The following is a 144179-nucleotide window of genomic DNA, read 5'->3' on the forward strand; positions in this document are numbered from 1 at the left end:
GCAGCTGGCCAGCAGGTTTGATGGATGGTGGCTTGCGGCACTGGCAATCTAGACATGCCTGCACGTAAGTTTTGACAACTTCTTCAAGTCTTGGCCAGTAATAATTCTGCCTTTTCCTCGCCACATTTCTTGCGTAACCCAAGTGACCAGCGGTAGCTTCGTCGTGACAGGCTTGCAGTACCTCACGGCGAAGCGAAGAAGGAACTACGAGCAAGTAGCTGCTGCCGGTGGGTAAAAGTTTCTTTTCTAAAGAACGTCATTTCGCACGCAGTACGACGGCAGCCCTCTCGCAAATAACTTCGGAACGCAATTCGTTCGCCCTTGTAGGTAATCTTTAAGTGGTAGCAGCTCAGCATCGCCACGCTGCTGTTGAGAAAAGGCGGAAGTGTCCATAATTTTGAGAAAGGCCATGTCGTCATCGTCGTTGTCCGGGGATGCCGTCTCAACAGGAGACCGAGAAAGGCAGTCGGCATCGGTGTGTCGTTTTCCCGACTTGTAGGCAACAGTGAAGTCAATTTCTTGGAGCCGAAGACTCCATCGTGCAAGGCGGCCAGACGGATCTTTCAAGTTGACTAACCAACAGAGAGAGTGGTGATCACTGATAACGGTGAATGGGCGGCCGTACAAATAAGTACGAAACTTCAGGACTGCCCATATTATTGCAAGACATTATTTTTTCATCGTAGTGTATTTAGCTTCAGCTCGGAACAGCGTTCTTCTGGCGTAGGCGATCAAGTTTTCGTTGTTGTCCTTCGACTGTACGAGCACTGCTCCAAGACCCACATTACTAGCGTCTGTATGAAGTATTGTCGGCGCGTCTTCATCGAAGTGGGCAAGCACGGGGGGTGTTTGCATTCGCTGACGAAGCTCGTGAAATGCCTGCTGTTGTTCTTCGCCCCATCGGAAGGGGGTATCTTACCGAGTAAGCTGTGTCAATGGCCATGCGATACGCGAAAAGTTAGCAATAAACCGCCGGTAATAGGCACAGAGTCCTAAAAAACGTCACACTGATTTTTTATCTGATGGCGTCGGGAAGTTTGCCTCGGCGGCAATTTTATCCGGGTCGGGTCGGATCCCTTGGCTGCTCATAACGTGACCGAGGAATTGAAGTTCGTGGAAGCCGAAGTGGCACTTTTCTGGTTTTAGAGCAAGACCGGCCAAGCGTATTGCTTCAAAAACTGCTTCGAGCCTTCGTAAGTGTTCCTCGAAAGTCGCCGAAAAGACAATCACGCCGTCGAGGTACACCAAGCAGGTTTGCCACTTAAGTCCCGACAGAACCATGTCCATGAGACGCTGGAATGTTGCTGGCGCCGAACACAAACCGAAAGGAAGAACCTGAAATTCATAATGTCCATCGGGCGTAACAAAGGCGGTCTTCTCACGATTTCTCTAATCAACTTCAATTTGCCAGTAGACGATTTTAAGTCCATAGGCGAAAAGTAGCGTGCGTTTCGTAGTCTATCCAATGAATCATCAATACGGGGCAGAGGGTAGCCGTCCTTCGTTGCGATCTGATTGAGCTTCCAGTAGTCGACGCAGAAACGCAAGCTGCCGTACTTCTTTTTGATGAGTACTACTGGTGATGCCCAAGGACTGTTAGATGGCCGAATAACACCATCTTCTAGCATCGCTTTCACCTGTTGTTTAATTGCCTCACGCTCCCTTGGGGCGACTCGATAAGGATTTTACCGAATGGGTCTGGCGTCGGAATAATGCGGCGTTTCGTCAGTGCCGTTTGACCAACTCTTTATGTGGATGAGAAGGAGCCGTGGAACTTGTTGATCAGCGTGAGAAGGCGGTCTCGCTCAATGGGAGATAACATTGGACCAACGTCGACAGGTGTCGGTGTAGTGATAGCAGACGCTGCTGCTTCCTCCACTAAATGACAATCTTCTGTTTGCGAGATTTCGTCAAAATAGGCAATAGCCGTGCCTTTAACTATGTGTCAGCGTTCTCTGCTGAAATTTGTCAATAGCAGTTCAGCGCATCCGTCAATAACAGTGATGACATCCCTGGCAACAGAAATGCCGCTAGTGAATGCGAGATCCTTGATGTGTTCAGCGATGCCAGTACCGTTTTGTAATTTGTCACAGTGCACGGATACGAGGGAACAACTTCGTGGCGGCACTACGACGTCGTCATCGGCAATACGGAAGCGAGGTGGCTGAAGTTCCTCATCTGTAGCAGTGTCGGAGCTTACAGTGAACGTTACGCTTCTGTCACGGATGTCAATCACAGCCCCGTATTCGCGCAAGAAATCCATTCCCAATATGAGCTGTTTACAGTACTCGTGGAGAATGACGAGGGTGGCGACAAAGGTGGAACCAGCGATGAAGAGTCGGGCCATGAACTTTCCAACCGGTGTCATCAACTGGCCTCCTGCAGTTCTTATATTGGGTCCCTGCCATGGCATTTTCACCTTCCTTAGTCTTTCGGCTAGCTGTAGGCTTATTATAGAAAAGTGGGAGCCAGAGTCCACAAGAGCCGTCACTTGGTGGCCGTCAATGTGAACGACGAGGTCAGCGCTGATAACGTCGGTTACGTCGGCAGTTGTCTCATTCGTCGAATTAGTCGTTGCTGTCGTCTTCTTCGGTATCGGTGGCTTCGAGCTGTAATTTGTCTGCAATGGGGGCTGTTCTGAATTTCGATTATTGGCAACCCCACCCCCCGAGGTCGCTGCGTCTAGTTTCCCCGTCGTGGACTAGGGGACCTGCCCCTGGTGACGTCGGCAAAACTGCGACAATTAGGTGAACTGGGCCGCGCAGGAGATGGAGAACGTGATACGGGCATCACTGGATTCTGCGGCGGTGTGTTCACAGGGGCGTAGTTGTACATGCTTCGATCGTCTTACGCAATGTAATCAGGGTAGCGAGGAAATCTCGAGTACTGAGCGTCGTGATAACGGCAAACTCTGTAGACGTGCCCGGCTTCGCCACAATGAAAACATACCGGTCGACGGTCAGCGGTACGCCACAAATCGTTTTTCCGACGCTGGTAGGTAAGTGGAGACTCACTATGGGGCTACGTTGTGGTGCCACGTTGTGGGGCATGTTGGCTATACGGCATTCGTCTTGTCGGAGGAATCGGTGAGGTTGCGAAAGTGGTCGGTGCTGACAGTGGCTGTGTTGGCAGGGTTGGTGGTGGTCCAGTCATTGAAGTCTGCTGCGCTGACGGCGCGACGACGGGGCGTCGGACTGCATCAGCATAAGTAAAATGTCGTCGCACACCATTATAGCCGGAAGAAGAGAGAACCTGGCGGACCTCATCCCGGACAACATCAGCGACAAAGAACAAAGCCGGCGTCGGTTCAGTTGCTGGAATTAAACCAAGCTGCCGAAGCTTCTCACTCAAAATCTCCCGGATGACTTCCCACAGAGGCCTGTCGTTGTCGCAGAGGCTCGCCGCAGTCGTAACAGGGCTACTCGCTCGAACGTTGACCGGGTTCTGCTGGCGGTACCGTTGCTGTAGGGCCCGTTCAATAGCTGTGGCTTCTTTTGTAAACTCAGCTACTGTTGTTGGCGGTGTTCTCACAAGCCCAGCAAACAGTTGCTCATTCACGCCTCGCATTAGATACCGCAGTTTCCCGTCTTCCGGCATCTCGGGATCCGCCCTGCCGAAAAGGTGGGTCATGTCCTCGGTGATCATAGCGACGCTCTCGTTTGGTTTTTGAATTCGAGCATCCAAGAGACGTTGCGCATTCTCCTTTCTGTCAAGACTACTAAAGGTGTCGATCAGCTGGTTGCGGAAGTCGTCCCACGTAGCCATGCTTTTTTCCCTGTTGATGTACCACGTATGGGCGTTGTGTTTCAGGTAGAAGTACACATTCGCGAGCTTGTCTTCTGGGGTGGCCCACTGGTTGTACTTCGCACAGCGTTCGAACTGGTCCAGCCAGTTTTGTGCATCTTCATAGGTCTCACCATGAAAGCAGTCAGGAATCATGGGATTCTGAAGTGTCATGTGCAATGTAGCTGCAGTGGCCATGGTGGTTGAAGGAGGCAAGCGATTGCTGGCAGTTTCTCGAAAGGAATTGAGCTCGGGAGCTAGGCCTCGCCGACGGCGGCCGGAACGGTGGACTGGTGTGTCGACGGGTGGTAGTGATTCCGGGCTTGAATGTCGGGTCCGCGAAGGGGTGCCAAGCATGAAGACGTACCCAGCACCTCCACCAGTGTGACGACGCGAGATTGACGAGCACACAAAGCGCCTCAAACAAATACGATTTATCGATCGCAGGACACAGGCTGCAACGACTTCTTCGTCTTTTTCCACTTGGCTAAGGACACTAGCGCTGCTTGTTGTCCTCCCCACTGGCACATACGCACGGCAATAGTGCCCAAGGAGCCTGTTTAGCGCTACTCTTTCAAGTTGATTGAGTGACGTACAAAGAATACGTAGTGTTTTCTAGGCTCCGTGGTTGCTTTGTAGATTGATTGATTGATTGATTGATTGATTGATTGGTAAGTCTTTCTTTATTATTCTGGTATTGTAACATCCGAAAGCAACTTAAGCAATGATAGAGGAAGTTGTAGAATGTTCCTGATAATTTCAACTACCTTTAACATTGACTGACAATATCTGGTATTTCGCGTTCATCAAAATGCGAAATGACAGGGAGTTAAGTCCCTGTCTTTCGGATCGCCAATTGAGCACCATAACCGCCCTGAAACATCGCGGCAGCTGCATGCTTCATAGATCGCGTATTCTGGAGTATCCCTATCGTCGAAGCAGTGACAGGGAGAGAGAGAGAGAGATAACATTTATTTATACATCCGGTGTGTAGGAAGTCCCCGACCTTGCAGGGCGCGGATGTTCCCTATCTTAAATCTATGGCTATTAGAGTCCCATAATCTCAGAGCCTAGACCTCGATGATGTGCTCGGAATAGGCGACAGTTACTCGGGTGCCTCCGCGCCCGTTAGACGGGTCGTTGGCTCATTTTAAGTGCGAATGCACTTTATGAGCGACCCTGAATCCACCGTCCACGGTGCGCCTCCTCCTCTCTCCTAGCATTGGCGCGAGGAGCGGAGAGGAGCGCCTGTAGCAACGGCGCAGCGACGTCACACACCGCGTGGTTGCGCGCGCTCTGCCCTCAGCTCCGTGGCTGCGCGCCCACAACTTGCTCGAGATCAGCAAGTCGTCATAGGTATGGATTTATCCCAGGCATCAACCTCGACGGCGATACCTCCAACAACGAGTACAACGCAATCGAATGTGAACATTGCACGCATAGTTGAAGATTGATTGATGATTGATTTGTGGGGTTTGACGTCCCAAAACCACCATATGATTATGAAAGACGCCGTAGTGGAGGGCTCCGGAAATTTTGACGACCTGGCGTAGTTGAAGATGTCGCGCCGGTTGAAGACAAGGCAGCGTGGCGAAGGGCCCGTGATGCCGAGCGCAAGCGGGCAAAGCGGGCCGCTGACTTAAACATCATTATAGTGCGAATTTGCTCCCACATATACGCGCAAACTCAGGATGATTTCACGAGAGGGTCTAATGGTTCCTGGGAATCGCAATGTGGTCACACGGGGGAGTTTACGTTAACTCACTGGCGAATGCCACCGGCTTTTAACTTTACTCCCTCTCATAGCATCACCCCGTGCATTCGCACTTAACCATGTTCACCCTCGGAGAAATGCTTGGGAGTTTTTCTCCGTTGCTTCGTAAAAGCCTCTTCAAGCCGCTGGATGGCCCTTCGTTGCGTGCTTCATTCAAGACGCTACGGCAACAACCGGCCGAGACCGCAGTGCAATACATTCAAGAGGTTAAATGGCTTGCTCGTCGAAAATCGCGTCCAACTGCTGGAGCGTTGTAGCATATACGCGTCTTGCACGGCGTCCGCTGGGCTTGCATGGTCTAGGGCCAGAAACGGTTCATCCTCCACAGCAAGCAGGTAGGAGTTCAAACCTTCCACGCCTAGCGCGTTCAGTAGTAATGCCTTCTTGTGCTGCGGTGTGGCGTCCGTGGCAGCAGCATCAATGTAAACTTGAAGAATCGGACGCCACTGTTGCCATGAAATAGGCGGCCTACAGGGGTACTGCAGGAACACGGGCGTAGGTATCGCAGCGTACATCGTTGTGAAGGAAGCTTGTATCCGAACCAAAGGGTCGAGTCAGACGCGTATCCCTGTATGAATGGTCTCGGTGGTCACAATCTGGTGATCCGCAGAAATGAAGTATCGCTGGGCTGTATCCAGGGTGCTGAACATGCTAGCACAAGTAGCTATGGGTCGTATGCCCACCTGCGGCCGGATGCACGTGGATTCGATCCTCGTCGCCAATATGCATGTGGTTCCGCCGCACGATACGACAGTGCACCTTTGTCGAAGTGTCTTGCCTTGGAACAAATATGAAAAGTCGTATATAATTACTGCCGCCCAAAACTGGACAGCTTAAGGAGCGGGCACCCTGCAGTGAGGGAAATGGCCCTCTAGGTCAATCGTAGAGACAGATTCACAGGCTTCGCAAGCTCTTTCACTATCTGGCACACCATTGCTAATAATGCGTCCAGCTTCACGAGTGGCCGATGTTCTCTCTAATTGTTAAGCTTTTTGGAACAATGCCCTAAGCTTGAACATTCTCGAGAATGTACGAGCGGAACCAGAAACTGTAAAGAGAACTTTCTGCAGGAGTCCGAGTCGGCACACCATTGGTCATGGACGACAAGCGAAGCAAAAGCAATAAAGAACGGCAATTAAACAGCGCTCAGTTAGCGTGATGGTGGCTTGAGCGAGCTCGATCGACGGTCTGCTGACAAAATGGGTCCGGTTTCGTCAATCATAACAAATGCTGACTTTCGACTCATCAGTCTTCAGTCCACGAGTACAGCTTTTCGAAACGCAAAGTGTGTGAAAGTCGTTTCGGTCAGAGTACAACGAGAAAGTGTATGGACCATCTCCCCGAAGCCATGATGGCATGCGAAGCAGCAGCAGTGCGCACGCCGTTGGCCCGGCTGAAACGGGCGTCGATGCGGGTGCTAGAAGAATGGTTTGAAGCGAAACTCAGTGTGGCCCTTACTCGAGCAAACTTTTCTTTGAAACGCGAATACACAGAATACACAGGAGGTGGGTTGGGTTTTGTGTAAGTTTCATGGCAGATAAACGACTCTAAAGAGTGTAAGAGAGAAACGAGACTAAAGAGCCTAAAGAGAGCGTTGCGGACGGTAGAGAGGGTGAAGCGAGACAGAAGTGTGTTGCAAGCGGGTGGAGGAGCAATGCCACCTAGGTGTGTTGGCAGGAGTCAGCAGCTGCTGCGCAAGGCCTCGGGCGCATTTCGGAGACCATGTGCTGCGGAAAAGGGAGAGAGTGACGTCAACGAGCAGCTGCGACTTCACCTATATACTTGGCATCGTTCAAACAACTGAGGCTGGGGGAATGCGGTGTGGCGCGTTGGCACGGGGACACAGATGGACAGCGTTACACAAGCTAGTCAAAGGGCGGCTTTGCATCTAAAATGTATTGGTCCAAATGAGTATTTCCCACGCTGCATCTACGTGTGTCTCGGCCAGCCTGCCTGAGTGCGCGGGTGCCCCTTTATTTAGGGTCGCTATATCTAACTTGCTGCTCGTGTTTCTTCTTTCGGTTGTTCGAGGGCACACCAGTTTTAAATTTCAAAGCAGTAGCGCTCCTGCCATCGAAGCTCGGTCATTGTAAAACAGGACAAGCGAATCATGGTGAACCTGCTACTCAAGCCAAAGAGAATGGGCGGTGTCAGAATTTCCTCAGAACTCGCCAAATCGCGCAAAATAAAACAACTTTTCCGGCCCCTGGTATATATTCTATGTTGTCTATGGTAAAATTGGAGGACCCTTAAGCTTCGCCATTAAGAGTTGAACGTGATAGCGATATCACGTTCCTGAATGCGCATGTGGATGCATTCTGTTTCGCACGAATGAAAGGTGGCTTTTGGGAACAAAAGAATTTATTTCTTCTGTTTTTCGAGCAAATATGTGGGCAAGTGGTAGAACATTTGTGTACCACGCATACGGGCTGCGTTCTATCTTCACTTGGACCCAGAATTTTTAATTCTTAGTGCGCACTTTTAGTGTATGAAACCTATGTGAACTTGCTATGCACCTCCTACGTGGCCTTAAGGAAATAGGCGCAGTAACATGTGTCTTATTTGTAGGAGGTGACTGGCTTAAGCCCCCAAAACTATAGGGATAATTAAATGATGGGACAGCCGCTGGCAATGGACGTTTGTACCGTGTATTATTGCTGCAATATTTCGTGTTGCATCGTTAAAGTGGCACTGAAACACTTTTTTCAAGTAACCATGGAATGAATTCACTGGAAGAGCTTGTTGCCTCATGAATTCAACGCCACGAAAATTTTATGAATCCGTCCACTGCGAGTGGAGTAACAAAGGTTTGTCGCAAGCTGCAATTGTATTCTATCTTCTCTCGTTCCCACAAAACCGCTGGAAGCTAAGCAGAGAGGAGTGGCGGCCACAAAAAAAAAAAAAGAAGTCACGCGAGCTTTGAGATCTTGAGCACTTTTTTTCTTGTTTTTTTTTTCCTTCGAATGCAACGCTTTTTCACTATGATCGCGCACGCACGCGTGGACAAGTAGCGACGTCCCGTGGCGATCTTTGTAACGAGTGAGCGTGCCATGTTCAAATCAGCCAACGGCTGTTAGGTGGGTCATTCACATCTGATTCTTGGGCATATAACGTGATTTATCGAGAGAAGAGAAAGCAATTTTAAGCACACTTTGATAATTTATTGCTAATTCAAGGCCACGTGCTGTGCTTATTATTTGGCTCGCGTGTTGTCGGTAGCTTCTACTACCAATCAGCAGCGTTTTCTGACCATGTTCAAAAAGTGTTACATGGCTCCTTTAAGCATGTATACGGAAGGCGTGTGTGTGTGCGTAAAGCATGAAAGATACTTGCACTGAATCACCAATCAGAGGAAGTTCTTTTCACTGTATTCACAAGCAGAGACGTAGCCATGTGGTAGAACATCCGTTTGGCACGCCAATGACCCGGGTTAGATCTTCACTCGAACCCGAACGAACGTGGTTCGGTCGCCACTCTTACCGAGAATTTTATTTTATTTGCGTTGTTTTCGATTTTTCGCTCACGCATAAGATGTTTTTTCGCTCACAACGAACGACGCCGACGCCGGAATTCCCGCAAAACGAGCTCCTTAACGCTATCGTGTTTAAAGAATGTCACTCATGTAGGTGACATGCCTCACAGTTCTGATTGATTGATTGATTGATTGATTGATTGATTGATTGATTGATTGATTGATATGTGGGGTTTACCATTCCAAAATCACCATATGATTATGAGAGATGCCGTAGTGGAAGGCTTCGGAAATTTCGACCACCTGGGATTCTTTAACGTGCACCCAAATCTGAACACATGGCCCTACAACATTTCCGCCTCCATATATATACAGGAAATGAAGCCGCCGCAGCCGGGATACGATCCCGTAACCTGCAGGTCAGCAGCCGAGTACCTTAGCCACTAGATCACCGCGGTGGGATCAACTCACAGTTCCTACAACACAATGCTTTATTGGTGTTGCTAATTATATTACCGTACATACTTATTACACGAGAGTATACCTATAGCTATTTGTTTTGCAGTCTCTCAACCGTTGATTTATTATTGCGTTGAATTCATTGCGAATGCCGCCTCTGTGCTGATACCGAAGGTATAGCGCTTCCAGCTCTGTTGACCTCAGCCACTCGAATCGCCTCCCGAGAGCCCTTCGAAGAACCTTCGCGACTACCTACCACCTGCACGAAGCCATCGTGAGGAAAGTCACCGCGACTTGCGGTGTGGTTCTCTGTCTGAGCTCTGAAGGTGTCTTCATCGATTGTTTCATCCTTCGTCAGCGCGTCACTATCGTAACCGGAATCGTCCTTCACGCCATCCGCGCTGGAATTGTAGGCCTCCGCCTGGGTGGTGCGAAGGTGTGGTCTGTACAACTGCCTCGAGAACAATGACGTACCCACGGTGGTCAGCAAGAGGGCCACAGTGAAGAATGCAGTCACACCACAGAGAATATTGACCAATCTTTAGCGAGAGTGTGCGGCCTCCATTTTCAAAAGCTCTCTAGATGCCGCCATCGCCTTGGAGATCTCCAAGGAGCTTCCACGCTCAGGATTTACCGTAACGCTCTTGAGTGCCTGCGACGTGGCTTTTTTTATTAATAAGGACTGCTGTGCCGGTGTCGTGTACTTGTCCTCGTCCTCGAAAAGAGTGTCCAGGTTGGTGGTGATGCAATCGTGTGCAGGGGTTGCTTTGACACAGGGGTCGGCAGCAGCCGCTGGAATGATTGTTCTTGGGCATTCGGCTGGTCAGTACTGGCAGACATGTTGCAGTCTGATTTTAGCAGTCATTCATCAAATGTTTCGATGATGACAGAGCTGCGTGGGGTTAGCTTGCCGTAAAGCTAATGCCGCGATGACAAGCAATGGCTTCACTTTTAATCTTCGTTTTCTTCTTCGTGCGACAGAAAGAAAAAGTAGTGCCTCTTTGCTAAGGTGTGGATTACAACTCTAATTGTACTAAGCTATGAGCTGTTATTTCGTGCTAAAGGGACTGAATTATCTAAAGAAATATAAAGATGGCTCTTTGTGGTAGTGTAAACTTAATGCCTGCTTATTTTTTGTCGTTCGGCGTAGGTTTTTGTTATTAAAGGTTTAGTCATTGCTCACCGCACTAAACAAAGCACCAGCCACAATCGCGTCTTTGAATTTTTTAACCATTTCAACCTATATAAAGAGGCGTCCTAAGAGTGACCGTTTCTTCACCATGCACTTCCCATGTCGCTCGAGCAGCGTTTTTGGTTTTGGCAGTTAAATCAATTAAAAGCGAATTGAAAAAATTGTCGACTTGCACTGTACTTTATAACCTGAAAAGAAAACGGCACCTACGTTCAAAACTAAACACAATTGCCTGTAGAGCCCACAATTCTCTATCGTTCAACATAAAGCAGCTGCCAATAAAAGATTAGGTGGCCACAGGTATACATTACCCTAGATGGTTAGGAACCAAGTGATGGACACTGCTTCCGCTTCATGTTATCCAAAAAGAACATACCTAGTTTGCCATCAACATCATAAGCTCAATTTATAGGGAGCAGTCTAAGGCTTACTGATTTACTAAAATGAAGTCAGAATACCATTGACTATTAAAAAGTGCAGTTCAAGGCACATACTTCGCCTAGGGGCGTTCACTCATCGCTACCTACAATTTATCGGTCATGCAGACAGCCCGAATCTCGAGGTATGTGGCACTCCGGGGACCACTGAACACCTCTTGTGCGGCTGCGCGCCCACGATATAGCAGACAAAGAAAATCAATAGCCACCTTTTTATCGACTACTGTCAAGCAACAAGTATGAGAAAAAGTTCTTTTGCCACTATACACGTCATCATCAGCGAAATATGTTCGAAGCTCTGAACAAGTTTTTGCGTGAGACAGATCTCTATGAAGACTGAAAATAACTTTTGGGCATTCAAGGTTTCCATCTGTCATCACCTTCATTCTCATCATTACCAACACATTCTCTCTACTTCTCTACTACTTCTTCCTTTACCTAACGGCTAACGCTGAGTAGAAAGTCGTAAATTTGATTCAGGCCGACCCTTCAGCTTTTCTCTCATGATAAATCCTTCTCAGAATATGCCGGAAGCCTCCGTAATGTCGTGTCGTGATTCACTCTTGCGTACATGCGACAAGTGAATGAAACGTTCGGCTTCCCTTTCACATACCTGAAACCACTGTAAATCTTTCTTGAAACAGTTGTGTCTCACATTATAGAAACTGCCGGAAATAACGTCTACAGGATTGCATTGGAAACTTCGTGTGGCATTAGACATACGTTGAGTGCGCAGGTGCCTTCGAGTGTGCGACCCAGCCAAACATTGCGGTCAGAGACGGTGCTGTCAATTTGCAAATTTAAAGGGGAACTTCGCTGATCGCAATGACAAAATTTTGTGCTGTTACGCCTGCCCAAAGCGCGATTTGATTACAAGGCAGGCCACGGTTGAGGGCTCCAGATCATATGGTGTTCTTTGAACGTACACGGGCCATTCGAATTTCGCCTTCATCCCTGAACCGCAACCTCAGAGTAAGCTGCCGGCACCGTATACCCACTTATCACAGTGGCCGACGAAGGTAAACTATCAAGAACTATAGCCTGCCTCTTGCCGAATTACCAAATAATTACTTCCCGTTGCCCGTTGTAGGAATGAACGCTTATCTTGTGGTAGCATCACATCGTTTATTCGTACGCGAAGCGGCTCTCGATGGTACCATTCATGGAAGAATGGCCGGTCGTGCTTGCGTCATTGGCATCTTCAGTGTCGTAGTGCTTCGCCGGTGAGACCACATGGTCTTCCGCTGCCTGGACGGTCTCCTCATCTTCCAAAGGAACAGGACTGACTGAGTGTGGCTGGGCCGTCACACGGGAGCCGCTATCTTCGTCAGATTCGATTCTAGCCTTCGCGTCATTGCCGGTGTCCTCGCTGTCAACGTTGTCGATATTGACGGTGACATTCGGTGGCGCGGTCGTGGTCGGTTGCGGCGAGGACACCTCCTTCATGAACAGCGACGCGCCCAAGGTTGCCAAGAAGATCACGGCAATCAAGAGGATGGCAGCGCCGATCATCAGGTTGACGCGTCTCTGGCGAGCAATCTTGTCGTCCCGTTTCAATCGCCTCTGGTTGGCAAACGGTGCGTTAGGAAACATGTCGCTCACTTCCGCGACCTTGAAAGCTTGGCCTGCGCCTTCAAGATTGTCGTCGAAGAGCGTGTCTAGGTTGGTGACGGTGTAGCTGGGTTTCGCCGCCAGAGCCGGCTTCAGCTTCTCTGGCTTCGGAGCCTCTGCCATTTCTAAGCCGTGCATTTTTTCTTGCCTGTAATATCAGTCGGACTGACGACGCTGGCGATGCGGGGCGATCGTAGCAAACTGTTCTTGCTCTTGTTCGCCTTCGGTTGTGGCTCACAACCACTGACCGATGCTCTACCTCATCTTCTTTCTTTTGCGGTGCATTAAAAATGCATGAGTAAAACAGTTAAATGTATATAATAATTCTAGACATATAAAATTATTACAAAACCTTATGCAAGTTCTAAATATTATGAATTGCTGACATCAAACTGAATGCAAAAAAGAGAGAAGGACATGACGATAATTGAAGACTGGATGGATGTAATTACGATAACTTTGGTATTGGAACTGAAAACTTATTAAAAACTGCAAATGTAAACACTGAGAGCTTATTTGAAAATGTTAAAAAAAGAACCGAACCATTTTTGTTAACTAAATGCATATAAGGAGAGGTTGGTGCAATGCGTGACGCCGGCTACTCCTTGATCGAACCGAACCTTAATCACTTTATCGCTACCGTGGCCTTTCATACGTAGCTGTGGTTATGCGCGCACAGTTTTTTTTCTATTCAGGACGTAAACTCATATAATGATTTTGTGTTGGTAATAGCAGCATCAAGTTGATTCCATTCTGCTATTGCAAGCGGGAAGAATGAACACTTAAATGCGTCGTTTTTGCAAACGTATTCTGTCAATGTGCGGGCATGCTTATTACGCGTTTGTCGACCTGTGAACGTGAGACGTATTTTGAGTAATATATCCTGTAGGTATTTTTGAGTACCTGAAAGCGAAATTCTGTGCAGTCGCGTTTCGCTCTTGTGGACAGTGCATGTAAGTCGGACTCAAGGAAAAGATCTGTTGGTGAATATAAGCGTATGTATTTGTTGTGGATGAACCTAACAGCCTTCCTTTGTATTGCCTCTGATTTGCCTGTGTTGGTCTGCGTATGCGGAAACCACACTGTGTTAGCCTAATGGAGAACTGTCCTCACAAATGATGCGTATACGCACTAATATATGAATATACGCACACTCATATGGTAAACAATAGCATATGTCTTATATTGGTGTCACATAGAGACTTCTGAAACGCCATCGAGTTCGAAATGCTGCAGCTCCATCGACTCTATAAAGTTGTCGCACCGCTCTACGGAGCACAACACCACAGCCCCCAACTGTAAAGTCTCGACCTTAAGAAGTTTCGCTCCTAGAAGCTTCTTAAACGAAACTGGCCGCCTACTTATATGTGTAGGACCTGGCCTGATCGACAGTATTGTCACATTGTCTTCTTCCCCTTTCTTAACCCTTCTGCCACCTTGAGGGTTCCTGCAGAACTCATGCGGAACAATTGTGTCCATGTGCTTCGAGTTATCGATGAATACGCCCTCGCGCTGTGAACTGCTAGCCTCTTGTAGCTCAGTTGGCAGAACGACCACCCCGGAAAAACGTTGGTCTCAGTTTCGAACCACGTACCAGGATGAACTTTTTCGGTAACTAAGATTGTTTCTGAAAAATCCATGTGGATTTCCTTGTGGCTTCGTGTTACGAACGGGTGGCCGTCTTCTATTCCTTTTTTAACCCTTCCGCCACCTTGCGGGTTTCCGCAGAAGACATTCACAATACTTGTGTAGAAATCGGCAGTCAGATCGACTGCTAAAGACAAAAATTGTTATTGGGTTAAGTCATGCCTGGGAAATGAAAATACAAAATATAACCGATACACGCTGGCATAGGCGTTCACATGAGAGGGGGAGGCAGGGGATGGCCGCTCCCCCTAGTCACCTAAGAGAGGGTGCTGCTGCCCCCTACATTGACTTCCATCCCTTAAGGGTACCCTGTGCTTGACTATGCACGCTGGACACTGATAGTGTTCATGAAAGTCATCGGCCATCAGTAGTTCGATAGTCGACAGAACGCGTGGATGCTGCCACACAGAACGGTTCAAACAATGCCTGTGGGTGAAACCCGATCACGTCAAAATAGGAAAATAAGGGTGCATGGCAGTAGGTTGACGTCATGACAGAGGTCGAAATTCGTTGATACCCCTAAATTAGTTCGGCTAGGCTGGGTAACATCGATTATTGGTGAACAGACTTAGCAATGTACATCTGACAAAGATTGTTGACGTAAGTACGATTGACGTCGGGGCCATATAGTGACACACCATGCGCCTAGCATTCGCAGAAGCACGCCACGTGTGAACTCTTTCCAAGTCATTCAAGTGCATGTGGCGATCAGCCCCCTCTCTCTCGTTACTCTTCAGGCACGCTGCGCCATCTCGCGGCATGACCACAAAGTTCCCGTCATGTGGCGTGGATTCCGAGATTTGTAGTACGTCGGTCGTCGGTGCATGCAAACTTCAAGTCATCCCTGGTTGTCAGAGAACACGATGTATGTATAGTTTGCGTATCGTTTATTTGATATGTTTTGGTTTCGGATTAGTTTTGTTGATTTGTACTTCCGTAAACATGGAAAAAGAAGTAAATGAAAAGGAAAAAAAAATGTGTAGATAAAAAGTCCCAGTTTCGCCGCAAAAGCGAAAGAATACGTGTGACTGCAACAACTTGAAATGGTACACTGAGAAGGGCAAGTAGATCAAAACGTGCAGCGCGCTGTTCACGCACCCTTGAAATCAAAATCCGGTTTATAAACACTTTTTAATCGACGCCACATTGCTAGTTTATCATTATTTAATAAATTCTACCACAGCGCGCTAAATCAAGCTCCGTATATTTTGCCACCATCACGCATATCCTATCGCATTGGTCACCCCTTCAACGTTGCCCGTCCTCAAGCTCGCACAGTCACCTTTGCATCTTCTTTTTTCCTCGTGCAGCCAATGACTGAAACGACCGTACAGAAGGAATCGCTAACTCAAGCCCTACTGCCTTCATTGAAGCGATCACATCACATTATAGCATATGATAAAGTGTCCAACCTGCTGTATATATTGTAACCCACCCCTTATGTAATACTCCCTGGTAGGGTCTTTAATGAATAAAAGTGAAAGTGAAAGTGATTCATGAAAACAACGCTCATGGGAGAGCGAACTAACAACGATTACAGCTCGACACTTAGCGTGCTGTTTAACCGAAAACGACGCACAGAACGTAATCACAGGTACGATGAGAGCGAATTAACTAACAAGTGTCCTAGTTGTTAAAACGCTGTGTATGAAGAGCGTGCTCTTTCGCAAACGGGGCTGTGCAACGAGCGAAGTGACCCTTGTGCGCCCGGCAACAACAACTAAATCATTCCGGTGAAAGCTTCTCCTTCACCGCAGGATAAGCGTGTGCGCACGATCGTCTAGCCCAACTCCGTGGGGCAAAGTACGCGTGGCAGATGATCGTCGGCGGTCGTCGCAGCGCATCGCGACGATCTGTGCTCCCCGCCAAGCCGAGCACGCTCGTTGCGTCAACTCGCTAAGAATGCTGAAAATACGCTATTTTCCCTCGAGATCTGCCTCCCCCCCCCTAAAGCGGTAAGTAGTAGATATAAATAGCTTGCCGTTTGAACAATGAAAGAGGTGCTCCTTCATGGCTCAGTGGCCAACGCCGAGATCTCAGGGGCGAGAGGTGAGACGTTCGATTCCGCTTACCGGAGTCTTTTTATCGATTATTTTCCTTGTAGCGTTTATATATATATATATATATATATATATATATATATATATATATATATATATATATATATATATATATATGTGTGTGTGTGTGGTGTGTGTGTAGCAAAAACAAAAGTGATGCTGGGTGCGGGTAAAATTATCCGTAGGGAAGAAGACGCACGTCATCATCATCAGCCTGACTACGTCCACTACAGGACAAAGACCTCTCCCATGTTCCCCCAGTTAACCCGGTCGTGTGCTTGCTGCTGTTAATTTATACCCGCGAACTTCTTAATCTCGTCTGCCCACCTAACCTTCTGTCTCCCCCTAACCCGCTTCCCTTCTCTGGCAATCCAGTTAGTTACCCTTAATGACCAGCGGTTATCCTGTCTACGCGCTACATGCCCGGCCCATGTCCATTTCCTCTTCTTTATTTCAACTATGATATCTTTAACCCCCGTTTGTCCCCTAATCCACTCTGCTCTCTTCTTGTCTCTTAAAGTTACACCTACCCTTTTTCTTTCCATTGCTCGCTGCGTCGTCCTCAATTTAAGCTGAACCCTCTTTGTAAGTTTCCAGGTTTCTGCTCCGTAGCTAAGTACCGGCAAGATACATCTGTTATATACCTTCCTCTTGAGGGATAGTGGCAATCTACCTGTCATAATTTGAGAGTGCCTCCGAATGTGCTCCACCCCACTCTTATTCTTCTAGTTACTTCAATCTCGTGGTTAGGCTGTGCGGTTATTACCTGCCCTAAGTATACATAGTCTTTTACAACTTCAAGTGCACTATTACCTATCTCGAAGCGCTGCTCCTTTCCGAAGTGTTTGTACATTACTTTCGTTTTCTGCAGATTAATTTTAAGACCCACCTTTCTGCTGTCCTTGTCTAACTCCGTAATCATGAGTTGCAATTCGTCCCCTGAGTTACTCAGCAATGCAATGTCATCGGCGAAGCGCAGGTTAAAAAGGTATTCTCCATTAACTCTTATCCCTAACTGTTCCCATTCTAGGCTTCTGAAAACCTCCTGTAAGCACGCGGTAAATAGCATTGGGGAGATTGTGTCCCCCTGCCTTACACCCTTCTTGATTGGTATTCTGTTGCTTTCTTTATGAAGCACTATGGTAGCAGTTGATCCCCTGTAGATTTCTTCCAGAATGTTTATATATACTTCATCTACGCCCTGATTCCGCAGTGTCTGCATGACGGCTGATATTTCTACTGAATCAAACGCCTTCTCGTAATCTATGAAGGCTGTGTATAGTGGTTGTTTATACTCTGAGCATTTCTCTATTACCTGATTGATAGTATGAATGTGGTCAATTGTTGAGTAGCCTGTTCGAAATCCTGCTTGTTCCTTTGGTTGATTGAATTCTAATGTTTACTTTACTCTGTTAGCAATTACCTTTGTAAATAGCTTGTATACTACAGAGAGCAAGCTGATCGGCCTGTAATTCTTCAAGTCCTTGTCATCTCCTTTCTTACGTATTAAGATGATGTTAGCGTTCTTCCAAGACTCTGGTACCCTTCCCGTCAGGAGACACCTCGTAAACAGGGTGGCTAGTTTTTCTAACACAATGTGTCCTCCATCTTTCAGCAGATCTGATGTTACCTGATCCTCACCAGCAGCTTTGCCTCTTTGCATGCTCTCCAAAGCTTTTCTGACTTCTTCTATCATTACTGGTTTGGTGTCATCTAGGTTACTGGTAGTTCTTATAGTATTAAGTTCATGGTTGTCTCGGCTACTGCACAGATCTCTGTAAAACTCCTCCGCTATTTTAACTATCCTATCCATATTGGTAGTTATTTTGCCTTCTTTGTTCCTTAGTGCATACATCCGACTTTTGCCTATCCCAAGTTTCCTCTTCACTGCTTCGACGCTTCCTCCGTTTTTTCAGAGCGTGTTCAATTCTCTCCATGTTATACCTTCTTACATCACATACTTTACGTCTATTAATCAGCTTCGAAAGCTCTGCAAGTTCTATTTGGTCTGTTGTACTTGACACTTTCATGCTTTGACGCTTCTTAATTAGGTTCTTCGTTTCACGCACGTACGAAGTGATTTTATTGACGTTTCTGCCGCGCGTCCGGCCTTCATTGAAGGCCGGACGCGCGGCAGAAACGTCAATATATATATATATATATATATATATATATATATATATATATATATATATATATATATATATATATATATATATATATATATATATATATATATATACAGCTGTACAGTACGTACAGCTGGCGGACATGTTGTAACGCCGGTTGGTTTGTGCACGTCCAGGCTACAAATACGAGGCTGCACGTTTTTGGTCAGCTCCATCGTGCTACGTGACTGCTCCCGCGAATTAATTCTCGGCCTCGATTTTCTTCGGGAATATGGCGCCGTAATCGACCTACGGCGACGCTGCATTTCCTTTTCGACAGTCAACGCTACGTCAAGGGACTCCAACCGCCGTACAACCGCCCTCCGTGTTTCCGACGACAGTGTCACAATACCACCTCGTGCAAGTATCCTAATTCAGGTGACTTCCGAAGGAACCAGTGACGGTGAAACAGTGGCAGAGTGCAACGTCTCCCTGCTGCTGGCGCTTGGAATTTCTGTGGCACGAGGCATCATTGACATTCGGAACGGTACAGCCGAGGTCATGATTACAAATTTCACCAATGAGCATCGTCACCTTTTCCGGGGCACTGCGGTCGCCTACGCTGAAGCCTTGGAGGACGTCATTGAGTGTTTTGCCTGTGAAGACAGTAGCCGCAATGGACAAACCGTAATAGATGTTGACATGAACAGTGCACTGCCAGAAGAGAACCAGAGGGCCTTGCGAGAGCTATTGTTTGAATTCAGGGCGTGCTTTGCTCAGTCGTCTAAAGTGAGTCAGACGCCAATTACACAGCACAGGATAATCACTTACGACGACGCAAGACCTATTCACCAACAGCCATACCGCGTCTCGCCGACAGAACGCGCAGCTATCAAGCAGCAAGTGAAAGAAATGATCGACGACGGCGTTATCCAGCCTTCGAACAGTCCCTGGTCCTCACCGGTCGTTCTGGTTAAGAAGAAGGACGGTACGCTTCGCTTCTGTGTAGATTACAGAAAGCTCAACAACGTCACAAAAAAAGATGTTTATCCGCTGCCGCGTATTGATGACTCGCTTGACCGACTACGACGAGCGAAGTATTTTTCTTCCCTGGATTTAAAGAGTGGCTACTGGCAAATTGAGGTTGATGAGCGCGACCGCGAAAAAACCGCCTTTGTCACGCCGGATGGCCTCTACGAATTTCGGGTGCTACCGTTCGGACTCTGCTCTGCGCCAGCTACCTTCCAACGCATGATGGACACTGTGTTGACTGACTTAAAATGGCAAAGCTGCCTTGTGTACTTGGATGATGTGGTCGTGTTTTCAACCAGCTTCTCCGAACATCTGAAGCGACTACGACAAGTACTTGAGGCGATTCGGACGGCTAACCTTACGTTAAAGCCGCAAAAATGCCATTTCGGTTACGAAGAACTAAAGTTCCTTGGACATGTCGTAAGCGCAGAAGGCGTCCGTCCTGACCCTGAGAAAACCGCCGCTGTCGCAGCCTTCCCGACTCCTGCCGATAAGAAAAGTGTGCGGCGGTTTCTTGGTCTATGCGCGTACTACCGGCGCTTTATAGGCAATTTTTCGAAAATTGCCGAACCATTAACTAGACTCACTAGAGACGATACGCCGTTCGTTTGGAGTGCTGAACAAGAATCAGCATTCACAGAGCTTCGGCTTCGCCTGGCATCACCACCTGTTCTTGGACATTTCGACGAGGAAGCCGAAACAGAAATTCATACCGACGCCAGTAACGTCGGTCTGGGCGCGGTACTCGTCCAACGGCAGGAGGGAATTGAAAAGGTTATCGCCTACGCAAGCCGAACCCTAACACGCCCGGAGTCAAACTACAGTACCACGGAGAAGGAGTGCCTTGCTGTCGTGTGGGCAATTGCTAAGTTTCGACCTTACCTTTACGGCCGTCCATTCAGAGTAGTGACGGATCATCACTCGCTGTGCTGGCTTGCGAACCTCAGAGACCCCTCCGGACGACTGGCAAGGTGGAGCCTACGTCTGCAGGAGTACGACGTCACTATCGTGTACAAGTCCGGTCGTGCACACGAAGATGCGGACACGTTGTCACGCGCGCCAGTTGAGCCTGCCGCTCAGAGCTTCGAAGAGGACTGCCCTTTCCTTGGCTCCGTAAGCGTAACAGACTTGGCTTTACGGCAGCGAGCAGATGCTCAATTGCGACCTATCATTGAACATCTAGAGGGCCGCAACGTATCACTGCCCCAGCATATAACTCGCGGATTGTCATCCTTCTGCTTACGACAGGGCGTGTTGTACAAGAAGAATGCAGCCGCCAGCAACAAAACTTACCTGTTGGTCGTCCCCGCAGAGCTGCGTGAGGAAATTCTATTTGCCTGCCACAACGAGCCTCCATCGGGCCATCTGGGCATCACCCGAACCATCGCTAGGGTACGAAAGTCTTACTACTGGCCGAAACTTGCCGCTTGCGTTAAACAGTACGTTCAAGCCTGCCGCGAATGCCAGCGCCGAAAATCCCCATCTGTTAAGCCTGCGGGATTACTTCACCCTATCGAGCCACCCAGAACACCCTTCGATCAAGTCGGCATGGACCTCCTGGGTCCGTTTCCCTTGTCATCTTCCGGCAACAAGTGGATAATCGTCGCTACAGATTATCTAACCCGCTATGCTGAAACTAAGGCGCTTCCTAAAAGCACGGCTTGTGAAGTTGCTCAGTTTTTCATCGAGAGAATTGTATTACGCCACGGTGCTCCATCCTGTGTCATCACAGACCGAGGAACAGCGTTTACAGCAAGGCTCCTTGAACAAGTTTTTCAGTTAAGTTACTCCACGCATCGCAAGACAACAGCGTATCACCCTCAGACAAATGGACTGACCGAGCGGCTTAACAAAACGATGACTGATATGCTGTCTATGTACATAGACGTACAGCACAAGACGTGGGATGAAATACTGCCTTACGTAACATTCGCGTATAATACCGCTACGCAAGAGACCACACGATTCACTCCGTTTCGTCTTCTATACGGTCGGGACGTTCAGACGATGTTGGACGCAATGCTCCCATGCGACATTGACAACATCGAGAATCTCGACGAAGATGCTGAGTGTTTCGTGCAACGAGCCGAGGAAGCACGTCAACTAGCCCGCGTAAACATCAAGAAACAACAAGGCGTCGATGCACAGCGCTACAACCGCTGCCACAGACAAGTCGATTATAAACCAGGTGACCAGGTGTTGGTTTGGACCCCTGTGCGCTGCAAAGGTCTCTCTGAGAAGCTTCTCAGTCGGTATTTTGGCCCGTACAAAGTGCTACGACAAGTGAGCGACGTCAATTACGAAGTCCTTCCGGACGGAAGCCAACCACCCCGACGCCGACAGCTACGACCCGAGATTGTGCACGTGGTGCGGTTAAAACCGTACCACACACTGTGACAATGTTTTTTTTTTACGATACACGCTTCGTTTAGCATCGAGGCGATGCTCTTCAGGGAGGAGGGGCAGTGCCGCGCGCTTGAGCTGCCAGCGCAAAAGAGGCAGACGAAGTGGCAGTTCCCCTCGTGCCATTGTTCTGTTTTTGGCTGCGCTGAGCCGACCGCTCTTCGGACTTTTGTGAGGACGCCTTAAAAACGTCTCCTGTCTCTTTAACGTGACAATATATATATATATATATATATATATATGCACTCTCCTTTATTGTCTCGAGTATGCGCCCCACAACTCAAACTGCAAACTGGAGTGATGATGATGAGTATGTACAGATGAAAAAATTTATATATATATATATATATATATATATATATATATATATATATATATATATGTAGGATATGGCACAGTGGGAGTGTTGTCAACAAGGATAAATATATTTATTTCCGAACAGTTTTGGGAGGGGTTCTCCCTACATCCCCTGATGAAGGGAGGTTCCCTCCCAAAACTGTTGGGAAATAAATATATTTATCCTTGTTGACAACGCTCCCGTTGTGCCATATCCCATACCTTCACAAAGACTAGCTGTCCCATTGAATTATTACTCCCTCTCTCTCTATATATAAATATATATATATATATATATATATATATATATATATATATATATATATATATATATATATATATATATATATATATATATATATATATATATATATATATATATATATATATATATATATATATTGTTATGGCGTTTATTAGCCGGCACACAGCGAGTCTACACAATGGCGACAGTAACGCCAAGCACGGACTCTCCGCGCGAGCGGCGTTCTTTTTGGGCAGACCCACTAGAAAGCACTTGAGAGTTCGACCCATTTCAGTGTTCGGCGGCTTCTCTACAATTACTCCGGGGTCGAAGAGGGAGCCGCCTGGCGACCTAACAGCTTGTCACTACGAGCGGGTCATAGTAAGCCTTCAGGCGCTCCACGTTGACTATGTCGAGCCCGCGGCGGCGCATGTCTGAAGATTGTTCAATTGGCTCGATAAGATAGTTGACCGGAGATGTGCGCTCGATCACACGGTAGGGACCTTCATATTTCGGGAGTAATTTAGAAGAAAGGCCAGCTACAGAGGTCGGGATTGAGAGCCATAAGAGGGAACCAGGAAGGAACGTAGGCTCAGAAGTGGCGAAGCCATCATGAATACTCTTCTGCCGCTCTTGCTCATGCGTCGTAAAAGTCTTCGCAAGCTCGCGACACTCTTCAGCAAGCCTGGCGGTCTCGGAAATAGGTGTACACTCATATGGATCCGGCGTGTACGGGAGTATAGTGTCGGTGGTGTGTGACGGGTGCCTTCCGTGCAGCAAAAAGAAAGGTGAAAAACCAGTCGTGCTCTGTGGGGCGGATTTGTAGGCGTAGGTGACGAAGGGCAGCATGGTATCCCAATTCGTGTGGTTGGCGGCGACGTACATTGACAGCATGTCGCCGAGGGTGCGGTTAAAGCGTTCGGTCAGGCCATTCGTCTGCGGGTGGTAAGCAGTAGTTTTGCGATGGACAGAATGGCCATCAGTGAGATTGGCGTCGACGACTTCTGACAAGAAGACATGGCCTCGATCGGAAGATAACAACATATATACACATAATATGGTTGGATTCAGGGCAGGGCTATCCACACAAGATGCATTGAAGCTTATCAAACACCAGGTCATTGACAATGAAACCAGAGACGTGAGAGCCATTCTGTGCCTAGATCTAGAAAAAGCGTTTGACAACATCCACCATTCATTCATACTCGAAGCAATTTCCAAGGTTGGTCTAGGGAAAGCCTTCTATGACTACGTATGGTCCTTTCTTACAGATCGGAAAGCCGTGATGAAGATTGCAGATATCGAGACCGCAGCAATCGAACTAGAAGCAAGGGGCACGCCACAAGGGGCAGTGATTTCACCAATGCTGTTCAACATTGCCATGATTGGACTGTCAAAGAAATTATCGAGCATTGAAGGATTGAAGCACAGCATCTACGCAGATGACATTACCATATGGTGCACAGGTGGAAGCGAGGGGCAGATTGAGAGCGCTCTGAAAGAGGCGATTGACACCGTAGAAGACTACCTTCGCCATTCCGGGATCAAGTGCTCCTCGAGTAAGTCAGAAATTTTGCTTTATCGGACTGCATGCCGGGGACCGAAGCCCAGGGGATGAAAGCCGTTAAACCAGATAGACATACATCTCCGTACAAATCAAGGGGATGCCATCCAGAGGGTCGACTCCATCAAAGTCCTGGGAATGCTGATAGAGTCTACCAGCGCCAACAGCAAATCTATAGCCAAGTTAACTCGGAAAACAGACAGTGCGGTGCACCTCATACGCAGAGTGGCCAACAAAAGAAATGGGATCAAGGAAGACAACCTCATCAGGTTGATGCATGCGTTTGTTCTAGGTCACTTCACATACGAGGCAGCAATGCACAACTGGTCAAGAGCAGAGTCTGAGACACTGAAACATGTGCTCCTCAGGAAAGTTATCAAGAGGGTGCTGGGCCTACCCATACATACCAGCACCGAGCGTCTGCTTGAGCTTGGCATACACAACACGCTCGAAGAAATAGCAGAAGCCCAAGAGAGAGCACAGTTTGCAAGGTTATCTACTACAAGGTCGGGGAGAATGATCCTGCAGGAGCTGGGCCAACACCCAATAGCAATCAGACGCAATTACAATGATATCCCTGACAACATCAGGGAGACTATCACGGTATCTCCTATACCGAGAAACATGCATCCAGAACACAACGTCGGAAGAAGAGTAGCGAGGGCCAGGACTATACTTCGTCAAGTCTCAAACGAGGAACGACGGGTCGTATTTGTTGACGCGGCTTCCTACGCCAATGAGAAAGCGTTTGTGGCAGTGGTAGTCGATGGGGCTGGCCATGTCGTCAACTCAGCGACGGTCAGGATGAAAGACCCAATCATTGCGGAACAAGTGGCCATCGCCTTAGCACTCAAGATGGATAACATAACATTGAAGTCGTCTACAGTGATTCCATGGCAGCACTACGGGCGTTCGCCAAGGGGACGGTCTGTGAACAAACGCTGAAAATACTGCAAAGCAAGAACATAACACATCATCTTCTGAGTTGGTTCCCAGCTCACCTTGGACAAATCAACGATTCCCCTCCCAATCTCAACGAAGCAGCACACGAGGCGGCGCGAGAACTCTCCAACCGCGCCTCCCCGGGGATGCGTTCCACTGGTGAAGGGGATAACCGGGAAGTTCTTACAACATATAACGAGCTCACTAAACATTTCTACCTGTCTAGAAGGATTTTCCCTCCACCTCACAAAAATCTAACCCGGCCCCAAGCACTTACATTAAGGCTTTCGCAAACGCGGATGTAACCTACTTTGAAAATGTTACACATCATGTACCCTGACCTATACCCAAGTAATCTTTGTCCACATTGTGGGGAAATAGCTTCATTAGAACACATGCTCTGGCAGTGCACCAAATTCACTCATTTATCGCACATCACCTCTGCCAGATGGGAGGCAGCAATCCGCAGCTCGTCCTTGGCAGATCAGCTCTGGGCTGTCCACCAAGCCCGCGAGGCGGCTGAGGAGCTTGGCATCTCAGTCCCCACGTGGGAGCTGCCCGCAACACAGTGATCTGTGTTTTGGAGGACCAAATAAAAGTTTATCCAATCCAATCCAATGGCCTCGATCGCTGAGAAGCTCCTGGAGTGGACCGTGGCGCAGTATGAATCGATGTAGTAAGAAGGACGCAACATTACGCGCAGTATCCGCAGGGAGAGCGGCGGTTTCGGCGTATCGGGTTAAACGATCTACGGCGACGATGGCCCAGCGGTTGCCAGTGGACGTCAGAGGGAGTGGTCCATACAAATCGATACCTATGCGCCCAAACGGACGGTCAGGGCAAGGTAACGGTTCAAGACCGGCTGGTGACATGTCTGCGGACGGTTTGCGCCGTTGGCAAGCGAGACAGGAGCGAACGAACTGCTGGACGTAGCGGTACATCCCGCGCCAGAAGCAGCGTTGTCTAATGCGATGCTGGGTTTTGAATACCCCAGAGTGCGCACACTGTGGATCAGAATGGAATGATTCACATATCTCTGACCGCAGACTGCGGGGTATCACGAGTAGCCACTGCCGGCCATCGGCGTCGTAATTGCGCCGGTGTAGGAGGCCGTCACGAATGGCGAAATGGTGAGCTCGACGACGCAAGGCACGCGTGGATGGCGTTGTGGACGGATAAGAGAGCAAGTCGATCAGTTGGGCGATCCAATTATCCTTTCGCTGTTCGGTAGCGATGATGTAAACATCAATGGCAGAAAGAGCAACCGAGGATACTGAGCTGAGCACGTCAGCTTCAGGCAGAGGGGAGCGCGAGAGGGCGTCGGCATCAACATGCTGGCGTCCGTTGCGGTAGAGCACGCGGATGTCGTAGTCTTGTAAGCGAAGAGCCCAACGGGCGAGGTGGCCTGAGGGATCGTTCAATGATGACAGCCAGCATAGTGCATGATGGTCGGTGACGACATCGAATGGGCGACAATACAAATAAGGTCGAAACTTTGTAAGAGCCCAGACGATCGCCAGGCACTCTTTTTCCGTGACGGTGTAGTTTGTCTCGGCTCTCGTGAGCGTACGGCTTGCATATGCCACAACATAATCAGGGAATCCGGGTTTGCGCTGCGCCAGGACAGCGCCGAGGCCTACACCACTGGCGTCTGTGTGCACCTCTGTTGGGGCCGTAGGGTCGTAGTGGCGGAGAATGGGAGGAGACGTCAACAAATGGCGGAGCTTCAAGAACGCGTTGTCGCACTCTGACGACCACGAATTGAGGGGCCCGTTACTTCCAAGGAGCTTCGTCAGCGGTGATATAATCGTGGCGAAGTTTCGTATGAAGCGTCGGAAGTATGAGCACAGGCCCACGAAACTACGCAGTTCTTTGACGGACGCAGGTTTTGGGAATTCGGCCACGGCCCGAAGCTTGGCTGGGTCAGGAAGAATGCCATCCTTGGACACGACGTACCCTAGGATGGTGAGTTGGCGTGCTGCAAAGCGGCACTTCTTCAGATTTAGTTGCAAGCCGGCATCGCTCACACGTGCGAAAACTTCTTTTAAACGTTGGAGATGAGTGGAGAAATCTGGAGCGAAGACAACGACGTCATCGAGGTAACACAAGCACGTGTGTCATTTCAAGTTACGGAGAACGGTGTCCATCATGCGCTCAAATGTCGCAGGTGCATTACACAGACCAAACGGCATGACGTTGAATCCATACAAGCCGTCGGGTGTGATGAAGGCAGTCTTCGGTCGAGCGTCATCAGCCAGGGGTACTTGCCAGTACCCCGAGCGCAGATCGAGAGAAGAAAAAGATTGGGCTCCATGAAGGCTGTCAATTGCGTCGTCGATGCGCGGCAGTGGGTATACATCCTTGCGAGTGATCTTATTGAGCCGTCTGTAGTCCACACAGAACCGCACAGAACCAACTTTCTTCGCAACAAGAACAACAGGAGACGCCCATGGACTGTCTGAGGGCCGAATGACGTCGCGTCGGAGCATATCGTCAACCTGCTCGTTAATTTCCCGGCGTTCAGCAGGCGACACGCGGTATGGACGTTGCCGTAATGATGGATGGGCACCAGTGTCGATACGATGCGTAACAGTGGACGCGCGACCAAGAGAACTTCACCCGACATCGAAAGAAGAACGGTATTCTTGCAACAGGTCTAGAAGCTGGGAACGCTGTATTGACGTTAGGTCGTCATCAATGTATGGGCCAAATGCATCAGGAGATGATGGGTCAGAAGTACAAACAGCACTGATGGTACGCGAATCGGGACAACGCGAGTCTTCGGGTGCGTCCAGGACTTGTGCGTCGTCGACTGGTTCCACTCTGCCGAGACATTCCCTTCGAACCAAGGTAACAGTGTACGGGGATGGGTTGATCACGAAAATAGCGGCGTTGCCCTGGGTGGTTTGCACGGTCGCGAAAGGTACTAGCAACCCTCTCCTTCTGGAAGCACGGTAGGATGGCGAAACGAGTGCAATTGTGTCGGAGAGACCGGTGCAGTAGACCGATACACCCATCGTCGAGTTTGGAGGCACTATAGTATCGTCTTTCACGAGAATCTTGCTCAGTGTCGAGGGACCGTCTTCTGGCGTCAAATGCGAGAAGGGCGAGAGTTCAATTTCGGTGGTGGCACAATGAAGCACGGCGTCGTTGCGGGAGAGAAAATCCCATCCAAGGATAACGTCATGAGAGCATGCAGGAATGATAATGAATTGGGCGACATACAGAACGTCCTGAACGACAACGCGAGCTGTGCAGCCTGCTGTAGGATTAATACGATGTGAGCTAGCAGTACGAAGGGACAGTCCAGAAATCGGCGTCGTCACTTTTCGAAGCAAGCGGCAAAGGTTTTCGCTCATAACTGATACCGCAGCTCCAGTGTCAATAAGAGCACATGCATGAACACCGTCCACAAGCACGTCAATGACATTAGATGGGTGGCTCCGAGGGCTTTCACAATGCGATAGCGTCGCAGTCCTTGCCTCTGGGACTGCGAGGACTAGTTTTCCCGCTCATGAGCAGAAGAACTTGGCCGCATGGGGGACAGAGACCGACGTCGTGGAGACGGCGACCTTCAAGCAGACGGACCTGGGCGAGACGACAGTGGCACAGGCGGCAGTTCGTCGTTATACGAATGGCTAAGGTGGCCAGCAACAGGAGAAGAAATGGGAGCCAGCTGTAGTCGAGAGCAATAACGGGCTACGTGACCGGCGTAACCGCAATCAAAGCAGATGGGCCAGTTGTCGGGTGTGCACCGTCGGTTTGCCGGGGTGGGTCTCACCCGGAACGATGGCTGGAAAGGCTGCATGGTGGGCTGAAAATGAGGCTGAGGGGTTGCGCCAACATACGCAGCCGGCATACCCACTGCAAATGACGGAGGTCGTGTGGCAGCTTCGGCGTAAATCAGTGGTGCAGGCGCTTGAACGACTGGAGGCGGCCATGCGACCACTTGGTCGTAACTTGGGGGCGCAGGGGCCGGAAGTTGTTGTGGGTGGTACGCAGGCATGACCTCCGCTATTTCCTGCTCAATCGCTTGGCGGATGGGTGGAAGAATAGTAGTTGCCGATAATTGAACAGCCGGTGGGTGGGCAAAGGGAAGAAGAGAGAACTGGCGCGATTTCCTCACGGATGAAGGACTTTAGGTCTGCCAGCAGCGCCACCTGATCACATCTCGCCTCCAAGCCAGCAAGCCCTGCTTCTCGTGGTGTAGAGCGACGGGTCATCGAACGCTGCCGGCGGAGCTCCTCGTAGCTCTGGCACAGCGTGATGACCTCAGCTACTGTGCGTGGGTTTTTGGCTAGCAGCATCGTGAAGGCATCATCGTCAATGCCCTTCATGACGTTCCGGATCTGGTCTGATTCGGACATGCTCTCGTTGGATTTCTTGCACAGGTCCAGGACATCTTCAATGTAACTGGTGAATGATTCACCGGCCTGCTGAGCGCGTTCGCGTAAGCGCTGCTCGGCTTGCAGCTTGCGAACGGCAGGGCGGCCAAAAACGTTGGTGATAGCAGTCTTGAAATCGGACCAGGTAGCGAACTCGGACGCGTGGTTGGTGTACCACAAACTTGCAACGCCCGCAAGGTAGAACACCAAGTTTGTCAACTTGCCGTCCTCGTCCCATTTGTTGGGGACGCTCACGCGCTCGTAAATAGTGAGCCAGTCCTCCACGTCAGTGCCGTCGGCGCCCGTGAAGATGGGTGGATCGCGGATCCTGGGGACAGCGGGACAAGGGGGGTAACATGGGAGGAGGCGTTTGCTGAGAGGCGTCGTGGGACATGGTAGATTGCAGGGTACGTGAGCGTAGTTCCAAAGGCATCGAAGGGAATCGTAGCACTCTCCACCAATTTGTTATGACGTTTATTAGCCGGCACACAGCGAGTCTACACAATGGCGACAGTAACAGCCAAGCACGGACTGTCCGCGCGAGCGGTGTTCTTTTTGGGCAGACCCACTAGAAAGCACTTGAGAGTTCGACCCATTTTAGTGTTCGGCGGCTTCTCCACAATATATATATATATATATATATATAAATATATATATATATATATATATATATATATATATATATATTGTGAGCATAAATTATGCGTCGCATCTTCTCATCTGTACATACTCATCATCATCACTCCAGCTTGAGTTGTGGGGCACATACTCGAGACAATAAAGGAGAGTCTTGAGGGTCGTGGACGCCGTCTTACAAGTGGTGGAGAGTGCTGCTCGGTCCCTACATCCTCTCACGCTCTCGGACCCCCCCAGCGTCTTCTAGAACACATCCCTGGAGCCCACCGCTTAAACGATCTGGGTTCGGTAATGTCGCAAGCCGACCAGCCGAGCGCAGCAGCTGCGCCAGCGCTACCACCGCCAAGAAACCCTTCTCACCTGGTCACCAGCCCTCAAGAGGATCCTCCGCTGTTCGCAGGGCTTCCGGGTGAGGACGTTGAAGACTGGCGCGAGGAGTATGACCGCGTCAGTACCATCAACACTTGGGATGAGCCTGCGAAACTCACCCATGTTGCATTGTACTTGAGCGGCGTCGCAAAAACGTGGTTTTTCAGCCACGCTACAGATTTTTTTACATAACCCACCTTTACACATCAGCTTTGCCAGATTTTCGCCAACCCATCAGTGCGCTCGGATATCGCCAAGAAGAGGCTTGGTGCACGTGTTCAACGCCCCGACGAGTATTACACTTACATTGAAGATGTTCTCGCCCTCTGCCACTGCATCGACAACTATATGACGGAAAATGACCGTGTGCGCCACCTGCTCGAAGGCATTGCGATTGTCGCTTTTAATGCGCTTGTGGTGCAGAACCCCCAGATCATAGCCGATGTTGTCGCTACCTGTCAGCACTTTGAGGAGCTTCAGACCACTCGGGTGCAACCTGATATGCCTGACCTGTGCTCGAGCCATGACACAACAGAGTTGCGTGCATTGATCCGCTCTATCATCCGCGAGGAACTTCATGCACAGGCTTCAACCTCGCCACCTTGATATTCGAACGACGCCACCTGCTACTAGTCTACGCCACGTTGTGAGGGAAGAACTGGCCTTGATGACTGGCACACCAGTTCCAAGCTCACATGTCTGGCGTCGATGACGGGCACACCTGTTTCGAGATCACATCCTGTGTCTGTGCCACCTTATACTCAGGTTTCTGCTAGGACACCTGCGCCCAGCATAGCCCAATGCAGCTGCCAGAGCCTGGAGCGCATGGTTCGCTCAACTCCCTCGCGCCGCGAGCTCTGCCCAGCCTTACAACACCTGGTGCACTACGCAGCCAACTTGCTTCTATTGAGGCATCCGTGGTCATATTTCAAGGTTTGGCCGACCCCATCAGCAAGACAAAAGACGATGCTTCGATGGCTTTGAACAGGACGACTTCTACACCACTTAACCACCCTATCGCCTACTGTATGAGCACAGCACACATCGGTCGCCGTCTCTGCATAATTCCGGCTCAGTCGGTATAGGTCCCGTTTCTCGCGTCGTCGCTCACCTTCACCGATGCAGCGTTCCTCTTCTCCACTTCGACCTTCTACTTCAATTCCTGACCGTATACTAGAAAACTAAATAGTGCAGCTTCGGGGGGGGGGGGGGGGGGCTGCATTTTAGGGGCGAAGCTCCTTATGGCATGGCTTGTGCGTCCCTCGTAGTACGTAACCACCAGTGGCACATACCCGAAATAGCGGTCCTTACGATTTTGACCTCCAAGGTGGTTCCGGTGAGAGATTTCTTCTGAGCGTTGTTGAACAATAAAAGATAGTGCTCAATGCACATGTTAATGACTGCTAAGGGAGAATGAGAGACAGGAGTATTCAGCCTTTAGGTAACGCGCACGCTGAGATCCCCATTAGCAGCTATTGGCATGTACATTGAGCACGATCTGACAAGAAAGGGTTGCTACGTTATTCTCGCTGGGTGTAACCTCCTTGGTTTTAGAAAGGTTTAGCGAGCGTTGGGCCACATAGCCTAGAATACAGTGAACTGGTATATACCACGAACTCGAGGTGGTTAAAGGTGGGAAGTAAACCCGAAGCGCAAGCCATAAGAAAGTGTGCATGTGCCACCTCCCGTTTAGTCCTTAAAATGTCCGCTGGATGGCGGTGCTTCTACATGGAGAATATATGATGAAAAGATGCGAGATGGCGGTACTTGGAGTGCTGAATAGATGGACGAACGGACACACAGACAGATGCATGGATGGACGCATGAATGGACGCAGGCGCGGATGCATGGACGAACGCAGGGACAGACGCACGAACAGACGCACGCACGGACGGGTGGATGGACGCATGGACGGTTACACAGACGTACGCAGGAACGGACGGAAGCAAGAACGAATGGACGGACGAATGCTTCGCCCCACTCACCATCATTCACTCCGTGGATATGCTGCCATTTTTTTTTTCGAACTGCGTCAAACTTCTCAAGACCGTCCATTAAATGTTGTATTGGTGTATGTTGAAAGTATACAGACTGAGGCACAGACGCATTCGCATCACTTTCCGTAATTCGTGCAGACTTTTGTGCCCGCTTGAAGAAAGTTAGGACACCATACAATGGCCCTCCCCTTCGCTGCACAGATGGGGTTCTATTCAGCCTTCAAGTGTTTGTACAGTCCACGTTTTCATAGATGGCATCCTTCACCACATTCAGTTTCTTGTACTTTGTGCACTTACACACTCATTTTAGGATGGGACTTCGTTTCTTCGGCATCAGCTTTCATATCGTGTCGTCAGCGAGTAATTCATATGTCAGCTACTGAGAGTTCATCCGATGTTCATCCATGCAGCTTCCGTTTCGTTGCTGCGGCTGATTGTTTCATTTCGCCTGGAGATGAACAAATTCTCACGATCGCTTCGGATGCTATAGTTGCCGGTGACGTGTTCATAGCTTCATCAGTTCACTCCAAACCTGTGGGGCTTACCATCGCGCCCGGCCTTGTGTGGTTTAACGACAATAAAGCATTGATCACTGCCTTGAACCCGACTTATTCGCCAGTGATGCTGCCTCAGGGCACTGCTGAGAGCTGCTTCGCTGACAGCGGGCCTTTTTCGCTGGTTCCTTTTCACGCAGAATTGTTGTCTTTGTCTGCTACCACTAATACCAAGGCTATCACTCTTGCCTTAAATGCTATCTTAAGTTCTCACCTCACTGCCAGACCTTCTCCAAAAGCACAGCCTTTCGTTGGACGTACATTTCAAGGTTCTGGGCTGCACTTTCGCTGCAGAGCACAGCACCAAAACCGAATTCAGCTTCATTGTACTTTGCCGCCCATACCATGTGTCGTCGGCGGAATGGCAAATCATTGTGGAAAACGTTGCTGACATGCTCAAACAGGACATTATTCGGCCTTCATCAAGCTCTTGGTCGTCTCCTGTGATGTTCGTCCGGAAAAGGGATGGTTCCGTCTGCTTTTGTGTCGACTACAGAGTGCTCAATAACATCACACAAAAAAAGTATATATCCGTAGCCACGCATAGATGATGCCTTGACTCCCTACAAGGTGCAGAGTATTTTCTCGTCTCGACCTCCGATCCAGGTGTTGGCAAACAGCTAGGCGCGAAGCAGACAAAGAGAAAAGAGCGTTTGCAACGCCTGACGCGCTTTGCGAGTTTAACGTAATGCCTTTTAACTTATGCAACGCTCCGGCAACATTCGAGTGCATGATAGATAGTGTCTTACGTGGTCTTAAGTGAAAAACCTGCTTATGTTATTTAGACGGCACTGTAATTTAATCTTTGACTTTTCCTCAGCACCTTAAGCGTTTGGACGAGGTTCTAACGTGCATTTTGAATGCTAGATTTCAGGTCTATAAAGAGAAGTGCCACTTCGCCTGAACAAGCATCAAAGTACTGGGTCACCTTGTCAGCGAAAATTTCGTTCGACCCGACCCTTTAAAGTTGCTGCCGTAATTAGCTTTTCTCGTCCAGGCAATAAAAACAATTGCGGAGTTTCTTGGGCCTTTCGTCTTACTTCCGCCACTTCATCATTCACTTTGCTGCCATTGCGGGGCCGTTACGCAAGCTTCTGACGGTGGGCACAACCTTCACTTAGACTGACGAGTGCGAGTGTGCTTTTCAAGCCCTTCACGGGCTTTGACATCTGAACCCGTCCTCCGTCACTTTTGATGAGAGTGCACCCACATTCCTGCACACAGATGCCAGCGGCCACGGAATCGGTGCGGTCCTCCTCCAGCGCGACGACACTTTACGTGGGTGAGTAGTTGCGTATGCCAGCCGCGCACTAACACCTGCGGAGCAGAACTACTCGATAACAGAACAGGAATGTCTCACTGTCGTTTGGGCCATCCAGAAATTTTTATCTTATCTGTATGGACGCTACTTCACTGTGATTACCGACCACCATGCTCTATGCTGGTTGTCCTCGCTGAAGAATTTGTCTGGGGCACCTCGGTCGCTGGATAATTCGTTTGCAAGAGCACACTTTTGACGTTGTGTACAAGTCTGGAAAACAGCATCAGGATACCGACGCTCTCTCTCACTGCCCTCTGGCACTTTCATCTCCAACCACGCATCCTCAAGGCCCCTCAGGTGGTCAAACGGCTTCCTCTTCACTCACGTTATCGCGCCTGGCAGTTGCGTTGTTGTCTTTAAACAGCAGCGCTCAGTTTGCCACGTGCCAACGTGATGATCCCTGCTGTAACCACATAATCGTATACTTGAATGGCTCGCCTTCTCCACCTAATGCCAGACTACGTCATCAGCTACGGCAGTTCAAGCTAGATAACAATGTCCTGCAGCGCTCTACTTACAATGCGGATGGACATCAGTGAGTGCCAGTACTTCCCCGTTCGCTGCGAAAACAAGTCCTCGAAGCATTTCACGACAACCCATTAGCTGGACACTTAGGATTTCAAAAGACCTACAACCACGTTAGGAGCCGTTTCTTCTGGCCGGGTCTTTCTACCTTTGTGACTAATTATGTCGCTTCTTGCGCACTTTGCAACGCCGGAAACGACCAACTTCAGCTCCTGCTGGCTTATTACCACCCATTCCATGTCCCGATACACATTTCGTCACTGTCGAAATAGACATCGTCAGACCACTTCCCGTAACATCAGTGGGCCACCACTGGATCGTCACAGCCGTCGACCACCACAAACGATACGCGGAACCGCTCCTCTACGCACCAACACTTCCTCAGATGTTGCCACCTTCTGTTTAAAAGTCATTGTGTTGCGTCATGGTGCACCTCGCGTGTTGTTGAGTGACCGAGGCAAGGCCTTCCTGTCCACAATTATTGACGAAATTCTAAAAACTTCTGGCACAGTTGATAAGACCACATTCGCTTACCACCCACAGACAAATGGCCTGACAGGGCGATTTCACCGGACTCTAATCAACATGATATACATGTACATCGGACCAAACCACGATAACTGGGATGAAATCTGGCCGTTCGTAACTTTTGCACACAATATAGCTGTTCAACGAACCACTGGATATCCACCTTTCTTCCTCATTTACGGTCGTGCGCCAACACTCGCCATCGACGCCTTTTTCTGCAATGTAACGCCAACTACACCATAACATTTCGTCTCCAGGCTCGCTGACCCACGCCAACGTGCTCAACTCAACACGGAGGCCAGTCAACAAGACCGCTAGCAACGCTATGACAGTTTTCGTCGAGACGTGACCTTCGGTCCTGGAAATGAACTACTACTTTTGACGCCTGTTCGTACACCCGGATTGTGTGAAAAGTTTCAGTCACGCTTTCTCGGACCTTACGTTGTTTGTGAACGAACGTCTCCTGTCAATTACCTCGTCACTACCATCGAGGGCTCCTTGGACCGCCGTTACCGTGCCTCCGAGATAATCCACGTTTCACGTCTGAAACTCTTTGTTCACCGTACCTTTCCCGCCTAATAGCGCGTTCATACTTGAGAGTTGAAAAAAAAAACGAAAACACCAGAGCGGCTGGAAAACCGCGACCGCGCGCGTCGAAGATGTTCACATTGGTTCTGCCCCATCTTGCCGCCGCTGGACGCCGTCGATACCTTGACAATTAATTCGATTTCGCCTGTTTTTTGAGAACTAACATTCGTACTGAATTCTAGTTAGTTGCGCAAAGTAGTGAAAAGAAACAGCTCACACCTTTGCAAATGTTGTTTAGGGAGATAAGCTAGCAGAAACGATACAAGCAAACGCTCCGGTGGCGCCGCATTCAGCTGGCTGTACACAAACGCGAGACACGTTGGGGCATGCCGACTCGCCGCCCCTGCACCGTCTACTTCCAGAGTTCTCGGCGATCGTATTCCAAGTCAGGCCCTCGATGAGCGCGTCCTCGTTGAGGCCATTAAGCTTCGTCGTGCTGCACGGGTAGTTTTCGATTTGAGCCGATGCAAGGCTACGACGCCTACGCCGCCATGTTGAATCTGCGGCCGGCTGGTTAGGTCACGTGGTTTGATCTAGCGCAGCCACGGAGGAAGGAAAGGTAAGGAGAGGCCCTGACGTCACTCGTTGTGAAGCCGCGATCAAGCCGGAAGTTGGCCTTATTGACTGGGCATATTCTCCTCTCTTGTTTACATATGAATGCGAAGCAGAAGGCGCGACTCCCTCTCTGTCTCAAAACGCACGTGGCCTGCGCGCTGCGTGCATCGGTGCTATTCGAAACCAACGGAACGGATTTCAACATGCTGTCTTGCCGCGATACGGTTGACGAAATCTCTGCGTATGGCTGTTGTAATCTTGCACTGCCGGCGTTTACAATAAACACGGCAAGTTGCACGTTAAGCTTTTTTTATTTGATGTGTTATTTGTGAAAATAAAGGTGATATTTCAGACATTGCCGCGTGACGAACCAGGCACCGAAATTTGTACAGCTTCTTTCAGATCGAAGAAATAATTTGTAGTCCTCTCCGTGGGGACGCGCGTCGTGTCGGCTCCGGTTTCAACGCATAATTTGCAGCGGAAGTCACCTAGAAGCCCACAAGACTTTGGTACCCGCGTATTCAGCTTGTCATCAGGAATCGCCCGGCACCAAGTTCTAGGTGGGAACTTGAATTTTGACACCTTTACCGACGCATTTTTGTCAACCACGGGAGAGCTACGCCTAACGCCTGCCAAGCCACCGGCAGTGCAGCTGTCAGAGACGCTACTGCCTAGGCCGGCCTAGCTCTGCGGGCACCAAGAAACGCCGATCGGCGCGTTTGACGCGTCCGACTTTCTGAGAAGAAATGGAGGTCGCTGTGGAGGGAGAACCCATTTCCCGTGAAGAATTTGAAGAAAGTACAAGATGGAGCACCGTAGGATCAAAGAAGTCGACCCGCGGGCAATCACTAGAACATAGTGCGGGTTCTCAACGAGGGAATAACAGCAGGAAACTGCTTGAGCAATGCCTGAGTCAAAAAACAAGATTAAGCCGGATGCCTCCACTGCCCCGAGGCGACTACAAGATCATCATCAGACCTAGAGGCGGCCTTCGACTCACCGATCATGGAGCCGCCCGACTGGCGACTAGCATGTACCACGCCGCTGAAATTGCGAGAGACGTCCAAGATGAGGACACAATATGCCCAAATTTCCACCAAAATATCATCGTTGTGAGCACACCCATCGAGGCGCATGCTAATAGATACCAGAAACTCTCTCGCATTGTGGTCGGCAACAAGACGTACGATACCAGCGCATATGAAGCAGCACCAGACGGTACGTCAAAAGGCGTGATACGTGATATCCCGTTGGAAGATACCGCCCGAGATATTACGGCTGATGTGATTACAACAAAGAACCCTACAGCCATCGCTGCAAAACGCCTCGGCAACACAACGACGGTGATCGTACTGTTCGCTGGTCTTCGCGTGCCAACATACGTTCGATACGGTGGGGCAATGTTGGAGTGCTCCCTTTACCGCAAGCAGATAGAGACGTGTTACCAAAGCGGTCGCCTGGGGCACCGCGCAGATGTATGCCCAAACCCGACAGACTACGTGTGCCGTGGCTGTGGTACGATCCCCCCCCCCCCCCCGCAAGATCACCAATGCCAGCCCACTTGTCAACTATGCGGCGGCGACCACCAGACGGCCGAGAAGGCGTGCAGGGCACGTTACAAGACGCCGTACCTGGTGAAACGCCGGCGATGGGAGCGACAACAAGAACAATATTGCCGCGTGCATAGCTGCATTTAGCGGCGAGATAGCGACGACAACGAAGAACGCGGATTCGCTCGAGAGGCGCAGCAATCGAGCAAATCAGCAATCGAGCAAATCGAGCAGACAAGACCATCTCTGACATGCTTTGCATGTACGTCGACGTAGAACACAAGAATTGGGACCGAATATTGCCGTACATCACATTCGCGTATAATACGGCGTGCCAGGAAACAACAAAAATGACGCCGTTCGCACTAATTCATGGCAGAGAAGTTACGATAATGCTTGACGCCATGGTGCCTTACGATTGCAATGATTCAGAGACAGACGCCGCAGACTTCACTGAGCGCGCCGAAGAAGCAAGGCAGCTTGCCCGCGTCAGAATAATGAACCAGCAGCAACTTGACGCCCAACGGTACAACCTTCGCCATCGATTCGTCATTTATCAACCAGGAGATATAGTCTGGGTTTGGTTTCCTGTACGACGACGAGGCCTCTCAGAGAAACTTCTACGCCGATACTTCGGACCCTACAAGGTTCTGCGTCGTCTTAGCGACGTGACGTACGAAATTGTGCCCGACGCCTCCTCTTGTTCGAAACGTCGCCAGCATCTGCCTGAGACAGTGCACGTGGCCCGCATGAAACTACCACCCTCAGTGATGTAAACACTCGATGGCCGCATCTCTACCTGTTGAGCGTCGGGACGACGCTCACTCTGGCGGGAGGGTAATGCCGCGTGCATAGCTGCATTTAGCGGCGAGATAGCGACGACAACGAAGAACGCGGATTTGCTCGAGAGGCGCAGCGCAGCAGACAGAAGAAGAGGACAATCTTAGCGGCCTTCTCTGAGAGCGTCTCTACAAGTCCCACTGTCCGTGTTTTAGATGCGGAGCATCTAATACTCGAGGCTTGTAGTACGGCGCCGTCCGCAAGCTTCCTCCTCCTTCTTCCACCATCTGTGCATCCCTTCCTCTTCTACACACCGCGCGCGCTTCACTCCTCCACCATCTGTGCACCCTTCCTCCTCTACACACCGCGTGCGCTTCTCCTCTTCACGAACATTCGCTAGCTGTATAATGTAGCGCGCATGCGCCGTCACGCTTCGAGAACATCGGCAGCTGACGCGCGCGCATGCGCCGTCGCGCTTCGAGAACATCGGCAGCTGACGCGCGCGCATGCGCCGTTGCGCTTCTCCCCCTTCTCGAACATTCGACAGCTGACAGTGCATGCGCCGTCGCGCTGTATATATACTCAAGGTCGGTGCTCGCTCGCTCAGTTGCCGCTCGTCGGTTGGTTTGTACGGCGCGTCGACGTCCGAGGTCGCAATGATCGACGTCCCTTCGACCAGCGCCGGCCAAAGTGTTGGCGGAACCGCAACCAAGTCGTCGTCCGAAGACAAGGCAGCGCGGAGAAGAGCTCGCGACGCCGAACGTAAACGTCGGCGTCGAGCGGAAGATGCTCAACTTAGAGAACGTGAAGCCGCTGAGAGACGTCAGCGTCGAGCAGCAGCACCGGATTCGGCCGCTTTGAAACGTAAGCGTCGACAAGAGGACCCGGACTTTCGAAAACGGGAAGCCGAGTGCAAGCGTCGGCGACGAGAGGCCGATCCCGATGCTGCCCGCGAGCGCAAGCGCGCACCAGCCGACCACCATTCGCGGAACCTGCATCGACCACGTCTTTGCAAATTTCGACCTACGACCGCTGCAACCCGATCCACTCACTCTTCACTTTACCGACAAAAAAGCCATCGTGCTCAAAGTTCGTCGCAATAAATAAACACCGCCCTTTCGCATACGTGTCGTACGTGTTCACTCATTTAACACCCCTCCTACAACCACGTTAACCAATTTAGCCAGCGACCCAAGTAAGTCGCAATTTAACACCCCATTTCACAACCACGTTAACCAATTTAGCCATCGACCTAAGTAAGTCGCACTTTAACACCCCGTTAACCAATTATATGCTCCGCATCCTCCTCAGTGTTCCCCCGAGGGAAGCTGCGGGCAATTTTTTTTAATAAACCCCCTGTCATTTATAACCCGCGACAATATGAAGGCTACCCGACGAAGCCAACGCCTTTCGACAACAGCCTCGAGCAGCGGGACACTACCCCTACCCGGAAGCCCGGAAAGAAAGCCTGGTCGATATCTCGGTCGCGGTTTCGGGCGTGGTCTCGCCCGCAGCCCCGCTCCCGGCCCCGCTGCCGGTCCCGCTCTCAGCCCCGCTCCCGGCGCTGCTCCCGGTCGCAGTCAACATCTCGGATCCGTACACCTGGACCTGGCGCAACCTTCAAGGTGGGCTGGGTAGACGTAGTCAAGGGGGAGCGCTCTGGGTCTGAGAATGCCGCTTCTCAAGGCAAACTTGATAAATTAGAGGCTGAACTAGCACAGCTAAAGCAGATGTTAGCACAATGTAATCAGAAAATGACAGCTCTAGGAGAAGAAAACAGGACCCTCAAGGAGGAGTTACACTACTATAAAAGAACAAAACATGCTCCACCAGTAGTACCACCGCTCTCAGCTGTTACACCCAGTGAAAAAATGGAGGAAGGTACAACACCACCAACTCCCAAGCGCAGAGCCGAAACCCAGGCCAATGAAGACAAACCCGCACGCGTGACACCCGAGAATAAAGTCCTGAAGGAAGTACAGCAATCAGTCAAAGAATTAAATGAGTGGATGAGCAACGAATCCCGACTGATCTCAGCCCTTACTGACCGCGTAGAGACAATAGCTAAAATTACCCAGCAACAACACGAACACCTACAACAGCGACTCATCGCTGTGGAGGCTAGAATCACCTCTCTGCCACCTAGCGGACTGGACCCCACAGCGAATGTAAAGCAACCTTCCTCGTCGGCATTCAGTGTGATACAGCCGGCGACATTCCTACCCCCTGCGTCTCATCATAGCTAGAAATCACGCCTACACAATTTGGCAATGGAATTGTAGAAGCAACGCGAATAAGCAAGCAAATCTTCACCAATACCTTAAGGGGAAAGTTAAGCCCGATATCATTTTATTGCAGGAGACACACTGTCTCGCTAAATTGGCAGGCTACCGCTCGATCGAACATGCCAACGGGGAGACGACTGTCCTTACCACCGTTAGACGAAACCTTACGTTCACGCAAAACGACACCGAAATTACCAATATAGACAATATATTTATTGAACTCGTTCCGCAACGCAAGACGCAGGAACGTCTTTTTTATACTAAACATATACAGCAGCCCTAAACAAAAGAAGCACAGATTTCTCACACTCTTTAAACGCGCCCTCAACATCGCTGGCCAAAATTCCATCTTAATAGCGGAGGACTTCAACGCACCACACACTGCCTGGGGATACTCTTATGTGTTTCCTAAAGGTAGGGCCCTCTGGTTTGACTCGCAGCAGGAGGAATTAACTCTCATCACCAACCCTAGCACACCCACACGTGCGGGCACTAGCTCCAGTAAAGACACAACGCCTGATCTGACGTTCACGAGAAACACATCAGCAGCCACCTGGAAAAATACCCTAGAGGACTTGGGTAGCGACCACTACATCATCGAGGTACATGTTCAAGGTGGCCCACGTAAACCCAAGGGAAAACAGCTAAAGTTGGTAGACTGGACCCAGTTCCGCAAATCACGTGAAAACCAGGTCCAACCCATCAGCGACATAGAGGACTGGATACACACGCTTAAACAGGATATTAATAATGCCATCCGAATCGCACCTCCAGAGCACACCTCGAAGAGATCGATAGCCGGCTCCTCCACATGTGGGAGGCAAAGCAATCACTCCAAAAAAGGTGGAATACACAGAAACAGAACGGACACCTCAGGAAACGCATAGAACTCCTCAACACAGAGATAGAGATGTATGCAACACAGCTAAGCCGGCAACACTGAGATAAAACCTGCGATGCGATGGACAGGCAGCTAAGTCTTAGTAAAACATGGCATTTTCTACGGTTCCTGCTCGATCCAGAAGACGGCAAAACCGCCCAACGACAAACAATCAACAAACTAATACTTGCTTACAAGGGCACCGACGAGGAATTTCTTAGGGAGGTAGAGCTCAAATATATCTCTCAGGCTCCAACTCAGCAGCATCCAGATTATACCGGCCAGGTCAACATTACTCTAGACGATGAATTCAACGAAGCGGATATCCATGCCGCCCTACAAAAACTTAACACCAAATCTGCACTAGGTCCGGACAACATCACGAATAAGATGATGCGCAATTTGGACGATGAGTTGATCCCGCATATCACAGACTATATTTATAACTGCTGGAACACCGGAATCTTGCCCCCGCATTGGAAAACGGCCAAGGTGATTCTGATTCCGAAACCAGGCAACCACTAAATACCGACAGTCTTAGGCCCATCTCCTTAACACCTTGCATATTTTGGCTAATTGATGGAACACGCTTTCCTGGCTAGACTGACAAATTACCTCGAAGACAATGTTTTTTTCCCACACACCATGATTGGCTTCCGCAGGCATCTTTGAACGCAGGATGCCATGTTGCAGCTTAAGCATCACATCATAGACAGTACCGGATGCTCCACTAAGAGCATACTTGGTCTTGATCTGAAAAAGGCTTTTGACTCTGTCACGCATAGCACCATTCTAAATCAGGTCAATACCCTAAACTTGGCGCTTTGCACGTACAACTATATAAGAGCATTTCTTAAGGGCAGAACGGCCACGGTCACTGTGGGAGCACTCAGGTCGACCGGAATAACCATAGGAAGTGCGGGCACCTCGCAGGGTTCCGTGATCTCTCCCTTGTTGTTGAACCTCGCCCTCATTGGTCTTCCTTCAAAACTTCAAACCATCCAAGGACTTCATCACACCATTTACGCCGACGTCATCACCCTCTGGGTGTGCGGTGGCAGTGACGGTTCCATTGAACAAAGATTACAGAAGGGGATTGACACAGTCGACCGGTATTTACAAGGAACTGGACTGTCCTGCTCGGCGGAGAAATCTGAGCTACTGCTGTATCGCCCAACACTTAGAGGTCGGCCACCTAAACAACATCCCCAAGCGCAGGCACACGCTGATATAACACTCACTACAAGCGATGGTCACGCCATACCCACCGTGGACAAAATCCGAGTGCTAGGTTTGATCATAAAAAGTGAGGGTACCAACGGAGAGACAGTTCGCAACATTGAAGCCAGAGTGTCTAACACAATGCGCCTCATTAGGCGAATTACCAATAAACACAAAGGCATGAAAGAGGCTAGCATCATCCGTTTGATCCAATCATTTGTTTTAAGTCACATCACCTATACGGCGGCGTGCCACCGATGGTTCACCGTGAAAAAGTCAAAACTCAACAGCCTAATTAGGCAAATTTACAAACAAGCGCTAGGTTTGCCTCAAAACACCAGCACCGAACTAATCCTTCAACTTGGTTTACACAATACTCTTCAGGAACTTATTGAGGCGCAACAAATCTCCCAATTCGAGCGATTAGCCAAGACTAAGCCAGGCCGCCAGATTCTATGTAATCTCGGTATTTGTTACCACACTCAACACGGAGACAAACACGACATACCACGCACTGTCCGTGCTAAGCTAACAGTACCACCCATACCAAGAAACATGCACCATGAACACAACAAGGGCAGACGTGTCAGTAGAGCCAGAGTCATGTCAAAGATGTTTGGGCGCAACCACGAGACAGTCTTTGTCGACGCAGCACGCTACCAGGAACGTCACCATTTCGTGGCTGTTGTCGTAGACCACACACAACAATGCAAAAGCAGCGCGTCAATCATCGCACGGAACGTAGAAACGGCAGAGGAAGTGGCTATCACGATGGCCATGGCCCACACTAACGCCTCATGCGTAATCAGCGACTCGCAGACAGCCATTCGAAACTACGCCAGCGGCAGAATCTCCCCCGAGGCATTGCGGATTATTAGTACAGGCGAAATTCACGAGGTGGTCAAATACGTGCACATCTTGTGGTTTCCTGCCCACACACCACTAGGTAACGCGGAGGCCAGTCCGAATAAAGTGGCGCACAACGTGGCTCGAGGTCTTACGTTTCGAGTAACGTCAGACGAAGCGGCCACCCAAACGGACCTTTGTTTTCCGGTGTGGGAATGGGACGATCGGCTCACTAAATTTAATGACATAACTCAACACTATCGACTGCAAAGGCGGGAGTACCCTCCGCCTCACCCCAAGCTAAATCGGGCCCAGTCTGTTCAGTGGCGGCAGCTACAAACACGCACATACTCGAACCCTGTCATCATGCACCACATATATCCCGGCGTCTGTAGTTCGAATCTATGCCAGTACTTTACCACCAGAGCCACTCTTGACCATATCCTATGGGAATGTACAACATTAGTCAGAAATTCTGGGGTCGCGGTCTCCAATAAAGACATTCGGGCGCGTTGGCGGACTGCGCTGCTCAGTTCGGGCCTGGACAAACAACTTTGGGCGATCCAGCAGGCCAAAGAAGCTGCTGGGAGACGTGGTCTCTCCGTTGGCTGCTAGGTGGGAGCCCATCCCAGCAATCTGCCGGAAATTAATAAAGTCTATATCTCTCTCTTTCAGATCACTTTTTCGCCCTTTTGCTCTTCTCTTTAGGCTTTATAAAATTTTTGGTCAGGCTGTGGGCTAGACACAACGATAAAATAATGTCTTCCCTGCAATAAACACGGAGGTCCGTAATTATGCCAGTAAAGTCGGCGTCCGTGGAACTTGTGTGCGTGGCAGCCAGTTGAGTTTGCACCGGCTTTTTGTTTTCGCCCCTCTTTTGTCCGACGCGCATTGGTTCCTACGGATATCCCAAAGGCCGAAAGGACGAAAGCAGCGAAGCCCGCCCGAAAGTGCGTGGGAGCACGTCTCCAGTGTGATTCACGTGCACTAGTAGCTACGGAGAACGGAGATCATGATCGCGTTAGGGCGAAAGGTGGGAAAGTTAGCCGAGGGAATGCGTGAGAAAAGGTCTGCGGGAAGTTTCACGCGTCGACGCAGCTGCCAAGGATGGCAGGAAAAGCCGTCCTTGCGAGGGAAGATGCCTCCAAGATAAGTGGCTAGTCATTAGAGGAAAATAAAGAGAAGACGCTTGTTTCTGTCTCCCTTATCTGGAACACAGCTGAGCGCCAACCAGTAACTGTACAGGAACATGAAAAGCAAGATTATATTACAGTCTTAATAAGGGCCTGTGGACCGCAAATGCATCGTCCGTTGTCGTAAGAAGCAACACCGCATAACTGTCACTAATCTGCAAGGCATTCATTCATTGAATGAATTCTTGCGCACAGTCGTTATCTTCTATGATAGATTTTCAGCATAATTTTGACGGACGCTGCAAATTCGGAGTACGTATACGCGCGCTCGTTCCGTAGTTTCTAGTTCAGACACCTGGTTACAACCACCACTGGAGGAAAATCGCGTAGCTAACAATGCGGTACAAAGAATGGATGCTGTCGAACACCTGCAGTACGCCACTGTTAGGTGCGAGGCCCATGAAAATGCGCACACCACCGCTGGACCGCCTGAACGGTGTCGCACCGCACTACATCAATAATAACAAAATGCCGCCATTGTGCCCAGTGGATATGGCCGCGCGTGACGTAATTTCCGCAACAATTTTTCACGTTCTGCGCCGGCTGAGCATGCCCTCTCCTTACCTTTCCTTCCTCCGTGAGCGCAGCCAAGGCCGTAAAGCGGAAACCGGATTCGGTTTCACGTGGCAGGAAAATCGCGCTCGGACCGATTTTCGCGCGCCGTCCGCGCGGCATGGTTTTCCGGCCGCTTCGCTGGTTTCGCTCTCTTCGAGGCCAAGTGTGAACGTACAATAAGTCTCGGCCGGGCCGGCCACTCCAGTGCGCGGGGGAAATAAGTGTGAGCATTATTTATGGGTCCCGTCTTCTCATCTGTACATACTCATCATCACCACTCCAGTTTGGGGTTGCGGGACACATACTCGAGACAATAAAGAAGTCTTGAGGGTCTTGAACGCCGTCTTACAATATATATATATATATATATATATATATATATATATATATATATATATATTATATATAATGCTGTACAGCAAAAGAAGGCACCACGGTCTGGTGTAATGCCACACCGTTGGACAATTGGACAATAGCGCATGCGAACTTGACTCATATCGAGCGAGCCATTGACGCTAGAAAGGGAGCACTGAACATTGCCAGAGGAGTGAGTGGACGAATCCACGAGTGACTTTACTCATAAAAAATCTGTTTATATGGTCTTCTAGCTTTGCAAGCGATATACGTATAGCATCAATATTGCCTGAAGTTTTCGCCTAACGAAAATTCTAGCGTCAGACGTTGAGTGGATAAGGGAAGGACCCACCCACGTAATTTAACTATAGCTTATTATCGTCTACCTGTGCGGGGGCACTATTGTTTTAGGAAGACCCCATTTCACTCTAGAATCAAGGCAGCGTCTCGCTGGTTCTTAGTCAAGACACAAGAATCCCATTATACATGGTATGGAGTGAGGATGGACGCTGCGCTCGTCTGATGGCCTCGATGACGATCACAGCATGACCTGCAGCACGACCACATCGCCTGGAGGACGACGTCTAGCATGCTGAAGAACATGAAGAAGGAGACGCCCCAGGCACATACCGTTGATGCCGCAAAAGCTGTTCAGCACTCGATTCCACTGCAGTTGTAAACAGAGAGTAATAAGGTTAACTAAGTGAAGTCCCGTGTACCAGCTCTGTGGCACAGATTTAGAAAAAAAATTCACGCCTAAAGTAAAATAAAGTTTTTTGATAGGTGAAATTGTACAAATACATTATTTGAACTCGTTAGTAAAGGCTTTTAAGAGAGGCCGTCTTCCCATTCGATCTAACCAAGAGTTAACCAGGAAATTTGAGGCTTCAACACCTGGTGGATATATGCAGAACTCCTTCGCTTTACATCTAAATTAAACCAAGAACACTGTCGACTTGAAGAGAATGGAAGTTTACCACTCCTCTTTAGCTGTATCATAAAATTTCTCTTTTCCGTCGATATGGTTATCACAATAATCGAAACAAGTGGGCGAAGCTGGCGATTGAGCAAGGGCGTCATGTTTGGTTTCACTGTATATTTGAACCATCAACACAATCACCCTAGGAAACAAGTTCCCTTTGAACATCACGGACCCATTCTATAACTATTAAACTTTCACAGCCAGTTAGCTCATTTGAGATTCGGGGTTGCTGTTCAGAAGACAACGTCAAGGAAGCAGAAATCTTTCAAGAATAGAAAAATTCGGGCATTGCGCACTTCAACTAGCCACTAAGGATAGCCCAACTTTCAATGACTTTCTTCAGCTTGCAAATGCTATGTTTCACGCGGAGAGCTATAACAAAAAGGGAGTGACGTTGAGCAAGAAATTCAAATCTAATCGAACTCCATCTCTGATAGAGAACATGGAAATAACAAATTTTCCGACGATTACGATATTGTCTAATGCTATTTCTAAGCGCAAGTGTTCAGGTACTTTTATTTACCTCTGCATTCTGGCACCAGTGGCGTTGAGCCTTTTCTCGGGCTACTCGTTTAGCTGCAGCGGCAGACAACGTACTTCCACAAGCTGTGTCGTTTATTGTTCCCAAGGAACTGGCGGAAACTGGTTGTAATATAGGTACGCTGCTTACATTAAAAGGGCCCTGCAGCACTTTTTCGTGTAATCATAAAACGTACTCAGTAACTGAGCTAAATGGTTTACAAAATCACCACCGCGGAAAAATTTTAGAATCCTTTCAGTACGCCTGAACATTTACCACACACTGCAATCGCATTCACTCTTCTTTCGTCGCAATGAAAGCAGGGAGGGATGGCGCGGGCAAAGATATTACGTCAAGCTCAGAACTCACGGACTAACTTTGGGCCGTCCAGCGAGCCCTGGAGGCAGCTCCGGAGCAACAGCTTCAAGCGTCCATCTAGGCGGCCCCAGTCCCGGGCCTTCCAATCGACGGATATTAAATAAAGTTATTTCACCATCAGGCTGTTCGGTCATGCCCCCAAGCCCTTAAATTGCTGAAAAAGTGTGAAATTCGTCAAGAGTTAGAGGACGCGTGCTTTTCAGAAGGATAAAACAGTGTTCCAAATAGGAAAGTTCATAAAGGTTCAAATCGCAAGAGCAACAAGATTTTTCGAATAGCGTAAGTGAATATCTCTTCGAAGCTGTGACTGTTTGTCTCAATATTGTTCACCGAGGCGCAGGAGTTGTCTTGTCAGCCAATTCACTTTAGCCAACAGTTTTACTTAATTTTAAAGTTTGTAAGTCATACACCGGGCTCTATGATATGCAGCGCCAAAGTATCAGATTAATTTTTTTTCTCATAAATGAACATAATGCCACTGTGTTGGCATGAGAACTATAGCACATCCAAAAAGCAGACAACGAAATTCAGAAATGTTTGTTTTGCGGGAGTTAAGAGCTTTGGCTCTGAGTGGTGTAAACATTGCCTGGGGCCGAAAAAATTCATGGAAAACAATTGGTTCATGCGACATGGTAAAAAAATGCAGAATAATTTCTCTTCACAATAGGTACGGAGACACGTTTGACGACTCTTTAGCCATATAAAATCCTGAGCTCCATCATGACAAACAATTGCTTTTGGTTGGCATCATAATGAGCACTCAGCTTTCTTTTCAACGGCGAAGCACTTTAACCCTTGGAGTTTCATGAATATGCACTAGAGGGAACTCTAGCGCTAGTGTCTTTGAGAGCTGCAACGCACGGCGCTTCAGTGAGCATGGGAATGATGGGTAGGACATGTATTTGTCTAATGTTCGCAATTCTAGCTCCTTTGTGTGTTGTGTGGCTTGAAGCTGTTTCCTCACGAAACGAAAATCAGCAAGTGCTCAACGGTTGTGCATCACCCCCTAAATATTTTACGCTTACCATTTCAAATAGGGTAAAGAAGATCAAAAGGGTTCGTTCTTTTCTTCGTAACAAAACCGAAACACAGCAATAAACAAAGCCATAAGTGCGATTCGCCGCCCGCAAGGGCGAAGACTAGGCAAATTCTTGTACTACGCATCATTCCCATGGTCGCTGAAGGATTGAAGCGCCAGAGTCCCCTCCAGTTAATTTTAAAAAACTCTATGCTTTAAGCATGGCCTCTGAGATTGCGGGTGCGCGGCGTGGTTCTCTTCACCCGTCCCAATCGCTGCGCTCCCCAGCAAAACCAGCGAGTATCGCCTCAGGCGCCCGGCTACCGTGAGGGGGCGCATTTATTGTGTGTTCCTCGCGGTAGCCGTTTATTGTGTGAAAGTGGGGTGGTATTGGGGCATTCATTCATAAAAGTGCAGACTGGCAAAGGGTCAAGCAGGAGTGCAAGGAACATTTATGGCTAAAAGGGAAAGTAGCAGGTCAAATGACAGTCCTTGGTTTCGAGTACATGTGGATGAGAGCAAAGGCCAGAGAGGAAAACCAGGCAATGGTAGAGTGTATATCAAAAGACATTCACGAGTTAGGAAGAGAGTGCGAGATAATTATACTAGGAGACATGAATGCGCACATAGAAGATATAGATGGGTATACCGACCCGACAAGCAAAATGATCATGGATATGTGTGAAAGGCTTGATTTGATCATTTGCAACAGTACCGAAAAGTGTGAAGGGCAAATAACATGGGAGGTAGGAAGGCTGCAGTCGACGATAGATTATGCACTGATGTCACATAGGATGTATGATAAGCTCGGGGGAATGCACATAGATGAAGGTGGCTCCAGAAGTCTGGGTAGTGATCACAAACGTATCAATCTAAGTTTTGGAAGAGCAGTGAAAGTGTGAAGGAGACAAGATGAGCAACTACAGGAAAATTTTTATCCAGAAAGGCAAATTGAAATAGCCACAAAAAATTGAGAATGTAATCACGGGGGATAATAAGACAGTGTGGACATACACGAATCTAATTAGACTCTTTGAGCTAGAGCTTGCTAAGACGTGTAACAAGTCGCCCCGGAAAAGAAGACAAACCCAAAAGTTGGTGGGATGAGGAAGTTAACAGAGCCAAAGCAAAACGTCAGGAAGCCTCTAGGGAACACAGACATGCTAGACAGCGGGGTGAACCAGCAGATGATGTTGAAAGAAAATTGGAAACCTTTCTAAGCTGTAGAAGGGCTGCATCCCTTCTGATCAATGAAAAGATTAGAAGAAAAGGAACTCAGTGGCTGGCAGAAGTACATAAAAAAGATAGAAAGGCAGCTGCGAAATTTTGGAACCATCTAAACTCCCTAAGAAATGAGACGAGCCTAGAGCAGGGTTTTATAACTACAGCCCAAGGTGCCAGGCTAGAAGGGTACGAAGCTATTGAATATATAAGAGCAAGGGTGACAGAAAAAATTCAACAAAGAAGTACTTTATGCACCACAATAGACAAGGACGAATCAAGTGGTGCAATGGCTCCATTTTCACAACGAGAATGGGAAAGGGCTGAGAAAAGGGTTCCTAATAGTACATCAAAAGGCCCAGATGGCGTTCCAATTAGGCTGATAAAGACATTAGGTCCGAAGTCTAAGCAGGCTTTGAAAGAGGCAGTGAGCAAAAACATAATCAATGGTGAAGTTTCCGATGGATGGAAACTTAGCAGGATGAGCATGATCTATAAAGGAAAGGGGGACAAAGCTGACATAAACAACTACCATCCTTTAACAGTGACATCAGTGGTCTACAAGCTGGTGATGCAGATTATAAAGGAAAGACTGCAGGCATGGATAGAAGATGAGGGGGTGCTGGAGGAACTGCAGAATGGGTTTCGGAAACACCGGAGGTTGGAAGACAATCTGTTCTCACTGACGCAGTGCATCGAAATAGCAGAAAAGGAACACAGGCCCCTGTGGCTAGCATTCTTGGATATCAAGGCAGCGTACAATAGCGTGGTTCAAGAGGAATTGTGGGGAATACTGGACACACTAGGCGTGGAACATGTAGTCACTAATCTTTTAAAGGGTATCTATAAAGGTAAAAAGGTAGGTATAATGTGGGAAAAACAGGTATCCAAGCCTGCAGAGGTAAAACTGGGGCTTAGGCAGGGGTGTCCCCTGTCACCCTTATTATTCGTGATGTACCTACAAGGATTAGAGGCCAAATTAGAGGGAAGTGGATTGGGCTTCAACCTCTCTTTAGTCAAACAAGGAAAACTTATTGATCAGGCACTACCAGCATTAATGTACGCAGATGATACAGTGCTAATGGCCAACAACAAGGAAGATTTGCAGAGATGGATGGACATCTGCGATAATGAGGGAGATAGGTTAGATTTTAGATTCAATAAGGAAAAATCAGCAGTCATGATTTTCAATGACAACGAAGGTAGTGAGCTTAGGATACAGGACGTCACGCTAGAGATAACAAATAAATACAAATATCTGGGCGTATGGATAAGCAATGGGACCGAGTACCTGAGGGAACACGAAATATACGTGACGACTAAAGATAACAGGAATGCAGCAGTGATGAAAAATAGGGCACTGTGGAATTACAATAGGTATGATGTTGTGAGAGGAATATGGAAAGGGGTCATGGTTCCTTGGCTGACGTTCGGCAATGCGGTCTTGTGCATGAGATCAGAAGTTCAAGCAAGAATAGAAATTAAGCAACGTGAAATAGGTAGGCTTGCTTTGAGCTCGCGGGAATACACCAAATCAGGGAGTACAAGGTGATATGGGATGGACATCATTTGAGGGCAGGGAAGCTAGCAGAAAGATAAAATTTGAGAAGCGATTGAGAGAAATGAAGAAGGAGCGTTGGGCTAGGAAGGTTTTCAGCTACTTGTTCATGAAGAATGTCGATACAAAATGGAGGAAGCGAACCAGAAAGTTGACTGGTAAATACTTAGAAAACAGCAGGTGACCAAACCAAAAAGAACTATCGGTTAAGAAAAAAGTGAAGGAAACGTAGACTGACATATGGAAAATGGGTATGATTAAGAAGTCCGCACTAGAGATCTATCGAACATTTAAGCAGGAAATTGCCAAGGAAAGGATCAATGATAATACTCGGGGTAGTTCTCTACCGTTTGAGGCAAGGACGGGAGTACTGCGAACCAAGACATATCGGGCCAAATACGAAGGGGTAGACACAGTATGCAGTGCGTGTGGAGAAGAAGAAGAAACTGCCGAACACTTGATAATGTTCTATGAAGGGCTTCACCCTATAGTTCAGGATGATGGCGCAGAGTTTTTCAAAGCACTGGGGTTTAGGGACCGGGAGGGCAAAATAGACTTTAAGCAAGTAGACTTAACTAGAAGGAGGTTATCTGATTGGTGGCTAAAGTCAAGGCACGAGTGAAAATTAAACTCTTCACTGCAAAGTACGAATCCTCAAACTCAGTTTTTAAGGAAAAAATAAATATAGTTTTGAGTTCTTTAATTATTACGGCTTGGTGGCGCTAGCCACCACCCGATCTAAAGGGCACAGCCATATCCATCCATCCATCCATCCATCCATCCATCCATCCATCCATCCATCCATCCATCCATCCATCCATCCATCCATCCATCCATTCATCCTCGGGGTTTGGGTTCGGGCTGTCACGGTGGATGGACGTATTATTTGAGCGCTCCCGATCGACAGCGCAGATAAGTGTTTTTGCATGTTTTGAGCTTGTCTTTATAATTATAAGGCAGCGGTTGAAATCTTCGTAGCATTTATTTTATGGTACGGCTTTTTCGGGGGCCAGTCGCCAGGTATTTATAATTTAGTGCGGGTGTGTGTGTTTGAATTTTTCGTTGTTTTTTTTCTTTTGCCACTCCGTGGGGGAGGTGCGCGTACATTGAACACGCAAATTTTTGTAGTAATGTTTAGACTTTCTGTTTTTTTTGTAGTGCAGGACTCGAGTTTAGTAATTATCGAGTATAGGGACAGTTGGCTTCAGAAATACATGGTTAAAAAGACTGTAAAGTGTTCAGGATGTGGAGTGGGTTTGAAAGTGGACCAAGCATAGAAGCGGATGGAGAAGAGGCTGACGCTAAGTGTAGGCAATGTGAGGTCGAGGAAAAAATGGAGAAAATGATGGTAGCCCAGAGTGAACTGCTGATGAGAATCGCCGAGCTCGAGACTGCGTTGGTGACAGAGCAAGAGAAAACGAGGGCAATGGGAGAAAGACTGAAGTCCGCCGAGGAAGCACTAGCGAAGCTGAACAAAGAAGTGGCCTACGGAGAGAACAGTAGGGAACCGGCAACCAGAACGGTGGAGAAGGAAGAGCAAGCAAGTTTGGAAAAAACTGGTTCAGCCGGTTTAATTGTCGCAAGGCCCAGCTTCAGCGAGGTTGCGGTGGAGCTGGGAGGGGACAAAGCAGCCGGCGTCACATGTGCAAGTGGCCCCCAGGTGCAGGACGCTCCAGCTGAAAAGTCACAGCATGTGATAATCGCCGGAGACTCGAAGTTAAATCGATGCACAGAAGCCATCAAAGAGAGGGTAAGAGGTGACAAGAGGATTGCGGTAGGGGCGTTCCCAGGACGCAAGCTTGAAGCAGTAGTGAGGTAAGCGAGCGCAAAACTCAAAACTACAGCTGATAGACGAAACCTCGTGATAACTTCAGGCGGTTTAAACGATGTCGTAAATGAAGATACAGCAGGACCAGCAACCACACTGGCGAAAGGCGTCGATGACATGCGCGCCACTTCTCCTAAGGTACAGGTAGTGATATGCACGATACCGGAGGTACCGGTGCGTGATAGCAACCTGCAAAGAGAGGTTGTCAACGCAAACCAAGAGATATGGTGAATGAGTCGAGAGAAAGGCTTTGAGGTGGTGGAAATAAACAGAGAGGTGCATAGGGGGGGGTGGTTTTCAACGAGACAGAATTCACTTCGATGGGCGGCTAGGTCATGAGGTGGGTTGGCGACTTGCAGGACGTGCAGTAGCTTTTTTGTGGGGCAAGCGAGCCCTTTGGGGTGCAGGATAGCTAGTAACGAGGAAAACAACCAGAGAGACTCTTCCACAGGTGGTATGGACAGATACGATTCCAAAGTGGCAGCAGTATCTAAGATAGGTAGAGTCCGGGGCAGAAATAGACGTAGCCATGAGCGCCGAGCCAATTCAGACATAGGGTATATTAACATGCAGAGTGGTAGGAACAGGCTGAAGTGGGAAGAGATAGAAGAACAGCTAAGGGAAGAGAGGGCGATGGTATATGGTTTTGTAGAAACACATATCAGGGACATGGAACAACCTCCGAACAATCCGGACTACGCGTGGGAATATTGTAAAAGAACATAAGGCAGCAGGAAGGGGGGTGCTATTGGGCATTCATTCATAAAAGTACAGACTGGCAAAGGGTCAAGCAGGAGTGCAAGGAACATTTATGGCTAAAGGGAAAGTGGCAGGTCAAATGGCGCTCCTTGGTTTCGTGTACTTGTGGACGGGAGCAAAGGCCAGAGAGGAAAACCAGGCAATGGTAGAGTGTATATCAAAGGACATTGAGGAGTTATGAAGAGAGTGCTAGATAATTATACTAGGATAAATGAATGCGCACATAGAAGATATTGATGGGTATACCGACCCGACAGGCAAAAGGATCATGAATATGTGTGAAAGGCTTGATTTGATCATTTGCAACAGTACCGAGAAGTGTGAAGGGCAAATAACAAGGGAGGTAGGAAGGCTGCAGTCGAGGATAGATTATGCACTGGTGTCACATAGGATGTATGATAAGTTCAGGGGAATGCACATAGATGAAGGTGGCTCCAGAAGTCTGGGTTGTGATCCGAAATGTATCAAGCTAAGTTTTGGAAGAGCAGTTAAAGTGGGAAGGAAACAAGATGAGCAACTACAGGAAAAATTTTATCCAGAAAGGCAAATTGAAATAGCCACTAAACAAATTGAGAAAGTAATGACGGAGGATAATAAGACAGTGTGGACATACACGAATCTAATTAGACTCTTTGAGCTAGAGCTTGCTAAGACGCGTGACAAGTCACCCCGGAAAAGAAGACAGAAACCCAAAAGTTGGTGGGATGAGGAAGTTAAGAGAGCAATAGCGAAACGTCAGGAATCCTCTAGGGAACACAGACATGATAAGCAGCGGGTTGAACCGACAGATGATGTTGAAAGAAAATGGGAAACCTTTCTAAGCTGTAGAAGGGATGCATCCCTTCTGATCAATGAAAAGATTAGAAGAAAGGGAGCTCAGTGTCTGGCAGAAGTACATAAAGAAGATAGAAAGGCAGCTGCGAAATTTTGGAACCATCTAAACTCCCTAAGAAATGAGACGAGCCTAGAGCAGAGTTTTATAACTACAGCCCAAGGTGCTAGGCTAGAAGGGGACGAAGCTATTGAATATATAAGAACAAGGGTGACAGAAAAATTTCAACAAAGAAGTACTTTATGCACCACAATAGACAAGGACGAGTCAAGTGGTGCAATGGCTCCATTTTAACAAAGAGAGTGGGAAAGGGCTGAGAAAAGAGTTCCTAGTAGTACATCAACAGGCCCAGATGGCATTCCAATTATGCTGATAAAGACATTAGGCCCGAAGTCTAAGCAGAGTTTGAGAGAGGCAGTGATCAAACTAATGATTGATGGTGAAGTTTCCGATGGATGGAAACTTAGCAGGATGAGCATGATCTATAAAGGAAAGGGGGACAAAGCTGACATAGACAACTACCATCCTCTAACAGTGACATCAGTGGTCTACAAGCTGGCGATGCAGATTATAAAGGAAAGACTGCAGGCATGGATATAGGATGAGGGGGTGCTGGGGGAACTGCATAATGGGTTTCGGAAACACAGGAGGTTGGAAGACAATCTGTTCTCACTGACGCAGTGCATCGAAATAGCAGAAAAGAACACAGGCCCCTGTGGCTAGCATTTTTGGATATCAAGGGAGCGTACGATAGCAAGGTTCAGGTGGAATTATGGGGAATACTGGACACACTAGGCGTAGAACAAGTAGTCACTAATCTTTTAAAGGGTATCTATAAAAGTAACAAGGTAGTTATAAAGTGGGAAAAACAGGTATCCAAGCCCGCAGAGGTAAAACTGGGGCTTAGGCAGGGGTGTCCCCTGTCACCCTTATTATTCGTGATGTACCTACAAGGATTAGAGGCCAAATTAGAGGGAAGTGGATTGGGCTTCAACCTCTCTTTAGTCAAACAAGGAAAACTTATTGATCAGGCACTACCAGCATTAATGTACGCAGATGATACAGTGCTAATGGCCAACAACAAGGAAGATTTGCAGAGATGGATGGACATCTGCGATAATGAGGGAGATAGGTTAGATTTTAGATTCAGTAAGGAAAAATAAGCAGTCATGATTTTCAATGACAACGAAGGTAGTGAGCTTAGAATACAGGAGGTCACGCTAGAGATAACAGATAAATACAAATATCTGGGCGTATGGATAAGCAATGGGACCGAGTACCTGAGGGAACACGAAATATACGTGACGACTAAAGGTGTTAGGAATGCAGCAGTGATGAAAAATAGGGCACTGTGGAATTACAATAGGTATGATGTTGTGACAGGAATATGGAAAGGGGTCATGGTTCCTATGCTGATGTTCGGCAATGCGGTCTTGTGCATGAGATCAGAAGTTCAAGCAAGAATAGAAATTAAGCAACGTGAAATAGGTAGGCTTACTTTGAGCTCACGGGAATACACCAAATCAGGGAGTACAAGGTGATATGGGATGGACATCATTTGAGGGCAGGGAAGCTAGCAGCAAGATAAAATTTCAGAAGCGATTGAGAGATATGAAGAAGGAGCGTTAAGCTAGGAAGGTTTTCAGGTACTTGTTTATGAAGAATGTCGATACAAAATGGAGGAAGCGAACCAGGAAGTTGACTAGTAAATACTTAGAAAACAGCAGGTGGGCAAACCAAAAAGAACTATCGGTTAAGAAGAAAGAGAAGAAAACGAAGACTGACATGTGGAGAATGGGCATGATTAAGAAGTCCGCACTAGAGATTTATCGAACTTTTAAGCAGGAAATAGCCAAGGAAAGGATCTATGTTAATACTCGGGGTAGTTCTCTACTGTTTGAGGCCAGGACGGGAGTACTGCGAACCAAGACATATCGGGCCAAATACGAAGGGGTAGACACAGTATTCAGTGCGTGGGGAGAAGAAGAAGAAACTGCCGAACACTTGATAATGTTCTTTAAAGGGCTTCACCCTATAGTTCAGGATGACGGCGCAGAGTTTTTCAGAGCACTGGGGTTTAGGGACCGGGAGGGCCAAATAGACTTTAAGAGGGTAGACTTAACTAGAAGGAGGTTATCTGATTGGTGGCTAAAGTCAAGGCGCGAGTGAAAATGATCCATCTATCCATCCATTCATCCTCGAGTGGCGGAGACCACGGCAGAAAGCAGAGCGCTGCGGCGTTCACGTGGTTACGTTGCGTGCATGCGTCACTGGCATTCTGCATAGAGGAGAGAAAATTTGGGAGTGGAAGTCTAAACGAACGTTTAATCCAATAGCAGCGATTTATTAAGTAAGCTGCCGACTGGTCACGGTTTATACAATTGATGCTATATCAATGCTGTAGTTTTTTTTTCTTGTTAGAAAAAAGGACGTCAGGTCTTGTTTCTTCCATTTAATTTCAGAAATATTCCTGCGTACCCTTCTGCACGTCAGATAAGGAAAAAAAATTGGGCCCGATATGGCAGCATGCGCAGCGGTGGTGTCAACGGTGCCGCCGACGCTGAATTTGCTAGTAGGTGTAAATATAAAATGCTCGACATTTAATAAAATTGGCAGATCCCACGTACAGTGGGAATCGATATGTAAAGCACTAATAAGAAATGTTGATATGTCACTTTAAAACCAGCACAATGTTACAAGGTGGAGGTAAATGATGCCGTACATGACTTCCGTGTCATGATTATCATGTTTGTATGTGTCGTTTACATTCGTCCTCCATTAACGTCACGTTATACGAAATTTAGTATATGTCGAGATAGCGAAATGGCCACGAGCACGCTGTGAGCGTGGTAGGTTGTTATATTCCTGTATGACACGCGTGTCAGGATTATCATGTTTGCACCAGTCATACATGTCGTCATCTATTGACGTCACGTAACACCAAATTTGGTATATGTGGAGCTAGCAAAACGGCCGCGAGCGCATCATGAAGGGCCCCATATACTCCAATGTAGCGTTAACGCGCGCGAACGCAGGGCACAGCGACGCTACGTTAGCAAGACGCGAGCACTATATAGTCTGACGCCAGGCGCGACCAGCGTCCGTCGGCGCGGCCCGACGGCAACCAGCGCCAAATGTGACATGCTGCATTTCGCGCCGATGCGTTACCCATACAACACTGCGTATCCCTCTTTTCGTGATGGAGAGACGCTGGACGTGCTGAAACGCTCATGCGTCAAAGCAACGCAGCGCGGCGCGCAGCTGTGAGTATATGGCAGGACCGGCTCCTGGCGTGGCAACACCGGCGTGACGCGACGAAATGAACGCCGGCCAACACCCGCACCGCGTCACGTCGAAATGTATTGGCGCTCTGACTGTGGCATGTAGTCATGTTCTCACATGGCCCGCATCTTATGATTAGCATGTTTGCACCAGTCACATACCTTGGTCATCTATTGGCGTCACGTAATACCAAATCTGGCATAGGCAAAGCTAGCGAAAGGGCCGCGAGCGCATCATGAGTTTGGGATGTAGTCATGTTGTTACATGACACACATGTCATGATTGTCATGTTTGCAGCAGTATCATACCTTCGTCATCCATTCACGTCCCGTAATACCAAATTTGTTATAAGTGAAGCTAGCGAAACGGCTGCCAGCGCATCATGAGCGTGGTATGTAGTCATGTTATTGCATGACACGCATCTCACGATTATCATGTTTGTACCAGTCACATACCTTCACTATCCATTCACGTACTGTAATACAAAATGTGGTATATGTGACGCTAGCGAAACGGCCACCAGCGCATCATGATCGTGGTATGTAGTCATGTTATTACATGACACGCATCTCACGATTATCATGTTTGTACCAGTTACATACCTTCACTATCCATTCACGTACCGTAATACAAAATTTGGTATATGTGACGCTAGCGAAACGGGCGCGAGCGCATCATGTACGTGGAACGTAGTCATGTTGATACATGACACGCATATCATAATTTTCATGTTAGGGTCTGTTGCTTGCGTTCGTCATGCAATCATGTCATACCATACGAGTTCTGCAACATGCCATGTGAACGAAACCACCGCACGAGCTGCAGGACCATGAAATGTAAATCATGACTCATGACATCCATGTCGTGATTTCCATGTTATGACTAGTCAAATATGTTCTTCATACAGTCATGTTATGCCATACCAAGTTTGGTATCAATAGCATTATCGAAATGGCCGGGAGAGCTAAAAGTCGTAGGCGGATAGATAGATAGATAGATAGATAGATAGATAGATAGATAGATAGATAGATAGATAGATAGATAGATAGATAGATAGATAGATAGATAGATAGATAGATAGATAGATAGATATCGCCGAAGTTCACTAAGAAATGCTTCGCATTTGAAAATGTTTAACAATTTCGAGTACTTTGTACTCAACTATGGGGGATTAATAAAGAAAAAAAATACTCAACTATTGGAGAGCACTGAGCTGTCCCGCTCCACAGCAAGCAACCGTACAGGATTTTAAAAACGTTCACGGTCACTGTTGGCAGTCTTACGCGAGCTATTGCTAACTTCGCCCCAATTGTTAGCCCTGCTAAAGGTGCCCGAATACATTGATTCCCCACGAAGCATATTCTCTATAATAGACACATAGCCTGAATGCGCTGTCAATTTCGTCTAAGATTCAGCCCTTTTTGGTAATTAGCTAAGTTTTCTCCCCTCCTCTAACTTTTCTTGATAAAAATCGATATTTTGATTAGACAGGGTGTGCTCAATGTACGTCGGCGTAGACTTCGTTTTGTTATTGACCATGCTGTCGAAACATTCCCGTATAACATTTAACACCTTCTAGACAAAATTAAGTGGGCGGCATTGCCCCTATAACCACTGCTGACGGTATACTCACGTCATACTTCGGAACCGAGGCGACGCTCTCAAACGTCAGCGTCTTGAAATACACCACCACATGTGCTAGAAACCTGCGAGAAAATACGGAGCTGACGCAACGCAAATTGGCACCTTTTCTCAGCACTGGTCATGAACAAGGAGCTGTATGGGAGTTTATGCGCATGCACACGTCACAAAATAAGGTTAAAAACAAAAGGCAGAGAGGAAAACATTAAATGTAGCTGAAGTGTCCCAATAACCAGTACGAAACAAGAAAATATTTAATATGCTATGTAGGGATAAAACATCCAAAATTATTTTTACATCATTTACCAGAACAGACAGCAATGTGCGTGCGTATCTCTTCCTTTTTTTTTCTTTTAACGAAAATGCGTCAATAACTTTGGTGCCACGAATTTTTTTTCGGAAAGTCCAACCCTTTTTAACTCTGTGTGCAGAGTGGTATACAATTATATGTAAAAGAATGCGATAGAGAATAGCTCTACTGTGATAGCAATTACATGGAAACTCCCGGTGCCTTTGGCCGTTGCCGTGAGGTGCCGTATGAGTCAAAGCGTGATAACATCGAACCACGTGTCGTATGTTCTATGTGTGCGTGAAAGCTGCTGAGGGCAGCCGTCGGTGGCGAGTCTAGCGACTCAAGCGGAGATGAAGACACGCCGGCAATTTTCCGCAATGCGAAAAGCCGTAGGGAGGGAGGGGGGGCGGCTACCGTCGAGGTGTGGGCTGTGTGGATCTGGCAGTACTAGTATACAACCTTGTTAAGAACAAATCTTAAGGGTATGGAGCTGGCGGCTGGTCTGCGGTGGCTTCTGCCTATGGAACATCTGCATCTTGCAGATTTTTGCCTGTGAGAAGGGGATAAAAAGGCCTCTAATGGCGTTTCTGGAGGAACTGCTGCAGAAGCTCTCTCGGTGGGGAACAGCCCTACCATTCCGCAAGGATGTGACATTAGTTTGCCATGGCATCGTTATTGCAACTTTTGCCCATTGAGACAACCTCTTCACCTTTCAAGATCACTAAGCTGTTAGGAGTGTTTAGGGTGCTAGTTGTAATTGGCGAAGAGTGGCCTGCCCTCTCGCAAGGTTGCTGTGCGATTTTTAGTATTATTAGCTGTCATTTTCGTACACGTTCGTAAGTCCCGTTGTAGGAGGTCACCACCTCTGTTGTCAGGGGGGCCACTTCCAAAGAAAGTGAAACGCGATTTGCTAACCGCATGGCCGCTTTGCGCGATTCTTCGTTACTATAGGGTTTCCCAAGTGAGCGGGCAGGAACTGCACATTTCCATCAGCCGGGTGCGGTCACGCGCGAGAAGGAGGAGGAGGAGGAGGAAGGGACGAAATGAAAGGCAGGGAGGTCAACCAGACGCACGTCCAGTTTGCTACCCTGCACAGGGGAAAGGGGTGAGGGGATTAAAGGAGAAGAGAGAGAGAAGTGAAGGGCAAAGTGTGTGTAGATGTGACCTTGTCCATTGCACGCTTATAAGCGGTCGCGTAGTCCGGTCATCTTTAGAAAACTTAGCGATGCCCGCATCGCTTTGCTGGCCAGTGACGCGTAGAGCCATGAGCCAAGTATCTTCTCTTCGGAAAAAGGTGTACTGTCTAGTGTCTCTAACGTTTCGCGTAGCAAGTTGCGTTCGCTCGTAAAACGTTCACATGAACACAGTAGATGTTGTATTGTCTCGTCAGTGTCGCACGCTTCACATCGGGAGCTATCCGCCATTCCTATGCGAAAGGAGTACGCCTTTGTAAAAGCTACTCCTAACCACAGGCGGCGCAGTAAAGTTGCATCCTGGCGGGAGAGGGCCGATAGAACTTGAAGCTTTCTCGATGGGTCCAATTTGTGTAGGCGGCGGTTCCTGACACTGGGGTCACTCAGCCAAGTTTCCGACATAGTGTTAGCGAACGAGCGAAGGCCCCTTGCAGCGTCGGTTCTCGACAATGGAATAGGGGTTGTCTCGGCGTGCGCGTGGGCGGATCGGGCAGCATTATCAGCAAGGTCATTACCGACAATACCACAATGTCCCGGTAACCACTCAAACACCAAGTCATGTCCTTTCGATAAAACTTCGTGAATCACTTCTCTTATTTCATTCACTAGTTGTTGATGCTCCCTCTGTCGTAAAGCTGATTGCAAGCTCTGAAGGGATGCCTTGGAGTCGCAGAACACAGCCCATTTTTGAGGTCGGGCTTCCGCGATATAAAGTATAGCAGCACGTAAGGCGGCAAGCTCCGCTGCTGTGGATGTTGTCCTATGCGACAGTTTGAGCTTTAGAGTGACCTGGTACGCCGGGATGACAACAGCACCTGTAGAGCTGTCAGCCGAGACCGATCCATCGGTGTAAATGTGGGTCCTCTGCCCGTATTTTTCGTTGAGTAGCGACAATGTCACCTGTCGTAGGACCACTGTTGAATGATGGCTCTTGTTCGTTATTCCCGGAATAGTGAGGCACACCTGTGGTTGTTGTAGGCACCACGGGGGTGACGCTGGTCTTATTGCTGGAGTGAAGCCAAAAGGAAGTCATTCTCTATGGGCAGAAATAATCTTTGAAAACATCGCGTGTGGTCTTTGAAGTGGCAACACTGCAACATTGTGACCAGGAACTCGGCAGAGGTGTCTAATGTGGGCTCTGTTGTGCCTCGCCCAAGTTCCACGTGGTCTTCGCGGCCTGCTGGCACCTGGCAGCTGTTGATGAGTCAACCCTGCACCGGGACGGCGACGGACGCGGACAATCGGGAAAAACCACGTCGCCGGCTCCTCTTGACACAAAAGTCGTTGGCCAAGCTTTTGTCAGCCGCCGAGAGCAACACTCCGAAGCAGCGTCGACCCAGCAGCTGTACGGGGTATTCTGCCTTGCTTGAGTCAACCTGGCTGCATCAGGGAGCGACTTTGCGCATGGGATTCCACGTCATCTCACTGTGGTGCCACGCTGGCGCGTGGGGTCTCCCTCACCAAACAGCGAACTGGGCATGCCTTGCCCCCTTTCCTAGGTTCAGAGGGAGGCGGTGTTTGGCTTTCCCTCTTCGGGGCCGGAGAGGAAGACGACGATCTCATTGGAGTATCCTGCGCATAAATTATCTTTGCAAGGGATCTTGGGAAGGCGGACGATGTATAAAAACGCTAGCGCAGAGGCGCTCGTGGGTGATTCTCTTTTCATGTTGTACCACGCTACCATGTAAATACTGTATATAAACATTTTTTTCTCCTTCTCCGGCTTCTCTACTCGTCCTCTCCGGGGACTCGGATGGCCCGAGTCCGCACCACGCTACACAAAGGCGCAACAGTGGCTGGCAGCTTATGGGATTCGCCTGCGTCGGCTGCATCGAAGTGGTGAGTGCCGCGTGTTTGCTCTTCTTTTCGCCAGACTCGTTAGCGCAGATGGTCGGTAACGTGGTAGGGTGATTGTGGTAAATTTTGATTCGCAGACCAAGAATTGGGTGGCTCGTGGGCAAAATTACCCTAGAAGAGAAACGGTGTGCATATCTAAGATGGAGAAGTTTAAGGTCCAAGAACTCCTCGAAATTTGTCAGGAGCTGAATATTTCGGTCGGCTCGGTTAAAAGAAAACAACAAATTTTGGAGCACTTGGGAAAAGAGGAAGTGAGTTTAGAAGAGGCCATTGAGGCCAGAGAAACCATTTTGGCAAAGAAAGAGGAGCGTGAGCGCTTAGCCCGTGAACAGAGAGAGGAGGAAATAAGGAGGGATCGCGAGGATAAAGAACATGAAATCCGTCTGAAAGAACTGGAGCTTCGTATGTCCGTGGGAAATCGAAATTCAGGGGGTGGAGAATCAAAGATAAAGGATCTAATCCACACCTTCAAGGCGGGTGACGACATTGCATTATACCTCGTGCATTTTGAGCGAGCATGCGAAAATGCAGGGTTTAGTAGGGAGACTTGGCCACAAAAACTGATATGCGTACTACCAGGCGAAGTGTCCGATGTTATCGCAAGAATGAATAAAGAGGACTCCGAGGTGTATGACAGGGTAAAGGCTGCATTGCTACGAAAATGTCGCCTATCGACAGAGGCTTTCCGCCTGCGGTTCAGGCACTCTAAGAGGGGCAACGAATCTCATTCAGACTATGCCTACCAAATTAGAGCCAACTTTGAAGAATGGCTCAAAAGCGCGCAAGTCTATGGCAACCATGACAAGGTCATTGAGTTGATGGTACTTGAGCAGTTTTACCGGGGAATTCCCGAGGAGGTAAGGCTTTGGGTGCAGGATAGGATGAAAGACGTAGACATGAACAGGGCAGCAGAACTCGCCGAAGATTACTGCTCACGCCGTAGTCTCCGCAGTACACCACGAACTTCGGAAAAAAATGAAAAGGTAGAAAGCTGGTCGGGAAACCAGGGACGCAAGAGGTTTGCAAGAAATAACTGGAAACCCGAGAATTCCAAGTTATTAGACAGTCAGCAGGGAAAGGACAGTGAGGGGACTAAGGCGGCACCTTCATCAGGTTCAAAGGCGCCGGGTGACATAGCGCATGCGTTAGAAGCGCGGAAGCCAGTTGTTTGCTACAGCTGCGGAGAAAAGGGCCACATGGCCAGGAGCTGTAAGAGGCACATGGCATTTGCCACAATTCAGGAGTCAGAGGATAGCTTAAAGCTGTTGAAGCCTTACATGAGGACACTCTCAGTGAACGGCCGAATGTGTAGGGTATTGAGGGACTCGGCGGCCACAATGGATGTAGCGCATCCAAGTTGCGTATCTTCCGAAGACTATATAGGAGAGTGTGCCTGGATTCGGCAAGTGGCAGAAAAGCAAAGCGTCTGCCTACCGATAGCGAGGGTTGTAATCGAGGGCCCTTTCGGCCAATTGTGTACGGAAGCAGCAATTTCAGCCAACCTTCCGGAGCACTTCCCTTACCTATTTTCAAATAAGTCTGAGGAAATGTTAAAAACACGTGGAGAATCATTTGCCACCGAAATAGCTTGCATGGCCCTTACCCGTTCGAAGGCGCGCGAGCTGACGCAACAGCTGAGCAGCTCACCCTCTGGGGAACAGACGTCCGAGGGCAGTGTAGGAAAACCTGAGGTAGTTGCGACGGAAAATGAGTCTGCCATGCGAGTTGTCGAGACGGAAACTGGGGCTATGGTCGGCAACAGCGAGGAAATATCTCTAACGCCCGAAAACGAGGACTTGGTGACAGGCTCGGTGTTAACACCCGCGTCCACCTGTTGGTGTCAGCTAGCCAGAACCGACCGTGCAACGCTAGTGGTCGATCAAAAGGCGGATCTCGCACTCTCTATGCTGCTAGATGCCATACATAAGGAAGGTAACTCTAGAAAGAACGTTTCGTTCTACACCCAAAACGAGGTGTTGCATCGCAGGTATGAGAACGCTAAAGGGCGGGTCTACAACCAAGTGGTAGTTCCACTAAAATACCGGCGGAACATTCTCGACCTGGCCCACAGCAACGCCTGGGCGGGCCACTTAGGTATAAAGAAAACGAAAGCTAAGCTGGCTCAGGAGTTCTACTGGCCCGGGTGCTGGAAGGATGTAGAGATGTTTGTCCGTGAATGCGACACTTGTCAGCGGATAGGAAAATCAACAGACAAATGGAAGGCACCAATGAAACTAGTGCCAATAATCACAGAACCCTTCCGTCGGCTCGTGATTGACATCGTGGGGCCTCTGCCTCCATCTAAATCAGGATATCGGTACGTCCTGACCGCGCTGTGCGTTGCCACCAAGTTCCCGGAGGCAATCGCACTGAAAGAGTTGAGTTCAGTATGCGTGGTGGACGCATTGTTGTCTATTTTTTCTCGGGTGGGTTTTCCCTCGGAGATACAGTGTGACAACGGAAGTGTGTTCACAAGCTGCCTTACGACTACATTCCTAGAACGCTGCGGGATAAAAATCGCGCATAGCTCTATTCACCATCCACAGTCGAACCCTGTGGAACGCATGCACTCGGTCATGAAACGCGTTTTGCGAGCTTTGTGCTTTGAGCATAAAAGTGACTGGGAGGGGTGTATACCAGCTGCGATGTTTTCTCTGAGGTCGGCCCCACACGAGAGTACGGGTTTTGGTCCGGCTGAACTTGTCTACGGCAGGAACTTGAGAGGTCCGCTGCACTTGATACGAGAGTCATGGACTGGATATGGGGAGGACCCTAATGTGGTTTCCTATGTACTGGATTTATTGGGGCGACTGGGGACTACACGCGAAGTGGTGGAGAGCAACATGCGCGCAGCACAGGCGCTTTCCAAGGCCCGTTACGATAAGTCAGCTCGAAAGCGAGTCTTTAGAGTGGGCGATGAGGTGATGCTGTTGTGCCCTTCAAGAAAAAACAAGCTGGACGTACAATGGGAGGGACCAGCGACAGTGATGTCAGTGCTTTCAGACACCAACTACGAGGTAAAGTGGGGCCGGAAATGCCCCAAAGTGTATCACAGTAACCTAATGAAACCCTACATGCGACGAAAAGCAGTAGTAAACCTTGCACTCAATGTTCCTGAGGACGAGGGCGCGGAAATCCTTTGTCTTTCCGATGGCACGGTCAGCAGCACATTGTCAGATAGGGTAGACACAGGGAACACCCTAAGTAAGGCTCAAGAGGAAGATTTAGAGCTTTTAGTACAGGAATTCGCTACCGTTTTCTCCGAGAAGCCAGGCAAAACGTATGTGATTAAGCACGACATTGAGCTGACGGTTAACAAGCCGATCAGCTGTAAGCCGTATCGGGTGTCACCTAGACAGAGAGAGATACTAGAGGCCGAAATTCGCCGCATGATCGACCTAGGTGTTATCATCGAAGCAGACAGTGATTTCACCTCGCCTTTGATTTTGGTTGAGATTCCGGGCCGTGATCCAAGGCCATGCGTGGACTATCGCCGCCTGAACTCTGTAACAATCGACCAGACTTACCCTATTCCTAACATTGAAGAGAGGGTAGAGACAGTGTCTAAGGCGAAATACATTTCTACGCTAGACCTTGTTAAGGGGTATTGGCAGGTCCCTTTGACAGAGCGCGCGAGTCGATACGCTGCTTTTATCTCACCCCTGGGCACTTTTCGTCCTTTGATGATGAGCTTTGGGCTCAAGAACGCGCCGTATTGTTTCAGCCGCCTGATGGATAAGGTTCTCCACGGGCTCGAGAAATTTGCGCTGCCTTACCTAGACGATGTGGCGATATTTTCGGACAAATGGGAAGACCATGTTGAACACCTTCGGATGGTTTTGGAACGGATCAAAAATGCAGGTCTTACGGTAAAGAGAGAGAAATGTCATTTGGGCTGTGCTGAAGTAAGCTATTTAGGGCACATTGTAGGAAATGGGCGTCGTCGACCGTCCGAACTCAAGGTAGCCGCGGTGGTCGGTTATCGTCGTCCCAGCACTAAGACCGAGATGAGAGCATTCCTCGGCCTCACAGGTTACTATCAGCATTACGTCCCGAATTACTCCGAGATTGCCAGCCCTTTGACAGATAGTTTACGCAAGACCGAACCTGTGAACATTCAATGGGACTCTAAAAAGGAAGACGCTTTTCAGAAGCTGAAGCACGCATTGAGTGAGAAACCCGTCTTGAGGGCACCGGATTTTGCAAAACCTTTCACTATTCAGTGTGATGCAAGCGAACGCGGTTTAGGAGCAGTGCTATGTCAGACAGACCAGAGTGGAGAGGAGCGGCCGGTTTTGTATTTGAGTCGCAAATTGAGCAGCAGGGAAGAGGCTTATAGCACTTCGGAAAAAGAATGTGCTTGCATTGTTTGGGCCGTACAAAAACTAGGCTGCTATGTTGCTGGCTCTAAGTTTATTATAGAAACTGATCACTCTCCACTAACCTGGTTACACCAAATGTCACCTAAGAATGGTCGTTTGCTCAGATGGAGCATAGCACTGCAGCAGCACAATTTCGAGGTGCGCTACAAGAGAGGTGGCCTTCATACAAATGCAGACGCCCTAAGTCGAGCGTTTTGACTCGTCAAAAGACGCGGAAGGTTTGTTTGATTTTTTTGTTTACCTTTACCTAGTTAATGTGTATTTTTTTTTTCAATGTGTTACAGTGAGGGCATAGAGAAATTTTTTACTGACTCCCTCGTTGTCCCGAGCTCTACAGTTTGCTTGTTTAGCTTGATTATAATGTTATCTCGATTCCAAATGAAATTACGTATGAAAGAGTTACTGGACACTTGTCCCGATTGGTATGCACATTGTTTCCTTGAGCTTAAGTTATTAAGATAAGATGTTTGCTTTGTAAAATCTGAGGCCTGGCGATGAGAGTGGCGTGCACGCGGTGCTTGTCGCATTGTGTGTGGCTGACAAAGGTCGTTTCTTGGAGCTTGTCACCCACTTTTCACCGAAGCGGGGCGCAGAGGCCAGCTCTTGGAGCATTCCAGTTTGACCAGGCCCTTCGAGAAAGCAAGAGCCTTGCCGGAACGTCGCCGACATCGACCCGGCCGAGCTGCATGGAACAACTCGACCTCCCGATGTATCATCTGGCGGCGGGGGTGCTGTTGTGCCTCGCCCAAGTTCCACGTGGTCTTCGCGGCCTGCTGGCACCTGGCAGCTGTTGATGAGTCAACCCTGCACCGGGACGGCGACGGACGCGGACAATCGGGAAAAACCACGTCGCCGGCTCCTCTTGACACAAAAGTCGTTGGCCAAGCTTTTGTCAGCCGCCGAGAGCAACACTCCGAAGCAGCGTCGACCCAGCAGCTGTACGGGGTATTCTGCCTTGCTTGAGTCAACCTGGCTGCATCAGGGAGCGACTTTGCGCATGGGATTCCACGTCATCTCACTGTGGTGCCACGCTGGCGCGTGGGGTCTCCCTCACCAAACAGCGAACTGGGCATGCCTTGCCCCCTTTCCTAGGTTCAGAGGGAGGCGGTGTTTGGCTTTCCCTCTTCGGGGCCGGAGAGGAAGACGACGATCTCATTGGAGTATCCTGCGCATAAATTATCTTTGCAAGGGATCTTGGGAAGGCGGACGATGTATAAAAACGCTAGCGCAGAGGCGCTCGTGGGTGATTCTCTTTTCATGTTGTACCACGCTACCATGTAAATACTGTATATAAACATTTTTTTCTCCTTCTCCGGCTTCTCTACTCGTCCTCTCCGGGGACTCGGATGGCCCGAGTCCGCACCACGCTACACAAAGGCGCAACAGCTCTCAAATTGTCAGTGGTGATGTATGTTCGAATTGGGTGCTCTCTTGCGATCATAATTGCCCCGTAGGTTGGGGTGCATCGCGGCAATACTAAGTACACGCGTAGTGCTTGTTTTTGAAGACTTTCGAGAGTGCGGATGTTCGTCTTGCACGTACTTGCCAGTAACGGCAAGCTGTAGCGCAAAAATTCCAGAAACAGTGCCCTGTATAGCTGCATCATTGACCTTATCGATGCGCCCCAAGATTTTCCGCAGAGGAACCGCATTATATGGACGATGGAAGTTAGCCTTCTCTTCAGGTAATTGCAGTGGGCACTCCACGAAAGGTCCCGGTCAATCATCACACCCAGGAAGCGATGGTTCTTCTGGTATGGAATATTTTGTCCATTGATGGTAACGGGGTATTGTGTCATGGCTCTGCGAGTAAACGCAACCAATGCACATTTCTCCGTTGAGACGGAAAGACCTTGCTTGCGGAGATATGAGCATGTCAGGGTGGCAGCCTGCTGGTCTCTTGCACGTACTTGTAGACGAGTTACAGCCGAAGTCCATAGACAAATATCGTCAGCATATATGGATATGAGGATGGTACTTGGCAAAATTTCACGAAGTCCTACCATCACGAGGTTAAATAAAGTGGGACTTAGTACGGTGCCCTGAGGGACGCCACGGGAGTTATAGTAATTGGTGGTAGGTCCCTCTCAGGTTTGTACAAAAAAGGACCTTCTCGTGGATCCATTGGAACATCCGACCACCGATTCCAACAGCTTCCAACGAGTCTAGGATGGCTTTATGTGTTACGTTATCATAAGCCCCTTTGACGTCGAGGAAGAGTGCCAGTGGTATGCGCTTGAGGCTCTTCTGTTGCTGGATAAATGTTGTGAGATCAATCACGTTGTCAAGAAATGATCTACCTCGCCGAAAACCCGTCATGCAGTTTGGGTATACGTTGTAGCGCTCGAGGTGCCATTCTAGGCGTGTATGTATCATCCTTTCCATGACTTTTCCTACGAAACTTGCGAGGCCAACAGGACGAAATGATGTCAAATCAAATGGTGACTTTCCTGCTTTGAGTAGTGGCACAAGTCGACTTATCTTGCAATCCTGGGGAACATTGCCCCCCAGCCATGAGTGGTTGTAATAGCTTAACAACTGTCCCCTTGCCTCCTGTTGAAGGTTAGCTAGAGCGGCGTAGGTGATGCCATCGGTTCCTGGTGAAGATGATCGTCGGGAAGCCGCTAAAGATGCGTCAAGTTCTTCTATAGTGAAAATATTGTCCATTTCGTAGATGCGGGGTTCAGGGATAACACTCCTAATGGTGCCAGCGGACAAGGCGGACACACCAGTAATTCGCGTACAAAACTCATTTGCCACTTCAAGTTGGGTGTGGCCTGAATGTAGGGCTAAAACCATGAAAGGATGTCTTTGTTCGGGAGTCGAGCGCAGGCCACGAGTAGTGCTCCAGATGCGTGACAACGGCTTTCGGAGATCCAATGATTCGCAGAATAATTTCCAGCGTTCCTGTTCAAGTTTGTCTAAACGTCGTTGGACTTTTTTCTGTATGCGCCGTGCCAGCCTCAAGTCGCATATTGCTTTCGTCCGCCTGTATCTTCTTTCCGCCCTTCGGCGAAGCGCGCACAGTTTTTCCAGTTCAACGTCGAAATCTAAACGCTTGCCGGTGAACGGGAGGAGACAGGAAGCTTCTCTCATTGCCTCTTTGATCACATCCTCCAAGTTCTGGTCAGGGTCTTCACGGCATGTATTTTCCATGAGTCACTGAAATTTGGACCAATCAATTCTTCATATTGTGGTCTTAGGAAAGGAGTTAGTAAGACCCCTTATTCGCATATAAGTTGGAATGTGATCACTCCCATGCGTTTCGATGTCTGAAAGCCAGTGCACTTGCGACCGGAAGTTTCTGGATACCAGAGTCAAATCGAGGCAACTGCTGTACGTAAGGCCCCGCAGGTATGCAGTACTGCCATCATTTAAGAAACATAGGTCATGCTTGGAAGCGAATGACACAAGGTTTCTTCCTTTAGCGTTGATCGTCGAACTACCCCAGGTTAAGTGATGTGCGTTGAAGTCTCCAGTTATAACCCACGGGCTCGTAGTTGTTGTCAGTATGTCTCGTAGTCGGTCTTGTTCAAATCGTCCGGATTGTGATATGTAGACACCAATGAGTGTGAATGACACTTTTTCCTTTTTAACACGTACGCAGACATATTGATTGTCATCATGCGGTTGAATTGCATGATGCACATATGAGAAATCTGTGCAAATGTAAACAACCACCTTGCTGCGTTCCTCGCACGTTGAAGAAACGAATGATTCATACCCTGATAGTTCAGGAGGTTGTTGCACGTTTGGTTCACATATAACTATCATAGGAATACGATTCATGAATATATACTGACGGAACGAAGAGATGCGGGATCTCAGGCCTTTCGCGTTCCACTGCATTATCGACGCTTGTCGGACCTCGTTGCGGAAGGAGAAAATTGGTCGAGCCATGGTTGCTACTGGAGACTTGCAAATACTGGACTTGGAGCATCCAGTACTTGTAGTGCACTCTGAGCGAGTGGAGACTTCAGGCTGCTGCACAGCTTGCGCATGGCATCCAGCAGTGTTCGGAACATTCTGATGACTTCTGTGTCCTCCTCAGGCAGCCTGTCAGCGGCTGGCTGGAGTGATGTGACTGTCGATGTGCGCTTGGGATTTGCAGGTGGCTGTGATTTCGGCAATGAAGGCCAAACTGATTCATCTGCAACAGTGCTGCTCATTTGTTTGTTGACCGCGCTGGCCGCCTTCGGTCTGGGAGGCAAGGGCGGTGGAAGAGAAGGGTGGTGGTGTGGTGCTTTCAATGCAGCGTCTGCGGCATTCTTTGATGAACTGCGGCGACGATGACGCCTCTTTCGGACGGTCCTGACAGCCTCTCGATGCGACAAATTGTCTCTGACCATTTGTTTCAATACCGCTATTTCTCTTTGGATTTTGGGGCATTCTTTTGACGAAGCTGCGTGTGACCCATGACAATTCGAGCATTTGAGGGTAGTTGCTTCGCAGTCATGCGCAGAATGGTCTTTCGCGCAACGAGGACACACCGTCCTATTTTCGCAGACACTTCTCACGTGGCCCATATTCATGCACTCATAACACTGTAAGGGCTTCGGTATGAAAGGTCGCACTGAATGCCGAAAATGGCCCACTTTTACGTGTGAAGGAAGAGAGTCGCCCTTGAACAAGATCTTCAAGCAGCGTGAGTTTCCCAAACGGACAACTTTTGCGATGACGCTGGCTTCATTTGCCGGTTTGACCAGAACATCGAAGTCGGAGCTGGGAATGGCAGTATCCACATCGTAGATGACTCCAGTGACGACGTTAGAGCTCACAGGAATGTAGGAGCGAACTTTCATTCCCCCCAACTCGTTGACGTTGCGCAGTACATTAGGTGCCGCAGCATGCAAAACGTCGATGGCCAATACGTTCTTACGCGTGTTCACTCTGATGTCTGTGATCTCGTTTGGCACGAGTCCTTCCAGCATCACCGAAACAGACTGCATGTTGAGGCGCTTCACGTTACCGTCCGGTACCTCAGGGACAAAAAGGATAGTGTTTGTCACGGGTCTCCTTGGCACTCTGTCGTTCAACGTACTCGATGACGAAGATGTTATGTTCTGACGTTCCGCCTCTTCGCTTTACGGTTCAGCGCCAGCTTAAAATTGTCTTCGTCAGAAGGCTCTTCGCTGCTCATTGAGAAAACAAGAGTGCCCTTGCTGTCGTAGTCACTGTAGAGTCCCGTACGCTTCCTGGATGCAGCCACCGCTGACGCCGCCGTAACTGGCGGACGTCCGTGGGGGTCCACGTCCATCACCGACGGACACGGATGTGATACTCGCGAAGTTCACTTAAAATTAGGTTAAAAAAGAGAGCACCTACTGAAACTGTGATCTGCTAAGCAATCACTTCGTCGAGAGAATTATCACAAGGTTTATACGCGAGGTTTATACCTTCGTGGGCGTGATGTTTTCACCGCTCAGTTCGATTTTTGTGTTTGTTGCTTACTGGAAGAATGGCAAAACCCACCATGGGAGATAAGCCACGAAACGTGCGGCAGTACAATTCGAGAAAAAGAAAAAGAGAAAGGGGGGCATGCAAAAAAGATCATTTATACTGGACTCTAACATGTATGTGACAATTTTGTTTTTTTTTGTTTTTTGTTTCTTAATGAAATGCTAATGAAACAAATGTGAAATCTTATAAGTATATAAATACATACAGATAATATGAACAAATAAACGATAATAAAAATGAATGTACTTATAGCATTAACATGACAACCTTTTTTTCTTCTTTTATGTAATCAAATACAGTACCATATGGGGCCCTGTTGCATTCCCCAATGCCGACGCCCCAAGAGAGAGAAAGTAATGCCAATGGGGATAGTGCAAGGCCACATTTTTGAACAGATGGTTTCAGGAATCTTGCCTCATTTTTTTTTATATCGACGACAATCAATGAAAAAAATGATTTGTCATTTCTGCTTTACTGCAATAGTTACAACGGGGGGAATGAACGAATCCAGGCCTGTGTAAGTAAATATTTAACGGCAGTATTCAGCGTCGCAGTTTTTTAACGTAATTTCTAATTGCCTTGCGCTACGCCATGTGCAATTTAGCGGAAACTTAACAGCTAACATAGAACACCGCAATATGCCTTTCCCGTCAATGTGAGGTGACCCTCACAATCTTTCACTGTAGAGTTCCTCGGTTAAATTATTATCTTCACAAATCTGCGTCCTCCATAACTAACGTATGTGCAGTTTGCAATGAACCGGAAACAATACATCACTTGTTTTCCGCATGCCGCCGTTTCGCCTCACTCCGCCGAATAATCCGATTGGTATGCTGGGATCGGCACTTAATACACACACCCTTTTATCTCTTGGAGCCAGTCAGTTTGGTGTGGGCCACAATGTTATTCTGTCCGCCCTACATAAATTAGTTCAGGCAACCGGAAGGATACATTTCTATCCGTACCGCCAGACGAATCCAATTCATTGTCCAATTTCTTCTTTTTGCTACTTTTTAAAATCTGGTTTATCCAGTACTTTCACCCCTTTCTTTTTATTTTTAATGTACGTTATTATTATTCTCGTTTTTATATGACTTCTCTCTCCTTCAACAAGCCTTTTGTATTTAGATTTCCGTTATAAGGTACAGCGTGGCCAATACTCTTTGTGGGTATGAGCCAAGATCTCTTAGGCCAGAAAGCAAACAAAACAATACCTAAGGTGCTCAACATTTTTGTCGTTTAGGAGCGATAGATTTATTATGTGCCACTTGTACCCAAAAGTTTCTGATTCTTACTATTATTAGATCGAAATGGTAGACAACGGGAACGTCACTTCTTTTACTGCCAAGGCCGCGTTCCCTTACGGCAGCGTTTTGTTGAGTTACGCCCGATCGGTTTCTGAAGAAGCTAGTTACTAGCTTTACGTCGTATGAATCACCAATTTGTTGCTATCGCATTCGTTCATGTGCCCTTTTGACATAACTATTCTCTTATTACTGTTGCTACCCAACTTCCGACGTTAGGAGTGACACTTTTCTACGTTTAAGCGCATGGCTCCGATTTTGGATCGGAGAAATTTCCCGTCACTCAATCAAGATAACTGGCTCGAACTGACTCAAACAAGCGAATAAGAAGAAAAAGAAGAAGAAACCGTGCAAAACATCGATCTATTGAGGCACGCCGTAATGCATAGCTGCTGAAATTTTCACCATCTGTGTTTCTTTAGAGTAACACCGAACAGTCAACCCGCCTTCATCATTTCACCCCCTTGGAAATGCGACCACCGCGGTGGATTTGAACAGACTTCATATTTCTCTACAAGAACAAAAGGTTGTGCATACTTTTAGTACTTCCTACGCATGCTGTGAATGTTGGCTATTTCTGGCCCTTCAATTCACTCGGCTTTTTTGTAAGCTCTACGATGATGCATATTTCTGAAAGGTCCTCTTTCTTTTCTGTTTGCACTTTAGTGGTTGTCTTAAGAAATGCCTTCTAAAATGTTTTTCTTTCCAGCAAAGGGTTTCTTTTTTTTTCCCATAGAGTTAAAGCGTTATTTTCCACAGTACGTAGCATATATACTTCTGCTACATTGAGGGCACTGTACGCTCTTTGATATACGCACGGCATAAGCATGGGGTGCTGTATTGAGTTGCCTTCATAGATGTATAGCAAGCATCCTTCATTTTCCCTCCTTCCTTTTCACTTTCTTTACTTTCCGCTAGGCCACTGCAAACCAAGGGACATTTTTTAGGAGCGGATTTGTTACAGCTCACCGTAGCTTGTGCGATGTCACCGGGAAACTCCTCGTCAGGGTATGTGGCCCAGGTATTGTGCAACGTCTACTGATGGTATTCTGGCTTTTACACTCCACAAACCCCGATATATCTATGAAGTGGACGTAGTAGAGAGTTCGGGAAATTTTCACCAGCTGGTGTTTCTCTCTTTGACGTGTACTAGTGTCGCACAGCACACGGGCTGCTATCCCTTCGCCTGCACCGAAATCCGACTGCCGCAGGTGGGATCAAACGTGTGACCTGCGGGTCACCAAGCCCCACCACCATGTATACACAAGGTGCCAGTGTTGTATGAAACCAAACACGTGAGGAAGAGAGACAAAAAACAAAAAAATAGTGAAAGGAAAAAGAAAAGAAGAGGAAGGAAAGGCAGGAAGGTTAACATGACGCGCGTTCTGTTTGCTATCCTACACTTGGGAAAGGAGAATGAGCGATTAAAAGATGGGGAGATAGAAAGGAGCACACGCACACACACATAAAAAACACTGCTGCATTCCATGGTAGTGAACGGTAGTAAGAGAAAAAGAGGACGACAAATATAGACAGAAGTTAAGAAAATGATGACGTAAAAGATAAAAATACGGAAATACGTTGATCGCGAGAGAGCGAAAAAAATTAGAGTGAAGACAAACAATACAGAAAAGAAAAATATGGAAACAGAGAAAGAGATAAAAACAGACGCAAAAACAATTAGAAAAACAGAGAGCAAGGCCGATAGACAAAAAAAGGAGAGATATAAATAGAAACAAAGAAAGAGAAGGAAGAAACTAAAGAAAGACAAAGAAATGGAAGACAGAAAAATAAAAATGCAAATAGCGAGATAGAAATAAATAGAATACAATAAAAATGGGTAGAAAGAAATAGCTACAAAAAGGGATACAACAAACAAAGAGAGATGGAATGAACAAGAAGAAAGAAAGAGAAAATTATTCGAGACAAGTAAGACCACCCATCTGCGCTTCTCATTTAATCTTGACAGCACTAGTGCGAAGCTGCTATAGTTTTTTCCTTTGCTTTGCTTTTTAATTGAAAAGGCTATAAAATAGAATGACGATTTCACCGCGAGGGCGTAGCAATGATTGTGATAGCAATGCTATGTGGAGTGAAGTTAGCAGCTAACTTTTTCGAATCCTATATCTCACGCGACTCTACGAAATGCTGGTGCAAGATAATACAGGGCTCCCGGGACACTTTTCGCACAGTCTCTTCGCTTTGAAAGTGCAGCACCTCAAAGGATATGTGCACCACCCACCGATGGCTGCCGAGGTAACGAGACAGAGTGTGCACCAGCGTTGGCAACCGTGCCCCTAAACTCTAAGTTCACAGTTGCGACTCGAATGTCCCAGTTAGTATGAGGCACCAATTACCAGCGTGTTGGGTGTAGCGCAATTAATGCGGCTGATGTAGAGCGCGTAGACAGCTTCCGTCCCGTCAAAAAACGAAGCTGATCGGTTCCGCGAAGGCGAACGCGCAAGACACGAGCACGGAAAAGAAAGGAGACTTCTTCGTTCACACTCACGAGCGGAGCCGTCAAGGTCGCCCCCGTTTGGGACTAGAAGGGGACGCCTCACTCGGAAGAGCGTCTGGCAAGAGGTAGGTCAGGCGCCACCGTATGAGTTTATGCCATTGTTGGCATGCACGCGTGCCATTGAGAATGACGCTAATACGCGACCACTTGGCTGACCGAGACGTCATAGTGGCGGCAGGGAGACGAGCATAACCTCCCCCGCTGTACCTCATTACCTGGTGTTGTTAGAATGACGGGGCGCCTCGTTGTCGCATGCACACCTGGTAAGCGCACAGAGCACAACAGTGTACTCACCGCTCTTAAGGACGCTTCTACGAAGCAACATTTAATGAGAAAGCTGACAAGGCTCGAGCGTGAGAAAGGCCGCCAACGGAAGTCGGCCGACGAAGGCAGCACGGCCTGGCATGGGAGAGAGTGTCACACACGGAGAACCTATCCTTTTGCGTGTTGTATTTAGCAAGGGGGTTTTTACCAATGTAGTGCCTATTATGAAAGTGTTTCTGCAATTTTGAGGCAGTGCGAGGCAACACGCGTGATTGGCTTGTGTGAAGACCCTTTGTTCGACCGAGGGTAGAAAAGAGGATGTTTGAATCGGAAATGGCGAGTGGAGGTTCGGGCTTGGACTCGGGCAGTAGCCTGAGGCTGCAATAAAGCGTCTCTTCACCGGACTATGGCTTTCCTTCGCGCTGCCACCGGGCACTCCAGTCATCGAGGGGACCCATTCCGAACATCAAACATCTTCCCTCCTTAGCTAGTGTTGAAGCTAGTCGAGGAGGAGGAAATTACCTGCCTCCCCTCTTTTTCTCCTTGTATTCCCTCTGCTTCGACAACATGCTTCCCAAGTGAGGTGATGTAAGTGACGGCCCATCTCCGAGTGATGGAGACAGACTGGCTCGTTTCGTCTCTCCGTAAGCCATGTCTTGTCGCTCCTGCTCGAGCGCTATGACCCGTGATTGGAACATACGGTGTGTGGAAATGGGGAAGGGAGGGGGAGGGATGGTTAACAGTTTGAATGTGAAACGTGACATGACGGTGACGGCAAAACCCGTTGAGAGTGCCCGTATAAGTGCGCTCGCAATAAAATTGCTCAGTGCGTGCGGAACGCATTACCCTTAGTTGAACTCACAAATACGGTCGGCTAAGTAGACGTTGGTTATCATTCGTGCATCGTAAAAGGTAATGAAGACTCCCGTATTAAGACATAGATGACACCTACGTGTGCCTACAGGGAAGCAGGATGCACGTATGCACACACCCACCGCGCAAGCACACGTATTAACACATAAACACGCACGCGCACGCGCACATGCACGCCCACACAACACAATCACACACTCACGCACAAAAGCTGCGTGTGTTACCTCTCCAAGAGCGAAGTGTTTGTATAACCACACAAGCAAGAACGACAGCGTGCTCACAAAGAAAAACGCACCTTTTCCGTATAGTAGTTTAGTTGCTGTGCAAATCCTAGAACAGTAGTAAAGAAGGATATAAGATTACTGTGTATACCATATACAGAAACAAAGAACGCCGCGCAAGGCGTGCGACCTAAACCTGATACAATTGTAAAAGCGTGAGAACACTCCGAACCAGCGACACCCCTGTTCACAAAAGCCCCTGCGCCATAGCTGTTCACGAGATAAAATTCAAGGCAATCTTCAATTTTCATATATCATCGGTAAGCCAATGTGGTTGGTCCCCTCATGAGCTAAAACCATTACGAATACATGTAAGGAAAGAATTCAGTTGTTTGTTGTTATTTTTTCTCCGTAACGAGTGTTTGTGTAGAGTGTGTCATTTAGTATCTCGGTTCAACGCCTAGAGTTTCGTAGCACGTTTGCGAGTGCGAACCGCGGCGCTGCGATTTTTCAGCCACGATAAAAATCTTGGGTAATATGAGCTTGGCTAATCCCTGTGCTTATGACTGTGAACTAACTCGTAGCAATGTTTAGTGTTGTGTTTCGGCTTTTCCTTCGGATAAATGAGGGCCACATTGTGAACTGCGTGAGATGATGTGAAACATGGAACCTTTAAGGGTGAGTGTGGGGAAATGGGACTGCTTGAATTTTAAAATACTTACAGACTCTAAAAGTCGGTAATTCAGACGGATCCAAGAAAAGAAATTGTGAACAAATTCATGGGCAGCACACAATTCCAATTAAAGTGAACTACAAGGCTTCTCATCATCATCATTATCATCATCATCATCATCATCATCAGCCTGACTGCGCCCACTGCTGGGCAAAGGTCTCTACCTTGTACGCACGCCAATCAACACGGTCTTGTGCTATCTACTGCCCCGTTATACCCGCGAAATTTTGAACCTCATCAGCCGACCTAACTTTCTGTCTCTCTTTCGTGCGTGTAACTTCTCTGGGAATCCAGTGGTTATCCTGCCTGTATACGTGCTACGTACCCGGCCCATGTCCGTTTCTTCTTCTTTATTTTAATTATGATATCCTTAACTCCGGTTTGGGTTTGTTCCCTGACGCACTTAGCTCTCTTCTTGTCTCTTAAGGTTACACCTTTCATTTTTTTTTGCCATCGCTAGCTGCGTCAACCTCAGTTTAAGCTGAATCCTCTTTGTAAGCCTCACGGTTTTTGCACCGTAAGGCAAGTACCGGCAAGATGCAGCTGTTATATACCTTCCTCTTGAGGGTTAGTGGCAGATTACCATTCACGATTTGAGAATGCTTGCTTAATGTGATCCACCTCATCCTTATTCTTCTGGTTATTTTGCTCTCATGGTTCGGCTCCGCGGTTACTACTGTACAAAGCACTGCCAGTCTTTCTTGTATCATGTGGCCACAAGGAGGCACTACAGTCCACCGAGCGTATTATTAGATTTTGGGAAAGGAAATTAGGTTCTTTTGGTTTCCGCTTGCCAGCAGTCCGCCTCGTTTCTCGGCTCCCGCGCTGAACATAGTGTCAGAAGTGGGATCACACCATTAATCCGACATGCCTAACGACGCGATAATAACCCCCACCGAAGCCAAAGCGAACAACATTCAGGTGGGCGTATCTGGCATGCGTGCTCCAGCAAGCTTCGCGTTTTCTAGCCCAGGAAAATGGCCCACGTGGATCGCAATGTTCTAAGACTACGCCTTCGTGGCCGGCCTGCACAATGCCAGCGACGAGGCCTAGGTATGGGCACTTCTTTACTGTATCGGATCTGTCAAATAAAAAAAATTGGCAGCATATCCACGGAGTGAATGATGAAGAGTGGGGCGAAGCATTCGTCCGTCCATTCGTTGTTGCTTCCGTTCGTCCATGCGTCCGTCTGTGTGACCGTCCATGCGTCCATCCGCCCGTCCGTGCGTGCGTCTGTTCGTGCGTCTGTTCGTGCGTCCGCTCTGGGTTCTTCCATGCATCCACCCCTGCGTCCGTTCATGCGTCCATTCATGCATCTGTCTGTTTGTCCGTTCGCCCATCTATTCAACACTCCAAGTACCACCATCTCAGATCTTTTCATCATATATTCCCCATAAAGAAGCACCGCCATCCAGCGGAGATTTTAAGGACTAAACGAGAGGTGGCACACGCACACTTTCTTACGGTTTGCGCTTCGTGTCTATTTCCCACCTTTAACCACCTCGAGTTCATGGTATATGTGTTTAGAAAAAGTTTATTCTACTTTCGGCATCCTTACCCATACGAGCACACACCGAAGGCAACGAGCATCGTCAACTGCAAACCTGTATAGTGATATGGTTTTGATTATAAAACCATTGCTTTAGAAAACACCTGGCGTCTTTTCGTTTTGCTTTTTTTCTCATCAATCAACGGCGTTTTGAACATTAATCACGGAGGTAAACAATGGCTGCTACTGGGAATGGGAGACAGCAGAAGTCGGCTTTCAGCTAACACTTACACTTCTACTTCTACTAACGTTTCCTACTGGAACATGCCAATGGCTGCTAATGGGGAATGAGAGACAGAAGAATTTGGTTTTTAGTTAACGCAAACGCTGCGATTTTTTTATTGTTCAACAACGCACAGGAAAAATCTCCCACCGGCACCCCCTTGGAGGTCAAAGCGTAAGACATGTTACGTAATACGAGGGACCAACGGGTGCCGCTTTAAGGAGCTTCGCCACTAAAATTGGGTTCGCACTTCGTGCACCCTGAATGAGATATTCGAAAGTAGACTTTCTCACCGATGCATTCAGCAGCCAGGTGAATCTCTTGGCGACTTTTTTTCACGGCGTTGCGTTACCTGGTGAAGCGCTGCAGCTACAACAGCCCACTTGTCGAGGACCATCTTGTTCGTTACAGATTTGTCGTGGGCGTAAGCGGTGAGAGGCTGTCTGATCAATTAGGCCGCTTCACAAAACTTACCACCGAAGAAGCGCTGTGCCATGCCCGCATTCACGAGGACGCAGAGAAAGAGCGGTTATCCCACAAAAGATTGATTGTGGATAACGCCCTTGCTGAAACGCTGAACATCGATTCGGCTCGTCGAGATGATACGCCCACCCCTTCGTCCTATTCTCGCTAACACTCTGACCACTCCGCTGCGCTATCGTGCCGCTTTTATGGGCATCAGAGACACCCTCGCAAAGACTGCCCGGCTCGAAAATCGGTGAGCCACTATTGCAGAAAGGTAGAACATTTTGCCGAAGTTTGTATGAAGAACAGAAACGACCTGCTCGGATTTATCGAACTTCACAACGTGAATTCACGCCGAGCAAGGTACACGGAAATACTTGTTAACGGACAGCTGGCCGAGTTTAAGATAGACCCTGGTGCAGAAGTGTCGGTGGCCTCGCCGTCTTTCTTAGGTCGACCGTGGAGGCTAGATTTCGTGGAAGGGACAGTCTTAGGCCCTGGTAAACAGACTCTTCACGTACGGTACTTTCAAAGCAAATTTGCAGTGGCACCACAGAGCCACAGTGCAGACGTTGCATGTGGTTGACCGTCAGCGTACGCACCTACTTTGGCTGCCTGTAATTGATGCTTTTCCTGGCGCAGCGTCCACGGTCCTGCCTTGTTCAGACGACTGGGGGCGTTCTTTAGCGTAATCGTCGACACCTGGTGCCTCATTCGACAGAAACGAGTGCAGCCCAACTAGCAGCTTTTCCGCCAACCCCTCCCGAGAACTTGCAACCTTAAGCTCCGCAAGAACCCGTGCTACCAGAAGTAACGCCACGGCAAACTGTGACGCGGACTCGCAGTGGTCGTATAGTGAGGTTGCCCCGACGTTTGAACTTCTAAGGACCTGCCCCATAAAACGTCAAAAGGAGGGATGTAGAGGGCACTGTCAGTGTTCCTTGTAGCATGTGGCCACAAGAAGGCACTCCAGTCCACCAAGCGTACATATCGCATTTGGGAAGAGCGAATAAAGTTATTCTGGTTTCCGCTTGCAAGCAGTCCACCTCGTTTTTCGGCTCCCAAGCTGAACGACTACTTGTCCTAAGTAGGCGTATTCCTTTACAACTTATCTGCACCTATCGCAAAGTGATCTTTGCTGCAAGGACTGCTGCACATTATGTTTAGTTTTGTGCATAGTAATTTTCAGACCTATAGTACTTTCCGTGTCCTGGTCAGTAATCATAAGCTGTAATTAGTCTCGTGAGCTAATCATCAAGGCAATGTCTTCAGCGAATATCAGGTTGCTAAGATACTCTCCATTAACTTTTATCCCTAACTCTTCTCAATCTATGGTCTTGAAAACCTTCTTTAAACACGCGGTGAATAGCATTGCAGAGATCGTGTCTTCCTGCACTACACCCTTCTTTATTGTGATTCTGCCGCTTTCTTTATGGGGAACTATGGTGGCTGTTAATACACTGTAGAGTTCTACCACTATTTTTATGTAGCATTCGTCGATGCCCTTATTCCGTAGTACTTGCATTACCACTTATGTTTCGATTGAGTCAAACGCCTTCTTATAATCTATGAAAGCTATGTATAGGATTTGGTAGTATATCGCGCACTTCTCTATTACCTGATTAATTCAGTGAATATGGCCTATTGTGCAGTAGCCTGTACGAAATTCTGCTTGGTCGTTTGGTTTATTTAACTTTATTGTCTCCTTAATTTTATTGTAGCTATTATTTTTGTAAATAGTTTGCAGAGCACGGAAAGTAAGCTGATCGGCCCGTAATTTTTCAAGTCCTCGATGTCTCTTTCCTTATACATTCCAAGAATGTTGGCGTTCTTCGAAGACTCTGGTACTCTTCCCGTCAATAGACACTTCGTATATAAGGCGGCCAGTTTTTCTAACACGATTTCTCAGCCAACTTTCAGCATGTCTGTTGATACCTTATTCTCACCAGCAGCTTTGCCTCTTTGCATTTTTTTCTGTGGCTTTCCTTACTTTTCCTGTCGTTACTGGTGGGATGTCGAATTCCTCTGGGCTATTATTGCTTCTTACGATATCATCCTGGTTGTTTTTGCTGCTTCTGGCTCACTACAATTTCCATGTTTTCTGAAGCCCACACATATCTGCTCCCATAAGCACTTGCGTGAGATTTCGCTTTAGTGGTTTAGTATGCTACTTTGAAGCTCTAAGGATTCAATGACACGTGCTGGTACTAAAAGATCATGTGCAATAATGTTTTCATAGATAGTTTGCACGTTACGTCATGGCCGCAGCTTGATAGCATACTGGTACACCAATATGGCGGCCTTGATGGCTTAAATGCAGCATAATTGTGCTGCACTTAACGTGCTTCAATGGATTACGCTACGGCCAGACTTTCATTGTCTTCTGTGCGTAAATAGCGAGAAAACTCGCAAGTGATACAATGATAACATTAACACACGACGTCACAAAGTTTACTTGTTTCGTGCGGAGGTTTCAGAGACGTTAGTGAATCCTGTCTGTACAGAAAGCCCAATTAATTGTGTTACGAGTTTCTGTCACCCATGCGATAGAGTTACCCTTTCGTGATATTTACCTGAGGGATGGCGGCGAATGAGAGTTCCTTGTAATGGTCGACATCACTGCGTGGAAAAACGAAAGCGCACAAGTCAGTGCTCGATGTGTTCTTAAAAACTAGTCGTCAACACTCAAGTTGTGAAAAGGAAGTCTTGAAGGAATCCTGAATCTATTTTCCAAATAACGATCGAACATCATCAGCCACAGAACTTATGCCTTACAAATAGACTGCTGCAAAAACTTCTCGAATTCGCCGAGAACAAACACAGTTACATGCGTCAAGCGGTTTCTCTCCTCTGTTGTCCCGACGAGTGTATAGGCTTTATACACAGTGAGGGATGATACAGGGCGACATAAGTTACGTCAGCGCACGTCATAAGCTTGAGCATGTGCTATGAAGCGCAATTCTTCCGTTGGGAATCCTGTTCGGCAACTCTATAACGTCAGCAGACTATGAAGTCCGGAAACATTGCTGTACTCGATTTATCAGACAGTAAACTTCTATACTGATGTCATTCGTTAATTACTGAGAAAGTCAATTCGGGAACGTTTTGAGCCATAAGAATGTCCAAGCCGTCAAGTCATTGCGATGAAACAATGAGAAATCCTGCAACAAAAAGAATCGTCACTTGCAACAACTTTAATAAAATACACCAACCAACCTGTTGTTTTTATGAAACAATTCGTTACATGTGATTCGTTCATTTATTTGTGAGGCAATCGATAGCGTTGTAGGGGCTTCTCGGCCCAGAACCCCGCAGGGAAGACGCAGTGACAGACCAGGATCCTTGTTTATTTCTCTAAGCCTCGGCCCCCGCTGCCAGCGGCTGCCACGTGCCACAGGCGCACCCGCGATCGTCATTGTCCTCTTCTACCTCCAAACGGCAGGCTCGCGGCCGCCCCTTCCACACATTTCAGTCACCAGCAACCAAGGCGGTTCGGGAAAATAGCGCGCCAAAGTTCTGACGACTTACTATAAGTATTACACCAGAGTGGGAAAGGCCACAATGAGTACAGATAACTAGAACAATCGGGCTACTTTCACGATACAACAAGAGGAATTTCTGATTCTTACATAATTAGATAAATATGACATCCCAACTCTATTCGTGAAGTGTTGTATTCATTTTTCGTATTTTAATGTTGTGATTCAGTGACGCAGCTGTTTGAACATAGTCAGAATCACCGGATGTTTATTAAAGCGGATGTTTAATGTCAACCGGCCTTGGTATCATCAAACGAGTCGCTGCAATATGGACGGCCGAGAGACACTCACACGCAGGACCGGAAAAAGCGGCAGTATCGTTGCACGTACAGCAGGTCCATGATAGCACGAACTTGGCGAACGCAGTCCCAGTGTTTTTCTGCGTTGAAATTCGATAAATTTGCTCATGCGACTGGCTAGCCATCAGCAGGCTGGCAAATATAATGAAATTGATAAGAGCACTTGTCGGGAAGTACTTAAGCTTTCACTATATGGAGTTCTCGAGACGTCTATTGTTGGTTATCATGCCGTATCAGCAAGATTGACGTCGCAAGGCAAGCTATTACTGTACTTTGCATCCCCTTAAGGCGCCGTGTCCACTGTCCATATACGAGGACGCAACTTGGTTTTGCCCGCTCTCTTTCCCATATCTCTCATCTTTATTCTCCCCTATCCTATTCCTACAGTGTAAAATAGCAAACCGGACATCTGCCTGATTAACCTCGCCGCCTTCTCTCTACTTCTGCTTCACCCGTCACGGTGGTCAGGTGGCTAAGGCACTCGGCTGCTGGCCAGCGGGTCGCGTTGTCAAATCCCAGCCGCGGCGGCCGCATTTTCTATGGGGGCGAAAATGCTTGAGGCGCATGTCCTTAGATTGAGGTGCTCGTTAAAGAATCCGAGGTGGTCAATACTTCCAGAGCCCTCTACTACGGCGTCTCTGATACGTTAAACCCCAACAATTTCAAATATTCTATCTTGTTGTCTTTTCTCCTTTTCTTCTTTGGGCCTGCGGCTAAGAAATGGCCAGCTCCATTTCACAAAGGATCAACCGAACCTTTTGCGCAGTCATGTGTGTCTGTACTCTACTTCAATGAACTGCGTTAATTGTTGCCGATTGCTTCGATGAAGGCACTACAATGTTCGGTAGCTCGTTACAATTTGTAGTTGGTTTATCACTCACAAAAAAAATGTATCACTTCCTTTCCAATTTTAGAATAAAATATGGAGTGTCACAGGATATGGCGTGAGTTTGAAAAGCAAAACGAGCCCCTCAATTTACACTGCCTTCCTTCATTCTTAACATGCATGATAGAAGCTGAGGAGCAGATGGATACTTGAAAAGGACGATGTGTCACTGTAACCAACGCCCCTACAGATATTCTTCTCTTCTTAATTTGCTGATTTTACGAATACAGAACCACTCGCATAAATGTTGGCTCCAGCTTTACAGGGATTTTTCATCTCGTGTATGGTTCTTGCACGGGCCTGCATAGGCAACACGAACGTGCCGTTAAAAAAAAATTCTCGCGACTTCTTGATCACTGTTACTTTGTCCTAAACAATCAACTTTGTGCTGATTTAGTCGTGACAATAAAAACATGAAAAAGATAGATGTATTTTAAGGAAAGTTTAGTGAGCATTTAACTTGAAAGCGCTGAATACATTGACTAAGCACCCTCTCTAAACAAAAGTGCCTGACGATCACAGCGAGTACTCACTGCTTTTATCATAAGCCGTCATCGCCTTCAATACAGCACCGTCCTTTGTGAATGATAGTTTAGCCATCGGTCTTCAAAACAGCTTGACGTCTTATGTCAGCAAAGCTGTTCGTATAGATGTTCTCGGTTTACTTTTATCAGCTCCTTGGCGTGTACCATGAGGTTCCTGCGGAGTCGTGAAGGCAGTGAGAGTGCCGCCCATTCCAATAAATTAGCTATCCAGTACGCACTCGACACAGCAAAGACGTAAATGTGTGAGACTGTGCCTTTTTCTCTTCCGCCATGTTTTCAAGGTGCCTGACAAGGCCGGAAGTCAAACGTGTTGCCCCAGTATTTGGTTAATAGCATATTGGCATAGTCATAAGGCAGCTGTGGTGATAATAATTTTGTTTATGTTCGGATAATTTGAAAGTAACTTGCACCGGAAAAGAACTTTCGATACAGTGCGTATATACATGAGATTTAGAAAGCATTGCGTACTTCGCGAGTGTAGCGCGTGGTGTTCTGCAGATAGTACTTGAGCCTGCTGGGCCAGGTGTCTCTGCATGGAGGCTGATATGGCTCTGGAAGAGCTGCGCGCCTTCGCTGAAATAGAAAGGGAGAGTGTAATGAATTAATGAATCTGAATAACGGACGCTCTGCTGGCAATGAAGAAGACGACGATGATCGGTGGCTGCAATAGTAGCTCGCGCACGCCGTTCGCCATTAGCCAGACCTGCCTGTTAAAGCTCATTTTGCCAAGCTGCGTCTGAACGTTTCTCGACGTACAACACCTCTATTTTAAGTGGTGGAGGAGCCGGGGTTCCCATCAACCTGGAACTTCGCAATCGGACGCTACCCTCACCGTTCACCATGACTGCTCCTGGCCCTTCTCAAGCTGCCTTACCAACGACAGTCTACTGTACTGGCGTGCCTCGGCAACGCGACCCACCAATTTTTCGCGGCAACGACGAACAAGACGTCGAGGACTGGCTCGTCGAGTACGAAATCGTAAGCGCTTCCAACAAGTGGAACGCCTGCGACCAGCTCACAAACGTGCGCTTTTACCTCGATGATGTGGCCAGCCTCTGGTTCAAGAACCACGAAGGCGAAATCACCAACTGGTCCGCCTTCAAGACCACCATCGCCGCGGTCTTCGGTCGTCCCGCCGTGCGCCGGCTTCGCGCGGAACAGCGTCTCCGTAGTCGAATCCAGCGCAGGGACGAGACCTTTACAAGTTACATTGAAGATGTCTTGTCTCTTTGCAAGCGCGTCGATGAATCTCTAACCGAACGCGACAAAATCAAGCAAATCATCAAAGGAGTTGACGACGATACCTTCCAGATGCTCGTCGCTCGGAATCCACAGACCATCACCGATGTTGTCCAGCTCTGTCAGGAGTACGACGAGTTGCGTGAGCAGCGTGTCTCGACGCGCAGGGCCGCTGAAGATACGGCTGAAGTTTCCGCCCTCGTGCACGATGTCGCTGCTGATCACACCGTCTTACTGCCCCACATCGAACAGTTCATTCGTGACATGTCGCCTTAGAAGACGACATTAACGAAGTGCGCGCGGGGCACTGGCGCTGTGGCACGAGCGCGAGCCTGGCGTCGAACGCTGGCCAGGAGTGACTCCAACGCCTGGGCTACGCTTTTGAACTTGTTCACGTTTCCTGTCCTTTAATAAATCGTCTACAGTCACAAGCGGCTGTACAGACGTAACAGTTGGCGACGAGGAAGACTGGATCGACGCATCGGCACTCCACCGACGTCAAGGAAATAACATGGCGACGCCCGACTTCGGTCGGCTACCCGAATTCAGCGGCAGCCCCAGCTCCTGGAGATCCTGGTATGGGAGGCTACAGTTCTTCTTCGAGGCTAACGAGATTACGGACGCATCGAAGAAACGTGCTCATCTGCTAACGCTGTGCGGGGAACAGACTTATGACATCGTCTGCGCCCTCGTTCAACCCAAGCAGCCCAACCAAGTGAGCTACGAGGACATAGTCAAGATGCTCAAGGCTCACTTCGATCCACAACCGTCTGAGGTCTTCTGCAGGGCACGATTCCAGCGACGTGACCAAAAGCACGACGAAACGGTCAGTGATTACGTCACGGCGCTCAAGAAGCTAGCAGCAGATTGCAATTTCGGGACAAGCGCAGACACTGCAGCGAATCCGACAATGCTGCCTATGGACGTCATGCTGCGTGATCGTTTCGTTTGCGGTCTTCGGAACGAGCAGGTCCAGCAACGGCTCTTCGCAGAAAAGGACTTGACGTTCAAGAAAGCTTTCGACCTTGCACTGCGAGCTGAGAACGCCATCGAAGACCAGAAACGCGTGAAAACCGAATTTAAAGAGTTTCACGAATCCTGCATAAGCACATGCAAGATAGACAACCAAGGTCACTCTAGTGCCTCTGCCCAAAAGAAGAAACAACGCTGTTGGCGTTGTAACGCGCTACATAATCCGGACACTTGCAAGTTCCAGACAGTCTCCTGCAACTACTGCAAGAAACGCGGACACATTGAAAAAGCCTGTCTGAAAAAGCGGAAAGAAGCAAAAACGAGCAACAGCATCGAATATCCCCAACAAGGAACTTCGACAGCTGCCTCAGCACCAGTGTCGACTCAGCAGGACTCATCAGACGTGGCCCTTTACGAGCTCAACACCGTAACCAACGCGTTCAGCACACAGAAGGTCATGACTCGGCTACGCGTACATGGCAAGTTCTTGGATTTTGAAGTCGACTCGGGTGCAGCCTGCACACTCATCAGTGAGGTCACGTTCAAAGCTACGTGGACAGATGATCGACCACGGCTTCAGACCGACAACATGCTCCTACGCACATGGTCAGGACAGTCTCTTCGAGTTCTCGGATGTGCAACGGTGATTGTTACGCACGGAAACAAAACCATGACACTACCACTTGTTGTCATCAAGGGAGCAGGTTGTAACCTCCTTGGACGAAACTGGTTTCCTCACCTGGGTATACAGATCACGGGCATCAATGATGTATCCGGCGATGAACTTGTTTCGAAGCTTCTCGACAAGTACCAATCTGTATTCGACGAGGACATATCAGGACACATCGGTCCAGCGGTACAACTAGACCTCGTGGAAGGAGCGAAACCAAAGTTCCTAAAAGCACGGCCGGTTCCTTTCGCGCTCCGGTCAGCTGTAGAAGCAGAATTGGATCGACTGCAAAGTCAAGGCATAATCGAGCCAGCACAGCATTCGGATTGGGCAACGCCTCTCGTACTGGTTCGAAAGAAGAATGGCTCGTTGCGAATATGCGGCGACTACCGTTGCACAGTGAACCAGGTATCAAAGAAGGCAGACTACCCACTTCCTTCAACTGATGAAGTGCTCAGCCACTTGAGGGGAGGCAAGGTCTTCAGCACCCTGGATTTAGCACAAGCGTACCAGCAACTTCACGTGACGCCAGAGACAGCAGAGATATTGACCCTGAACACGCTGAAGGGACTATACAGGGTCAAGAGATTGCCTTTCGGAATTTCTGCAGCCCCAGCCATTTTTCAACGTTTTATGGAGACAATGCTGTCAGGCATCACAGGCGTGTGCGCATACCTAGATGACGTGATCATCAGTGGGAAAGACGCCACGGAACACGCCGAGAGACTGGAAGAAGTGCTGAAGAGGCTACGAAACTACAATCTGCGCCTCGGAAAAAACAAGTGCTGCTTTGCGGTGCGACAAGTTTTCTTTCTGGGACACCGAATCGACGAGACAGGCGTCCACACAAACGAAGAGAAAGTTCGAGCCATAACGGACGCTCCAGCACCAAACTGCAAACAAGCGCTTCAATCATTTCTCGGAATGCTGGCTTTCTACGACAGATTCTTGAAGAACAGGGCAACAGTTGCCAGCTGCCTATACCAGCTTCTTCAGAAGGACGCCACGTGGAGATGGGAGACAAAGCATCAAGAAGCCTTTGACAAGCTTAAGGCATTGCTGCTCAGTCAGACCGTACTGGCACACTACGACGAACAGAAGGAGCTTCTTGTCTCTTGTGATGCTTCACCATATGGCATAGGAGCTGTTCTGTCTCAACGTGATGACCAGAATAGAGAGGCGCCAATCGCTTTTGCATCTCGGACGCTAGGGCCGGCAGAACGCAAATATGCTCAATTGGACAGAGAAGGCCTTGCTGTGGTGTTTGCAGCCCACAAGTTCCACAAGTATATTGCGGGAAGAAAGGTGACTTTCGTCACTGACCACCAACCACTGCTCGGCATACTGGGTCCACAAAAGCCAACGGCTCAAGTCCTTTCTCCACGGATGACCAGATGGTGCATCAAATTATCGGCGTATGACTACAGCATAATCTACAGGCGTGGCAAGAACCATCAAAACGCGGATGCGTTGAGCCGTTTGCCATTACAAGAACGTCTCGATGAACCCTGGCCTCCAGGTGACGTACTATTGTTCGAAGCGTTATCGAGACCTCCGTTGACTGCTGCCGAGATAGCACGCCTGACACAACAAGACAGCATCATGCAGAGGTTGTACAAGGCAGTGCAGGATGGTACAGTGGAGAAACTCACTGGAGATGAGTTTGCTCCTTACCGACGACGAGCGACCGCACTAGCACTACAGCGCGAGTGCATCACACTTGGATCCCGAGTGATCATACCGAGCTCAGCACGATCCCGTGTTCTGGCACTTCTGCATGCGGGTCACAGAGGCATGGTAGCCATGAAGAAGTGCGCAAGGAGCTACGTATGGTGGCCCGGAATGGACAAGGTGATCGAGGAAACGGTGCGACAGTGCCGTGAATGCCAAGCAACGCAAAAGAGCCCACCCAAAGCTCCTATTCCTACGTGGGACCGTCCCCAGACAGCATGGAACACGGTGCACGTTGACTTCGCGGGGCCACTACTCGGACGCACCTACTTAGTTGTTGTGGACGCATACACAAAGTGGGTGGAAGTCCGGCACGTGACACAAGCAACATCCGCGGCTGTAATCGACGTGCTCCGAAGCCTCTTTGCAACGTTCGGCATTCCCCGAAAGGTCATCTCCGACAACGGAAAAGCATTCATCTCCAACGAGATCAAGCAGTTCTATGCGTCGAACGGCATACAGGCTGCAACCTCACCAGCATATCATCCGGCAACAAACGGCCAGGCAGAACGCTATGTGGCGGAGCTGAAAAGAGCGCTGTTGAAAGATGCAGACAAGTCCATACAGTGCCGACTTGCAAGATTTCTGTATCGGCAGCACACGACAATACACACTACCACAGGTATGACACCGGCGAGAGCGATGTTCGGACGAGAATTGCTCTGCCCTCTCGATCTTCTTAAGCGGGAGACGGATAAGCGAAGTCCTGAGAGCCAGGAGGCATTGCAAAAATCACGCCGCTTCGCTATAGGGGATAGAGTGCTTATCCGGCAGTTTTTGAAAAAGCCAGATTGGATTGAAGGCGAAATACTGCGCCGCGTCGGACCACGATCCTGGCTTGTAAAAAGCGACCAAGGAAAGGTTCGGCGTCACCTCAATCACATGAGGAAAACGAGTCAGACCAGACAAACAACCCAATCGCGGACAGATTGGAGCGCAGCTGACGATCTCTTGGACGCAACGCCAGAAGAGACGCCATCGAGCTCAGCTGCTCAACCGCCTGAATCGCCCGAGATGCAAGATCACACTCCCTCGCAACCGTCGACGTCACAGGCAGTGGCCACTCGGCAACTGCGACCACCAGAGGTTAGGCGACCTCCAGACCGCTATGGAGACTTCGTCTAAGGGAGGAAGAGTGACATGTCGCCTTAGAAGACGACATTAACGAAGTGCGCGCGGGGCACTGGCGCTGTGGCACGAGCGCGAGCCTGGCGTCGAACGCTGGCCAGGAGTGACTCCAACGCCTGGGCTACGCTTTTGAACTTGTTCACGTTTCCTGTCCTTTAATAAATCGTCTACAGTCACAAGCGGCTGTACAGACGTAACAATTCGTGAAGAAGTTGCGCGTCAGCTTTCTCTTGTGGCCGAAGCATCCGCGCCAGTGACATCGTTAGACCCACGTCTACGTCAGGTCATTGAGACACAGGTCACGCAGGCACTGCCTCCATCGCCATCTGTCCCTACGCCGCTGACCTACGCTGCCGTCGTTGCTAGACCCCCAGCCCCACCTGTCTCTGGCGCATACAGGGGCACCGGGTCCTCCTACCCTACGACGCTGCCTACATACACGGCACCCCATCCCGTTTCGCCCCCTGCACCTTCTGTCGTTAACCCATGGCGCACCTTGGATAATCGGCCCATATGTTTCGCATGCGGTTTCGTGGGACATATAGCACGCTACTGTCGCCGTCGTAACTTCCAGCCTCCAGACCACGGGAATTCTGCAAATTACCAGGCTGCCCAGAATCCCCGGCGACCATCTTCTCCTATCACCGACTCATTGTCCCCACGACGCCCTGTCGATTCTCGCCGGTCATTACCGCCCCGTCGCCGATCGGTCTCCCCGATGCTTCGGCGCACGAGCCCCGCTCGAGAGGAAAACTGACAGCCGCAGTTCCGGAGGCAAGAACTGCGTCGTCGTCGAACTTTCTAAGACCTCCTCTTTGTCCGACCAACGAAATTGATGTGCTAGTAGAAGGTGTTGCTGTACGTGCACTTGTCGACACAGGCGCCGTCGTTTCTGTAATTAGTGAAAAACTGTGTCGCGATTTGAGAAAAGTTACAACGCCGCTTACGAATCTTGCTCTGCGTACAGCCACCTCCCATTTCTTCGCGCCGACAGCTCAGTGCACAGCACGCGTTTTTATTCAAGATGTTTAGTACGCCGTCAACTTTGTTGTTCTCCCACGTTCATCTTACGACGTCATACTAGGATGGGATTTCCTTTCTACCCATCAGGCCCTCGTCGACTGCGCTCGTGCCGAACTCACGTTGACGAATCCGTGCCTTGATATCGACCACCACAGTCCCTCCAAAGTGTTTGCCGCAGCTGACGTCCACATCGCGCCGTTGTCCGCCGTCCTAGTGTCTGTGTTTTCCTCTGCTGCCACTAACTCGACGCTCCTGTTCCAGCCAACTATAGCTAGTGTGCAACACCGAACCATCGTCCTCCCGTTTGCCGTCATCAACTTTTCCAATGGTTCGGCGGTACTTTATGCGTGCAACGTTTCTGCATGTCCGTACATCCTGCTACGCGGCGAGTGTCTGGGAAGCCTCGAGACCTTAAATTCTATTTTCGAAGACCCGATTTCTCCAGACAAGCCATGTTTACCGACTTGTGCCATTACACCCGCAACGGACGCTAATGAACCTATAGATGTATTCCGCAAGTCCATTGATTGTAACCTCACCCCTGGGCAGCAGGAACAGCTGATCAAGCTCCTACAGCGTTTTCGAGCCTCGTTTGACGACAATCAGCCTTCCTTAGGTCGAGCGTCATCTGTTGTTCACCGTATAAATACCGGTCAAGAGACGCCAATACGGCAGCGTCCATATCGTGTGTCGACTACCGAACGCCGTGCCATCAATGAACAGTTTCAGTTTCAGTTTCAGTTTCAGTTTTATTGAGCATTTTCTTCACAGAGTTGCGAAAAAGAAAACGCAAGGATAGGAGCAAAAAGCTGCTATATTAGCAGCTTGACGAGGCTCCTACCCCTTTTCACTTGGCATTACAAAATCAGCAGAGCACAAAACATGAAAAAACAATTTGACGTCGATTTTCAAAACTTCAATAAATTAGGAAATAAAAAGAAAATGCATCAAAATTACATCAGTTTCAGGTTTACATAAAATAAGCAAACCACATAGAGAGAAAAACAACAAAAAACAAAAGAAAACAGCGTGTGGTCAATCATGAAACAATGCACACGTTGCTAAACGGCTACCAAAGTATTACAAAATGATTATACAACGTTTACAACACTGGGTATGCGAAAAGCACGAGTTTTAATGCACAAGGAAAACACTGACGAGTGAAATGTTGTATGTTTTACTCGTAAAAAAAGCAACGAAAAAAAATGTCAAAGAAAGCAAACATTATAGGATGCCATGTTGCACAAGCACTATTATAGGGTGTTTCTTTTACATATAGTACTGTAGCCGGACAACTAGAAGATGCTAAACTACACGCCGCCATTTTGGATGAGAAGGTTCTTAAGTTGTTTTTTATGTATATTAAAGATGTCGATGTTTTTATTTTCAAACATGTTAAAACAAGCTGGAATACAGTGTTCAAGTCTTCTCAAACCGTGATTAGTTCGCGAATAAGGAACAAACCAGGAAGGCCTTTTCCGAATGTCATAATAGGATTGTGTATTTTTCCTGAGGTTACACAGTTTAAGAAAACAAGCGTTGTTTGATAGCAAGCTTTGTTTGTATTTCATAATAAGGTTGAAACTGTGTATGTGATCCATCGGTAAAATCTTATATTCTCTGAATAAATGACTTGTATGTGCGTCGTATGGTACGTTTGCAGGTTGACGGTTTGCAGGTTTGCAGGTTGAACAGGTTGACGACATGCTGACACGTGGCATAATCGAACCGTCAAGCAGTCCCTGGGCCTCTCCAGTTGTGTTGGTGAAGAAGAAGGACGGATCCATCAGGTTTTGCGTGGACTACCGGCGTCTCAACCGAATCACGCGCAAGGATGTCTATCCGCTGCCACGCATTGACGATGCTTTGGACTGCCTACAGGGAGCCGAATTTTTCTCTTCTTTAGATCTGCGCTCTGGATACTGGCAGGTACCCATGGCAGAGGCCGATCGTGAAAAAACTGCTTTCATCACGCCCGACGGGCTTTACGAATTCACAGTCATGCCCTTCGGCCTCTGCAACGCACCAGCTACTTTCGAGCGGATGATGGACTCTATCCTTCGAGGCCTCAAATGGAACGTTTGCCTTTGTTATTTAGATGACATTGTCGTCTTTTCAACCGATTTCGCAACCCATTTAACCCGCCTCGAGAAAGTCCTCGCGTGTATTTCTGCCGCGGGGCTGCAACTGAATCTGAAGAAGTGCCTTTTCGCTGCTCGAAAGCTTACGATCCTTGGCCGCGTGGTTTCAAAAGACGGCATTCTTCCTGACCCTGCCAAACTTACAGCCGTTTCAGCGTTTACCAAACCGACCACCATGAAAGAGCTCCGAAGCTTCATAGGCCTTTGCTCTTACTTCCGGCGCTTCGTCCGCAATTTCGCGACGATCATCGCTCCTTTGACCAAGCTCCTCGCCGGCTCTAGAGACCTTTCCGCCTGGTCTGCCACCTGTGACGATTCTTTCAATGAACTGCACCGCCTCCTCACGTCGCCGCCTATTCTGTGACACTACGACCCATCGGCACCCACAGAGATCCACACCGACGCTAGTGGTGTCGGGCTAGGCGCTATTCTTGCACAGAAGAAAGACGGCTTCCAAGAGTACGTGGTTGCCTACGCAAGCCGAACTCTTAGCAAAGCCGAAACCAACTATTCAGTCACTGAAAAGGAATGTCTCGCCATTATTTGGGCGATAGAGAAATTTCGACCGTACGTGTACGGGCGCCCTTTTGACGTCGTGACTGACCACCACGCCCTCTGCTGGTTGTCGTCACTGAAGGATCCAAGCGGTCGCCTCGCCCGATGGGCATTACGCCTCCAAGAATATAATATTCGCGTGGTCTATCGCTCCGGCCGGAAACATTCGGACGCAGACGCCCTATCCCGTTCGCCGCTACCCCCTGACCCGGACTGCTGCGAAAGTCTAACCTGTGATGCCACTGCCGTCACCATCGCCGAGATGCCATCTGAGCAACGCAAAGACCCTTGGGTTGCTTCGATTCTAGACATCCTGGCTGGGCACACGGCTTCCCCCCCTTCTCGCACGTTGCGTCGGCAAGTCGAGCACTTCGCCACTCGCGACGACGTGCTGTACCGACGCAACTACGCACCCGGTGGACGTCAGTGGCTACTTGTGATTCCACGTCATCTGCGATCCGAAATTTGTTCCACGTTTCATGACGACCCCCAATGTGGCCACGCAGGTTTCTTAAAGACTTATTCTCGCATACGTCTCCGATATTACTGGCGTGGCATGTACCGTTTTATACGACAATACGTTCGGGCCTGCTCGACGTGCCAGAGACGAAAAACTCCCCCTTGTCACGCCAGCGGTACCTTGCTACCCTTACCATGCCCGTCCCGACCATTCGACCACGTCGGCATCGATATCTACGGTCTCCTTCCCAACACCGCTGACGGTAACCGCTGGATCATAGTTGCCGTCGACCATCTCACGCGGTATGCCGAAACTTCATCCCTTCCCTCGTCTACAGCAAAGGACGTTGCGACTTTCGTTCTTCACAACATCGTATTACGGCATGGAGCACCTCGGGAGTTACTGAGTGATCGTGGTCGCGTATTCTTGTCAGACGTCATCACAGCATTGCTGCGTGAGTGCCACGTCATTCACCGCACTACAAGCGCCTATCATCCCCAGACCAATGGAATGACAGAGCGCTTCAACCGCACCCTTGGTGACATGCTGTCTATGTATATCTCGTCAGACCACTCCAATTGGGACCGAGTGCTCCCGTTTATCACGTTCGCTTATAATACCGCCATTCAAAGCACTACTGGGTTCTCTCCTTTTTTCCTCCTTTACGGACGCGAACCTTCTTGCACTATGGACACCATCCTTTCGTACAAACCTGACTCCTCAGAGTCCACGACTTTGTCTCAAGCCGCTACATACGCTGAAGAATGCCGCCAACTGGCAAGATCATTCACAACTCAAGACCAAGGACGCCAAAAACACCACCATGACGCATCAAATAACCCTACTTCCTACGATCCAGGTTCACTCGTCTGGCTGCATGTCCCTTCGGCTACACCTGGCCTTTCTACCAAGTTGGTCCCCAAGTATCACGGCCCATATCGTGTGCTACAAAAAACGTCACCGGTGAATTATCTCATCGAGCCACTGGAACCATCTTCTGACCAACGTCGTCGTGGCCAGGAAATTGTCCACGTCTCGAGACTTAAGCCCTGCTACGACCCTCCCGTGTTTACTTGTCCATAGGTCGCCAGGATGGCTCCTTATTTCGCGGGGAGTAATTGTAATGAATTAATGAATCTGAATAACGGACGCTCTGCTGGCAATGAAGAAGACGACGATGATCGGTGGCTGCAGTAGTAGCTCGCGCACGCCGTTCGCCATTAGCTAGACCTGCCTGTTAAAGCTCATTTTGCCAAGCTGCGTCTGAACTTTTCTCGACGTACAACACCTCTATTTTAAGAGAAGAGAAAGGCGGGGATGTTCACAAAAGACGAGAAAACGTAAAAATATGCAGAAAAAAACTGACGAGGCTGGAAGTAAGCCGCGGCTTGCCGCTGCAAAACTGGGCCATTGCGAAGACTAATGTGGTTGCTTCAAGGTACGCCTTACCTGAGGGCTGCTGGTCGTTTCTAGGTTGCCCCTAGCTTAATGCTAGGCCACAGCTATAGGTGATGCTAACTCTGTTTCTACGTTAATTCTCAACGAACAGAACTTCTTGCTAAACAAAATGCAGATAGTCACAGAGACACCCTCAGCAGAGACACCCTCCAGACACCCTCGCAGAGACACCCTCCAGAGACACCCTCTAGACATCTCCGACCTTTGCAAACAAAACCTGTGCTTAAACCAAGCGTGCTCCCGTACATCTTCAAGCGCTTCCACTCGGCGACAACTTTCTGTGCCAAGGCGGCCAAGGCTAAGGAGGCGAATCACGCTCATTTGATTGCTCCCTGGCATTTAGTCCTCTAAATAAATATTTGTATACGATTCTAGTTAACTGAAAAATTAGCCCTGAATATTTCATCTTTTAGGGGTTATATTTATTGAATAATCAGCTTTTGCATGGTGGAAAACTTTGTTTCATGCTCTCTCAGGCATTGTGATTTTTATGTCTTCTGTCGCTCTTATTCACTTCACCTTCAAGCAAAAATGCAGTGCCCCGGATGCAGCTCGTCGTTCTGTCCCAAGTGCATATACTTCAAACACTTCGTGCCCGAAATCTTTTCGAACGTGCTATGCACCTGCTATGTAGCCTTAAGTGAATAGACGCAGTGGGCTTAGGCGACGCGTAAAAAATTTTGGTCATGTTGCCTTTCAGAGCATTTCGTGGATCTGTAATGACAATTTCATGAAAATGTTTAGATTTTAATTATCCTTTTCTTACACTATTTTTATTCTAATGGTGATACCAGGCTCTGTTAAAAGGGTCGTTGTATTGTTTCACACTTTGCGCAGCTTTTAAGTCATTTGTTTTTTTACAAAATTGGCACTACACGCGTGCGTCGACAAAACATTCGTAGTTAAGTTGTTGAGATATGTGGATGATTTTCTCATTTTAATGCAATGGATTTATGAAATCGAGGATATTCTCGTGAATAGTGTCCTCGAATCTTTTAAGGCAAGTTCTTGTCGGCTAAGGTTCAGAATTGAGATGCCAGTAGATGGGTGCTTACGATTCGGCGATAATCACATCAGCTTTAATCACTCTAAACTCTGCTGGGCATATTGTTCCCGAAGTAAAAAAAAACGATCATCAACTATATGATTCAGCACCGTCAAATACCGTAAAGAAATGAAATTGCCATGAATAGCCTTCGAGCCTTGCAGCAATCAAGTTTTTTGTTAATTAGTTATGCTTGTACTCCATACGCACTAGCTAGCCCAACTCACTTCTCTAATATAATTCTCACCACTAGCACTGCTGGCTACTAGGCCCATAATATTAAGCTTTTTGAATATCCTCCACCAGTGTTGCACGCCGTTGAGAGAGAGAGAGAGAGAGAGAGAGAGAGAGAAACATCTTTGTTTTAGGCGGAGTGTTCAGGCAAAGTATATTTGTCAGTTGCTATTATGCATGGAGAGGGAGAAGGAGAAAGGAAAGCCTTTGAAGGGTTTAAGTAAAAATATATGTAAAAAATAATCAGATGCAGGCCTTCTAACAGCTGCCCCACGCAATGAATGGACAGTATAGACAGCTGGTCTTAAACATAAAAAAGGAAGAAATACATATTTATCGGCACAACACACACTTTGTCGCGTAAAAGATCAAAGATCAATCTGATGACAAGACCAACAGTTTCTATTTATAAGTGCGAGCAGTTCTGTGCTTTCCGCTGTTTCGATGAGCAGTGCGAGAGGACCAACATTCATGTTCAAGTCAAGAAAGAGGCATTCGTCGAGACTTTATAGGTTATCATGATGATGATGATTGACGATGATTTAATTTTGTGAGCGTAGGTCGTTGCATGGATCATTATGCATTCTTATCTGCAAATTTCTCATCTGCGGAATGAACTCAGCTATGTAATACGCAGAGCGCCATTAATATGCTCTAGTTCAGTCGTCCGTTTTGCGTTGCCCTGCTGCGTGACCAAGCCAATGATTAGCACAAGAGTGGATGAATTACAATGACGCATGCATTCTTGAATTCCGTTCCCTACTTTATGTTCCGCGTTCTGCGGAACGCAAAGCGCAGTACACTTATAGCTGCAGTAGACTCATAGCGCAGTACACTTAAAACCATGCTACTCTCATAGTGTCGAGAACAGCTGCATGAGGGAGTATTGTAATCACCGGTTATTTCCGTTCGAAACATGATTACATGAGAACTTGCTGTTGCATCTGTGCCATAATACTGCCTCGGTGATACTGCTGGGTGATCCAACTGAGTTAAATTTTAGAGCCAACACTTTGGTGATAAACTATTGTGAGCGTGTTTTGACACACAACGGGCTAATTTTGACATTTCACACGGCTGGTTTGTTGTTGGACATCTGAATATTTCCGTCATATTGTTCTCCCTGCCACCGTTCTACCACAATTATGATGAGTGACAAGAAAACGTGTGTTGGGCAACTTACTAGAAAAAGCACATTCATCACAAGACAGAAAACATGTCAGCAGACCATATAGCTCCCAGGTGGTAGCACTTCACGCGGCTATGGTGACTCATATAGAGGTGATGTCATTCACTTGCGGACGCACAACTTCAGGACCTTAACCCTCTCTGACGACCGCCATTTAGATGACAGAATGCAATAAAAAGAATGCAGCAAGCCAAATCGTTTGTACTAAACTACGTGGTTTCTTGAAAATGCTAGTGCGAATCTGACCACGAGAGGAATAATTGAATGCCTTCATTTGTCTCATCATTGTGAAAAGCAAAGTTGTTGTACCTTAATCGTTAACCAGATAACGTGCATACGTGGGCACTGAAGCAAGGAGGCAATGACCGATATGGCATGCGTGAGGGGAGGTTTTTCTCGCAATCGTTTGTTTTCTTACCTTTTTGCCACGAGTATAGTGTTCTGAATTTTCCCGCTTAACTGAAGCTATAGCAGTTTTTTTTTTTTGCGCGACAACCAATATTCCATTTACGAACTAAATTTCATAATATATTCTTTGCAAACAAGTAAAGAATAATTCAGCCATTGCCTTCTCTCCATCGTTATATTTATGACGAGTTGGCGCGTACGTAGACGTGGCTTTCTTTACGACGTGAATTATGGTAAGTTTTTCTTTCACTTTATTCGAGTTCCTTGTAAAAGAAAGCTACGCCCACGTATCTACAAAATACTTTACATTATATTAACAATTGAATAATTAATGATGAACGAATAATTAACAAGTGATCCAATAAGAAATGCTAACTAGTTCAGAGTACGCTAGTACACACCTGTATCAGGCCGATGTATGTGATGTAACCAGGCTGTGCGAAGACGGAGTCGGCGCACGCATCAGCCCTGAAGTCAGTCCGTGCACCATAACCAAAAAACCCATGGCAGTGCTGGTCGGCAGGTACTCTTGCAGTTGCACGTCCAGTGTAAGTGTCAGGCCTGCGTCATCGTGTTTTCTTCTCCTTGTTAAGGTAATAACGTGGCGGAAAAATGAAAATTTAGTAACAGTTAGCGTGCAATACAATGGGCTGGAGGCGGAGCAGCTAATGAGCTGCAAGGAAAGACGTAAGTTGAGTAAAGTGCGTTCGCTCTTTAAGCAGTCTCAATGTCCAGTTTCAAATAAATACTCGCACCTAATGAAGCCAAGGAAAGTATCAGAGACGTTAATTACGCTGTTTTATGTGTACTGTAGGCATTGTGATATAAAATCGAAGTAATTAAAGTGGACGAAAATACAACTTGGCGTTGTCAGGAACCAAACCTGCAACCATCCGATTATGCGCCCGATGCTCTTCCCCGATGAGCTACGGTGGTATCTGTCCGCACGTCCACTTTGTAGGGTATTTCTAAGTGTTGGTCAGCGACACATGCTGCCATGACAGCGAGTGTGGAGCACTTTCTCTTCGCCAGCTGGCGTCACGTAATACGTAAACTATTAACGCATGGACATTTAACCAATAAGCCCTCGCATAATACCTGAATGCGTCAATTCTGCCAAAACCCTTGGCCGGCGAACTCATCAAGAGGACTCACTCAAACTTAGATTGAGCCAGCCTGAGTCCGAGTGAGTGCCATTTGTAAAAATTTAAGGAAGTCTGAGTTCGAGTAAGTCCTAAGGGTGAGGTATATTTCATGAATGAGTCAAACTGATGTTCACATTGTTTTGCTAAACTCTTGTCCTATCTACTTAGCTTCAGCATCACTATCAGCCTTACGTCAGGTCACGTTTATACTAATTACGTCTACTCCAACGTCAACAATGTAGCGTTCATTCACCAGCTCAATATTGTTTAAATTGATGTGCGATTTATTCAGGGAGTGAGGTGGGTATACTTTTTCTCCACTATTTTTCATAGGAAGGGCTTGGTAAAAAGATCTCGTGTTAGACATCCCTTTCAATAAAAATGTTCTTAGTGGCGCTACCACTGATAACTCGTATTTAAAAATACGAGATCAAAGCATTAAGTCAAGTCCCGATTATTCGAAATATTGGAGTTGAAAGGTATTGACGCCTCGGATGAACAGCTAATAAACTCATGAGCTGACTCACTCTTAGTCAGATATAGCCGTGAGTATATGAGTGTGGGTGAGTTCAGGTGAGTAATGTTTTCGTCAGCTTGTGTCCGACTGAGTTCGAGTGAGGAAACTTTTAGTAAGTCCACGTCTGAATGAGCGTGGTTGAAGAAACACAGGGGTAAGTGTGAGTTCGAGTGATCTCTATGGGAAAGGAGTGTTTCATGAGTGAGCCCTAAATTTTTTGCTGACCAACGGCCGGAACGAGACTCGTAGAGTATGCATGAGCATAAATACCACACAAAGTGAACAAAACGACAACCACCGTAGCTGAATTGGTGAAAGCACCGGGTTGTCCGCCATTCCTATGACAAAGAATTAGGATTTTGTAAATGCCACTCTATAGCCATAAGCGATAAAGAAGGGTGGCTTCTTTTCGGTCAAACCTAGTGGGCATGTGGAGAGTCATCAAAGAGGACAGGTGGTGTTGACGATTCGTCTCGTTGCTTGGTGGGCACCATAGTGAAAACGTGATTTCTCACGCAAATAGTCGAAGATTACTGGCAGCATCGGTCCGAGAAAGTGGTATGGCTTCTTTTCGTATTCCTTCAAAAGCTGCCCGCGCGGCAGTATCGGTGTTTGTTTGCTATGACGCCGCAGTGACTAGGCAGCCACTTAAACGTCACATGATGCCCTTTCTCGTGTGAAGTGTGGAGAAGGCATCGAATTTCAAGAACAAGCTGTTCGTACGGCTCGCGACGCAGTGCTGAGAGCACAGATTGTAGGGCAGCCCTTGAGTCACTGAATATCGACAATTTTTGCGGTGGTTCCCGATCGACCACACAAACTGCAGCGCGCAAAGCAGCTAGTTTCGCTGCTGTAGATGCCATGGAGGGGTCAGTCCTAAAGCTGATGGTAACACCTCTTGCTGGGACAACTACTGCACCTGACGAATACTGGCGGTTCGTGGAGCCATCGGTATATGTATGTACACTGAATATTTCTCGTGCAAAAGAAGAAGAGACAGTTGTTTCAGCACGGGCGATGAAAGCTCAGATTTTCTTCGGATCCCTGGTACACTAAGATGCACTAAGGGTCGAATAAGACACCAAGGGGGTATTGATGGTTTAGATGCAGGAGTGATGCCCGAGGAAAGTTTCTCGTTGTACTTCACAATCATTTTAGCGAACGAAGGCAACAGTGCAAGGTGATGACAGGGAGCACGTGCGAAGTGTCTGATGTGCGTTCGCAGGACTTCTACAACAATGTGAGTCTGTATCAGATAGTCGCCAGCAATTCCAATTGTTGCCTCTGTTGACATACATCTGGGCAGACCAAGGCACACTCTCAGTGCTTGGGCCTGTACTGCCTGTAGAACACGAACATTGGTATCGCAGGTATTGCTAAGCACGGACAAGCTATATCTCAGGAAACCGAGAAATAGGGCTCTGTAGAGCTCCATCATTGCGTCTACTGACATCCCCCACGTCTTTCCCGCCAGAACCTTGAACAATTGAGAAATAGCGGTCAGGCGCTTCTTTATATAGGCCACATGCGGACTCCAACAGAGGTCTCTATCAATAATTATGCCCAGAAACCGGTGGGTTCTGGCGTAAGAAATTGGTTGCCCGCCGATTGAGACGACATAAGGGGTCATTGCTTTGCGAGTGAAGGCCACCAGCACGCATTTTTCTGGTGATATGCTGAGACCTGGTTTTAACAAGTAGTTGGCAATTATAGTTGCTGCTCTTTGAAGCTGGGAACATATCTGAGGACGTGTGACTGACGAAGTCCAGGCACAGATGTCATCTGCGTATATTGAGATTTTAATAGTACTTGGCAAGTATTCAGCAAGACCAATTAGTGCAAGAATAAATAGCGTAGGGCTAAGAACTCGGCCTTGAGGAACACCCTTTGAAGTATAGCGTCGCGTAGTTGGGCCATCTTCTGTTAACACAAAGAATGATCTTGAAGCCCGGTGACTCAAAATCTACCGAAAGACTCGACCACCAAGGCCAACCACCACAAGAGCACCCAAAATGGCTTCATGTAGTACATTATCATACGTGCATTTTACATCTAGAAACAAAGCTTTAGATAGTCGCTTACGGGATCTTTCGTGCTGAACGTACGAACCTAGATCAACGACATTGTCAATGGAAGAGCGGTCGCGTCGGAAACCAGCCATAGAACTCGGATAAATCTTGTAGTATTCAAGATACCACTCCAAGCAGTCTAGTATCATCCGTTCCATTATCTTCCCTACACAGCTGGCCAGTGCTATTGGGCGGTATGAGGCGAGTTCGAGTGGGGATTTGCCCTGCTTCAAGATGGGTAACAAGCGGCTTACATTCCTGTCGTCAGGAACATCGCCATCCCGCCACGAGATGTTGTAAAGGCTCAACAGTTCTCTCCTTGCACCTTCCCCAAGGTTGCACAAAGCTCGGTACGGAATACCATCTGGGCCCGGAAAAGTTGAACGCCTGCAGAGAGCTAGTGCCGCCTCGAGCTCCTCCATTGTAAAAGGGAGGTTCATGTGGTAGTCACGGAAACGGGGGACGTCACATTCACTGGAGAATCTGGAGTAGTGGCTTGGTTGGCGATCTGCGCACAGAAAGCTTCTGCGACATCGATGTCTTGCCTCCCTTGAAACAGAGCGAGCGCCTTGAACAGAAACCGCTGTTCCGTAGGGTGACGCAGACCTTTCTCCGTTTTCCAAACGTGTGAGAAAGGCTTGCGAGGGTCTAGTGACTCGCAAAACGTTGTCCATCGTTCCGACGCTAATCTATCCATGCGACGCCGAATCTTCTTTTGCGTCCTCCTGGCTCCCCTAAGATCGTGAATTGATTTTGTACGCCGATACCGATGCTCCGCCCGGCGTCGAAGAGCTTGGAGTCGCTCCAACTCTACGTCAAAGTCGTTTCGTGTGGAAGATATGGTCACCGTGCGAGGGGCGTTTTGCATTGTGCTCTTAACTGTTTGCTTCAACCCAGAGCGTAAGCCATCGCTGCAAGCATCTTCCATGTCAGACTTGAAGTTTGTCCAATGGACTGCTCGAATTGTCGTCCCTGGACCACAGCCAGACAAGCCTTTGATGTTAAGGTAGATTGGAATGTGATCACTTCCTCGTTGCTCAACATCTGGAAACCACTTGACGTATCTCGCGAGGGAGTTGGACACAAAAGCAAGGTCGAGACAGCTGCCGTATGTCACCCCTCGAAGAAAAGTGGGGCTATACCATCGTTAGGAATAGGAAGGTCATAGTTTTAGGCGATGTTTGCTAACTTGCGTCCTCTTGCATTTGTCCGCGTACTTCCCAATTCGTGATGGTGGGCATTGAAATCACATATGATGACCCATAGTGCAGGACACACTCTCGAAATATACGCTAATCTCCTGGAGTTGAGATTACTTGACGGCGATATATAAGCGCCTATGAGAGTAAACATGAGTTTGTTCTTTTTCACAGTGATGCAGACATACTGATTGTCATCGTGAGGCGCAATCGGTTGCACAACATACGTCAGTTCACGACGAACAAAGACGATGATTTTGCTGCACGCACCGTTTGTTGAAGACATGACAGCTTCGTACCCCGATAGTCTTATTGGTTTCGACGAATTAGGTTCACAAATGGCGATGAGTGGAAACACATTGGTGAACACAAACTGACGAAAATCTGAAAGGCGTGTTTTTAGTCCTCTGGCGTTCCATTGGATGACGGATGCAGCCTTGACTTCTTTACGAAATGATGAGGTGTGAGTAGCCATCTTCCTAGTTGAGATATTCAAGCACTGGGCTTAGGGCGTCTAATACTCCAAAAACGCTTCGAGCAGATGCTGTCTTCATGTCTACTAATATCGCTCGGATGGCTTGTATGAGGGAACGCAGCACCGAGATCACTTGAGAATCTGTTTTAGGCAAATCTTTCATGGCTGGAGACGGCTCTACTGTGGCCGCAACCTGCTGAGGTTCCTTGGCAGAAGAGCGGGTCGGGAGTGTGGGCCATTCCTCCGGAAAAGGAGACTTCTCCCCTTCTTTCGTAGAAGTGGTGGGTCCTTTCGCGGCGCTACTGGGTGGAACCGCTAAAGAGTGGGAACTAGCATTTCAGGAATGTGCCTTCTTTGAAGATATTCGATGATGCCGACGCCGACGTCGAGGCCGACGCCGGACTACTTCGGCTGCCTCCCTGTGTGTCGAGTTGTCTCGGGCCATTTGTCTGAGAACCGCGCGCTCCTTTTGGATTCAAGGACAGTCTTTCGACGAGGCAGCATGAGGACCACTGTAGTTGGCGCACTTCAGAGTAGTCGCCCGACTGGCGTCTTCGGCATGAGGTTCAGCGCAACGGGGCAGAGTCGTGAGTTGGGACATACGCCCTTGACGTGTCCTAGCCTGAAGCACTGATGACATTCAAGTGGCTTTTGGATGAATGGCCGAACCAGATGTCGGAAATCTCCAACTTTAACGTGAGACGGTATGCAGTCTCCCTTGAAAAACACTTTTACGCAGCGCGTATTTCCAAGGCGCCACACTTGCGTAATGACAGTTCCCTCGTTTGCAGGCTTGATGAGGGTAGGCAAGTCGCAAGTCAACATTAAAAATGGCAATTTCGATGTCATAAATTACACCAGCGATTGATTTATCATCAATCGGGATAAAGGGACGCAATTTAATGTCGCCTAGCTCAGTCATTTGCTGCAGTTGTCCTAGCGCACTCACATCGTCCACGTCAATGGCGAGAATATTCTTCCTCGGGTATATTCTTACGTCCTTAATTTGATCTGGTACCGCACATTCCAAAGCAACAGAAAGGGTTTGCCTGTTCAGAAGTCGTATGTTGCTTGAGGGATCTTCCGGCATGAAGATGATAACGTGCGGCCAGCGCGCAGGCCTTGACTGTACAGTAGCTGTACTTGCAGAAGCTAATGCTGATGCTGATGTATCCGCAGTCTTTCTCTTCGCCCTCTTACCCCGGACAGGTTTAAAGCCGTCATCGGATGTGTCGTCTTTCGACATGGAATACAAATCAGTGTCTTCAGTGTCACTGGGGGAGCCAGCTCGCTTTCTTGTGGTTGACAGGTGTTAGTACCTCTGACCAGGCGGGACTCTGGCATTTTCCATGGCCATCACCGCGAGACGGGGAGGCGAGGCACCTTGAAAAACCGATGGTTTCACTAAAAAAGTACAGAGCGCAGAAATAGGCTGGTTGGTTGGTTGGTCCCAAGAGGAATGGCTCAACCCACCACGGGGGATCAGCCATGAATCGCGCGGCAGTGGGTTACAAAATAAATAAAATATGGTAAAATATATGAAATAGACTAAAGAAGAAAATAAGTAATGAGTATGTACTTATGAGATTAGCATGGTAGCCGGTTTGATTCTTTTATATAGTTATATATGGCTCCATATATGTCCCTGTTGCAATGACCTAGTTCCGAAGCTTCTAGGGAGAGTAGTACCGTTTCAGACAGCTCTAGCCCGTGTTTTTGGAAAGCTGGTATTAGAAATTTTTTTCTTAAATTTTGATACCTGTGGCATTCTGTGAAAAAGTGCTCTATAGTTTCTGTTTGCGTACAATAGTGACAATGAGGGGAAGGAACAAATCAGGTCTGTATAAATAAAAGTTTAAAGGTGGAATCCTACATCGCAATTTAATAAATGTCACTTCGAATTGTCTTGTTGCACACCAAGTGCTGTACCACTGAAACTTAAGGTGCTGAAAATCTGCGCCATTGAGAACAGAAGAGTTTGTGTATTCCTGGAGTATACAGAAATTCCGAAATCGCGTGATTGTATATAAGCGGCTGGGTCTTAGAATATTCAGGATGGGGCCCTGAATGGATTCTGCCGCCAGTGTGTCCGTCGCTTTATATAGTATTAGTTCAGTGTGACCTGGCACCCAAACCAATCGGATAACACGAACGTGACTGGGTATATACGTATGGAATTCTAATAAACAAGGCGATGTTTTTGTTGCTGTCAAAGCAGTGCAAACTGACAAAGAATCAGTTAGTATAACAGCCGAAGAAATATATGTTCGTAGCTTGCGTATGGCCAGAATCACTGCCATTAATTCTGCCTGGAATATTGGCGTAAAATCGGGCAGTCGCAGTGAATAAGACCAATCTAATGCTGTTGAGTAGATGCCCACTCTAGCTTTCTCGGCATTAACGGAAGCATCTACGGCTATAACTGAACTTATCTGTAGGCTATTGAGATGGTCTCCGAGCAACCCATTCAAATATTTTATCAGCAAAAGTTTAGCATTTTTTGGAAATCTGTTGTCAAACTCTATTCTGACCGTAGGATTCCATACCTGTGAGAAACTCATATCACGGATTTTTACCCCTGATGGGTGTAAGAGTTCTTGCACATAAACTATTTGAGGTTTACGTAGCCGAGACCCCTCACAATCAAAAAAATATGGGAGGCTCTCTTATAAATACATATTGGGAGCGTCTCTGTGGGGAGGCGTAGATCTTCATAAATGTTTGAACAATCAGTATGCGAAACCTGGTTCGTAGAGAGGGCAGATGTGCTTCATGATAAAGAACATTAGTGGCGACAAACTTAGGGAGGCCTAAACATAGGTGCAATGCCTCACGCTTTATGGAAAGAAGCGGACGTAATTTATAAATGGGTCCCCCACAGAACAACACACATCCAAACTCTAATATTGGGTGGACATACATGCAATATGCCATCAACAAAGCTCTTCTACGCATTCCCATTCGACCATTGCTGATGCGCTTGAGCAACCCAATGGCACGTAATCCCCTAGACGCAATATACTGAATATGTGAACTCCAATTAAGATTTGAAGTGTATCTTATACCCAAATATTTTAAGGAGTCTACCTATGGAATGAAGTCTTGTCCGTACATCAGTGCTATTCTGCCAGGAGAACTCAATGGAAATTTAATAGCACTTTTCTTAATATTAAGGGACACGCGCTGGTCACTAAGCCATACTTTAATAGCATTTAAATATGATTGTAAAATGTTGTACAACGAGTGTATGTCATTTGAAGCTGAAAAAAAAGCTATATTGTCTGCGTATACATATACTTGCACTTTATCGTTGGTAGGGATAGAGCTTAATAATATATTGAATAAAATGGAAGCAAGAACGGATCCCTGAGGAACTCCCGGCCCTTGTCTGTTTATAATGTTGTTAAGATAGCCCATTCTGCGAACAATAAAATGTATGTCAATTTAAAAAAACTTGAATTCATAAAATTATATACTTGGGAACGTTCACGCTTCGAAGTCTACTAATCAAGATGGCGTGCTCCACACTGTCGTACGCCTTAGCAATATCTAAAGCCACAAGAGTGACGTATTGCTTTCTGTGCCGAGCAAGTTTAATTCTAGCTTCCAGGTCAACATGCGCACACTATATAGAGTAGCCAGGTCTAAATCCAATTTGAAATTCACTCAATACATTATTTTGCTCTATCCATTTTTAAAGATGTCGATATAGAACCCGTTCTATTAGCTTAACAAGATTACAAGTAATGGAAATTGGCCTAATGTTGTCTATAGCATAACCAGCTACCTGTTTTTAAGTAGTGGTGTTACTTTAGCAACTTTCCAGTGAGGATACACCCAGGCATTTTCTATAAAAAATTTACAAAGTTAACGAGATCGCTGGGAGACAAATCAAACATAATTTTTATCATCGCTGTTGTTATGTTATCAGGACCTGGAGATGAAGCTGGTAGTGATTGTACCACCTCTGATATTTCTTCTAGTGTTGTTGCATTGTATTCATTAGCTTTTTCTGAGTCGGGCAAAAGGTGGGGTAATACCAATGTAAAGCGATCTTCTAAGCCTTTCCCGATCGTTTCCAATGACTGCGACAATTCTGCAGGTGATAAACAAATCTATTCTGGATTTATTGGTGTCGGAACAATCTTCTGTATCGTAAGAGTCTAAAAAGGGCTCTCTTATTTTTTGTCTCCGACATGTAACTGTAATGCCTAGAGTTGTACTCTTCTTTTGCTCTCTCAACCGTTTGTCTGAATATAGCAGCAACATATTTATAGTCTTTCCAGTTACATGGACACTGGTTGTAGATTAGTTTCTTCCAAGCTGCCTTTCGTCGCCTATAATCGTGATCGCAGTCAGTGTTCCACCATGGTGAATGAGTAGTACTGCTAGTTGACTGTTTAGTGAATTTATATTTATTCATAGTGGCACCCAATAGCTGACATAAATTAAGGGCCTTTGCCTGCTCGCTTTGAGCTGCCTGTTCATTTAAGCCTAATCGTAATCTATTTTTTAATTTGGTGTAATTAACATATTTCGGACATATTGATTTGTCGAAGTATGTGGGCATATTATTTCAAAGAATATTGGAAGGTGATCACTATTTGTGGCTGCTGTAATGGTGGACTAGGACGAAATGATACAAACTGAGTTAGAAAAAGTCGGGTCTATTGCATAACGTGATAGACCAGATATATAAGGGGGGATCTGGAATTCACACACTGAACGCCATTCAGACTGGCCCATTCTAATAACCGTTTTCCACTGGCATCGGATCTATAACCCCATGTTATGTGGTGCGAATTGAAATCTCCTGCGAAGATTATATTCTTTCTACACGCGGCTACTGCAGAATCTAATAAACTAGTATTCACAAAACCTGTTGGGAAATAAGCATTGATTATTGAAAATGATGTACAACCAAAAATAGATATATCTATTGCTAAAATTTCACGCTCTGTCGATGTAAACTGATATGCTATCTGCGCTCTATGGGCAAATCTCGTAGAGATGAAAATTGCTAACCCCCCTCTACATGTACGGCGATCTAAACGAAAGCAGTGATAGCGTCTAAGATTAAAACTTTTTCCCGTAGATAACCATGGTTCATGTCATAGAATTATTTCAGGAGAAAATTCAGTACAAAGATGTAAAAGATCAGTACCTGCAGCGAGAATTGAGCGACAATTCCACTGAAGCACTTTCAATGACACTATTATGAAGGTATACCAGCGCCCTCAACTGCCATCTGAATGATGTTGTCCTTTAAGAAATCATCCTTCGTCAGTGGACGAAGGATGATTCCTGGCACTTTTTTTACTTCAATTTATGAAGGATGGTGGATTTCGGTGAGTAAGGGGAAGCCCGGCGTTTTGTGGCTCTATTGTCCAAATCCATATTTTCAACAGTTTGTGAAGTGGTCTCTGAACCACTCCCATCGTGCTGTTCACAAGGAGATGGAAGAGTATCACTGTACTCCAACGCAGTTTCTGCACCAGACGCAGTTGCTGGCGTCTGGTTCAGTTTCTGGCATCTGGACAGAAATAAGCGTTCTTCTAAAGAGACACTTCTTCCTTCTCCTCCAGCGAATAGGGCTTCACATTAAATGCAGCTTGTGCTGGTGCATGAAGCGCCACCTTCTTGAAGGGCCCATAAACTAACTCCAATAACTTTATAGCGTTTAAAGTAAACGTGCAGATTAAGTTCATGACGCCGCACGATCTACAATGCCAAACGTGGCAGCGAGACGAGTCGCAGGCACCCCACAAATTCTAACAAACAATCGCTTCTCCTATCTATGCATTTCGGCACTCGCCCAGGATGAGAGACGAATTGGCGAACGCTGCATAGCAAAGAAAATAGCAAAACAAGCGGATTCTTTTGGTTCATCAAGCGCGTGTAACTCCGCTACTATGGCACTGTTTCGAAAAATTCTCATGACTGAGTGTACACTGTAAACTCGACAGATTGATTGATATGCAGTGTTTGACTTCCCCAAACCACCATATGATTATGAGAGACGCCATACTGGAGGGCTCCAGGAAATTTCGACCACCTTGGGTTTTTTAACGTGCACTCAAATCTGAGCATTTTCAAACAGCATTTTCGCCTCTATCGAAAATGCAGTAGTCGTAGCCCGGATTCAATCCCGTGACCTGCGGGTCAGCAGGCAAGTACCTTAGACCACCGCAGCAAGGCATTCACTGTAGGCTCATGCACGACTGCAACACCAAGTAAATTTCAAGTCCTGGGTGGTTTATTAGCCCTTTAAGTACCCGCGAGTACTTCATTGTATGGTTTCACCTCCATGACGGTCTTCAAGCCCCCAGTATAAGACGAATCATGCATGCTTTCCTTACTTCTGGGATTTGTGGGTAGCCTCTGTTGATACTGCAGCAGTCTTTCGCCTATTCTTTATCAGCTTCACCAATATTTCTCATTAGTTTCAGTATAGCTACGCATCGAAGCGTATATTTTCCTTCCGAGCCCAGCCTTTGAAGCTGAAAAATGCCACTCACTCGCTTATCGCCCATATATTCTACGGTGAAGCATTGACTTGCACATTCTTCAAGCTGTAGCCTAAACATTATTTTATTGTTCACTAGTCGGCGGGACATGCATGTGCGTGTGTGTTTCGACGTAGTGTAGGAAGTGAAAAAGACTTGACCTTTACAAAAACACAATGCTATCGGACGTCTTCACGTGTTGAATGCTGCCACAGTTACGCAGCGTAAAAGTAACAATGTCCAAGCTAAACATGAAGGATGGATGAGTAGAGGGTCTTTTTTCCCTTTAGCCTTATAGCTGACCTGTTGATGCATCATTGCACATAGTACGGAACCCGCCACTAGCCACTTTAGGCTATAGGTCTGAATAATTCTTGTAGACGCACGTCTTCGCTCATGACAATAATGTTTCATTGACAGACCGACTGACTGACTGATAACTTCACAGCTTATCTAGCATAACTACCATAACTATTCTAAATTAGCCTTCATAACGTCTTTTGGCATCTTGGAAGCGAGCATCACTACCGGAAGGCCTTGGACAAATAGATACATATTTTGAGCAGCTTCGTGCAATATCACAGTGTTGATGGCACACAGTTCGCTGTGGAAAATCGCACATAGTCATTTCTCTCACCGGCGTTCGGTGCCGAAACGGTGTGGTAGTTGAAGATGGAGGCGTTGTGTTGCTCCTGCCCATGACAGTTGAGGCAGTAACAGTTGCCGTATCGCGAGTCCAGGCGCCTCCGGTACAGCCTGTGCGACCAGTTGCAAATAAGACATAAGCGCACTAGTTGTTTTCGTATCGTGTAAAAGACAATATGAAGATTTAATACAACAGAAGTCCGCCTCAGTGGAGCAGTCGTTACGGTACCCGGCTGCTGACTTGGAGGTCGTCGGTTCGATCCCGGTTGTGGCAGTTACATTTCAATGAAGGCGAAGTGGCAGAGGTCCATGCGCTGTGCTATGTTAGTGCAAGTTGAATAACACCAGGCGGTCGAAATTTCTGGAGCACTCCACTACGGCGTCTCTCATAATCATATCATAGTATTGTGACGTAAAACACTGGATATTATTATTATTATTATTATTATTATTATTATTATTATTATTATTATTATTATTATTATTATTATTATTATTATTATTATTATTATTATTATTATTATTATTATTATTATTATTATTATTAAAAGAAGGTAAGGAAAAAATACGCATGTTGCCCAAAGCGTGCGGAGTACGTTGTTATGACTCAATAATATTATCTCATGTTTTACGTCCTAAGACCACAATGTGGTCAGCAGCAGAGCACTCTATAGTTACTGATCAACCGCGGTGGATTTCGTTATGACACAGGTCATGCGAATAAAATATATGAAAAAAAGGCGAGAAGTGGACAAATATTCTGTAAAGCTCGATTATTACACACTGCCAGGAGGGCAACGTTGCAATGCATTACGTCTAGCACTTTCATAGCCGTCATGTCTATACCTGTCTTACGATAGAAGCGAAAAGCGTGCACAAAGGACGAAAGACAAGGAGCTGAGACACACAGGCGCTGGCTTGAAACAATCAGCGCTCGTGTGTCGCAACCTCTTTTCTATACTCGTCTTGTGCACCCTTAATTCCTATGATGTGTGACTAACATACATAAACACTCACGTTTGTGAGCCAATAATCCCGTATCAGCCTGCGGGGTCACATGTGAAATCTGTATGTTTTCACGCACGTAAGAGACCATACTTATGAGTGTATCAGCCCCTAAATTACCTTATAAACTTAGGGGCATTAACCTGTGGACTGAACAAGCAGGATTCCACTGCTGCGAAAAGCAAAATGCTGTGCATAGTGGAAAATTAGTTTATTTGTTGATTTGTTTGTCGATATATTTATTTATTTATTATAATGTCAATGGCATTATAACAAGCAAGGCTTCCGAGCTTGGCCGTCAATCAAAAACTGCTGTGTATCTACGTGCGTTCAGTTACAACAAGTGACGTGTAATGCTATGTTCAAGAAAATGCTACCAATATAACAGAGATAACGCTATGCATGCCTTTAGGGCCGCGACAAGCAACGTCCAGGAAACCCACCACTTAAAAGTCCACGACGTTCTCAAGATTACAGCCTACCATAGATGAAGACTAAAAACCGTTCATACTTTAGGCTAATGATCTTCAACTCGCTCGCACCAGACTAAAAGAGAAAAAAGACACCAGGCCTTCGCGGTAGGTGCAGCACAGTCACAGTGAAAGCTAGAAGAGTGGCCTTTCAGAGCCTTTTCATAACACTCATTAGGTAACTACTGCAAGCACACTTGCTTGGTACCCACTAGGGCATTAATAATAAACTTTTGGGTAGTAGGCCGGCATTCACTGTGCTATTTTTCGTATCCGCTAAACAAGAAGCGCGGTATCCACTAAACAATTGCAAGGAACTTTGTACCAATTGTCCATGCTGTGGCTGACGACGATGAGGAAGTGGGTATGCCCCACAGTTGGTAGGGGAACAATAACGAGCTTTTGTGATGGTTTAGAGCATTGGACGGCCCACTCGTTACGCTATTCGCATTGCGCGACGACTGGTTGTTCTTTCGCTGTTGTAAAAAGCTTTATAACTAGAATTAACGGAATTGCTTTCCTGACATCAGGTCCACGTAAGGCAAGCTTGACAACAAATCACAAGCATCGGTGTAGCTCAGGTTGTATGGGAAACATGGAAACTGAATACTAAGATAATTTACGCATGAAGGGTTCGTTGATGAGACTAAGAAGTAAATCATGAATTATTTTAAAAGCGCAGAAAGGAGTGCGACGGAAAGATGGGAATTATTTGAGCAAAGAATAAAAATGATGGCAATAGAGTGTGGTTGCCACATGCAGTATCAAGCTCTAAAACAGGAACGCGAGCTACGGGCAGGGCTAAATGATTTGGTGAAAATTGAAGCAGAAAACCCGGGCTTATTTACACATCAACTGCAGGTTGTCAAAAACAAAACTGAATGTCTTGAAGAGGATAAATATAAAGGCGCATTTATACGCGCCAGAGCTGAGAGATACCTCGTGGGTAAAGCCCCGAAAAAGCGAGCCTTGTCAGATGAAAAGGCATACGCTCGAGCTCACGACATACCAGAGATAGAATTGAATGATAAAATATTGAGAGAACATAAACATACCACGAAAGCTTTTGAAAGCTACTATCAAGAATTGTTTGTTTATCGCGAGCCAAAGAAGCCGGGTTTTGTAGTTGAATTCTTCATAGAAATGCTGAGGACACAAATTTATTGGACAAGTCTATTAGTATAGGAAAAATAGAAAGCTATCGATTTTCTTGGCATGGGCAAGTCGCCCGGTTTATATGTCATTAATTCCGCCTTTTACAAGGTGTTCAAGGAGGATATGGCCGCCACATTGCATGAGGTTTTTTGAGAGTCTTGAGATCGAGCAACTCTGCCTCCATCATTTATTCGGGTGCACACTGTGCTTATTTCTAAAGGAAAAGAGCAACATGTTTTACGCAAAGTGACAGAATACAGGTCAATAACGCAAACAAACGTAGAATATAAGGTGTTTATGAAAGTTCTGGCTAGGATGTTGCAAGGAGTTATATACAAGTTGGTCGGGCCGCATCAGACTTGCGGCATCAAGCGTAGGAGCTTATTCATGAATATTCATGTCACCAGGAGAATTTTGGAGTATTGTGACGCTGCACTACTGAAAGTATCTATGTTGCAAATTGATCTAGCCAAGGCTTTCGACATGGTTCCACACAATATACTCTTCATGCTAGCATAGTACGTTGGTCTTGGTGCGATCATATGTAAAGGTATTAGATTGGCATACAAAAGTTCAACCACAAATTTAATTGTAAATGGCGAACTCTCACAGCGCATACAGGTACTTTCCTCAATGCGCCAGGGATGTCCTTTAAGGCCTTTGCTTTTTGCTATATCTTTAGAGCTACTGTGTCGAAAGTGATTCACCACGCCGGGATTAATGGTTTCAGGCTGCAGTCATGTGAAGTGCGTGTTTTGGCACACGCCGACGATACTGCCCTTTTTGGTGTTGATAGAGAATGACTGATTAAGAATCACTGAAAGGTTTTGTGACACGAGTGGAAGCTTATTGAATGAAGCAAAAATCATTGGTTTATGTCATGGTAGTTGGGACCTCACGCCCAGTTCCTTTGGAAATATTCAGTGGCTTACGACACCTAGTCCTTACTTGGGGGTAACCATTGGACAAGTATCAAGACAATGAAGCGTTTTGGCATGAGAGGGCGGAATAAATGCGCGCGACAGCCGAAGGATGGGGCGGTCGTGACTTATCAATTTTCTCTCGGTCAGCGGTATGTGACCTGTTTCTGGCTGCTAAAATTATGTACCTTTTACAAGTACTTAATTGTACGCGTAAAAGCATTCATAAAATCCACAGGATATTAGCCACGTTCATCTGGAGCTCTACAAGGGAGCGAACATCTAGAACGAACTTGTTTCGGTGTGTTAAGCAAGGAGGGCTGTCTTTGTGCCATCCGTTTCTTAACCAAGTAATATCACGTTTCCTGCTAATAAGAGACCAGAGAGACTCTTTTAGGGGCGAAGCTCCTTATGGCGTGGCTTGGGCATCCCTCGTATGTAACCACCAGTGGCACATACCCGAAATAGGTATAACACTTGACCTCCAAGGTGGTGCCAGTGAGAGATTTCTTCTGTGCGTTGTTTGACAATAAAAAATAGTGCTCAATGTACATACCAATGGCTGCTAATGGGGAATGAGAGACATGAGCATTCGGCTTTTAGTCAACGCGCACGCTGCAATCCCCATTAGCAGCCATTGGCATGTACATTGAGCACTATCGGACAAGAAAGGGATGCTACATTATACTCGCTGGGTGTAACCTCCTTAGCTTTAGAAAGGTTTACCGAGCGTTGAGCCGCAGTGCCATGAATACAATGAACTTGTATATAACATGAATGAACTCAAGGTGGTTAAAAATGAGAAGTAGATACGAAGCGCAAGCCGTAAGAAAGTAAAAGCCGAATTCTCCTGTCTCTCATTTCTCATTAGCAGTCATTGGCATGTAAATTGAGCCCCATCTGACAGGGAAAGGTTGCTACGTTATACTCGCTGGGCGTAACCTCCTTGGTTTTCGAAAGGTTTAGCGAGCGTTTGGTCACAGTGCCATGAATACAGTGAACTAGAATATACCATGAACTCGAGGTGGTTAAAGGTGGGAAGTGAACCCAAAGCGCAGGCCGTAAGAAAGTGTGCGTGTGCCACCTCTCGTTTAGTCCTTGGAATGTCCGCTGGATGGCGGTGCTTCTATATGGGGAATATATGATAAAAAGATGCGAGATGGTGGGACTTGGAGTGTTGAATAGATGAACGAACGGACACACAAACAGATGCATGGATGGACGCATGAACGGACGCAGGGGCGGATGCATGAAAGAACGCAGGGACGGGCGCACAAACAGACGCATGGACGGTCACACAGACGGACGCATGGACGGACGAATGCTTCGCCCCACTTTCCATCATTCACTCCGTGGATATGCTGCCATTTTTTTATGTTCTTTATTTCAAACAATGCTGTTACACCACATGCCTGACTTCTTTGTATCTTCAGACAGGGGAGAACGACACACCTTGTCACCGTTCTTGCGTGAAGTTGTGTTCTCAGTCGTTTCTTAAGAGCTAGGTTTTCGATAGATTACCTAACTAAAGTGAAAAGAAAGCGCCTTATGAAAGGCTTAATACAGAATGTCTCTCCGGTTCCCCTTTACTGCTCAAAGTATGAAAAGTCATATGCACAAGACGTACTAAAGTGAGTGAAAAACATGTGGACGCCACCAAATGCCCAAACTTCCTTTTTCAAACTTCATACGGGAACCTTCCCAGGGAAAACGTGGCTTGAAGCGAGAGTGATGTATGTATTATGGGGAAGCAGCTGTCTCCTGTGTAACAAACCTCAGACAATTGAACATGTATTTATTGATTGTAAGAATGCCATTTTCTTTTGGGTCATATTACAGAGGAGTTTAAAAGAAGATTTGCATCTTACTCCACATGGTACCTGTTTTTCGCCATGTGATAGTTCTGTGCAACATTTGGACGTTATTTTCTTACTTGGTATTCATTCGGTTTGGTGTTGTGTGTTATCGTACAGACACTGTGATGTAAGAGTTCTATCTGTTCGTGAGTGTTTCATGGAAGCTGTTATCAAAGTGCGAGATGTACATAAGTTTACCTACTGTGTTGAAGATGTAATATTTTTGTTTGGTGTGTCATGACGCATGAAACGCATGAGATGTGTGATTGTCAGACTAACTCGACCTGTAGTCAAGAAGGCAATAAAGAAAAAAGCCGGTGTAGCTCAGTGGTAGAATACTGGGCTGGCACCCAGCAGACCCGGGTTCGAGCTCCCTGTGCCATTGATGCTGGGTCATGCTCCCTAAGGCAAGTTTGACAACAAGTTACAAGCACCGGCGTAACTCAATAGTAGATTATTGAGCTGGCACCCAGAGGACCCGTGTTCAAGCCCCACTGTGTCATTGGTTCAAGGGTGGAAGGGTGTTTTTTTTTTCAATTTCGCGCGATGAGCTTACGGGCCCAGACTGCACGTCACCGGAAAAATGATCGCATAATAGCTTTCGCTGTAAAACTCAAAAAGTTTTTCATGCATTTGGTTGAGACAACTCACAGGCGAAATCCTTTTTTTTTTTCACGGTTGAATATTTCGATTGGTGGGAGAGGAGTCGTTTAAGCGTATAGCATAGCCGAGTATGTCATGACGCCGGCAAAAGCATCTATCGCATTCTCCTGTATAACACGTCATAGTAATGTTGCGGGTAAGGAAAATGAGCGTGACGAGGAAGGAAAAGTGGAATCACGAAGGAAATGTGCAGCACATCTATGTACGGCATCACGCAGGAAAAAGCAAGTGTAGTACAGCCACCTAAGGTGTGAGAGAGAGATACAGGTTTATTTACAGAACGACAGAGAGGTCGGCCTGATTGATAGCTTGCTCTAGCCTGCTACTCTACACTGGGGGAGGGGAGAGGGGAGAAGAAAGACTAATGGATGACGATGATGAAATAGAGAGGTGGGTATATAGAATTCTTGCTAGCTGAGAAAATTTTAATAGCAGCGCCTATAGTCCAGATGCTTCTAAAAAGGCTATAACTGCTCTTATGACCACATATGCACTGTTGGTGTCTGGCAAAGGGCCCAAAACGGTCTTTACAGTTAATGACCGACTGCGATATAGTTCAGTAGAATAAATCAGTGTTTGTCGTTCACGTGCGTATGCTGGGCAGTCACAAAATATGTGCTCAAGTGTTGCTGGCACATCACAGTGTTCACAATTAGGACCGGTGTCACTGCGACTGATAATATGTGCGTAACGTATGGTGTACGCCACACCAAGACGAATGTGGTGGATCGTACTTGCGAGTTGCCGTTTCAATTTAGGGTGCATGCGAACCTCATTTCCGGGTCCCATTTTTGAAGTCTCCGGTGTGGCCATTCCGGTTCGGTCCAGTGCTTAAGTCTGTAGCCTCGCATCACGCAGCGAAGCAAGGCGTTCGTGTCAGCTCGTGAAAACGCAATGCGTACTTCAAGGGCACTGCGCATTTTCAGGTTCAGCGTCTGCCTCTTCGTTTCTCTTCACGCCGCTATGCGCAAAAATCTACAGAAAAGGAATAAGATGGCTATTTGTTGAAGCAACCCAAGTACGTTCTGCGATTTCTATAGACAAGATATAATACAGACCTTGCCTCATGATCCAATTGATGTTTTGCAAAGCGGATTTGGCATCAGAGAACATCGTCCAGGCTCGAGGTTGCTCACCGGAAATAAGTCTTATTGACTCCCGGATAGCGACAAGCCCTGTGGCAGTTGATGTAGTTTTATGGTCCACTTCAAAGCGTCGGACGATATCCATGTCTGGGACGACAAAGGCTGCGGCGGAGGTGTTTAGTGTGGCGGACCCGTGGGGTACACGTGCAGAGAATCACTGTACGTTGTATAAATGTGATGTATGGTCAGTTGTCTGAGGCCAACAGAAGAAACAAAGAAACGAGTGACTTCTTCGTAATTCCAAGTATCGTAGGACAAACAGGTGGTTTAGGCAGGACTCATGGAGTCACTGCAGGAACGTCCGGCGGATAAAATCTTGATGGTAGAATATTCTCATGCTGCGGTACCACTCTTGAGAAACTGCACTCTGAGTGAGTGGCGGGTAATACTGATAGCGGGTGCTGTCTGTGTCGGCTCAGCAATTGAAGGTGAACTCTAAGTGGCTCGCAGAACATGTATACACCGATGGGACAAGCCCAAGCCTCTGTGATGGTCCCAAGCATCTTCGTAAGCATTGAGCTTGAACAGTCTTTAGCATCTTCACACAGCTAGGCCTCATATTGGAGAGCACCAGCGTGCTGTATTGTATGTATCCCACAAATAGAGTATTGTACAATTGAATTAGCGATGATTCTGATGGGCCCCATTCCGCTCCTGCCACGTGGCGAAGAACGAGAGCAAAGGCGGGAAAATGAAGTAAAGATGATTAGGAGTGACGTGAAGGGGAGAATTTGAAGTATGAGGGAGAGGGTGAACCATATCATGGCCATGTTTAGTGAGTGAGGCATGGAGTAGGAAAGGAAAGCGATGATCAGGTGAGTGGAAAGAAGGAGAAGGCGGGTAAGTATAGCACAGCCTTGTCTGTACAGTAGATCAAGTGAGGGTGAGGAGGAAGGATGTTCACTTGTGGAGTGAAAAGGTAGAGGTGAGAGCTTCATAATGCCCATTGTGTGTTTAGAAAAAGTGTTTAACGAATTAGAGTAATTGGTACTTTACTACGGGAGAGAAGAAGCCGTCCCTTACGAAACCATTGCGTCTATCAGCGGCTTGATTATTCTCAATTAAACATATAACTCGCAAGTACCGATTCGCTGTAACATTGCCTGAATATCAGGCCACAGTCAAAGTGAATTCAAAAATCTCTCCTGTTCACATAAATAAATTCACACTTTTGAGACGTCACAGCTTAGCAGTAAAGTTATTTTTTGGCGCCAGTATATCTCGCCGATTGATACTTACATGCACCCTATTAAGCTTTTTTATGAACTGCAGAATTTAGCGGGCGCTTTTGAAGCCGTATTCGCAAACGCAGATGCTAACGGCAACACGTGCGCCCCAACATACTAGCGTTCGCTTTCTTGTGCAAAGAAAAAAACAAAAAATGCAACACCCGCATGTGCTGCTGTTACAATTCAACGACTGAGGCTGGGAGCGCAGCACAGACCAAAGTATTGCGCTGTCCTTTTTTGCCGCTCCTCGGTAGCATTAATAATTCCCACTGATTTGAGTGACAAAAGGTCTCCAACAGCTGGCTTGAAGAAACGAAGCTTGACGCTAACGAGCAACATACCAGAATCGCTGATTAGGTGAAACCTTCCCAAGGAATACTACGGTTGAGGTACGTTTTACGTTATCTGGCTTATTAATAGTAATTGTTGGCGTTTTATGTCCCAATTCATGCATTATTTATTTATGAGAAACTTATTAGTGGAGGGCTTTTAAAAGTTTGACCATCTTGGGTTCTTAATATGTACTTGAATCGAATCAAATATGCTTTTAGCATTACGCCTCCATGAAAACAGCCGTCGCCAACAGGATTATATCCAGCAACCTTAGAGTCAGTATTCGAACGCTACAACCACCAGGCCAGTTCTGTGGTTTACTCTACCACCATGGTGCTGGCGCATCATTATCATTTAGTTTGGAAGATTACGAGCTGTGTTTATTGGACCTTCTAGCTACTTTCCTTGTGTCGTATGTTAGTGCGCTGTCGACTGGTTCAGGTACCCTTAAGCAATCTGTTTTCAAAAATATTGTCGCAAATTGACGGTAAGGTTTCAGCTGTCAGATTGTATATTAATGTGTTCCTCAGAAATCGATCCTTGGCTCATTGCTTTTTTGTGATTTATTAATGATCTATCTAATAGTTTGAGTACTGCAGACTGTATCTTGTATGCAGATGACACGACTATTTTCACTTGCACTAATAACACCGATGACCTACAACGAAAAATTCATGTTGATCTACAAAATCTAAGTTCATGGTGTCAAAAGAACATATTAAAGATTAGTCCATCTTAAACCGTTTTTATGGCCTTCTATTCCTTACCGACAGTATTTTCAAAATATATATTTGTCTGTTTGGACGATAACCTAATGCCAATATCTGATCGCACAAAGTTTCTAGGGTAATCTTAGACAGGAATATGAAGCTCAATCTTCATGCGCAATCACTCATTTGCAACATAACCTACGGAATACGTGCCATAATCAAAACTTGTACATATTTTCAGCCACATATCATTCATTCCCTTTATCACACACATATTCACAGCCATATATCTTATTGCATCAGCCTGGAACAACACATATTTCACCCCACCTCAACCAACTTCAACGCATAAATAATCAAGCACATTGTCTGATGACATTCAGACATTTCTCAACCAATGCAATGCAACTTTATCAAAATTGAAATATCTATCCTCCTCATCAACTATACCAGCTGAAGTTATCTATTGTTATGTATCAGCTTTCCGCGGTATTCATGACATTATTGTAAATAACCTCGTAAATAACAACGATACTAGTTTTTCTGAGCTGCATAATCACCTTCTGCTTAAGATTCGCACCGGCAGTGGCAAGTTCCCCACCACGTTTATGGGAATCAAGCTATAGAATTCCGTTCCTTACATCATTAAATCATCAAGCGCGGAACCTGCATTCTAAATCCAACAAATACTTTTTGAAACAACTGTCTTCATCCTAGCAATTGCTTTTTGTTTGGGACATGTTATATTGTTTTTTCTGTGTTGTAACCTAACTTCTGATTCTTTTTTTTTTTAGTGGTACATTTCTCTTTATGTTTGCTGAACATACAAGTATTTCTGATTTTGTATTTATTTTCACACTGTTCATTTCCTTTCTCACCAAAGATACTGTAACAACTAATGATATATACCTTCCTTTTTCATTCACGTCTTTTATGCCCCCCCCCCGCCCCCCGACAGTTTTTAGCTTGGGGATCCTTGAGTATTAAAAATCTCTTACACACTTTTTTGTAGAGTAATATTGTCGATATTGAATAAACATTGAACTTTGAACTTTGAATAAGAATGGTTAGCCCCACTAAAGTGTATGGTATGTCATTCCAATAATTTCATATGTTTTCTTGCGTAATCCATATCTGTATATTCCCCGAAGTTTTCCATGTATTTCTGTAAGAACCTTACGGAAACATATGGGATTGTTGGAATGACTTACGGAACGTGACAATGAACGAAGGAGACTTTAACTAATCAGTAGTTCACCAGCAAAGCATGTCACTGCAGCTAGTGTTCCGACTAATAAAATTGTCTCCGTCAGGCCAACAAATTGTAAAGCCAAGTTTTCTGGTCTAAATATTGGATCCAGAAATGTCCTTCACCGAAGATATCTCATCACAAAGTACAGTAGACTGCCTTTTTTTAACGACATAATATATATCAAGACTATTAACCAAATATTTCCTACAGGGTGTGCTCGGGTAGTGCGTACCATTCAAGAGGTGTTTACAGGCGCCAGGGAACGCCGTATATACTATCATCTTAGACAGCTTGCAAACATCTTTCGCATATTTCAAAGTAACTCTTCATGCTTAACTAGCGTTTACATTATCATCATCCACAAGGCCCTTGCCTTTTTGTGCGGCAAACTTGCTTTTATTGCAGTTTACAGATACCACCTTGCGACTTTAGAACACACGTGAAAACCGACAGATGAAAACACAATGTGATACACAGGTTTTCGGCAAAAAGTTGGGCGCAGTACAAAACAGGGACTAGGGAAGACAGCGATGACACAGGCGCACAGTCACAGGTGGAAGTTTTATGGCATTCATGATTTTTTTTTGTCAAACGGGTATAGTAATTCAGGGGTTTTTTTTGTTTTTTTACGTGAAAAAAATTGTATCATGTGCCAATTTCGATAGTTATATATACGTGTTGTCTCTTCAATAAACACCCACTTGCGAGCGTTCGCCTGTGTGGCCGTTCTCTTCTGTTGTCTCCGTTCTGCGTACTGCACCCCACCTTTTGCATTTGGAATTACCCGTTACCAACTAGCCCACATGGCTGTTTTACGGCATGTTTTCGGAAGAAGAGCAAGTCCAGAGAAAGCCTGACCACCGTTTTATAGGTCTACCTATATTCGCCAAAGGCTTCATACCATCCTTATTGTGGTAAATTTGAAAGGGTTGATCGGGAATGTCATGTTATGCGGTTTCGCTGTCGATACTTGACATCTGCAAAAAAGAAAAGTTGATTCGCTCTCGAGTTCATCCTTTTGCAAAAGATGTTGCATAGCGTCATTCTCTGCTTCGAAATCTATAAGCTTACACTAAATTACAAATGCTACAAGTGTACAAACCGCTGTAAATTTTGCAAAAAGGAAGCCTTTGCGCGGCCCTCGTGTCAAACATAGCCATCACTATCATCACCGTTTCATTTATATTATTGTCTCAATTATTTTTTGACTCCTCAATAACTATGAGCCAACGGTAATATAGCGAATCCTATGTAAAAGAAGAGCAACTTTGCTTTGTTACTCTATCTATACCATAGGCTTGATTGATTGATTGATTTGTGGGGTTTAACGTCCCAAAACCACGATATGAGTATGAGAGACGCCGTAGTGGAGGGCTCCGGAAATTTTGACCACCTGGGGTTCTTTAACGTGCACCCAAATCTGAGCACACGGACCTACAACACTTTCGCCTCCATCGGAAATGCAGCCGCCGCAGCCGGGATTCGAACCCGCGCCTTGCGGGTGAGCAGCCGAGTACCTTAGCCACTAGACCACCGCGGCGGGGCTATACCATAGCCTTACGAACATGACTGTTCCACAACAACTTCCACAAAAGGTGACACTAGAGACTTTTACTTTCATGGCTCTTAAAAATATTCTTATAGTGAATCGTACATTACTTTGTACCGGTACTCTTTCCAGATAACATTAATAAACAATTGATGTCACTCTGTTGCTATTTAGAGAGCTCGGTATACATAATGTCAGCTACTAGGCTGTATATCTCACGGAAAAGTGTCATTAAGAATTAAAGATAATCATTCCGAATACGCTTCCCACGTAAGCTGGACAGGACAGCTAGTGTCGATACCTTTTTTTTTTTCACTTGATAAATTTGTTCCGGGGACCCTCCATGGTGGTCTAGTGGCTAAGGCACCCGGCTGCTGACCCGCAGGTTGCGGGATCGACTCCTGGCTGCAGCCGTTGCATTTCCGATGGAGGTGAAAATGCTTGGAGCTCGCGTGCTTAGATTGAGGCACACGGTAAAAAACCCCAGGTGGTCGAAATTTCCGGAGCCCTCCAATACGGCGTTTCTCATAACCAAATGGTGGTTTTGGGATGCTAAATCCCAACAATTATTATGAAACTTTGGCCAGGATTATTCATTTAACCTGCTCGTGGTAAGCATCACTCCGTATAACTGAATTCGCATTTTTCCTGTGCAGTTAAGAAGAACCTCATGTTAGTACAGAGGCATGGCCGATATCAAAGCTGAAAGCTCATCGCCGACGTGCGACAAGGCGAAACACCTTCACCACTTCGAAGGCCTCCTGGTGGGCGACATGTTCGAAGAGTCGCGGCTTCGATCAGCCTTTCGTTACGAGCCCAGGGAGGAGGACGTGTTCGTCGTGGGCTTCCTGAAAACAGGCACCACGTGGCTTCATTTCATGCTGCAGCGCATCGTGAACCATGCGAGCGAAACGCCCGCACTGAGCGCCGCGGCGTGCTTGCCTAACGTCGCCTTCCTGGAATTCGCTGGAGGCGAGAAGGTTGAGAAGTTATCCAGGACCCCGGGACTACCACTGGTGATCAAGACGCATCTGCCCTTCGAGAAGGTGCGCTTCTCGGACAAATCTAGGTACATAGTAAGGTTTAGAGCTGGGTTAGTCGGTATACTTAGCCCAGTGTTAGCCCAGTACTTGAATGGCTCGAGTAGAAATATGGCTGACAATCGCCATCATTTCTGAGAAGTCAAGGAACCATTCATCATTCAGTGGAACGCCAGTGCACCAAAACCGTGTCTTTCGAACTTCCGTCAGTTAGTGTGCGTCAATACGTTCCAAGTCATCAGCATTTGTGAGCCCAAAGCATGTGCGCCCTCTCCTCTCTCTCCCTTTTTTCCATCTTTCAAACTTGCGGCGGCTGCATTTCCGATGGAGGCGGAAATGTTGTAGGCCCGTGTGCTCAGATTTGTGTGCACGTTAAAGAACCCCAGGTGGTCGAAATTTCCGGAGCCCTCCACTACGGCGTCTCTCATAATCATATGGTGGTTTTGGAACGTTAAACCCCACATATCAATCAATCAATCCATCTTTCAAACTCCCTTATCTCTATCCCAAGTGTAGGGTGACATACCAGTCACTCCAGACTGGTTAACAACCCTGTCTTTCCTTTCCCTCCTGTTCCTCCTAGTGGATGACTAATCATTTTATACAGTATGGTGAAGTAACGCACTTTTGACTGGCACAAAGAGGACAGGTGTAGCGTCCATCTTGTTTTCTTTTTCCTTGTCATAAGTGTACTACTTCTCCATACAATTTAATGCCCAGGTATACAAACAGAATGTTTTCCTTCAGGGGAGTGATTTTGATTCATGCATTCGACGGGGCAGCTAACAGAAAGAGATGGCAATCCAGTATATTCATGAAAGTTGAAACGTTCCTGAGCCAATTTTCCAAGTGATCGTCAATCGAATTTTGTTGCCTCGCCAACCAATCCCCTGGAAACTTATCGAATCGTTCAAAGAGAGCGTTCCAGCGCAACAAGTAGCAGCAACAGATGCGAACCAAAACCTCCTCAGTGAAGCGTGAGAGGCTGCGATCAGCAAGCAAGACCTGGTCGACTAGCTTCAACTGGTAGCCCCAAGACCGGTGGGTGGTCCAGGCCAGATGGTTTCCAGAATAAGGGGTCTTCACCAAAAAATATTTAGTCAGTAAATTTTTCCTCTCTGCCTCGTGCACGAGCAGAGTTGCAGAGAATTGTGGCACCGTTCAGGCACTCTTTTTCTCCTTCGCGCCTTTTACCTAGAATCATGCAAAAATAAAACGCCCCGTTGTTCCCCACTGACTTCATGATTGTGGCATGGTATATAGGAAGGGAATGGCGCTGGAGAAAGTGACAACGTCGCTCATAAACTCACCATGCCTATAAGTCTACTTACCACGTACGACTACAAAGTTTGGCTGGAAAGTTCACAGCAACGGTTGATTTTTGCGGAATGTGTTTTTCCACAAAGCCTGACTGATGGCTTGAAACCCCTTTAAAAGATCCCGAATGTATAGATAATGCGCACGGCGAGCTCCAAAGTGGCTGCGGTAGGTATATACCACATTTTAATGTTGCATTTCACATCAATTCATTAGTACATAAATCATCCCGTCGCCGAAGCAGTTACTGGTTGTCGATACAGCGCAATATTGCCGCGCGTTTGTTATTTTCACTTTTGTTTCATTTGGTTTTCGCTCACAAAGCCTGTCAGGAATGCTCAGCGCAAACTGCGTCTCATTGTTCGAGAAAGTTCGCGATTATTCTAAATCATCCTGCTAGTATTGCAAGCAAGACGCGAACAGGGAACATTATTCCAGAGGTTGCGCGACGACCAGTGATAAGGTTGGAATATTCGACGGCATATGTATAAATTCCGACGTGCTTCGTCACTTGTACACTGACCGACGGCCGACGCTCGCCGCTATCAGTGCCAGTGTCTTGCTGTAATCTGATTTTAGTTTTACGCAGCTTCACCTTTAATCTACAGTCTGCTCCTTCCATCCACGTCACAACGCTGTCACAATATGAATTAGTTACCACACCGGTACTGGAGCTGTTCAGTCATACTAAAATTGTCATGGCTCGTAGCACCCAAACCCAGCTCCATAGAGTTACTCGTGATTACTCGAGAAGCTGTTAGCGCCGTCGCATGTCTGTTGCCTGGAGCATCTACTAACGCAGAAGTCGAGCCATGGTTTAGTGCAGGTTTCTGACAGCTTAGGCAAGAATAAACTTAAATTGTCTCTATAGAAAATAACAATATTCCTTATACGTACTATATAATGCCAAATCAACAAAATACAATTCGTGTTCAAACCTATGTGACTTCATATGTTATACAGAGAGAACTGATTACAACAGCTTATTTAAGTTGACATCAAAGTTCGAATGTTTTCTTTTATCACATTAGGCGTGTCTTGTACGAAGATTCAAAATTCCACAAATTTTCATCCCTGGTCTTCACATATAATTATGCAGAACTGCCCATTTGTTTATATTTACACTTGCATTTATGAATTTTATATGGTATGGTCATCAGCTAGAACGTAATTATTGACTATGTGCATTAAATTTAGTAAGTGTAACATATGTGCGCATCGTCAGCTTAGGCTGTTGTCTAATTCTCCTATATATGTACTTCGAGGGAGACCATTGTTAACTAAATCCCAGTTATTTAGCACGTCGTATGAAACCCTAACGTGTGACAGCTTCATACGGTGATAAGCGAATTTTCTTAACCCTAAAGAGTTCTTAACATTCCGAAAAGGGGATTCATTTTAGTCACGCACTTTCTAGAAAGTTGTGTTTGTGAATGTGTTTTTTTTTTCAATGCGCTCAAGGCCTGTGTTTGTGTCAATCGAACAGGTATGTCTACGTGCTACGGAACCCGTACGACACCTGTGTGTCGTACTACCACCAGGTGCAGCAAAAAGCCCCAGGTTGCGGTGACCTGACCTTCGACGAGTTCTTCGAGCAGTTCATAGACGGATGGATTCACCCGAACGATTACTTCGATCACCTGGCGTCCTGGTTGGCGCACAAGGCGAGACCTAACTTTCTGTGCATAGCGTACGAAGACATGAAGAAAGATCCTCGCTCCGGTATTCAAAAAATCGCTGCGTTTCTCGGAAAGGAAATCAGCGACGATGCAGTACTGGATGAAATCGTACAGGTATGTCGTAAGTTTATTCCACTGAAGGAAAAGTGCTCATTTAAGAAAGAAAGATTCTCTCATTTAAAATTTATTTGTAGAATAAAATGTAACCTTCGAGCGTTCTACCCATAATTCTTCATTGTTCTTCAGGAGTTAAGCAATGAAATAGCAGTTAGAATTGTCACCATCGTCATCATATGACTCAATAACATCGATTAGGGAAGAAAAAAAATTATTACAGAGAATACTGATGGTGACTACGATTGTCGATTATGTTAGTTAATTGCAACTAATCGTGTTACGGTGTAAGTTCTGTAGCTCGCGCGCTTTTGCTTTTTCATAAAGCCTCATGGCCAACGTCAACAAACCACTGAAGTTTGTTTATTTGTTTTTGTAGTTTTTTTAGTAAATACTGCATGTTCAGATAAGAGATCAGGGTTGGGGACTTCCTTTACAATCTGATCATTGAAATACCGTAGATGTGTAGGGTTTATGGAGTCCGCTTAATTCGTATGTTAGTATATCTTTTATCCGTTTTGTTTTGTTTTTCTACAATATAGACCATATCTCCGGATATTATGAAAAGAGCCTTCACCGAAGCCCTTTTTGCAAGGCAACAGGAGAAGTCTGTCAAAGGCCGTCCCCCGAACGGTGCTTTAGACAACTCGTCCGACGGAGTTAGCAAGCTCAAAGGAGGAAGCCTCGTGAGGACAGCGACTGTCGGCGACTGGAAAAACCATTTCTCAGCCTCTCAGATTGAGCGTATGAAAGCCAAAATGGCATCCAAGACTGAAGGCTTTCGAACAGATCTGGAGGTTTTGTGGAAGGACTCCAACCTGCCGTGAATGGTCTATTCAATATGCACCACAAAAAGCAATTCGGCAAATTCGCGCATGCCAACATGCATCCTTCTGGAATAAATTTCGGTTAAGAATATCACTAATAATTTTTTGTTTAAAATCAAATATTCTTTCGTAGACTGGAGAGAATACGAACGCATGGTGCGAAGGACCGGGGCGTACAATGAAGTAATAGCGTAGGAGAAGCGAGAGATACACAAAAATAGCATTCTTGAGAACAAATTCGGGATCGTTAGTGCGATCACGACTTCCTGACACTTTGCTTACAAAGAACGCCAACTATAACTAAGTTCGCATCTCATAGTTCACCTCACCAACACTGCAACATTAACTTTAGCCGTAGGCTTCTTCCCGACTCCAGCCCTTTATAGAGAGCAGGAATCGGGGAGACCCCTTCGACTCCTATCCTGTATAGAGATCAGCAGTCAAAAAAAAGCCTTCGACCCCTGTCCTCTATAGAGAGCAGGAGATGGGGAGAAGGCTATGACTGATTGATTGATATTTGGTGTTTAACGTCCCAAAACCACCATATGGTTATGAGAGACGCCGTAGATTATAGAGACGCCGGAAATTTTGACCACCTGGGGTTCTTTAACGTGCACCCAAATCTGAGCACACGGGCCTACAACATTTCCGCCTCCATCGGAAATGCAGCCGCCGCAGCCGGGATTCGATCCCGCGACCTGCAGGTCGGCAGCCGAGTACCTTAGCCACTAGACCACCACGGCGGGGCGAGGAGGCTACGATTCCTGCCCTGAGCCCTCTATAGAGGGCCGCAGTCGTGGAGAAGCCTTCGGCGTTGCAGTCGTCAACTAACACTTATGTGTCGATATGGTTGGCGCTGAACACATATACTCGTTAAGTTGATCGCCAACGAGCCACGTACCACCCCACCGCGGTGGTCATAGTGGCAACGTCCTTAGATACAGTATCTAAAGACGTTGTCTAGTGGCTAAGGTACTAGGCTGCTGACCCGCAGGTCGCGGGATCGAACCCCGGCTGCGGCGGCTGCTTTTTCGATAGAGGCGAGAATGCTGTATGCCCGTGTGCTCAGATTTGGGCACACGTTAAAAAACCCCTGGCCGTCAAAATTGCTGGAGCCCTCCACTACGGCATCTCTCATAATCACACGGTGGCGTTGGGACGTTAAACCCAACAAAACAATTAAGACGCCACGTACCGGGTATGCATGCAGTCGTTGTTCCCCAGGCGGCAGGCGACGAGCATGTGGCGCAGCTGGTGTCCCATGTTTCGCACAACGCTCCGGTTGAGGCGCCTTTTGCGCGCCATCCACTGCCACAGCTCGGACTGCAGCGCCGCGTCTTCCAGGTTCGGCTGCGCGCCAGATCAGTTACGAATCAGTCACGGGGCATCCATGGCACGCCATTTCGGTCATTGGCACATCTACTGTGGTACGGGGATGCGGTACCCCAGGGCCTACGTAATTTTAGAATAAAAGCTCTCAAAGCTCAACATTAAACGTCGGGCATGCGCAAAAAACTCTCCGCGTCCTTGCTTATCCCACGTCATTGGTTATCAGCTGCGCCCACTGACGGATGCAATGCGCACTGCCATGGGGCCGCTTCTCAACTTGGTGCGAGCCGATTACGAGCGATGATGTAGGCCCTCGCTTCTGCCGCTGTACACTTTAGGCACCCGACAGTGGACCAGAGGGCGCTACGAAGCTCTTCGGGTCGCCTCAGCATTGTTGGTACCGACCGCCAGAGATAAGAACATGGAACGCTCGCTGAACAGTGACACGCTGAAGTGTCAGTGCCCTTTTTGGCTCATTTTCACAGAACGCTTCCTGAGCGCTACGTAATCAGCCATAGCCCCCTTCCTCGCAACCTAAAAAGAAAATGATATACACGTGCAAGTTCGGTTTTGCTGCGTCTACTCGCTAGGCTACTCATTGGAAGACTCGGTTTTGCTGCGCCTACTCGCTAGGCTGTGTGTTCTAGCGCTAGCATCTAATCTCTTAAACTGCATTGCCGGGTGCCTATAGTACGAGCACTGGAGTTATAGACATTCTAGTGTAATCGTTGACAGGCTATGGCTCGATTCTTCTTTGTCTACGCCAGGAGTTAACCTAACAGCCTTACTGAAGCTAATAGCTTTACTAAGCTAAGATCTTTATTGATATAAATGCAATACAATGTGCTGTGTGGAAGCAATATAAAAAGCTGAACCTGCCGAAAGTATTTTTATGCGGGCTGGTGAGCTCGTTAGTGTGGAAGAAGATAGCAAACTATGGACACAGCACCCTGTCCTCTTCGTTTCACTACACTGTAGTTTGCGCTGTTCTGTTGTAATCAACTTATCAATTCCCAAAATATTTTTATTCGGCCACCACTCAAATAACTTATGACCATCAAGAGTCATGGCCTCACACTCGACAACTGACTGAGCTTTCCGTCGGATTTATTCTAATTGGGTTTCTTGGTTCGGCTTCTACAATCTTATTACTGCTTATATGCGCTGAAAACATTCAAAGATACTGTTATTCTCTAGCCTTCTCTCCTTTACGTCCCATTCCGCTAATTCGATTCCAGATTACAAAATGCGGTACTGCGACAAGGCTAGCCACCCTGTTTTTTTTTTCTTCTTTTTATCTCCCTGTTCTTATTTCCCTGTCATGTTGCCAGAAATATTTACTTTAAACGTTGTATTGTCGTTGTAAGCAGACTTCGGCTCGCTATATAGTACCTCTCCAAAGAGAAGCACTTTGAACAATTTAGAGCCCTATCGAAGAAGAGCACGCAAGTTGTGCTAGTTAATTAATGATCATTCTTGAAAGATTTAACTGCGCTAATGAAACAAGGACGTAAATGAATTAAAAGACAGCCTGTGTGCAGTGCAGTCCTTTGCTTTATTTGTGGCCTTCTTTTATAAGCGCAGTTCAGCGCTTCAGTAACACAGTGCCCATGTCTCACCTCGTAATAAGCGGCCGGCTCGTCACACTCCCTCCACCAGACTCGGTCGGGCACAGCTTCGCGACGCGCCAGCCTCCGGTCCTTGCAGAGCGCCGACCTTCGAATCGGATTCACGTTGCACACGGTCACGTCGGGAAAGGGCAGCGACGTCTGCGTGCCGTAGTGGACGCTGGTGAAGACCCCGTACTGGTGGCACTCGCCAAACACCCAGGCCCACTCGCGCAGGGTCAGGCCGACCAGGAGCGAGACGACGAGCAGCCAGCAGAGCCGCCGGAAGGCGCCACCCGTCAATCCTAGGAGGACGTCGCACCCCGAACATCCCGCCGAGGCCACCCTCTCGCGGTACCTGGGTGAGAGAGGCAGCGGGCGGCATATTCGCATAGACGCTTTTACTATGACGTAGACGGAACATCGTTACTCGTGTCGTGGGAGCCTCTCCATGATCAGCGTCTTCCTCCCCGTAGTATGCAATGCATACCGTGGAAAGAAGGCGCCGGCTCAGCTGACTGGTTTGAGGCTATGTTGTCCCTCCTAAAAAAAAACGTTCAATAAGCGTATTTTTTAGCAGACGTGTGCACATTGACTGCGTTGAGTATTACACTTATCAGGACCTCGAAGATTTCCGTTCACGTGTATAGTTGCCTCCACTTTCAAAATATGCAACGCACTTCACGAAATGAAGCGGGTTTCATACGGTGATCACTTGGTCGCGCACGAAGCCAAGCGAGTTGAGGAGAAAAAAACACATGTGTAAGTGCACGAACGAAAAAAGGGGAATTGATGAACGACTCGTTTTTTTCGTTCCAACAGGAAAGTGCACAGGACATTATTTGTAGTATTTTCCTTGTAGTTTTGTTATTATGGCATAATCTCGATATTATTAGGACTTGTTGCTCGAGTGCTTGGGCTACAGTTGGTAAATCATCATGTGTAGGGGCTTAGCGCAACATGGTAATCCCTCGAAAAACACACGCATTTCCTCACGCGTTCACTCAAGACGTGTGTACTGTGTGTTTCTTGACTGGATGCGGTTGTGTATGTAAGAGTGCTTTTCGAGGGATTACCAGTTTGCGCTAAATACCTACAATAATCTAACGAGAAAGTACAGCGAACGAAATTAAGGACAACTTGCCACAGGCAGGAAGAAGTCTGGTAGCAAGCGGATTAGATCTACTGATAATCCTCGTATACGCCCCAATAGAGAGCTTGCAACTGAGTGACGTCTCAAGAGTTCCATTCCTGGATTGACAAAATGCGGCGAAAGGGGGGGGGGGTGGAACGCTAAATGAGGGCGAAACCCGACCGTTCTTCGTGGTTGTTTAAGGGCCCGAACTTACACGCCGTGCTTTTGTATATGCGACTTCTTCTAAAGTGTAAATGTAGAAATTAATGAATACATAAAGCCTCTTTGATGGTTTCTATTAAAGGTTGGAATGACGAAAAATTCAACGTGCCTTACAATGGACGCGCAAAACACATACATCACACCGTAGCATGCGACATACAAAAACGACACTAGAACGCAAATTAAAATATTTGTTCTTTACTGCGCATCAACATGCTCAACGTTTTCTGCTATGACATCAGAAGTAGTAATGATATTTTGAGTAATGCTACATATAAACTAAACATGGCTGGTTTGGCAACAGTGGTAAATATTAGGAACAGATAACGCCCACGCGTTCGGGAATGAAATGGTCTATTTCCTTGTGTTTGGCAAAGTTAGTGAGGTGTCTTTTTTCGTGGTGGAGAAAAAGAGAAAAAGGGAAGGTAAAAAGTTGAACAAGAATTTCGGATTCCCGATGTCCACATGCACGATGATTGAAAAGTCTTCGACAGTTGTCTGAAAATTGTGTGCAGGTGCTAGTAAGATGCGACTTACATATTCTCGATCAGCTCCGAAACGCTAATCGTGGCCGCTCCGTGGTTAATGTGGAAGCTCGCTTTCCCTTACATCCCTTAATGTGTCTCATTTCCTTTCTTACGACCCCCCTCCTTCCCCGTGTACTTTCTTTTTCTTTTCTATAATGAAAATACGCCCAAAACACGTTCACTGCGCTGAGGTTCTTTCAACTTTTTCGCACAAGGTCCCTTTTCCTTTTCAACATTCATCCTCACAATGTGTTCCGCATCTTTCTCTCTTTTTTTTTCTCTCTTTCTCTATCTCTCTCTCTTATCATTCATGAAGTTATTTACGAAGTGCCCATTCCCGTTAAGGCATTGCGAAATTTCGCGTTTTGCGTAAAGAAGATTATTTTGGTCGAGTAATGAGCGAAGCCTCTGCGGTAGTTCGATCACACCGTTCGATAAAGTTGTTCAATCTCAACATTTAGCGCGGCATAAAGTCGGAGCAATGAAAAATTTTTCTCGCCTCCATTTTGAAGGGACATCTACGCTGAAGCGGGTGTGTGTTGCGATTTTTCTACCATTTTGCTTCACAGTAAATTGCGCTTCGTCTGCCTTGCAGAATCTAAGTGTTTTGCAGGCTCATTTCTAAATTTCAAATGCACCATTCATTTTCCCCATGCACTTTCTCGGAAAATTTTTTGATGAATCTTTTAAAAGAACTCGCGTTTTTGGTTACCATGAAAGCAGTCGCTAATGGAAGTTGAACCATGCCGGCGCTGAAAGTTCAGACAATGTTCCTGGCGCTTTTTTTTTCTGTCCGCAGATGGTTGCCGCACGTCGAGCCTTGACTCAGAGCTCACGCGCGGCTGAATGGAAATGGGAAAAATTAATAATAAAAAAGTCCCACCAGCTGTGTGAGTGTAGCGCTTGGCGCCCATTCATATTCAGGCGATCTCTCCACTGACACAGGCATGTACACTGTTACTGTATCGTTACTTGATTGATATGTGGGGTTTAACGTCCCGAAACCACCATATGATTATGATTGATATCGTAGTGAAGGGCTCCGGGAATTGTGGCCACCTGTGGTTCATTAACGTGATCATAAATCTAAACACATGGGCCTACAGGACTCTCGCCTCCATTGAAAATGCAACCGCCGAAGCCGGAATTCGATCGCGCGACCGGCGGGTCAACAGCCGAGTACCTTAGCCCCTAAACTACTACAGTGGGGCTCTGTATCGTTACTTCGAGATGAGCGTAAGAACCTCATTTGTACTAAACAACGGAACTTTAACTAAACATGCGAATCCAGCGTTTCCTTGCATTTTCATCCGATTATTAGTATAGTGTATTATTATTTCATAATTTTAATTTGCCTTTGTTAGGAATACTATTACCAATACTTTATTAGTTGTTGCGCAATAGAGAGAAACCTTATTGTGGGAACAGGCTTGAACCCAAAGTTCGGTGATCTTTTCATTCAAGGTATAGCCTTATCTTGCTGCTGCTGCCCGAACTCTGTCCTCAATCATAGTTGGTGTATGGTGGCCACTGTCTTGCGAAAGATGCAGAGCCTCCCTCACTGCTCTTATAATTGTTCCTTTTTCTGGTTCTGCTGTGTCCGACTCCTATAGTATTTTTGTTTTTTTTCACGTGACAACAGTTTCATATAGAGCGTTAGGGATATTTCTCAGCGCTGAAAATGCACGAACTTTTGTATATCCACTAGAAGTATGATCGACTTCTACTTTCAGGGAAGGAGTGAGAGTAAGATATCATGAAACAATTTACCCCACAAGGCCCAAACATTCGACAATGTTCAATAATTTCCACTTTTCTCGTACTCCCGGGTCATCTGCCTATACATATGAAAAACATCCATTACCACGTACGTTCTTACATATCAACTTACGTACATACTTTTTTTTACTTTTTTTAAAGGGCCATTCTAAGCTATACAACTAGTTCGAAATTGAAGTTCCTTTTTGAACTGTTCTATTGGATGTATATAATATCAAAGCTAAATTTACTTAGAACTAGAGTGAATTAACTGTCGGGATAAGTTATGAAAATTAATTCATTGTGTTCACTGAAAGATCGGATGAGTCCCTTGCGAGCAGATCGGATCGTTGCGGCACCTAGCGGTGCAGACCTCAACCATACGCTTTTTTTTTTTACGCGGCCTCTGTGATTCCCTACGGCAACGCGATGAAACATAATTAAATCCAAGTCACTCATAGAAAACAAGCAAACACATAATGCTGAAATTCACCTCTCGTTACTTCAATTAGTCCTGACGCTCAATTATTCTGAATTTGACTCATCCTACTACCGCCAAACTTTTGGCAGTAGTATGTGAACCCCCTCTTGCGCCAACATGTGAACACATTTTCAGGCGGCACATAGAATACGAACTGTTTAAATACTCTCCAGTAAAGCCTTCCGGCAATCTCCACTAATTAGACAATGATATTTGAGAAACTGACAAAGAAGTACTAAACACATTTATTGAAAACTGAAACAAGTTTCACTCTAGTATCAAATTCACTGTGCACAATTCTTCGAGTGAAATTAACTTCCTAGGCAGGACAGTATGTAATAAAAAGTAAATTAAAGACGACGCTCTACAGACAACCGACAGATCACTAGCAGTACCTACATTACACTAGTCACCATACACGGCACTGTAAACAAGGCATATTTGTCGGACAGTCGGGGCGTGTAAGAAAGATCTGTAGTGACGATGGCGACTACGTTCACCCCTTAAACAACCTAAAGCAAACATTAGTTGAAATAAATTGTCCGTACGACGCTCTGAACAAGGTCTACCACGAAGCACGCAACGCCGACAGGAAACCAATGCTTGTTAAAAGAGCCCCCGTAGAGCAGCCAAACCAGTCGCTATCATTTCTAACCAAGTATTCAAATTCACTTCCACCATAAACAATATCTTCCGCAAGTATTACCTAATAGTAACTAGCATCGAGCGCCTTAGAAAGGTGTTCCCTGAAGTGCCAAAGGTCGCGTATTGCAGCAATAGAAATCCTAATGGCATGTAAATGCATGCTAGAGTAAGCTTTTATCCCATCACCCATACAACACCTTGTTCTCGTTCAACATGTAAGACTTGTAAACACCTTCAAGATTACGTTACAGATAAAAGCGTCGACAGCGATTTTGTACACTATATAAAATACAGCTTCACCACCACTAGATCAAACGTTGTGTACACAATCGAATGTTCATATTGTCACAAACGGTACTTTGGCGAAGCAGGATGTAGCCTGTTACTGTTAGGTCAAACGGGCAACGTGCTGACACGGCGAAGAAATAGCCGAAAGTAGTGGCACATCATTTTGATGTAGCAGGTCACAACTTCGATGACCTCGAACTTTACATCCACCAGTCGAACTTCCGGTACCCAAGAGACCAAAAAGAAAACTACACAGTCGAATGTTATTCAGAAGTTTAACACGCTTCAGCCAGCAATTATAAACGTTTCAAAAGGGCCTCTTGAGTACACGAGATATGATACATATACCCCGGAAGCTGATAAGTCTTCCTTCTGTCAATTTCCTTCCGACAACCATAACTCACTTCAACGAACAGCTTTTTCGGGGCATGGTTAACCAGCGAAAGCATAAACGTGCGGCCCCGATGTTTAGCAGTGTACATAGGTTCAACGCGACGTGGCACTGAAGTCTTTCATAATGATTCGTTACATGTTCGTGCTTCTTCATGAGCTTAGACGCACGTATGGCTCGGGTTTACCCCAGTGTTTCTTTCACATGCCACGCATTGTGCCCCGCATGATCACGGTGAAGGAGGAGTGTTATGAGCAGTTATAGGTTCGTTTCGCAATGCATTAATCATGCTGGTTACTATCGAATCACAGGTGGTGACAGACGACGCAGTTGAAGCCAATGTGCCGCTGCAGAAACTCACGCCGAACGCGCTCTCGCAATCACCACATTGACACCGCAACGCCACGTTGTTGCAAGGGTTGGACATTGCGCGCTAACTCGGCGGCGTGGTTAGCAGGAGCCGCCCGCCACCAGCGCTTGCATTCCCGTTCGTGGTTTAATGGGGCTTGGAAGGCTGTCGGATCATCGGTAAGCTGTTGCTGCTGGCACTCGGCCTCCAGGGCCTGTTTTGCGCTAAGACTATAGTGCCTAGAAAGTATATTCTAGGCACTATACCAGGACTGCACTATCGGCCCTGCGAATGCGAGCTCTCTCACGTTTCTACTGTCGGCGATCTTCTAGAGTTGTCCGAGGCATACCCATGTTTCAAGAGAAAGTCTCGTGTAGAATGATTCAGTAAAAAATAAGGGAGGGAGCATTACGCCACGCGAGTGAAGCCCGCAGTCAGAGTGTACTGTACCGCAGTGTCGGCCCAACACGTGATCAAAACGTCAGAGTGTGCGGCACGTTTTAGTACTCTCGCTGGTGTTCCGTTTCTGAACCTCCTGAGTGAGCTGAACAAGTGCGTTTTGAATAGATTCTACAGGGCGCCATACTCCGAAGTATCAGCAAGTCTCGTTGCAAGCTTGTTCTTCTTCTTCTTCTTCTTCTTCTTCTTCTTCTTCTTCTTCTTCTTCTTCTTCTTCTTCTTCTTCTTCTTCTTCTTCTTCTTCTTCTTCTTCTTCTTCTTCTTCTTCTTCTTCTTCTTCTTCATCATCATCATCCTGACTACGTCCACTGCAGGAAAAAGGTATCTGCTATGTCCCGCCAGTCAACTCGGTCCTGTACTTGCTGCTGCTATTTCACACCCGAAAACTTCTTAATCTCATCTGCCCACCTAACCTTCTGTCTCCCCCTATCCCGCTTGCTTTCTTTGGGAATCCACTTAGTTATCCTTAATGACCAGCGGTTATTCTGCCTAGTGGTACATTCCCAGTCCATTTCCATTTCCTTTTCTTGATTTCAACTATTATATCCTTAACCACGGTTTGATCCCTAATCCACTCTGCTATCTTCTTGTCTCTTAAGGTTACACCTACCATTTTCCTTTCCATTGCTCGCTGGTCTTGGTCATGCAGGCTTGATCTTTCGAAAATGGTACGTATTGGGCCGACAATGCTGGCTTCAAAACGGCACGGCTTGCCAAGGCTGGCTGCGTGACCTCAGACTCCCCCCCTTTTTTTTTAGCCTCCATCTGCGGCGGGGTGTACGACTTCACTCACAACGCAGTCAATGGCGCGCAAGCTTGGGTGCGACGCTGCGAACGACGCAACTATACACAGCCAACGGAGACCACTCGTGACACCACTGCCAGACGTTTTTTTTTTTTTGTTGTTGTTGTTTCTCCGGCCATATACAGCTATCACTGCAAAAAAGAAATCCGAACGCGGATGCTCTAAAACTACAAGCTCTTAAATTGTAAGCCGCGAATCCATAATAAACCATCCACGCTTAGTTCGGTCTTACATGCAAATGAACACGTATCAAGTGCTTATTCAAACAATAAGTTCATTCTAGAATCCATGAGAAACCTGAATAAACATGTAGACTTAATCAGCGTTCTCACCGATGCTGAAACAAGGGCAGTAAAGAAAACAAGAGTGGTGATGTGGGCTTGTTGGTGATGCATTTGGAAGAAATTTAGTAAGGAAGGAAAGAAGGAACAGGAGGGAAGGAAAATACAGCCGCAGATGTTAACAAGTTTAGAAGGACCGGTATGCTACCCCACATGGGGGAGAGGCTTGAGGGAGTTTTAAAGAAGGAAAGAGAGAGACGAGAGAGCGCACACACAAAGTCAAACACTTTATAGTCATTATGAACCTGTCAGTCCATAATTGCTAGTGCAAGTCTGATGACATGAAGAAGTTGAGCACCACCTTCGTCGCCTTTACCCATGATTACCTCTCAAAACGACATTCTAGAATGGTTTCAGCCATCATCGGTCTGGTATCTAGGCGACCTAGCACAACTGCAAGTCATTTTCTCTGCGCATTGTAACAAGGACCGTCACGAAAGATGTGCTGTAGTCTCTCCTCGCAGACAGAATTGTCACAAAAAACCTTGTTAGCCATTTCGATTCGAAAGGATAATCGTTTCCTGAATGCCACTTCTAGCCATAAACGGCAAAGCGGAGCGGCATCATTCCGGCGTAGTCCAGTCACACTAGCGTTCAGTACGAATTCCACGAGCTTCTCAATTTCTTGCACGTAAAGCTCTCGGGCAGTGAGGGTGTTGGTACGTGATCTGCTTGTATTCCAAGTTAAGAATGTGATTTCTCTTGTAGCCACGAGAACGAGAGCAGGGTTATTAAAATAACCATGCACTTTGGCTACACTTGAAAGCAGTATCATGGCCACACTCTGTAGAAAACAATTGGCACGCCGCAAAGGCATATAGCCATTTCTTTTGTAAGTATTGTAACATGGAGATTTAATAAGTTAACGCTGGTTAGGCTAACACTGCACACAATACGCAAGGATGCACGATAACAGGGCAGATCAGACACAGCCCCACAACAACATCATCGTCTTCATACCTTCTGCGTCGTTTCGGCGCCCGTGCCTGAAGAACCTTTCTAGACCCGCGACATTACCCCGGGCGGCAAAGCACCGTCCCGGTACCTGTTGTTATTAGACGGACATGTCACTGCGATAGGGCTTTAGGCGAGAAACGTGCACAATGTCAGTTCTGGATGTAACCGTCGGGTTCGTAGAAGGGGAAATTTCATAGGTAACAGGTGTCACCTGGCGCAGAACTCGGTAAGGCCCAACGTATCGCGATAAAAGTTTCTCGCATAGGGCGACACGACGGAATGGAAGCTACAGTATATAGCACGAGAAAGCCTGGAGAAAAATCCACTCCCCTATGTCGGCGGTCGCAGAGCGACTTTTGTGCTCACTGGGACGATGAGAACCTGGCGCGGGCTACTGTACGTGCGATGAGAGCACGGTTGGTGGCATCTTGCGCGTATACGAAGTGGTGGCTGGAGGGTCATGCACAAGCAAAGTATCGTAAGGGATCACGGCCAAAGAGAAGATAAAATGGTGACTAGCCAGCAGTTTCATGACGCGACGAGTTGTAGGTAAAAGTTACGAACGAGAGGATAGGGTCCCAATCGGTGTGGTCATCAGAGAAGTACATTGCAGGCATGTTCGTCAGTGTGCGATTGAGGCGTTCAGTAAGTCCGTTAGTCTGAGGTTGGTAAGAAGTCGTAAAGTTTGCCGCGTAGCACCGGATCTAAAGAGGTCGTCAACCACAAGAGATAGGAAGCAGCGGCCATGGTCCGTGAGGAGGTGAGAAGGAGCGCCATGCTGAAAGATGATCTCGTATAGAAGGAAATCTGCGACGTCTGTCGCACATCTTGTCGGTAGCGCTCGGGTAATTGCATACCGAGTGGCATAATCCGTAGCTACTGCTATCCATTTGTTTCCCGCTGCCGATGTTGGGAAGACGCCTAACAAATCCAACCTCACCTGATGAAACGGCTCAGCTGGGGCTTCAATAGGTTGAAGGTGACCGGTGGGGAGAGACGTACGCTTCTTCCGGTGCTGGCACAGGTCACACGCTGCAACGTAGCGGCGAACGGAGCGATAAAGGCCCTTCCAGAATACATGTTGGCGGACGCGGTCATAGGATCCGGAGGCACCTAAATGTCCAGATGTTGGGGCGTTGTGAAGTTCTTGCAAGGTCTCCTTGCGCAGATGACGTGGGATGACGAGCAAAAGTTCCGCGCCATCGGGCTGCAAGTTGCCGTGTTACAAAACGTTGTCTTGAAGCAAGAGCACGCTCAGTGAAAGGTCTTTCTGGCCAGATTAAGGATGGTCAGCCATAGATAGCAGCGACGGATCTCGGTGTTGTTCGTCAGCCATGTGCAGAAAATCTGTTATGGCAAGTATGTTCACATCGGCTTCCAACTCAGAGGAGTTGGGTGGATCAATAGGGTGTCGAGATAAACAGTCCGCATCGCTGTGAAGCTTGCCGGACTTGTACACTACCGAGAACGTGTACTCCTACAATCGCAATGACCATCGCCCGAGTCTTCCTGTTGAATCCTTAAGGGTTGACAGCCAGCAGAGCGCATGGTGGTCTGTGATGACTGCAAACGGGCGTCCGTACGAGTACGAACGGAATTTTGCGATAGCCCAGACGAGAGCCAGGCGCTTCCGCTCAATAATGGAATAGTTCATTTCCGACTGGGAAGGTAGGTGGCTAGCGTATTTTATGACACAGTTTGTGCCGTTCTGCTATGCCATGGTCACTTGCGTCGGTGGCAAGCTCCGTTCAAGCGGCGGGGTTGAAATGAGCCAACACAGGTTATGATGTAAGGGCAGAAATCAGTGACGCGAAGGAATGTTCTTGGTCATCAGGCCAGGAAAAAGTCATGTTCTTTCTGAGGAGATCCGTGAGGGGCCGAGCTATATCCGCGAAGTTGCTGGCAATACGGCGAAAATACGAGCAGAGCCCCAAAAAGCTGCGGACTTCTTGAGTGCAACGTGGGACCGGGAACTCGCGTACAGCGCGTACTTCATCATAGGTCG

The 144179-nt window shown here is 47.2% G+C and overlaps 2 protein-coding genes across 2 annotated transcripts; one reads left to right on the forward strand and one right to left on the reverse strand.

Moving 5' to 3' along the window:
• Positions 1-46380: 46380 nt before the first annotated feature.
• LOC142793193 (uncharacterized) lies at positions 46381-105071 on the reverse strand. The gene is made up of 7 exons (XM_075885757.1): positions 105046-105071; positions 101462-101588; positions 85369-85456; positions 84112-84157; positions 60198-60270; positions 48058-48220; positions 46381-46853 (listed from the first exon to the last, which is right to left on the reverse strand). Exons 1-6 carry the CDS (start codon positions 105069-105071, stop codon positions 48197-48199), a joined length of 384 nt encoding a protein of 127 aa, XP_075741872.1. The 3' UTR covers positions 46381-46853; positions 48058-48196.
• Positions 105072-126589: 21518 nt separating this feature from the next.
• LOC119169617 (sulfotransferase 1C2) lies at positions 126590-130880 on the forward strand. The gene is made up of 3 exons (XM_075885758.1): positions 126590-126972; positions 129747-130053; positions 130596-130880. Exons 1-3 carry the CDS (start codon positions 126590-126592, stop codon positions 130878-130880), a joined length of 975 nt encoding a protein of 324 aa, XP_075741873.1.
• Positions 130881-144179: the final 13299 nt, after the last annotated feature.

Source organism: Rhipicephalus microplus, chromosome 2, assembly GCF_043290135.1.
Source record: "Rhipicephalus microplus isolate Deutch F79 chromosome 2, USDA_Rmic, whole genome shotgun sequence".
Classification (NCBI taxonomy): Eukaryota; Metazoa; Arthropoda; class Arachnida; order Ixodida; family Ixodidae; genus Rhipicephalus; species Rhipicephalus microplus.

Excerpts from the sequence above, each read along its gene's own strand:
- LOC142793193 (XM_075885757.1), bottom strand. The coding sequence starts at position 105,071 with ATGGCGATGTTCCTGACGACAGGAAT. Across the intron at positions 84,158-85,368 it reads CGCTTTTTCCGGTCCTGCGT|TGATGTCGACCATTACAAGG; the intron begins GTGAGTGTCTCT and ends TTTTCCACGCAG. Across the intron at positions 48,221-60,197 it reads CCTCGGTTCCGAAGTATGAC|CAATTTAAGGGCTTGGGGGC; the intron begins GTGAGTATACCG and ends ACACTTTTTCAG.
- LOC119169617 (XM_075885758.1), top strand. The coding sequence starts at position 126,590 with ATGGCCGATATCAAAGCTGAAAGCTCATCGCCGACGTGCGACAAGGCG. Across the intron at positions 126,973-129,746 it reads CGCTTCTCGGACAAATCTAG|GTATGTCTACGTGCTACGGA; the intron begins GTACATAGTAAG and ends TCAATCGAACAG. Across the intron at positions 130,054-130,595 it reads TACTGGATGAAATCGTACAG|ACCATATCTCCGGATATTAT; the intron begins GTATGTCGTAAG and ends TCTACAATATAG.